The 115,265-nt window shown below is 43.9% G+C and overlaps 11 protein-coding genes, 1 long non-coding RNA gene and 1 other non-coding gene across 18 annotated transcripts; 4 read left to right on the top strand and 9 right to left on the bottom strand.

Annotated features, from left to right (window-relative positions):
• The first annotated feature begins 2,214 nt into the window (after nucleotides 1-2,214).
• LOC133891182 (glucan endo-1,3-beta-glucosidase 4-like) lies at nucleotides 2,215-5,914 on the top strand. 2 transcript variants are annotated; one of them, XM_062331900.1, is made up of 6 exons: nucleotides 2,215-2,368; nucleotides 2,745-2,819; nucleotides 4,202-4,313; nucleotides 4,743-5,096; nucleotides 5,391-5,418; nucleotides 5,523-5,914. In XM_062331900.1, exons 2-6 carry the CDS (start codon nucleotides 2,817-2,819, stop codon nucleotides 5,737-5,739), a joined length of 714 nt encoding a protein of 237 aa, XP_062187884.1. In that variant the 5' UTR covers nucleotides 2,215-2,368; nucleotides 2,745-2,816; the 3' UTR covers nucleotides 5,740-5,914. The 2 variants fall into 2 exon arrangements, with proteins under 2 accessions (XP_062187884.1, XP_062187885.1); XM_062331901.1 differs by lacking the exon at nucleotides 2,745-2,819.
• Nucleotides 5,915-6,327: 413 nt separating this feature from the next.
• On the bottom strand, nucleotides 6,328-7,653 carry LOC133890393 (uncharacterized). The gene is made up of 4 exons (XM_062330779.1): nucleotides 7,084-7,653; nucleotides 6,911-6,987; nucleotides 6,512-6,867; nucleotides 6,328-6,467 (listed from the first exon to the last, which is right to left on the bottom strand). The coding sequence occupies exons 1-4, from the start codon at nucleotides 7,222-7,224 to the stop codon at nucleotides 6,328-6,330; spliced, it is 714 nt and encodes a 237-aa protein (XP_062186763.1). The 5' UTR covers nucleotides 7,225-7,653.
• Nucleotides 7,654-14,166: 6,513 nt separating this feature from the next.
• LOC133890601 (uncharacterized) lies at nucleotides 14,167-29,392 on the top strand. 3 transcript variants are annotated; one of them, XM_062331054.1, is made up of 20 exons: nucleotides 14,167-14,498; nucleotides 14,624-14,812; nucleotides 14,890-15,113; nucleotides 15,273-15,345; nucleotides 15,461-15,517; nucleotides 15,792-15,871; nucleotides 15,956-16,018; nucleotides 16,355-16,442; nucleotides 16,617-16,712; nucleotides 16,823-16,900; nucleotides 23,219-23,292; nucleotides 23,474-23,538; nucleotides 23,668-23,834; nucleotides 26,822-26,889; nucleotides 26,956-27,016; nucleotides 27,450-27,487; nucleotides 27,746-27,814; nucleotides 27,986-28,298; nucleotides 28,562-28,662; nucleotides 28,907-29,392. In XM_062331054.1, exons 1-19 carry the CDS (start codon nucleotides 14,214-14,216, stop codon nucleotides 28,589-28,591), a joined length of 2,118 nt encoding a protein of 705 aa, XP_062187038.1. In that variant the 5' UTR covers nucleotides 14,167-14,213; the 3' UTR covers nucleotides 28,592-28,662; nucleotides 28,907-29,392. The 3 variants fall into 3 exon arrangements, with proteins under 3 accessions (XP_062187038.1, XP_062187036.1, XP_062187037.1); XM_062331052.1 differs by having other exon boundaries at nucleotides 28,763-29,392; XM_062331053.1 differs by having other exon boundaries at nucleotides 28,741-29,392.
• A 3,495-nt stretch (nucleotides 29,393-32,887) lies between these two features.
• On the top strand, nucleotides 32,888-38,303 carry LOC133890666 (serine/threonine-protein kinase VIK-like). 2 transcript variants are annotated; one of them, XM_062331143.1, is made up of 11 exons: nucleotides 32,893-33,428; nucleotides 34,156-34,230; nucleotides 34,778-34,894; nucleotides 35,398-35,492; nucleotides 35,647-35,767; nucleotides 36,110-36,189; nucleotides 37,274-37,333; nucleotides 37,408-37,529; nucleotides 37,616-37,701; nucleotides 37,779-37,891; nucleotides 38,000-38,303. In XM_062331143.1, the coding sequence occupies exons 1-11, from the start codon at nucleotides 33,096-33,098 to the stop codon at nucleotides 38,121-38,123; spliced, it is 1,326 nt and encodes a 441-aa protein (XP_062187127.1). In that variant the 5' UTR covers nucleotides 32,893-33,095; the 3' UTR covers nucleotides 38,124-38,303. The 2 variants fall into 2 exon arrangements, with proteins under 2 accessions (XP_062187128.1, XP_062187127.1); XM_062331144.1 differs by lacking the exon at nucleotides 37,779-37,891 and having other exon boundaries at nucleotides 32,888-33,428.
• A 1,296-nt stretch (nucleotides 38,304-39,599) lies between these two features.
• LOC133890668 (transmembrane emp24 domain-containing protein p24delta9-like) lies at nucleotides 39,600-42,901 on the bottom strand. Its single transcript, XM_062331145.1, has 4 exons — nucleotides 42,524-42,901; nucleotides 42,225-42,434; nucleotides 40,019-40,095; nucleotides 39,600-39,916 (listed from the first exon to the last, which is right to left on the bottom strand). The coding sequence occupies exons 1-4, from the start codon at nucleotides 42,779-42,781 to the stop codon at nucleotides 39,772-39,774; spliced, it is 690 nt and encodes a 229-aa protein (XP_062187129.1). The 5' UTR covers nucleotides 42,782-42,901; the 3' UTR covers nucleotides 39,600-39,771.
• A 1,087-nt stretch (nucleotides 42,902-43,988) lies between these two features.
• LOC133890665 (uncharacterized) lies at nucleotides 43,989-55,126 on the bottom strand. The gene is made up of 20 exons (XM_062331142.1): nucleotides 54,445-55,126; nucleotides 54,258-54,327; nucleotides 53,590-53,632; nucleotides 51,984-52,061; nucleotides 51,797-51,881; nucleotides 51,624-51,706; nucleotides 51,420-51,477; nucleotides 50,698-50,808; nucleotides 50,280-50,337; nucleotides 50,008-50,104; nucleotides 49,462-49,497; nucleotides 49,070-49,206; nucleotides 47,852-47,922; nucleotides 47,722-47,775; nucleotides 47,440-47,582; nucleotides 47,176-47,325; nucleotides 45,994-46,227; nucleotides 45,805-45,864; nucleotides 44,938-45,162; nucleotides 43,989-44,507 (listed from the first exon to the last, which is right to left on the bottom strand). Exons 1-20 carry the CDS (start codon nucleotides 54,731-54,733, stop codon nucleotides 44,367-44,369), a joined length of 2,223 nt encoding a protein of 740 aa, XP_062187126.1. The 5' UTR covers nucleotides 54,734-55,126; the 3' UTR covers nucleotides 43,989-44,366.
• Nucleotides 55,127-56,606: 1,480 nt separating this feature from the next.
• LOC133890809 (29 kDa ribonucleoprotein A, chloroplastic-like) lies at nucleotides 56,607-58,555 on the bottom strand. The gene is made up of 4 exons (XM_062331373.1): nucleotides 58,145-58,555; nucleotides 57,679-57,780; nucleotides 57,036-57,341; nucleotides 56,607-56,941 (listed from the first exon to the last, which is right to left on the bottom strand). The coding sequence occupies exons 1-4, from the start codon at nucleotides 58,466-58,468 to the stop codon at nucleotides 56,879-56,881; spliced, it is 795 nt and encodes a 264-aa protein (XP_062187357.1). The 5' UTR covers nucleotides 58,469-58,555; the 3' UTR covers nucleotides 56,607-56,878.
• A 740-nt stretch (nucleotides 58,556-59,295) lies between these two features.
• Nucleotides 59,296-62,836, bottom strand: LOC133890392 (exosome complex component RRP41-like). Its single transcript, XM_062330778.1, has 6 exons — nucleotides 62,608-62,836; nucleotides 61,369-61,447; nucleotides 60,756-60,873; nucleotides 60,620-60,668; nucleotides 59,918-59,961; nucleotides 59,296-59,832 (listed from the first exon to the last, which is right to left on the bottom strand). Exons 1-6 carry the CDS (start codon nucleotides 62,834-62,836, stop codon nucleotides 59,656-59,658), a joined length of 696 nt encoding a protein of 231 aa, XP_062186762.1. The 3' UTR covers nucleotides 59,296-59,655.
• A 1,923-nt stretch (nucleotides 62,837-64,759) lies between these two features.
• On the bottom strand, nucleotides 64,760-64,833 carry TRNAI-AAU (transfer RNA isoleucine (anticodon AAU)). The gene has a single exon. It is a non-coding gene; the product is annotated as a tRNA-Ile (tRNA).
• A 5,389-nt stretch (nucleotides 64,834-70,222) lies between these two features.
• LOC133891127 (probable calcium-binding protein CML46) lies at nucleotides 70,223-71,236 on the bottom strand. The gene has a single exon (XM_062331848.1). The coding sequence runs from the start codon at nucleotides 71,103-71,105 to the stop codon at nucleotides 70,455-70,457; it is 651 nt and encodes a 216-aa protein (XP_062187832.1). The 5' UTR covers nucleotides 71,106-71,236; the 3' UTR covers nucleotides 70,223-70,454.
• Nucleotides 71,237-95,499: 24,263 nt separating this feature from the next.
• On the bottom strand, nucleotides 95,500-97,206 carry LOC133890108 (uncharacterized). Its single transcript, XR_009903996.1, has 2 exons — nucleotides 96,796-97,206; nucleotides 95,500-96,461 (listed from the first exon to the last, which is right to left on the bottom strand). It is a non-coding gene; the product is annotated as an uncharacterized LOC133890108 (long non-coding RNA).
• A 7,672-nt stretch (nucleotides 97,207-104,878) lies between these two features.
• LOC133890480 (defective in cullin neddylation protein AAR3-like) lies at nucleotides 104,879-112,401 on the top strand. 2 transcript variants are annotated; one of them, XM_062330859.1, is made up of 10 exons: nucleotides 104,879-105,157; nucleotides 105,868-105,952; nucleotides 106,605-106,653; nucleotides 106,734-106,809; nucleotides 106,903-106,985; nucleotides 107,983-108,079; nucleotides 108,205-108,250; nucleotides 109,626-109,693; nucleotides 109,774-109,938; nucleotides 112,265-112,401. In XM_062330859.1, exons 1-10 carry the CDS (start codon nucleotides 105,085-105,087, stop codon nucleotides 112,270-112,272), a joined length of 750 nt encoding a protein of 249 aa, XP_062186843.1. In that variant the 5' UTR covers nucleotides 104,879-105,084; the 3' UTR covers nucleotides 112,273-112,401. The 2 variants fall into 2 exon arrangements, with proteins under 2 accessions (XP_062186843.1, XP_062186842.1); XM_062330858.1 differs by lacking the exon at nucleotides 112,265-112,401 and having other exon boundaries at nucleotides 104,881-105,157; nucleotides 109,774-110,267.
• LOC133890479 (probable glucomannan 4-beta-mannosyltransferase 7) lies at nucleotides 110,385-115,003 on the bottom strand. The gene is made up of 10 exons (XM_062330856.1): nucleotides 114,795-115,003; nucleotides 114,348-114,682; nucleotides 114,100-114,198; nucleotides 112,316-112,568; nucleotides 111,742-111,852; nucleotides 111,478-111,614; nucleotides 111,284-111,397; nucleotides 111,011-111,210; nucleotides 110,723-110,914; nucleotides 110,385-110,633 (listed from the first exon to the last, which is right to left on the bottom strand). The coding sequence occupies exons 1-10, from the start codon at nucleotides 114,901-114,903 to the stop codon at nucleotides 110,468-110,470; spliced, it is 1,716 nt and encodes a 571-aa protein (XP_062186840.1). The 5' UTR covers nucleotides 114,904-115,003; the 3' UTR covers nucleotides 110,385-110,467.
• Between the last annotated feature and the right edge of the window lie 262 nt (nucleotides 115,004-115,265).

The following is a 115,265-nucleotide window of genomic DNA, read 5'->3' as shown; positions in this document are numbered from 1 at the left end:
TGGAAGGGTGACATATGAGTTTAGATTTTTAATTGATTCACATTTTTGTGTGCGTCAGTCTCGCATCACTTGATGAGTGCTTTGTACTTCTGCTTGGTAATTTGACCTTTGTTTCCTCTTAACAGAGGTGAAAAAGTGGTCCAATGAAAGTGTCACACCATCCATAAAAGGTTTGCGAGAAAATGATAAGAGGAAATCCTTTTGCAAAATGATGAGCTAGCCTATGATATATTCTCACATAGAAGACATTGACTGATGAACCTCTCTCTAGCACTGGCCAGTTGGCCACAAGATCCACAAATTGGACGAAATGAATAGGTCTAGAAAGGATTGCTAGATTAAAAACATGAAAGCAAATGGGACCTGGATATGCTTTGCCGGAGAGTGAATGGTGAACTGTGGGATAAGGAGTGCCTTTGATCCCAAACATCCATGCATTACCTAACCTTCTATTGTTTCATGTCCACGCTGATAAGATTTCCTACATACTGTTTTGTACTTACGTTAGTAGGTTTCTACTCAGAAATGAAATATCTGCGTGGACAAAAGATAACTCAGGTTGCAAATTTAAGCAAGAATGTAGGTACACATGTTTGAAGACAAAGGCTCAAGAAAGAGAACCATTTGAGATTTAAGCCGGTCAGACTCGAACTCAGGCTAAAGAACTTCCCCACAACATGTGTGCATCTTCGGATGAAGAGGCTGAGATATCATTTTATCCATTATCTAAAAACCACTAAGTGATTAGTATGTTCTCTTGGCATATAGTCAATTTCCGTGCTTACATTTTCTCCATGAGATTGTTCTATGAAATATCGTATGAACAATTTTGGCACGTCTACCTGTTTTATCAGAAGAATGCAGAAGGAACATTTAAGGTTAGCGTCATTAAACCATTCGCTAAATAAACCCTAGCAGGTTAGTGATCCAAGTGATGGTAATAGAAAACCCTAGAATGGCATGTGCCCATGTTTGTTTTCCACGATTGACCACACGGAACCGCACTTGATCGTGACTCCATTTTTGTGTCTGATGTGGTAGTACCAACCACCTATGCCATTATCTTCCCTCCACATGTAGACCCTATACGCATGTACAGCAAAAGATAAGGTCCAAAAGGCATGGGGAATATTGTAAGAAAAAAGTCGAAGCATTTTTTAACCTCCTTATCCTTTTTAAATTGAAAGTGAATATGCATGCGAAATGAATGAAAAGATAGAAGAAATGGTAAATGTGCATGATCCTTTTTTTAGACTGTAAATGTGAACGATCCTGATGCAAGCGTGTGCATAATTGATTTGGACAGAACCGTTGGAGAACTTCAGGACATGTACACTACCAATCTTCTTTTGTAACTGTTTATGATCCCTTATCAAATTTAACTTGTTTGAATTCCATTTCTTTTTTTCTCCCGAACAAGGATGGTGATTCCTGGGAAAACAAAGCAATGCTGATTGATCCTTAGTATATCATCAAAAGATTTAGCAAGCGCATCGTCCACTCTCTGTGGTCACTGATCACAACATCCACTTTTGTGCTCTCTTCCTCACCCTTTCTGCCTGTTCTGTCCACTGACCCCCACACCAGAAACCTGTTGATATTTTTGCCCTTCCCGTGGTGCAATACCTACATGTGCTCCTCACTCTCGTTTTCCTGTAGGGACACGAATCTTGTGAGCGTGCAGTAAGTCAGAGTATCTCCGTCCTCTCCACACTGTGTCTTGGCACCTGGCAGTATTTACTCTTGATTATTCCGTCTCATCTGTCACTGTAGCAAGTATAACTGCCTAATTATTTCTCATCGTATACAGGGGCGGATCAGGGACTGGGCTGCTTAGTAGCACACTAAAGGTTTGTTTAGTTGCCATATTTTGCTAGATTTCTGTAGCAGTTATTTGATTTGTTATCATAGTTTTAATGTGTTATAGTTTTTCAGCCTTTAATTAGTTTGTTATAGATTTTTTTTTTCAAATTTTATTTAAGGTATGGTAAGCAATTTATTCGCTACACCTTAGATATAATTTTTAAAAAATACTATAATCGATGGTAGTGAATCAAACAGCTTCTAAGCCCTCAATCAATTTTTTTTTCCCATAGGTAAAGAATAGGAGAAAAATAGAGGTAGAGAAAAACAAAGAAAAAGGTGGACCAGTCCCTTTCATGTTCCTTCGTATCCGCCACGAGTCATATATAGTACTTATTAGTGCCAATAAAAGGCTGGGCAATGTCACGTATACAGCTTTCCTTCCTGGTCACTACTCACATCACATCCTGCAAGCAGAGGGGTTAGGTTAGACGGTTCGAGCTTCCATCCACGAGCTGTTCTGTTCTTGGCAGTTGGGATCATCCAGTAGCTAGCTTGGCTGAAGGTATGGTTCCACCGAATCCCCTCTTCTTGTAGGAATTCTGGTGTTTCTTCTCTTTATGAATCCTTTCTTTGCTCCCGCTGAATCCTGTCTAGTTCCCCTTTTGATCATGCATGTTTTCGTTGGATTAGGTTTCTGTGTTCTTGATATGTTGAGCGTATTGGTGGTGCCCTTTTCTCTTTTCCGATTTCTTTTCCATTTAGTCTCTTTTCAAATCCTTAGTTTTCTTCTGCTGAATTCAGGTAGCTGCCACTTCCCCCAGAAATTCGCAAGCTTGACTGAACTTAATATTTCTGTCCCTTTGTTTCTCATCCGGATTCCAGTCCACAATCGGGGAAATTTAAAGTTCTTTAACCACCTTTGTTTTTCACTATATTAGGTCGAAAAAAGTTTCATATGAGTATCTCTGAATTGTGACGATTCTATCATCTTTCTGCTCTTGCGAGGGAAAATGGTAGGTGCATGCCTGTTCTGTTCATACCTTTCTCTGTTCATATATGAAGTTCAGAATGTTAGGATAATTCGATTACCATGTAGCTAGATGTTTCAGTTTCAACAACCATTGTGAGGTTCAGTTTTCATCAGTTGATTCTTATTCAGTAAATATATGTCCAGTTTTATCCTCTCTTTTTTGCATCTCATGTTCAAATTCTGTCAAGATTATCGATACAAGGATTAACCAGCACAAATCATAGATAAGTTCATCCGGGACAGTATCATGTCATTTGATTGCGAGTAAAGAGTCTGTTTGATACAGTTAAAACTTACGAGCTTTTGCTGACTTATAGCTTCAAATTTTTAGAATCTCGGTACACAACTTTTTAGGAAAACCACTTTCAACAAGTTTATTAGCTTTTAGTTTATTTTATCAAAAAATAGTTTATCAGTTTTTTAAAAGACAGCATAAGTTTAGCCTAATTGGCACAGCTTATTAGCATAAGCTCAGATACTTGTGATTTAAGATGTGCCAAACAGAGCCAATTTTGCGTCCAGCTGTGACGCACGCATTTCACTATCTTGGCTTTCCAGGAGACGTCTCCTATTGAACATCTGTTGCATTATTGTGGCTATATGCATTGATGCAATTTGCTCCCAAAGGTTTGAAGGGCTAAAGTGGGCAAGTAACAGAAGGCTAACCTCCCAATCCTCACATTGTCTATGCTACACTTCTGAATTTTGGTGCCCTTCATTCCAAAAAAGAACTAAGAAAATACAACATTCAGAATCCCCCCCCCCCCCCCGAAATGGAGAATCAGAGTACTTTTCTAGCCTAGTAATATAATACAAACAACATTTTATACGTGAGCTTACAATTGAATTTTAGATATTTGTATTAATAATGGTTATATGCTAAGATACATCAGCTATTTATATTTAAATATTAGAATGTAAAATATAAATGTAATTTTTGTTTATAATATTGGAATCATGTTTATTATTTGTGAATAGATCTAATTTATAATTTTCATTTTATGTGTTATGCAAATTGATTTTTTTTTGTTTCTTGATTTTTTGAAATTATTATTATTTTTAATGTCATCACCGTATCTCATATTATTTTTTTAAATACATTATAAATTCTTTGATATTATTTTTATGTGATAATCTGTATGATTATAGTTAGTCACTCAATCAATTTGACGATTGAATATTTTGTTTTTTTACGAGAATTTCTAGAATTTTTCTAGGATTAATATAGAGACACCAAAAAGAGCCTCCAATTAGTAAATATAAGATTTGGTTCGAATCGTTTGCAGTACTGTTATTGCTTGGCCAACTTTCTTTCGCGAACTTATCACTCACCTGATGTCTGGACTGACCTTGTTATCTTGGCAGGTGCGGTTCTCGTGGAGGACACTGCCGGTCGGACTCTGGAACAGTAAAATGCTGGACAAAAGATTGCAGGGATGCCTGCTCCTGCTCATCTTTCTTCTCACAAAAGCATCAGGTACGTGTACTGTACCTTTCACTTCAGCAGTTGCGTCCCGTTTCTTTCTCATTTTCTTTTTTCTCATTATTGAGGTTCCTAGCTCACTGAAAAATCACCATAAAGTGGAGCTCGGTTGTGGTTGTGGATAGATTTAATGCAAAATATCTACATGTAGGAGGCTTAGAATTGTTCACCATCACTTTCACGTCCTGCCTCTCTGAAATCACTACTGCACTTTGTGTGTAGAACTACCTTTTCTTTTACTTTCAAACTGAAGACTATGCCTACTGGTCGTACAAACACTTCAGCATGTGAAGTTCAGTGTTACTTATCTGCAGTAGATATCAAGTTACTTTCACATGTGTGTGATCTAGAACACATTCACTTCTATCTGATGCTCTTGTCATAGCCTCACCTCTCCATTTCATTTGTTTTCACAATGTGCAGGCAGCCTTTCTGAAACCATAATCAATCCAGAGCAAGCTTTGGCGCCGACCTTGTCGGACTCAGTGGAGCTCAGCCTCGAAGGCAAGAGGCGGTCGCTGGCGACGGGGAGCAGCGGCATGTTCTGCGTGGCGCTGCAGGGCGCGGACCCGGCGGCGCTGCAGGTGGGGCTGAACTGGGCGTGCGGCCAGGGCCACGCCGACTGCACGGCGATCCAGCCGGGAGGGCCGTGCTACAAGCAGAACAACCTGCCGGCGCTGGCGTCCTACGCCTACAACGACTACTACCACAAGAACGCCAACGCCGGCGCCATCTGCAGCTTCAACGGCACCGCCACGACCACCACCACTGATCCTAGTAAGCAGCCACGTTCCTGTATTCTGTTTCCTGCCTCTGTGAAATGTTTCTTGCAAAAAAAAAAAAAAAAAAAAAAAAATCTTTTAGATTCAGTTTCAGAGAACCTGACAGGCTGACAGTACCATTGTTCTAAGATTCAGTTTCAGTAGCAACAGCAGATTTGTCTGAAATTGCGAATGAGTTTAGTTTCAGAAGGACTAATGGTGTTCAGTAACTCTGATGCCTTCACAGATTACTGCAATTCACACGTGTTCACGAACACTAATCTTTTTTTATGTGAAATTCCCATTTCAGGCTCGGGGCAGTGCGTCTTCGCGGGAAGGTATGTTCCCCTTGTCAACATGCAAAGCAAACATAAATGCCATCCTCTGACAAAGTTCAAAAATGCACTTCTGCTCTAACACGTAACACTCTCTTGGCACACAGCTCCATGGCAGGAGGCAGCACGCCGACGGCGAGCGCCCCCAGCGGACTCGCCCCGCCGTCCTCGTTCACGCCGGGCACGGGTGGCTTCGGCAACGGATCGACCTTCGGAAGCCCCACGGGTGCCCTGATCCCTCTGGACGGCGCGGAGAGCCTCCTGTCCGGCGCCCGGCGGGTGCTCTGCGCGATGCTGCTGGTGTTGCCGCTCTTCTTCTTTTGACCGGCACCAGATGTGAATTAAACTGAACTATGGGACAGGGAGGATCACTACTTGCTAGAGCGTTACTGTTACATGTTTTGTTCTTGAGTAGATCGCTTGTGTGGGTGTAAATGTCATGTCAAAATCACATTGGATATGTTTGGATATGTACATCGATCAATCGTGGACTTCGTCATGTTTCCATGTATTTTGGTTTCAGATTTGTTGATGACAGAAATCAGATGTATAAATGAATCTTGCTGCACAGAAATGAATCTCCATGTACAAGAGAGGGTGCACCTAGTCACCTACAACTCGACTAGATTTTGAAGGCTTCAATGATTAAGGGTATGTTTAGTTTGTATCTAAATTTACTATGTCAGTAAAGTATGGTTAATAAATTTTTAGTTATAAGTGTAAATTTTTAGTTACAAGTATGACAAAATTAGTTAAAAAAATAAGTGTATAATATGTGAGGTACGAAACTAACACAGCTTGATACAATTATAATAATAAACTAAATAGTTACTAAAAATATATGACGTGACAGATTTAGTGCCAAACTGATAGGTCCCAAATTTTGAAGGCTTCAGTCAAAACCTTCACCCTTCAGGCTTCGTCTCTGTCTGATGTCATCGCGTTCACCGTTGCCGTGGCCCTGGACGCTGCCTTCTCCCGGCGATACCTCTGGAAGTCGGCGACGAGGCCGACGTCCACGTCCCGCTTCATCTTCTCCGCCAGCCTAGGACCTGCACGATCCACTCCTCAGAAAAAGACCCAAGAAATACGGCACGCTCGCGGCGAGGGAGCTTGCGCACGCGCGCGGCTAAGCTAGCTGGTCTCACCGACTCGGCGACGCCTCGCAGGACGCCCTCAGGCTCGAGGCGCAGGGGCGGCGGCAGGACGCAGGTGATGGCGATCTCGAGGTGGCCCCTCATCCGGCACCCCGCGCGGGGGCCGCGGCTCCGGTCCGCGAACAGCGAACCCCGCACGCCGAGGTCGAAGCTCGCGGGCGCGTAGCCGCTGCCCAGCCCCCTCAGCTCCCACTCCGTCTGCAGCCACAGGCAAACACACACCGCACAGCCGCACAGGTGCGTTTCGGTCATCACTCGCACCTGCTGGTGGACGAACGAACTGGTAAGCTGGTCAAGCTATACGCACGACTCGGAGCTCGAGCCCGCCGTCAAGGTGCCGCAGCTGCATGACGACGACGGGGCGCACGGTGAGGAGGAGAAACTGCAGCGGCATTATCTGGATCCTCCACTCCCCCTGCAGAACTGAGAACCGTTTTAAGTGACCAATCGATCGATTCCCCGAACGAAGTCGAGGAGCAGAGTGCGCACGCGCGCGAGGTGGTTACATCGCCGAGTTGCTGTGGCTCCTGCTCTCGTCAGGGAACATGGCGCGGAACACGCGCGCGCGGTCCAGGAGGTACTCGTCGAAGGAGACCGGCACGCACGCACACGATTCGGACCAACTCCTCGCATCAATCCGCCATCTATCCATTGCAGCGCAGAGATGCAAGATTGTAAGTGGCAGCTAGCTCACCCCGGGGGGTTCGTAGAGGGGCATGTCCGTGGAGATGCTCGCGGTGTAGGTAACGGCGTCTGGCGAGGACGACGGCCGCACCTCGGCGGCGCCGGCCTTGGTGCTGACCGCGCGCCGGGGTGGCGGTGGCCTCCCCGTCCATGCTTTATTCGGTGCAGTATCAACTTTAGCTCTACCGCTCACTAGTGCTCTGGCCGCCGTGGTGGCGACTGGACGGATGGTGCTGCGATTCGCGCTCGCCGCAGCCAGCGGCCATGGCCGGTGACCGTGGGCTGTATTTGCCGCGGCGGCCATGGCCGGCCGTAGCGCCCCCGCCCCAACTGAGCTAGCTGACACGTGGGAACAGAGCTCAGGCTAGCCAGTGGTCACTCCCTTCTCTTGTTCCGTTTCCCCCATGTGATGGATGATGGTCAGTGGCCGATTAGAAAAAAATAATTAGGAATTTTACTTGTTAAGTTAAAGATCTAAGTGTGTCACTTGTTAAGTTAGAGAATATCCTATGAATCTAATATATATAATAAATTATTAGAAAAAAATATATTTGGTATTACGTGTACTCCTACTTAAAATCTGCCCATGATGATGGGTAGCGGTGACAGGCCGTGGCTGAGAAATGCTGGCCTCACATGCGCGAGACAGCGCTGCTCAACGTGCCACATCATCGAAGCGAGCCAGCCTTGGATTACCGGCGCTGCAGTGCTTGCAGACGCTATCCAAGCCCCAAACCCAACAGGCCGACCACTTCGTTCATCTCGGTCGGCCACGCAGCTTTCTGTTCGTGGTTTTGACATGCCTGAATGGGAGCTGGCAAACAGGATGCTAGAGGTTGGATACCCTTGTCACCTTTTGTTGTGGCGCCGACGCAGATTCTGCATCTCGCAAGAAACCTACACTCGCCCGTAACACCACTCTAACGGTCAGCATTAGTAAGTAGATAAAATCCTAAAGCATAGAATATTAGAGCTTGTTTGATTTGAGCTCCCAACTAGCACTATCAAAATTTTGATGTCACTAAAATATGGGCAATACCAAAATACAGATAAAAAAAATGTTGTTTGGATTTTAGCCTTATCAATTCATGCTAAAGTTATGAGTATGATATGTGAGATCCACTCATACTTATGAGATCTTATTTTGAATATTTAATTATAAAGAATATAACGGTGTAAACAGATGTAATTTAGATATATTGTTTAATAGATATAACAATTTAAAATTGGTTACTATATGGGTTTTGGAATCCGTGCTGCACTAAGCTGTTGCCACCTAACTTTGGCTTCCATCGGCTCGGCAACCAAAACGTGGGCGAGAGTTTTGCTCGCCGTTGTTCTCGCCCGTGTCAGCAATAGGAATGCTCAGATGTGCATGGCTTACCAAAAGTTGGAGCCCATTCAAACGACAACCAATTACTTTAGACGTGCCAAAAATTTGGTGGGTCTGATCAGGGCTACCAACCAAACATCCCCTTAGACATGATCACCTTTACTCTCCTCAGAATAGTTGGATTTGAGACCGTCGACCTCGAATCGAACAACCTTAGAACCGTGCATCACATGGGCCACACCGAGAGAAACATTCTTTGCTACCACCGCACTATTACATTAGTAGTAATATTTCTGTATAATTGTTTAGGTGCGTTTGGTTTGGAGAAATGGATCCGATTCTCCTCAGAATTAGGCAGAGTCAATCCAAACAGGTGTGTCCAGAAACGTTGTAGAAATGACCCTCGATTCGCTAAATGGGCATAATATCGTTTCATGTGAGAAAACGGTTCTTCGATCCGAAAGTGCCCACCATCGCCTTCGCCCACCCCCACCCCACGGCCGTTTGAGCTGCCACCCGTAGTTGCCGAATCCGGCGCCCTCGCGGCTCGAGCAAGCTCGTCGTTCCCAACATCATGAACCTATTTTGGTGGTTACCGATGCCCCCGTCACTCTCCTTGCCACCTAAAAGCTCCAATAGAAGTAGGCTTAAAAACGGAGTGGATATTTTCAGCTCGTATCCGAAAAAAACAGATATGGATGGTATTATCCAGATACGAATATTTTCGGATTGGATACGGATACGAATATTCCTTATCCGGATAAGGATAAAAAACACTTTTTGGGCCGAATACGGATATGGATACGAATATCCGATCAGATTTAAAACGGATAATATCCGTTTTCAGTTTTTCAGATTCAGAACTTAGAGATAGCAAGATTCAAATGACTATATTTTCCAAACTATAAGTCTGATTTATAATATGATTATACCATTATTATCCTTCTAATTAAATCTACAAAATAAGATTCCACTTGGCTATATTTTGATAGGAAGAATTTTATATGAGAAGTGAGCCTCACATAGTATACTCTCAATTGCCTCAAATTTTGGTATGGTTGCAATCCAAATTTATACATAATTAAAGAGGTCTTTATCATTTGACAGATATCCAGATCCGTATTTGTATTTGATTTATATTTGCACCATATTTGTTTTCGATACTATCCATATTTGTTTCCGTATTCGTTCTCATTTTCAATTAAAAATAAAGATAAAGATATGAAATAACTATTATCCATTCATATATGATCTGTTTTTACCTCTAAATAGAAGTGGTCATGGCTGCTTTGTTCTGCCTTCTGTGAATATACAAGGGAGAGAGTTAAGAAAAAGAGACAGAGCACAATGTACTTCAATGAATAGATAAGGGAGAGAGGTAAGGAGCACAATGGACGTATGTTCTGTCTTGCATGCTCTCATTATTTGTGTTAATGTTAAACGAAAAGTCAATAAATATTATTTGTGTTAATGTTGTTATTGCAAAAGAAAAAAAAGCATATCAGTAGAGAGCAAAGTGGTTAATTACACTACCATCTTTGTTTTCAAGAAATCAAATTTAGCTAGCCAAACGATTTTTAAAAATAATTCTGATTCATCACCAGGCCTGTCTATGAATAAGTTCAGGATGGGAGATTGCACATGCCCCCAATTTTCTAGCCATTAAGAAAAATTAGTACCAAGTTAATATATGTGATTAGAGGTTAATCAGGTGAGCTGCCTATTAAATATGCATTCCCGCTCTATTTTTTTGAAATCAATCTCTCTCTCTTGTTCTAAACACTTGAACATGGTATCTTATATAATTTGATAATATATTAAAAATGTAATTGCATACTACGTTTTCAAAAGAATGGCCATCCTTGAGTGATTTTTTTTACCAATTGCGATATATTAGATGCAAAGATTCTTTTACCGTTTAATTTTTAGAACATGGTATAGGAACACACAATCAATCTGATAACCATAAAAAGCCATCTCGCAACCCAACATACATACATACATGCATACATACATGCATACATATATACATACACACACTATTCTCCACGCAAGGAAAAATTCAGCTATACTTATTTTTCATCATATATTATGCAGAAAAGATCTAGTTGTTACAATTTACGTGTAGTTAGTGTCCATAAACTGAGCATTCGATTTATTTTATTTTATTGTGAATGTCTAGATTGCTTCTATTACATCTAGTGGTTCTAACAACAAAGCAATGATTTATAACATTTTTTTAAAGAATAATGCCAAGAGGTTCTCATTTAAGAAAAAGACACGCGTTGTACTTGACGACACGCAATGCCAACCGAGAAGGCGCTCAATGGCCTATAACAAACAATGATACTTTAATTTTGTTCAATGAAAATTTGGTTTGTCTTTTCATATACGGACATAACCTTATTTCAATGTTGCATAGGGCCTCCATATTCTGCAGTACGACCCTTTTCACCATATAAATATTCTTATAGAGAATTTAGAACTGAAATGTTTCTAGATGTATTTGAATCCTTATGAAAGTGCCCTTTACATGTTGTCGGGTGTTGAGACACTGTAAACATTTGCGTTGTAATAGTCTTTAATCAAACTTTCTTCTTGATACAAAGATTGCTAAACTCAAAACTAAACTCTTTAATTTTTGTTTAATGAATAAGTGGATTTGGAAGCTGTATCGTAATAGTAATGAAACTTGGTCCACGCTGCTAAAAGCAAAATACATGTTCCATGGTGATATTTTTAGGACTTCTGCAACAAGGAGCTCATAGTTTTGGCAAGAGTCGCCTAAGATAAAAACACTTGTTTGAATGAGGTGCCATTTATAAAGTAGGAAATGTAATGCTTACCTCCTTTTGGCATGATGTTTGGCTTTTAAAAACCCCTCTGAAAATTGCTTTCCCTCGTCTGTTTGGCATTTGCTCTAATCCTACAATCAAGGTGGTTGGTTGTTACAACTCATAATAGAAAATGGATTTCAGAAGAATTTTTGGTGATTTGGAGTTGAAGGAATGGGTTAATCTTCAGTCTGTTTTACACAATGTTCAGCTAAATCAAGAAGAAGATGCTGTCAGTTGGATTATTTTCCCAAACAAGATATTTTCTACTAGATCATTATACCATTTTCTGACTTTTGAATGTGTATCTAGTAAGCTTTGTAAATGCAATCTCCCGTTGAAGATTAGAATTTTTCTCTAGCAACTCTTTCAAGACAAAATACATTCTGGGCACCAATTTAAGAAACGACACAGACAAGAAAGCGAGTGTTGCATTCTTTATTATTCTGTAGAAACTGCTGACCACTTTTTTTTAATCCTCAATTGTTCGTTTTGTTTGATGCATACTTAAAGAGATATTTGGCCGGGAAGGCCAACCTCATTCTATCTCCTTTGTCTGTATGCATGCAAAGATTTTTTTATCATTTAGTTTAGAACATGGTATAAGAACACACAACCAACCCGATAACTATAAAAAGCCATCCCGCAACCCAATACATACATACGTATATACATACACACACTATTCTCCACGCAAGGCAAAATTCAGCTATAGCTATTTCTCATCACACATTATGCAAAAATGATTTGGTTGTTGCAATTTACCTGTAGTTAGTGTACATAACATGAGGATTAGATTTATTTATTTATTTTTGTGATTTTTTCAATTACTTCTCTTCCATCTAGTGGTTCTAACAACAAAGCAATGGTTTATAACTTTTTTTAAAGAATAATGCCAAGATTTTCGTTCAGTTAAAAAAGGCATACGTCGTACTTAACGACACGCAATGCCAACCGAGCAGGCGCTCGATGGTAAATCTTGGTTGATCCGGAGATTGAACCCAAGACTGATGAGCTTGTAACAACCAATGATACTTTAAATTTGTTCAATGAAAATTTAGTTTGCCTTTTCATATACGGACATAACCTTGTTTTAGTATTGCATAGGGTCTCCATATTCTGCGGTATGACTTTTTTCACTATATAAATATTCTCATAGAGAATTTAGAACTAAAACGTTTCTAGTGAACCTGAATCCTTATAAAAGAGCCCTTTACATGTCGTCAGGTATTGAGATAGTGTAAACATTTGCGTTGTAATAGTCCTTGATTAAACTTTCTTCTTGATACAAAGATTGCTAAACTCAATGCTAAACTTTTTAATTTTTGTTTAATGAATAAGTGGGTTTGGAAGCTTGGTGTAAGCTGCTAAAAGCAAAATACATACCTCATGGTGATATTTTTATGACTTCTGCAATAATAACGAAACTTGGTGTAAGTTGCTAAAAGCAAAATACATGAAACTTGGTGTAAGTTGTTAAAATTAAAGAAACTTGGTGTAACAATAATGAAACTTTATGTAAGCTGTTAAAAGCAAAATACATGTCTCATGGTGATATTTTTAGGACTTCTATAACAAGGGACTCATAGTTTTGGCAAGGGCTGCCTAAGATAAAACACTTGTTTGAATGGAGTGCCATTCATAAAGTAGGAATTGGAATGCTTATCTCTTTTTGGCTTGATGTTTGGCTTTTAGAAACCCCTCTAAAAACTGTTTTTCCTCATCAGTTTGATATTTGCTCTAATACTATAAATAAGGTGGCTGATTGTTACAACTCAGAATGTGAAATGGATTTCAGAAGATTTTTTGGTGATTTGGAGTTGGAGGAATGGGCTAATATTTAGTCTGTTTTACACAATGTTCAGCTAAACCAAGAAGAAGATGATGTCAGTTGGGCTCTTTTCCCAAACAAGATGTTTTCTACTAGATCATTATACCCTTCTTTGATTTTTGGAGGTGTATCTGGTAAGCTAACGAGTAAGGTTTGGAAATGCAATCTCCCGTTGAAGATTAGAATTTTTTTTCGACAACTCTTTCAGGATAAAATACAATCTGGACACCAACTTAAGAAAGGACACGCAAGAAAGCGAGTGCTGCATTATTTGTTATTATGTAGAAACTGCTGACCATATTTTTTAAGATGTCCGATTACTTATTTTGTCTAGTGCATACTTAAAGAGATATTTGGTTGGAAAGGCCAACATCATTCTATCTCTGCTATCCTATCAGAATGGTTTTCAGATAGGTTTAGGGTTAGTTATCGGATATGTGTTTTTGTTTTTTAGTCTTGTTTGGGCTTTCTGGATTGCATAGAACAAAGCGACTATTAACAAAGAGTTTTCTAAACAACCTCTTGATATTGTGTTTGCTGATATATCTTCTCTATAGAAATGGCGTACTCACCTAGAGGCAATGAACAATATGAAGATGGGAATGGTGATGGCAAGGATGCTACAGTGGGCTAAGAGCTTCAAAGCTTCCGAGCTAAATTCATCAGATGTTATGTTTCTATAGTCCTTTTGTTTAAGTTTGTTTCTTGTTGAACTATGTTAAACTTGTGTTCTCAGTTTCTACGTTCTTTCTTAACTCTATCGCTTTCAATAGAAAAGGGGTTGAAGACTTTTGTCTAAAAGAAAAATACAAATATTGCTTATCTCCTGCCTGTTTCTATAAGAAAAAAAAGTAACGGTATCTCTCGGAGTCCTCTCCGCACAAAGCAGAAACGAGCGCGGCGACACCCCCCACCCTGGCCCCAAACAAATCCGGCGACCGTAGCGCGCTCCCGACAGAATGCGCGGCCGCCACCTCCTAAGCCCCCTCCCTCTCATCCTCACCCCTAAACCCCCCTCCCGTCCCCTCGCCGTCCGCGCTCGTGCCCACGACCACGCGCCCGCTTCCGCGCCGCGCCGCGCCCCGCTGGCCGAGCCCGACGTCGGCATCTCCCGCTTCGCCTCCTCCATCCCAGGCTTCCGCGGCGCACTCAAGCAGCGCTACTCCGACTTCATCGTCCACGAGGTTGCCCGCAACGGTGCCCTCGTCCGCCTCACCCGCTTCGGTCTCCCCGACGACGGCGAGGTCTCCCTCCCCCAAATCCCCCTGCTTCCTCCCACTCTGTGGTTTTGCATTCGTGGCCGGAGGCTGTAAGCTTCTCTGGCAGCTCTGACCTCGTCTCGGCTGGCGTGTCGATTGTGGATTTGCAGAGTGAAGATAATGTGGAGGAAGGGGACGCTGACGCGGACCACTCGCGGGCGCTGGAGTCGTTCCGGCTGCTCTGCGGTGACGCAGATCGCGACGCGTTGAGGGGATTTCTGGAGAGTGTCGCGGAAGGAGGAGATGGGGATGTGTCGCCGATCATTCTCTCCGCCGATGCCGATAAGGCTCATCGCTCGGTGGGTTTGGTTCTCACTATCGTCGTTTCATTAGATGCCTGGATGATTAGTGTGTCATCTATTCTACCTTTTGTTAGGAAGTGCACGACTTCTTCAAGAGGAACTTCAAGTTTTTTATCACGGATACAGTTGAGCACAGCGATGGGATTCAGAAGTGTATTAGGGTGCGCCTGGGGTCAGGACCACGCGGTGGGAGGGGAAGGAATAGAAAGGGCGTGGACGGTTCAGTTTGGAGAGATGACAGGCCGTTTGATAGTAGAGGCTCTATAACCTGGCCTTATCACCTGGGGAAGTTCCTAAGGTGACAACATTTTTGTTGAAAATTTGTATCTATTCTCCAATGATTTTTTAGCAAAATTCTCCAATGATTTTTAATCTATGACCTGTGATGCGCATTTGACTTGCAGTTCATAATTCATTTCATGTAGATGCTAATAATCATAGTAATTAATATTACCAGGTTTCACCTTTACAAGGAGAACAAGGACACACAAGAGGCATTAGGAGTTATAGGAAAGATGCTAGGGGTTCAGGTATTTGTTATATTCTGTTTCATCGACATACTTTGCAAGTTTTCTGTTTTAGTTTGCTGGATTCACTCATCTCTTGTCTTGATTGATTAATGATTGGTGACCTCACTTTCCACAGCCGAGGTCATTTGGGTTTGCAGGGACAAAGGATAAACGTGCTGTTACAACCCAACAGGTATGCTCTTATGATACACAGTAATTGATGATATGAAGCACATCTGCACCCTGAGTTGTTTACATTGGTTGGTTTATTGACAATCTGGGTCAACTTGGTCTGGTCTGGAAACAAAAGTATCTGAATGAACTTTATCAGAAGAAATTTTGATGCCATTGGTACTGCAGCCAAAAGAAAGGAAGCATGGGCTGTAGTTTGAAAAAAAATACACTAAAGTTGCATAAATCTTTCCCCGTTGAGTTAAGAATTTTCTGATTCCCTGTCTTCTGATCAGGTGACACTTTTCAAAGTACATGCCAGTAGGTTGGCTGCTCTCAATAGCAAACTCGTAGGTATCAGAGTTGGAGACTTTAGGTAACGGGTCAAGCGTATGAACTATTAATCCCTTCATTGACTAAAGCCACTGACAACTTATTAACTGCTATTTATTTTCTCTAGCTACACAAAGGAGGGCCTTGCTCTTGGTCAACTCAGGGGGAATCGTTTTGCAATTACTTTGAGGTGCTCATTCTCTTTGCTATGGACAACACTATATCATGCTGGTAGTATGTCGGGTTTGGTCTTGGTGAATTTGTTTGCCCTTGGCAATGTTTATGCTGCACATGGACTATCTGACTATGAAACATGCTACTAGACTCAAAATAAAATGCTTGGTGCCTGTGCTTTGACACAATGTTCCAGCTTTTTCATGGTGGTCATAACTTACAAGGAACTGTAAATTTTGGCCATCTTTGTGTTCTATGATCTTTAGTCGACACATTCATGCCATGACCTTGTTTTTGTAATAAAAGAGTGAATGGAGAATTCATGTTTCCTGTTTCTATTATTTCTTTTTAGGAATGTTGTTGCAGGATCGAACGATGTGATAAAGGCTGCTGTTGATGGCCTTAATAAAAATGGATTTATCAATTACTATGGTTTACAGGTACAGGAAACATACTTTCTTTTCCCTTTCCTATGCCAAGTTCAAAGCTGTTATTATGTAATGGTGAAAGATGTGTAGTCCATATTTTTTTTGCTCGTTATCTTTTTTTTTTAAACATCTTTTTTGTCTGCTATTTTGCAACTCATAATTTTTTGTTTTCGTTGTGTTTGGTAGCGCTTTGGTAGTGGTTCAATACCTACTCACCTTGTTGGTGCTGCTTTGCTTAGAGGAGAGTGGAGACATGCTGTTAGCTTGATTCTTGGTAGAAAGGTAGGTAATATCCTTTTTTCCATGTCAAATAACTAAATAATTTATTTTAAGTGTGAAGATGTCGAATTTAATTATACTTCAAACAATTTAATGCAATAAATGAGGTGCAGGAACATTATAAGGGACATGGTGATATTGATGCAGCACTTAGGGGCATCCCTCGACATCTCATAGTGGAGAGAGCTATTGTAGGTTTTTACTTATTCTTTTTCCAGACTTACATGTTGTATTTGAAAATAAATTCATAGGCATTTTACTTCCTACCACATTTATTTTTGGGGTACCTGGGATCTGATTGGTCCTGGACTCCCGGTGCTTATGGAGCCCACTTATAAAAAAAGTAAGATGTAGGTGTTTGTGTTTCCTACCTGCCATGAGCTTGCATTACTACACAGTTCCTGTGAACTTTTTAAGTGTGGATGCCAGGCCATGGATGCATTTTAAGTTCAATAGTTTGGCTTCAACTTTATTTTCAAATTAGGAGGGTGGGAGAGGTAATTCAGGCTGTAATTTGTCGAGAGTGGTCAAATTTGCTCAATTATTTGGAAGCCTGGCTAGACCATGGCTTTAAACTCTCCTAGTTTAGGAAGCTAGGCACTAGGCAGCATCCACGCACCCCACCTAGCACCTAGCGGTTTGAAACATTGGATGACATATTTATATATGTTTCATGCTCCAGAATGTTATGGTGACCTGATTTTGTTATATCTTCTGTACAAAATGTGCCCATCTAATAGAGGAAAATTATCCTCTTACATCATCAGAGGTTAGAAATCAGAAAGGCCCTGTTATTTCCAACTCTCAAGTGCAGAACTATTGAACTTCAATAAGTAATAGCAACAAGCGGTGCGGAGAATGGAGAGCTGCTCCCCTCATTCACCTCCGCCGGGTCTCACCCTGAGCTCGGCGTCCACCGCCACCTAGCCTGCGGCGCCGCTGCTCCCCTCACCAACAGCGGCATCCTCTCCCCTCTCTCCACTGGCTTGCCCCTTCTGGCCCGGTGCCCCGAGCTTGGGAAGGTCGAAGGAGCAGCGCGGGCTCTTTGACTCCCCTTGTTCTAGTTCTTCCTCAACAACGTGTTCTCCAACCGTGTTGCCTGGTCGCGTGGACCCAACCCCGCCTGTCGTCCGGCCACCGGTGGAGCAGAAGGAGAAGGTCGTCCTCCTTGTGGATGGGCCTAAGCATGTCCCTGGTCCCGCTCCTTCTCATGGCTTCATGGCTACTGCTAGGCGGGCTCAATTGTCCATGCCTCTACCCCGCAGCAGCCCCATTCCTCGACCGAAAGCTGTCCCGTCTGTCCGGGCCGATTCTGATGGTTGGACTTTGGTCAAGGGTTGTCGTCGACGTCGTTCTCCTCCGGCTCTCCGCCATCGCAAGCCGCCTTCACCTCCCAAGCGCAGCCAGCCCGCTGCCTTGGATGGCGGTGCCTCAACTGTTTGTCATGGACGCACCGCCGGGCGGACCGCCGTCTTCCTCCCCGGTGCTTCCGTTGTAGAGGGTTCCTGCACCATGCTAGAAACTGCAAACAACCGTGTCCTGGCTCATGGGGGTTTGGGGACTCTGATTGTGGGCGCCAATTCGACCGTTCCTCCACCGACGTATCCATGCCGATTGGTTTGGGTGTTGTGGCTCCCTCCCCGTCAAGCTCCTCTGGCCCTGGCGCCGACGGCTCCACGCCCTCTTGATCCATGGCCTTGGGGGCCAACTCTACCTGGTTCTCTACCGGCGAACTTGGGTCCACATTCACCGACGATTCCATTCCTGTACGCCGACTCCTAGACCTTCGCTCAGGAGGTTGCTGTCGCAGGCATCTCTCCCTCCCCGGTCTGTCGCATCGTCCCCTGGTCGGTGGTGTTCGCCGCGGAGGAGAACCAACTCTGGTGGGAGCTCCTGGCCTACCTGATCGTGCTTGGCAAGGTTTCTCAGCTCGCGAGCTCTCCATCCTTCTCTCGAGTGGGCTCTCTATTCCGACAGAACAATTCAGCGTCAGACCTTCCCTGACAGCTTTTTAATCGTCTGTGAATCCCAAATTGTCCGCGACGCCATCCTGGCCGCCAGCGGGAGGCTTCTGCCGGCCGATGTCGCTTGGTTCTTTCGTCCATGGACGGGTTGGCCTACGCGACTGGTGCTGTCCTGGCCTACCGGGCGGTTGTTGCCTTGCGTGGCGTTCCGCCTCACACATGGTCAGTGTCCACTTCCCAACAGCTCCTCGGCGATCGCTGTTGGGTCGAGAGGCTCGACGTTGCGGACAGCTTGGTGGAGCGGGTGGACCTTGCCGTTCTGCATGTGGTTGCTTGGTGCGACTCGCCTTAGGGCATCCCCAAAAACGTTGTGATGGAGGTGATGGAGCTGGAGAGCGTGCTTCAATATGAGGACCCTTCCATGCAACAATTTTTTGGTAATTTACCGCCTTACTTCATGGAGAAGTGGTCCTTGCGCTACAACATCTCGATCCGTCTTGTCTCTTTAGCCGAATTTCGTTCTCCTTCCTCATCGAGCAGTGACGGCTCCATTCCATCAGAAGATGGCGGCGGTGAATTCGATGGCCGTCTAGCCAGTGGTATGGGTCGTTCCGGTTTGCCGTGGGGCCGGCGGTTTTCCAGCTTGCCGTTGCCCTCCTCGACGTTGGGCATTCCTCTCCAGCGAGCAGTTGTCCTCGCAACGTTCGTTGGGCGGCTAGTGTTCTTCTAGCGCCTTCGAGCCCGATTCACATCTCCTTCAGCTCAGTGCGTGGCTCGCCTCCCAAAGCAGAAGCTCTCTCGGGAGGAGCAGGTGCCTCGTGTCACAAGCTGACGGCTTTTGGCGCGCCTTAGATAGGGTTTTCGGACCCTGTCTTTGTCTCCCTCCCTGCCCGTGATGGGCTTATCGCTAGGGTCTTTGACCCTATGTCTGTGCTCGGATCCAGGTGCAGTGGGAGGTCGCCAGGATCTCGTGATTGTGGAGCGCTCCTCTCTCAGTCCGGAGACCCATGCTCAGGCTCTGCCTATGCGCGGTTGACACGTTTCGCTGGTGTACTCAAGGCACCGCAGGTTTCCTAGGTCCCGTGAGGGTCCTGAGCTCGCGGAGTCCCCTGGCGCTGCTGTGGAATCTCTACCATGCGTTGGTGTCCCTACCAAGCTCCATACCCCGGTATCTCACAAAATCAAGCTGGTGTACTTTCATCGCTGGATTCACGCGCCTGGTGCTAGTGGCACTCCTTGCCGCGGGCCTTCGACCCCTTACTCAGAGCCACAATCCATGGTGGGCTGCTCTCCTCGGAGCCCACTACCTCGCAGCCTGTCTTCTAGGCGCTGTTCCTCTGTGGGCTGTAGGCACGTTTCCTCCGCGGGCTCCATTTGGCGGCGCTCTTCTCAGGGGGCCGGGGTTCGTCGTGCTTGTTGTCGGACGACATGCAAGCCTGGCCCGGCAAGCTCTCTCATTGATGTGCCTGCGTCGGCCAGTGTCTGCGCAACCACGATCGTTACGACAGGTGGTACTGCTGCTCCCACGGTCGTGTCCTTTCTTCAGGGACTCACCCGGGAGCTTCCATCGCCGCTGGCAACTCCGCCTCACAGGATCGCCGCCTTGCCATGCCCGGAGCGCGGTCATAGGAGGAGCAGGCGTCTCGCTGCACAGTGCTCCTTCTCGGCAGTGTGGCCGTCCAAGCGGAGGGAGATTATTCTTATGCGTCATCTAGGCATCGTCAAGGAGGGCTAGGCAATCTCACCGCGGCTCCACCAAGCATATCTTCAGCTCTTTGAACGCCCTCTGTCCTACCAACACCTCCGCACCATATAGGATCTCTTCCCTTCTCAGGCGGCGGCGGCGGCTACAATGTCTGCTGGCCAAGGGCCGAGCTGCTAAACTGCTTGATCTACGCTGTTGTGGCTCTCCATGGATAACCATAACATTCTTTGTTGGAATGTCTGCGACCTAAATTGCAGGGCCCACCGGGACGTGGTTCGCGCGATGATGTCCAATCATAATGCCGCGGTTGTGTGTTTGATGGAAACGAAGCTCGATGTATTAAACCGTTTTATGCTTAATGAAAACTGCGGCCCCACCGTCTCTGGTTACTCCTTCCTGCCGGCTTTAGAGACTAGGGGTGGCATTCTTATGGCTTCTCGACAGCCGCTTTGCTTGGCTGTCGTTCAGGTGCTCCAATACTCTGTAACTGTGTAGGTGTCCTCAGCGTCGGACATTCTCTTCTTCCTAACTGCTGTGTATGATCCTATTGATGAGGCCTTGAAGGAAGCTTTCCTCGCCGAGCTTGCGGGTGTTCGGGCGTAGTTGCCGGGTCCTCGGCTTATTGTGGCCGATTTCAACATGATCGCCTCGGCGGCCGACAAGAACAATTCCAGGCTCAATAGAAGGTCCATCACAAGGTTCTGCAACTTCATCAATGCTCAAGAGCTCAAATACCTTCATCTTTTCGGACGTTGTTACACATGGTCGAATGAAAGATCCTCCCCCACCCTAGTGTGTCTGGACCGCGCACTAGCTTCGTTAGAATGGGATGCTGAATTCCCTGATAGCTTCTTGCAGGTGCTGTCGTCGGAGTGCTCTGACCACTGCCTGTTGTTGCTCTCAACATCAGTTGGTGCGGTTTGTAGACGGCGTTTCCATTTCGAGTCCTTTTGGGCTAAGCTGTCAGGATTCCTCCCCGTTGTGGAGAATGCTGGGACGTTGAAACCTGCTAAGCTATCCCTATCGCCTCTCCGTAGGCTAGACTTATTGCTCAGGCGCACTGCGATAGCGCTTCAGCGATGGAGTGCCAAGCACCTGGGTAATTTCAGAGAGCAGCTTCTTATAACGTGCGAGGTCATCTCTAGCTTTGACAAAGCGATGGAGTCTGAGCTGCACGCTAAACTCAAGTTCATGTGTCTTGCCTTGGCCTCCCCCGAACAGACGATCGCTCGGAGTCGTTCGAGAGCGGCTTGGCTCCGCGACGGCGACGCAAATACCAGGTTGTTTCAATCATTTGCAAATTTCCATGCACGGAATAACTCCATCCTTTCCCTCTCCGCGGCTGATGGATTGGTTTCTTCCCACTAGGCGATGGAGGAGACGTTGTTCTAGCATTTCAATTGAGTCATTTAGGATCTCAGGTTGGCCTGATGGAGGGTTGAATCAATGAAAAACATAACATTAGAACGGTGGTCTCGCCATTCAGGATCTCAGGTTGGCCGGATGGGCCTTGCGTCTGCGTTGGCTTTGGTGCCAACGGCGCAATCAGTCTAAGCCTTGGGCCTCCCTGCCGTTGCACCATGAAAGGCAGGTGGTTGCTCTGTTTGAGGCTTCCACCATTTTCCAAGTTGGTAACGGCAAATCAACTCTCTTCTGGACCGATGTTTGGCTCGACAGGTGCTCCATTCGCTACTTGGCCCCGGATCTCTTTGGGTGTATCGCTCCTTTTGTCTCTAGGAGTAGATCGGTGCTAGACGCCTTACACCACCAAAAATGGGTGCGGGATATCTCCGGCCCCCTTTCCATGCCCGTGCTTACCCAGTATTTACAACCCTGGATCCATCTGGAGTCCTTTAGCCTGGGCAACGAGGAAGACAAGATCATTTGGAAATGGACCCCTAGCGGACAGTACTCGGTGAACTCGGCTTATAAGCTCATGTTCCAAGGTTGCATCCGTTTTGGAGGGGCAAGGATCCTTTGGAAGGCTTGGGCTCTGGCAAAGGTCAAGTTCTTCGGTTGGTTGGCACTTCTCGGCAAGCTATGGACTGCGGATCACCGACGCCGACATGGTCTACAAGATGATGATTCCTGCCCTCAGTGCTCGCAGCTCCTTGAGACCATAGACCACCTTCTTGTGCATTGTAGCTCGGCGAGGGAGTTATGGTGGAGGGTTTTGGGGGTCTAGTACCCTCCTGACGGTGCTTTGCCTCTTGACTGGTGGACAGAGCTCCGGGGGCGCGTCAACAAAGACTTCCGGCGAGGCTTTGATTCCATAACCCTTCTTATTTGTTGGAAAATTTGGTTGCACCGCAATGGTGTGGTCTTCAACAACCACCGCATCTCCGCTGATGCTATGGTGGCTCTCACCGGGGATGAGGTTGACAGGTGGTGTGGTGTAGGAGCGAAGCAGCTGGCTATTATCCGAGAACGGTTACGTTTAGTTGGTTTTGTTACTTAGAGTTTTAGAACGTCGATGCTGATAGTTGCTCTGTTTTGATGTAATTTTCCTTTTTGGTGTGCTTTTGTGTTTCGGTGATCCGCCCTGTCGAAGGGCGTTATGTAACTGATCGCCTTTTCTCTCTTAATACTAATATAAAGATGTGTAGCTCTTCTATGTATACTAGAAAAAGAAATCAGAAAGTTTTTCCCTTTGTCCGGCTAAGTTGAGCTCGACTTTTGCATTTCATCTGCCAAGTATTCACTAATTCTTTACGAAGGCCGTGTTTTATTCTTTTTTTATTTAACATTTTACGATTTTACATTCTTGTTGACTTGTTGTCAATTAGATTTAAAGCGCATTAATGTGGGATCCTTAGAATCATGCTTTGTTTCATTTCCAGCTTCAGCGTTTGAAGAAGTATCCCGGCAACTATCTACAAGCACTAATGGCTATACCCAGAACATTGAGACTGCTGTATGTTGCTATACATTGATCTAAATTTTCATTTTTATTGTTAATTATGTAATGAAGAATGTGGTGCATCACTCTGTTGTCTTTAAGAAAATAATATGCAAAATCTTCAGTGAGAATAGATTGCTACATCTTTCTGTATTTACGGTGTGCTTTGTTACTCAAATGGAACCATGCTATGCAGGTATGTGCATAGTTACCAGAGTTACCTATGGAACCATGCTGCAAGTATGAGAGTTGAAAAGTATGGTAAGTATACTTGTGCGTGGGATTCTGCTGCACTACTTCAGGCTGTTGTTCGAAAAATTAACCTTCGGCTTTCTGGGGATTAGTATAAACTCTTGTTTTGTCTCTATATGCTAATAGCTGAACTCACAGGTATTTCACAAGTTGTAGAAGGTGACTTGGTTTACAAAAAGGGGTGCCCTCTTGGAGAAGCAACTGCGATAGATACTTCAGATGATGATGATGATGGCCATACTAATTCATCTGAAATGGAAATATCTTGTGAAACACTTCCTGAAGAAGTGATCCAGTCTGTGAAGGTTTGCTATAAACAATCATTATAGAGCGTACAGATGGCAAATTTGTGCACAACTGTCGGACCCCTCATTCGGGTCACCTCGTGTAGCCCATACCAGTCCCTAGATCAATAGCTGGTACGCACGAATTTTAACAGAAGTAGGCATCACAGACATACAACGATTAAGTACGATAATATGGTACAACACAGAGTTCATTACAATAAAGGTCCGTAGACATAAATTTACAAACCCTCATAACACAACGGAAACGACGCAAAAGCGACCCATGCCTTACAGGCAGCTTCCTGTTGATACCCCTTAGTCAATCATCTGCTGCTAGTGGGTCATCTTCTGTGTGGTCGAAGGTGGCTGACCTGAGTCTCATGAACTCGGTCATCTTGGACTGTGGCCCCTGTCCATGTCCACGGTTGCCTTGTATTCCTTGTGCTATGGATTCCGTCAGACGATTAGCCATTAAGGCCACAAGTTCTTCAACAGACGGTGTGGGTGACAACTGTCCTCTCAGCTGGTTATTCTGGCCATAATCTTCTTGCCCTTGATTCACTTCATTGTCGTGGTCTTGCTCCTCCATGGCTGCTCTTTGGGCTTGAGGAAATAGGGGGTTTGCTCAACCCATCCACCTCGATTTTGGTTTTTACCTTTGGTTCGCGAATTTCATCTAGGTTGTCGTCCTACTTGAGCCTCACTGGCGGCCTCATAGCCTACTTGAGCTTGACGTTCTCGGCATGGTTGGATCCTGGTTGGTCTCCTAGGCGGCATCTGCTTTGAGGGTAGGAGAAAAGGTAAGACTCTAGAGGGGATAACTGAGCATTAGGTTACTTGGGTTATTCTAAAAGCACTTAGGTTGATTATGGCACACAGTATCAACGCGAACAACAATCACATAACATTACATCACACAAGATTCAATACAAGCACGAGCATTGGAGCTAAAGGCTCCAAGCAACCCAGAATTGCTACAGACACGGATTACGCTACTACAACACGATACAGAAGGTTACAACACCAGGCACACTACTGGAACAATTAACACACGGTCGACTGGCGATGCATTGGTCTTGACGGCGCTCCTGAGTTACGATGTTACTGCTGATGGTGGAGAGACTGCCTTTAGGGGTGAGCTGCACGCCACTCTGCGGCGAGGTCGATGTCGTCATGGCTAGCTTGTTCCAGGTCATGCATCTGATCAAAAGTCCTAGATATGTTCTCCTCATTACCATCCAAGTCAATAATTTTTTCTCCAACAGACTTCTGACTGCCTTCCGAATCATCGTCGTGCACAAACTCGCGCTCGACAAGGTCTTTTTCTTCTTCGGAGCTATCTTCATACGTCTGGTCTTCCTGCTATGCTTCGGGAGCTGGTGGAGGTGGTGGTGGCACTGCGATCGGTGCTGGTACAACTCTTCCAGATGCAATTACGCTGGCTACTCCTGAGGGAGGAGGGGAACTCCTGGTAACTCCAAACGTCGGATGCTGTCAATGGGAGGTAGGTGGAAGGTCCTCTTACTTGCAGTGAGCTTACGGTGGGGTCCTCCGTGAGTCCTATTGCAAGTTAAGTAGGTTTTGTTAAGCTCCTTGACGTAGTACTCCGAGGTCTCCATCAGTGTCTTGGTGGTGTCTTCAGTACGTTTCTCTGCAGTTGTGGCTTGCTCTCGAACCTATTGCAGCTGCCTCCGCAGAGCTCTTTCTCGGGTCTCCGAATGTTCAGCCCTCTAGACACATGCTCTCCACTCGGAAGGCAGTCAGAAGTCTGTTGGAGAAAACATTATGGACTTGGATGGTAATGAGGAGAACATGTCTAGGACTTTTGATCAGATGCATGACCTGGAACAAGCTAGCCATGACGACATCGACCTCGCCGCAGAGTGGCGTGCAGCCCACCTCTAAAGGCAGTCTCTCCACCATCAGCAGTAATGTCGTAACTCAGGAGCGCCGTCAAGACCAGTGCATCGCCAGTCGACCGTGTTAGTTGTTCCAGTAGTGTGCCTGGTGTTGTAACCTTCTGTATCGTGTTGTAGTAGCGTAATCCGTGTCTGTAGCAATTCTGGGTTGCTTGGAGCCTTTAGCTCCAATGCTCGTGCTTGTATTGAATCTTGTGTGATGTAATGTTATGTGATTGTTGTTCGCGTTGATACTGTGTGCCATAATCAACCTAAGTGCTTTTAGAATAACCCAAGTAACCTAATGCTCAGTTATCCCCTCTAGAGTCTTATTTTTTCTCCTACTCTCAAAGCAGATGCCGCCTAGGAGGCCAACCAGGATCCAACCATGCCGAGAACGTCAAGCTCAAGCAGGCTATGAGGCCGCCAGTGAGGCTCAAGTAGGACGACAACCTAGATGAAATTCGCGAACCAAAGGTAAAAACCAAAATCGAGGTGGATGGGTTGAGCAAACCCCCTATTTCCTCAAGCCCAAAGAGCAGCCATGGAGGAGCAAGACCACGACAATGAAGTGAATCAAGGGCAAGAAGATTATGGCCAGAATAACCAGCTGAGATGACAGTTGTCACCCACACCGTCTGTTGAAGAACTTGTGGCCTTAATGGCTAATCGTCTGACGGAATCCATAGCACAAGGAATACAAGGCAACCGTGGACATGGACAGGGGCCACAGTCCAAGATGACCGAGTTCATGAGACTCAGGTCAGCCACCTTCGACCACACAGAAGATGACCCACTAGCAGCAGATGATTGGCTAAGGGGTATCAACAGGAAGCTGCCTGTAGGGCATGGGTCGCTTTTGCGTCGTTTCCGTTGTGTTATGAGGGTTTATAAATTTATGCCTTCGAGCTTTTATTGTAATGAACTCTGTGTTGTACTATATTATCGTACTTAATCGTTGTATGTCTGTGATGCCTACTTTTGTTAGAATTCTGCGTACCAGCTATTGATCTAAGGACTGGTATGGGCTACACGAGGTGACCCGAAGGAGGGGTCCGACAACAACACTGCTTTAACGGTATTTTCAATCATGCACTTCTCTTGTAGATAGCTGATTCTAAAGATCTATTGAAGGCAGTCTACACATTTGAAGATGTTCTCCTCCCTTTGCCTGGGTGAGGAGCATTTCCTGCTGTACATGTGTGTGATTCGAGTGTTATGCTTAACTTTTTCATGTGCAGTTCAGAAACATTATTTCCTGGGAATGAAGTTGCTGAGATTTATCATGAAATAGCCAAAAAGGTAATGAATTTTTATCATGGATTTTACATTTATTTCAGAGATTTGTTGTGGTATAAAAAGGAACGTTTGTATTGATAAAGATGTACAAGCATTTTAGTCTTCTTATGCCCCAAAAGAAATCTGCCAAAATTTTGGGTGTACACACATAATACTTGGAGTATATAATTATGCTATATAATTTTTAGTCAGGAAGTTATGGCAAGGAAACAATTTATTATGTCATGAAGTTTGTTTGAACTTTTAGCATGGTTGTGTCACTGTTTAATATATTCTCTCTTGTATAGAGAAATCAGTGAGATTCAGAATTTTTGGCAAACTTGTGGAGTACATAACTCTTCCAGTCAGATTACGAAGAAGTGAGAGAGTCTCACACCTTCAAATGATTTGTTCTCTAACGATTACGATACTTTTTTATCTTAATTTTGTAACTCAGGATGGCATCAGCCTGATAGAGAGCGTCCATGGGGTCAAGTAAGTCACTCTGTCCCTAAGTCCATTTGTTGCTAGCTGACTCCTTTTTTACCATGTATGGTGCCTGTGAGGCTATGATCATACAGCGCTCTCGGAAAGTGGAACTTTGGATTACACTCAAGGAAAACTGGGGCTTACATATGACACATTTATCCATGCAAATTGCATATAACTTTTCTAGTTCCTTGCGCAGAATATACTTTGGCCAGCAGAGCAAGTTCTTATCTGTCATGCATTTTCTTGATTGCCATTTGTTAGGGACTTCTCGATTACAAGCATGAAAGGAGGCTACCGTCGGGTACTCGAACGGCCTATTGATTTTGAATGGTACATGTATTACAGACAGATTTTTACTGTTCTGTTCAATCAAATGTTTTAAGTTTCTTTGAAATTCTAGTTTGCTTATTTTGTAGTGAATTTAGATGAACAATACAAGCTGTTTGTACTCATGTAGGATATTTGATGCTGTTCAGTTGAATTGGTTTTTAATGAATGCAGGGACCTGATGACTTACACAGACGACAATGGACCTTTAGTAGAAACTGATTTAGATGTTCCATCCAAAACCCAGCCATCAGAAGCAAACGAGCTGTTATCTGATTGGACTTGCAGTTGCCCATCGCGTGGTTCTGAGTTTGATGCTTTATTGGACACCTCTGGATCAACCAGTGAAGCTATCTCAGAAGAAACCAAATCTATTGGCATCTCAGATTTGTTACCAGAGAAGCTAGCTGTAAAATTAGAATTTACTCTACCAGCATCATCTTATGCTACAATGGCCATCAGGGAGTTGACGAAGACTTCAACTTCGGTATTTTCCTGATCAATGCTTTTATTTGGTTCTAAAATTACTTCAATTGTCTTTGCTATTCCTTCATTTCAGCTTTTGGTCCTTGAATCGAACCATTGGGACTTTACCAGGATCACATGATTTTCTTTAGGGCATCTCATTCAATGCATTTCTTTTGATGGACTGTTGGTTCCACTAAACAATGCATTTCTTCTGAGTTCACTCCAATGCTTGGATTCATCCACTACCATTCTAATGTTATGTTTTTCTTTGGTTGCGTACAGGTTGCTTGCCAGAAAACATTAAACTGCTGAACCTTTCGGTAAGATGCATTCTTCATGAAAGCCGATCTCCATTGTGACCAAGACACATGTAGGTTTAACAGGTATGTTACATGAGTGAAATTTGCCTCACAAATCTAGTAATTTTCCTCCTGGCCTTAACTTCATGTTATGATTTTCAGACTTTGTTTTGGGGCATTTCAGGATTTGCCACTTTTAACATCGAGTGGCAGGCAATTTGCTACCCGGTCCAGTTTCATAGACTCAGGATGGCCCGTATGTCAACCTCAGCGGAAAATTTGCACCTGTTAAGGGTGGCAAATCTAGAAATTACCCTGGCGGTTGCAGCAAGAACTTTCGACTTCACATTCTGTCCTGGATTCTACAGCTTGGAGGATTTCTCTTGCTGTGGATAGCTTGGGAAACGACAGTTGCGCGTGCGACATCCAAGCTGAACAAAGTTTCTGAAACTGAAAGAAGGCCGCGCCGAAGGACACCCCGTAGTGACTGAAGTCGTTTCCGGCAGTTTCAGGCCCGGTGCACGCGTCGTTTGCGGCTCGAGGCTCGAGACTGATGCGCCGTGTCTCCCACAGCCTTGGGCCTAGCACAAATTGTGGGGACATCGATGTCATTGCTGTGCAGCCGCCGTGGCCGTGCTCAGGTTCTTGACTACTCGTTTGGCAATCATCCTTGACCTCATTGCTTAGCTTAGCTTAGCTTAGCTTACTGCTGATATCCTCCGTGGAACACAACATAGTTTGTGAATCGGTGAAAATTCGAACCCGGTGCTCCAAAATGAACGTAAAATACAGCCCGTTGGTGACCTGTGCTATCTGCTATTAATTATTTTCTCTGCACGCTTATGGTCTAAACTATCTAGCGCGATGTGCTACCAGGCCATATAGTTCCCCAAAAAAAAAAAAAATGTGTTACCAGGCCACCACTAGCGTATGTTACATCTAGTACTTAATTCTCTGTCAAAATCCAAAAATAGATCATATACGCACCGTATATTGTAAAAATAGATAATATATTATCGTATTTATAAATTTAACATGTGTATTCGGTACTTTATTTATTGAAAACATGATTTCGGCACCTCATGTGTTGAATACGGTATTATTGTATCGTATTTGGTATATGAGGTGTCGAAAACAGCTGTATTCGGCACATGAGATGAACAGTGCCAAATTTATTAGTACATCATATAAGGTGAAAACTCACTTTTTCATCAAACAACCTAAGGTTGGAAATATGTTAGTGATTTTTTTCCTAGAATTTTGAGAATTTATTTGAGGTATTAAAAATTTCTAGAATTTATAAAAGTTTATTTATTTAAAGAATTTTAATTGAATATTGGCTCAGATTTTTAGATCAAACTAATTAAAATGAGTTGTGAGTGAGTTTAATTTGCTCATAAAATATTTATAATTTTTGAACTATTTTTTACTCCAAATAAGATCGTAAGTTAAATAAAAAGCTTCTCTTCGTAGCTTCCTTCTCGGGAGCATGGCGCACGGTAGAGGCTCATGTGCTAAATTTGTTGTTGAATACGGCATATGTACTGTGCACTATATTCGATATCTCATATATCAAATATAGTTGTTTTCGGTACTTCATGTGCTGAATACGATGCAACATATGCTGCATATGAGGTGTTGAAATCACGTTTTTGGTAAATGAGTTATCGAATATACATGTTAAATTTATAAATACAGTAATATGTTGTCGATTTTGGTAATATATTGTTGATTTTTAGATTTTTGTCTATTCTTTCCCATGATTAGTTACATTATATTTCCGAAAAAACATCAAGCCAACACGACGCGAAACTCTGTAGATTGTAGGACAAGGACATATTCAGAGTACATCTCAAACTGCGTATCAGAAAATGTACTCTTTATAAACGGAAAGCATGTACGATGGAGTGACGCAAGCGCACAACAAAAGGCGAAACTTTACCACATTTTTCGCTCTTCACCGACTTACAACTTGGTTAGTGGATGGTCAGACAATCACTGACAAAAAGCACATATGCTTGCCCTGAGGAAAATGTCAAAATTTCTTTAACCACGCTTTGCTTTCCAAGAGGATGTCCAAATACGCTTAGTTTAATTTCAGTGGTTTCTGCCTTAACCATCACTTCGCCTGTTTCTTAAAAAGAGGTATCCAGTGGTGATGGTCCAGTCTGCTAATAGTATTTCTTATCACGATAAACTATAAACTTAGTTCTCAATGTTTATCTCTTGTACAATAGGTACTCATGTGATGAAGCAATATACAATCTCACAAATTATCTGGTAAACATCACTGCCAAAGTTATGATTAGATAAGCATGCTTAAACTATGTTTCACCCTGAAACTCCCCTGCTGGTCAAATTACCAGAGAGAAATCGAGCCAATGATCACCGGTGTTTTTCCGAGGATAATGACGTGTCGATAAGCATGCTCGCGTCATTTAGAATAAAACACAAGTCAATATCAATATCTTTCTCGTCCTACAAAAATATCGACATCAGTGCCTCCGAAACGACAAAAAAAAAAAGGAGGGGAAAAAAATGTAGCGGAGAAGGATTGGATTTGCGGGGACCGGGTGTACAAAGCTAGCCATGCCGGGGAACCAAAAAACCGGCCCGAAACATGCCAAATCCTGAAATCCATGTGCAGCACATGGAATCATTTCGATGGCCAGACCACCGCTGCTTTGCCGACCCGATGCAATCGCCCATTTTGGATGGTTGGTGATAAGTTCGTGTCGAAACTGAGTAGTGACAGCTCAGTGTGAGGGTCGTTGGGTTCCATCCTCTTGGTCCCGGGTTCTGTACTTATGGTTGGAATTTTCTACTCGGTTGATTTAAGAGTGGAATCAGTCTATTTATAGACTCTAATAAAGATCCGAGCAGTAACAAATTAAATAGGTTCTTAAAAAAATGATAAGCTCGTGTCCTCTCAGTGCACTCTTTATTCATATTTTAAAGCAAATGTAAATACGAATTCAAATGTCTTAAGATACTAATACAAATTGGATTGTTCGAATCCGAATATCTATTTAGGCTTGTTTGATAGGGATCTAGCTCTTAGATTTTTGGAGCTGGTTATATTTAGCTCTAAAAAATTTAGGATCTGAAACTCTAGATGGATTGATAGTGTTTGGTCAAATTATTTTCTTTTTATTTTGGCAAAAATAAATATTTAAATCACTTTATTTTATTATATAAATTTCAGATTCAACATAGATCTTGATTGACTATGAGTATCTTACAACCTTAACGATAAATTATAGAATAATAATTTTATATAACACAAGAATGATAACAATTCAACGTAAAAAATTACATATGTTAACTATGCCATATGATAAGTCATGTCTAATAATATATTGATGTTTGACCGTATATATAAGTATGTATTCAATGGATTACTAGACATTACAGTAAACTAACATTAAATTCTGCTCCAATTACATAATAGTGCAATTTGAACAAATCACGGGTCTATCCATATGGATTGAGTTGAGATGTTGGTATCCAAACAATGCCATCGTAGTTCGTGCACATCACGTGCAGAGTAGACAGTTTGAATGGCATCAGCTTGATGTCGATTTCGTGGAGAAATCGCCAGTTTTTCTGCGAACCAGGCGGCACGAAATGAAGAAAAACTGCGTGGGTTCCGTGGAAAAATCGCCAGTTTTGGATGGATTCACATCCCATCATTCTAACAGAGACCGATGCCGCGGCCGGTTTTGGATGTGCCGTGTAGATCGGACGTGTTTTTAGAGTTTACTAGTTTACTAAGAATTTGTGGCTGTTAAATTTTGATGATTAATTTTTATAATAAATTTTTAGTTTTTTAATATATTAAAAATCAGAAAAAATTTATTTTAATCTGTTTTTTAGCTTCTAGTTCATTAGAAATTAGAATCAAAAGCAAATATCTTGGACAGCTTGTGTCTTTTTTTTAGAAAAGCTGGAAAAAACCTATCTAAATGGGACTACATTGTTGTTTGATAGAGCTCTCTGAATTCAAAGTTTTTAGAAGTAATTATATAGAAAAAATTATTTTATAGCTAAAAGTGATTTTTGAATAAACTTTATAAGGAAAATATTTTGGTAGCAAAAGTGAACTAGAACGAGCTATTTTTTTTAAATTTTTAACATCTAATTTATTCAAAAAATATCTTTTTAAAAACTTAAAACAGCAAACGGACTGTTCCACACTGCAAAACTGCGATGCCAGACTGGCACACAAAGACAAGTGGTGTCGGTTAACGGGTTAAGCAAATGGGTTAGCCGGCTGAGCCCTGTGATTAGTCGAGGATTAATTAACCCAGCGGTGCCATCGGATCAGATCGGATCCGATCGTGCACCCGCCCCGAGGCAAACGTATATTCACGATTCCCGTAGACCAGGCCGCGCAACGATAAAATCCCCCCAAACAGTTGGATTCCAGAGAGGACGAGACGCAATTCTTGGAGAGAAGAGAAACCCTTCCCCACTCAGATTCATTCAGGACCACGCGACGTCCGAGGGCGGGAGAGATGAGCGGGGCGGAGGAGGAAGCGACGGGGGCGGGGGGCTCCGGCGGGGGGAGCGGCGGCGGCGCGGGGTCGTCGGGGAGCAGCGGGCCGCGGCGGCGGTTCGACGACAAGGGGCTCGTGGCCCGCACCTCGCTGATCCTGTGGCACACGCACCAGAACGACGCCAACGCCGTGCGGAAGCTGCTCGAGGAGGACGCCGCGCTCGTCAACGCCCGCGACTACGACAGCCGCACGCCGCTCCACGTCGCGGCCCTCCACGGGTGGCACGACGTCGCCGAGTGCCTCATCGCCAGCGGCGCCGACGTCAACGCCCAGGACCGGTGGCAGAACACGGTGAGATAGAGCCGAGGCGCCGACGATCCTTTCTCTCGTCTCAGCGTTTGGATTCGGGCCCTTACGTGTTGGAAATGGAGGGTGACGGTATTGGGGCTGGATTTGGGTTGGGCTCTGTCCGTGTCGTGTTGAAATGGTTCGGATTGTTGATTCGGGTTGAGATATTCCTGGCTTCTGTTGGGGTTGGATTTGGTTTGTTCTGTCATGAATTGACGACTCGGAGGAACGCGATTAGCCACGGCCACTAATTTGCGCTCTGCAGCTTTTGATTCGATTGGATGACCCTCCTGTCATCTTCTGTGTTGGACTTGGACACCGGTTTTGTTCAGGGTTTGGACCTTGCCGTGTTTGACGAATTTGCAGCTTCTGCTGCGAATTAATGGGGGCTCGTGCCACGTTTGGTTGTCAAATGCGTCGTTCCTGCAATGGTCGGTTGATTCGGGTGTTGAAGCATCGTTGTTTAACATTTGTTGCCTAGATACAAAATATATCTCGCATTCATTCAGTCTCTGTTGTTGCTGGTTTGGTTTGGTGTTAAGCTTTGATGTAAAATTGATGTGGAAGTGGAACATTTGTATCCAGTGGTACTTCTATGATTTTGCTTTCTAATTGGTTATATTAATGTTGCAGTGGTGTAAATATATGTTGCTTTTGTCCAAACTCTAATGTTATGATGGCACATTTAGGATCGTTGCTAATGATGCTTTTTTTTTGTGTGTATGTACAGCCACTTGCTGATGCGGAGGGCGCCAAGAGGCAGACCATGATCGAGCTGCTCAAGGAGCATGGTGGATTGACATATGTACGTGGTCAATAATTTTGGTTTGATTTAAAAGGTTGCCTTGGTTACTGCATCGCAAAGTTTTAGGGTTGCATAGGTTTAACCACTAGCACAGGATTACTAAATTTGTAAATTGAACACCAGGTATTCCAATTCCACCAGTCACTGGGTATGGATTTAGTGGGTGAGTCCCCTACATATTGCTCTGCACGTCTGCAGCTATTACCGGTGTAATGTTTCTGAATTTTGTATCCAGGATACATGGTCCCAAATGTTATCAGAGTTAGTAGTGTCAATTTTTTTGCAATGTTTGGGGAACTAATGGGGCATTATTTGGAACTTGGATATCTTGGTTCTTTACACATGGATGTCTGTTAGAAATGGCAGAATGTACAACAATTGTGTCGCAATTGATGAACAAAGTGATAGCGTTCACTTTTTGTAGACCATACTGGTCTGTCTGTTTTTTTAATGGATAGTTTTGGTGCACCTTTTGCGCACAATTAAATTAACTATGCTCTTTATAGTTGGAATAAATGCTTTGGATTCCTTGAATTTTTTCCTGTAGGGGAAAACTGGAAGCCATTTTGAAGCAAAATCAATTCCGCCACCTCTAACAAACAAGGTTGACTGGGAGATTAACCCACTTGAATTGGACTTCACAAAAGCAGTTATCATTGGAAAGGTTTCAACTCTTGAACATCTCTTACTAAATGCAATTATTTGATAAAGTATTAACATAGTTTACTGATTTTGGTATTATCCACCAGGACAGCTGATAGTTGCTCATAGTCAATATTGTAAGCCATTGTTGATTTTAGATGGTATTAAGCTTTTCTCGTGTTTTGCAAACAGACTGTTGTGTATTTGAAACTTGCTGCTATGTTGGCTCTTAGTCAACTGATGGACCTTTCATTTTCATGGTTAGAAAATGTTCGCCACTTGCATATTAAAGTTAATTACTGAGGGACATATTTTTTGTACATGCAATACATGAGCATGAACTAATGGGTGATAAAGATGATTTGAAGACATAAATGGCCTTCTAGCTTTTGCACTGAAAATAAACTTACAATACGATGAGTTTAATGGACATATATATTGCAAAGAAACTATTTATTGTACTCCACTTTTAGTTCTTTTTGTATTGGGTCATCTTAAGTTCGTCAATCCTGCTAACTACGACAGGGCTCTTTTGGAGAAATTCTGAAAGCAAATTGGCGAGGAACACCTATTGCTGTCAAGCGCATTCTTCCATCCCTATCTGATGACAGGCTGGTGATGTAAGTAAACATTGCTCACAGAGTCACTAACACCCCCACTATGTCAACCTTCTTGAGTACTGATTGACATTGTGGTAACTAATTTTTTGTTGGAGATGTTAACTGTATGCTTCTCATGTAATGTTCTCTTAGCAAAACTTCTCTTGATCTGCAGCCAAGATTTTAAGCATGAAGTCAACTTGCTAATAAAGCTGAGACATCCAAATATTGTCCAGTTCCTTGGAGCAGTCACAGAAACCAAGCCTCTAATGCTAGTTACTGAGTTTCTACGAGGAGTATGTATTTTATTTTTTAAATCAGCTATCATTTTATGGGAGACCGAGGTAATGTCAAGAGAGGTCGAGGTAGACCAAACTTGACATGGGAGGAGTCTGTAAAGAGGGATCTGAAAGACTGGAATATCACCAAAGAACTAGCCATGGACAGAGGTGCGTGGAAGTTAGCTATCCACGTGCCAGAGCCATGACTAGACTTGCAAGATCTTATGGGTTTCATCTCTAGCCTACCCCAACTTGTTTGGGACTGAAAGGCTTTGTTGTTGTTGTTGTAAATCAGCTATCATTTTGGTGTGGACTATTTGGAATACCTTCTCATGTTAAGTTAAATACATTTTTCAGGGTGATCTTCATCAATATCTGAAGGAGAAAGGCTCACTCAGCCCACTTACTGCTGTTAATTTTGCACTAGACATTGCAAGGTACTCACATCATGTGCTTGACTCTTAGTACATAATACTTAATCTGTATGCAAATGATTTCCTGATATGCTTTGCTTTAATTGTATCGTTTTGATGTCAGGATAATTTCATAGTTGTTGTTAAGAATGGCCTTGACTCAATCAATGGTTATCAAAACTTTTATTTATCATCCCCTTGTTAGATCATTTCAATCTATTTAGTGTGAAATCAAAGTACCACCGATCATTATCTTGCTATGCTAACGGAAGTAACAATAGAATTGCTTTGCTACGGAAAAAATTGTGCTTTGAATTCTTTTTTATATCTAATTGATCAATGAGAGTATGAGAGTGGTTTTAGCCATATCATTAGACTTATAGAAATATGGTCTGTTGGATCTATTTGAAATGCAAACCCACTGAAAATGGATTTATTTTATATAATTCGCCTCTTCCCTGTTGCGGCGCGGCTATTTTGATCTAGTATGTGTTGTGTGTGGTGTGGGTGCGTTGTGTTAGGGTGTTTTATTTTGTAACTTCTTTTTTCCTTCTTTAATGAAATGACATGCAGTTCTGCTGCGCATTCGAGAAAAAAAAGATTTGAGTGCTTTGATAGGATATTTTTCTATTTATGCTGCAAACACTATTTTATTGGGGCTTCATGTACTGTATGACTGTACTAAGTTCTGACTCAACACATATGTGTTTGCAGTAATTCTTAGGCCACTCCCAGTGCTCCACCATGGACAATGTCTTAGACATTTAATGACCATGCCGCATAGGATTTATGGTGAAGTGGCAGAAAATTAAAGAAGAGAGATAGGGATGTAGAAGCTAAGAAATGCATTGGGATGCTTAATATCCTATGTTCATGTGTTCCATGAAACAAGCAAACCAATGGGAAGCAATAGAAAATTAAATACTGGCTCATATTTTGAGATGTGGAAGAAACTATGCATCGGGGAGCTAATTTTTACACTAGTGTCTATGTGATGTGGAAGTAGATAGAGTGATAGACATCGCTCTAAGATATTTGCATTGTGAGTGGCCTTAGGCATGATAAATGTTTCATGTGTTATTCTCTTCATTAATTTTCTCTTTTGCAGGGGAATGGCATATCTTCATAATGAGCCTAATGTTGTGATCCACCGGGACTTAAAACCAAGGTCTGAGGGATTGCTTGTTTTTGGTAATGCTAGAAGCCTTTTGGTCTGGTCTAACTTAATGTGTCAACTTATAGAAACATTCTTCTAGTGAATTCTGCTGCCAACCACTTGAAAGTTGGAGATTTTGGCCTTAGTAAGATTATCAAAGCTCAGCATGCCAATGATGTATACAAGATGACAGGAGAGACAGGAAGCTGTAAGTTTCAGGAGCTGCCACTCAACTTTGAATCTCTTCTCTTGAATTCATATGAACTAATTGTTATGATTTCGGTGCAAATATAGACCGGTACATGGCCCCTGAAGTTTTCAAGCACCGGAAATACGACAAGAAAGTTGACATCTTCTCTTTTGCCATGATACTGTATGAGGTAATTTCGTCACCAAAAAATAGAAGCCATTAGTAAGTCATATTACTGAATGATAGGAATATTTCGTTTGAGTATAGATGCTGGAAGGCGATCCACCTTTCTCCAGCTACGAACCTTATGAGGCTGCTAAGTATGTGGCAGATGGGCATCGCCCAGCTTTCCGTAAAGGATACCTTCAAGAATTGAAGGAGTATGTACAAACCAAACAACCCTTGAGCCTTGACGTTCTACCATTGCCATGTTAACGTAAACTAGTGTCTTGTGACTTAAGTATTTTAACACGGTTTTATAATTGCAGTTTGATTGAGCTATGTTGGTCAGGGGATATCAATGTGAGACCATCTTTCTTAGAGATTCTCAAGCGGCTTGAGAAGCTGAAGGAAGCCTTATCAAACGACCACCACTGGCATTTGTTCCAGTAGCGGTGCTGTGGTGCATTACTACAGGTGGTGTCTTAAATGGGGTTTTCTTGGGAGATCTGTCATTTATCAATGTACAAAATTTGGTGCCTTGAGAAAGGTCCACCGAGGCAAATTTTTCTCTGTTTTACTTTGCTACTATTTCTGTTAATGAAAACAGAAACCTTGTTTGTATCGCATCAATCTTTTCTTTAGGTTCTTTTGTCGCTTATCTGCATAGATTCTGAAAATCTGTAGAGTTATTAGACCATAGTTGGGGTTCAGATGGCTTCCTGCTCTCTTTTGTTCGTCAGTTCTTCATATGCTTGTTGAGAACGGACACAATAGGAAAGTGAATATGTCGTGCATTCTGGAAGTGCTCATTGTGATGGAGAAACAAGTCTTTCTGTTAACTTTATAAAGATAAACATTGGATTACAAATTATGTTGTTGTGTGTTCTGAGTATGTGCCTTCAGAATCTGGATAAGCAGATTCTTTGTTGCAGTTTTTCAGATGAACTAGGGGCTGTCTGGTTCTCGCCTCAAGAATTGCTCATGTCAAAATTAGGGTTATGCCAAAATTTGGTCATGCTAAGTAGTGATTGGGCTGAGGTCAACCCAAAAATCAGGGTTGCCACCTCAAAATATTGCTAAGCTTTGCTATAGAAAAAAATTGGTTGTCCAAATTTTTCGAAACGTGGTTAAATTTTGGCTCTGAACCAAATGGAGGCTAAATTTTTGTGGCGTAGCTAAATTTTGACTTGCTTCTTGGAGGCAAAAACCAAATAGCCCCTAAATCATCATCTCACGACCCTCCAGTCATCTTTTACTGAAACTGGTAAGTAACCAAACAGGTCACAAGAACAAGCAGCCAGAGCAGACTCCAGTTACTGGGCCACCGAATCCGACAATAGACAAACTACTCGCCCTCTCTCCCTCTCTCTGTGCGCGCGCCCTGGAGCCAGACTCCTGTTGGTTGTCTGCTAGCCATGCTACTTCCATGATGACTTCATATTATAACCACGATTATTACATGCTGCAGTCAAGGTTGTCAAAAAACACAGTTCTAAATCGGATCATAACTACCAATCGTAAAAACACAGATTCTATCGACTAGAATCGCAGAATCAGCCCAATCAATATAGATCGCAGAGTCATAAAATCGCACGATAAAATCGAGATTCTAACAATCATGGTTGCAGTGGCAGTCCAAAGAGGACCAGCAATGTGGTATTTTTTGAAAAAAAAAAATTCTATACAAATGCTACAGAAGTCACCTCTTACAGTATCACCTAGATGGCAACCACCAGTTCCCAACATGAATCCCAACGTGGTGAACAAGATCTACTCAACGTTAATTATATATATCAAGTAATAAACATGCAAAATAATAGTAATTTTCTATTTAAAAGAGATTCACTGCTTCAAAATCCACGTTAAGAACAAGTGACAACCATTAAGACGGTGCTGCAGACGTGCACAGAATGGACAACAGCATGGTGCTCCAAATTACCCGATGAACTATAGATCAGACAACATTTTAGTTTTCTACAACATTTTTAGAATTTCAACTTGACGGGCTTGAGCACAGTGAAGCATGTTTCGCAAGTATGACAAAAATAAGTTACACCTAGCCACCCCGTGCTGTGTGCTATCGTGAATCATGGGAGAACTACAGCAGCTTCTTTCTCTCGAAGAAGGTCTTCAGGTGCCACAGCTGCAAACCGGCCACGGATAAGCAGATGCCGAGCGAGAGGAACCCGAGCCAAGCCATCCTTGAGTTTGTATTCATGTTTAGGTTCTGCATTTCCCCCTCCCTGGACACATGACATGGCAACAATGTGATATCAAAATTGTTTCGCAAACTCTCACGAAATCTAGTTTCACCGCTGCCAGTCATAGTAGATAGTATGTACTACCTTTCACGTAGATAAAACATTTCTTCATGGATATTTTTTATAGTTTCCTCTAGCTTCTTCAACTCCAATTCCATCATCTGCAACATACAAGCAACAATACATGCTTGAACGGAGGTACTAGTTATAAGAAACAACATGGCCACACAGCACTATTATATGCATATATAAGCAGGCCATTCTCACAAAACAAGACAAAGTCAGGGTTCTCAGTCTGAAGAATTGATTATGACTTATGAGCAGTGTGAGCGCTGCTAATAACAAACCTGAGGAGCAAACACTATATGACACACAATTATTAGCAAGATCAGTTATTGTTCAATTCCTAAATAGCACTAACTATTTAATTAACAAACCAAATAGTATGCTTCCAATGCAAGCTTTTAAATCGTGATTTTCACAGCTTCGCGGCACAGTCCCAGAAAAGCTATAGAAGCTATCGCAGGAGCCATCCTTCGTCATGTTTTAGTATTAACAAATACAAATATTAAAGTTTTTACATAATATAGTCCATGTTTGGGAAACAAATTAAGACTGTACATACAAGTACTAAATATAATATAATAAAATTATAAGTCAGAATATTCTTAACAAAATTACTTCATCAATAGGAAATATAAGTGTTCGAGTATTGAAAAAAGAGCTAGATATGATGTCTTATTAGGTTTTCTCATAGTTCAAGCTGATAAGAAATGTTTTTAGCCTTCTAGCGAAGTTGGATTTCAAAATTAGCTTGTTTATTTGGCATGTGGGTACATATGTAGGATAGCAGAGCTATCTCTAGCTATGAGCTATGGCAAATAGCGCAGCTATTTAGGGCTATAGCGCTTATAGCTCATATAGCGGAAGACTGACCCATCACGTTTGAGATCCGAAACAGCTATTGCGCAGCTATAGCGCAACTATAGCTAGCTATTTAAAACCTTGTTCCAATGTGAAAAGCAGATAAGCTACCCAAAGTCCCAAACACGCCCAGAGATAATATAAGAAGTCAGCAAACATAAGTATTCTTTTTAAAGTCAAACAATATGCTTATGATCAACATTAACATGGAATGGTTGCACGCTGAAATCATGACACCCCAAATGCATAATATATCATCTCTAGGAGTCCTAATCTCTAGAACTTTATGCCAAGAGGCCAAGCTTGTTTAACCTCTGTTCAATTAGAATATGGTTCTAAGTCACACAACGCAGTTGCATGGATGTGATGCTCACAATTTTAAGTCATGCATAATTAAAATAAGTAAAAAAAACTCACCAAGTCTGATATAAAAACATACAAATGTCAATTGTGTACTTCTTATTCTTCCAAGTACAGTCAGATCCGCATTTTCAAACAACTGATACCTACGCACAATTATTCTGTACAACTTGTATGAAACTGGCAAGTACACATCGTTATAAGAACCAAAAAAAAACACCACCATAAGAGTAAAGCAACCTGTTGGCTATAGAGCTTATGCCCTTTCGATATCCACATAGAAGAAAATGTAATTGAACTATATCAAGGACTTACTAGTATGCTTAAAAATTTGAGCTCCTTGATTCAAAATCCAAAACCACACCAACATATTTAAAACAAAGAAAATCCGACCCCACAACCATACCACACTTGAACCCAGCCTCAGGGCTAGAAAAAATCAATCTACCACTTCAAAAATTATAATGCTCAACAAAATGTAGCAAATCTACAAAGAACTCTAAAGAAGCATGTAAAGGATATACAAGGATACACGTTCTGTACCTAGATTGAACCTAACGTTCTTTCTTACTTCAGTATACCAATAACTGAAGATCTTAAACCAGTAAAATCTAGCAGTTGAACATACAAACATACAAAAATCACTACCAAGCCTAATTTTGCAAACCAAATGCTCTCAAACATCAATGCAGCACAGAATTGATCAACAAACCTATCAGCATGCACAAATCAGTAAATTACTCCTGTCTAAACATTCCAATCCCACAAACTCACAAGTTATTCCACACACAAGCGCCCAAATAGACAGAATAATCCTACAATTTCGGTTGTTACACGCAAATCGGCACCCAAATGACCAGTTTGCTTAATCCAACAAAGTCAATCACTAGCCAACACTACAGCTATAGGACGAGCCAACCATGTTAAAACAAACCGATTCGTACCGAATTGAGCAAACAAAACGAAGGTAAGAATCCGGAGGGCTGGGCGAAGCGAAAACACTCACATCGACCTTGCCCTTCTTGGCGACGCTGGGCCAGTCCTTGGCCGAGACGCCGCTTCTCCAGTCGAACTCGAACTCGATGGTGACCGGTGGCTTGTGGTCGGGCGCCCAGAAGCAGGCCAGGTAGTCGCCCGCCTCTGCCGCCGTGAAGGCGAAGTGCCCCGACTGCACGTTCTCCGCGTAGTGCATGCTGTTCCCGTACGGCGACGTCACCTGCACCACCATAAATCCAAGCAAAGCGCCCCAATCACCACACACATCGCCATGGCCTCCGCGACCCGAATCATCGGACGGTCGCTTACCCTGAGGGAGACGCGGTGCGAGTCCGGGATCTGGGCGTCGGGGAAGTTGGGATCGGGCCCGACGACGTGGTACTTGCCGACGGCCATGGAATTGATCTTGATCTCGTCGGAGACGCACTTGGTGTGGCCCGACTCGAGGTCGAACCGGAGCGCTCGAACCGGCGGCGCGGCAGACAATACGAGGACGGCGGCCAGGAGGAGCAGCGCGGATGGGCGCAGCCACCCGGGGGCAGCGGATCCGGGGCGCCGCGCGGCCATCGCCGGGGATCGGGGAGGACGGCGAGGTCAAGGGAGTGGTGGTGTTCGTGTTTGGCTTGCGGGGAGGGGAACGTGGTGATGCGTGACCGTGTCAGTACGACTACTTGAAGGAGGTTCCTAGATTGTAACGTCAAGAGTGCTTAAAGCTACTGCTGCAGCTTGCAATTGCGGATTAATGACACTCTAAACAAATTTTGATAAGAGAACACTGTTTGTCTTAATGTTCGCAAAGTCCACGTGAAAGAGGGGATAAGAAAGAGAGAAGATCCACGTACATAAAATTGTCTCTGCATGTATGTTGATATCTTGATATCTACATATTGTCGAGGAGAGTTTGTGCATATCTCTATCTGATGAAAGGTTTAGACTTGAGATCGGTGAAATTGAATAGTGGCATATCCACTAGGTGAGCTACCATGAGGGTGTAGCCGTACTACTCGTGACCTAACTTAGGCTCTCAGCGTGTCGCTCGAAGTGATGAAACTGACCTGCGATTGCCTCAAGACTCATATAACATGTTGGCCTAATAATTTTGTAATAAAAAGATTAAATGATTTATCAACCCACCTGGTAAAACCGTACATAAATATATATCACGTAGGTAAAACTACCCCCTAAAATTAGTTATAGTGTTATTTATATAGTATCATAAAGTTTAAGATAAAAAATATTGAGTTCCATAGTTTAGGTGAAATGTAGATTTTTGTCTAAAAGTTCAGGGGAGTATATGAACTTCTTCGTTTTTAGTAAAAAAACTTATGGCTTTTTACATCTCTGGTCATATAAAATGCATTTCTTATCAAACCTTGGCTAAATTCGAGGCACTAAAAAATCGATGAAGGGGGAGACGCCTCACCACATTTTTATAAGAAGATGGTAACGGCTAGATTCGAGTTCGAGCGGGTAAGGCCACAGTGGGCGCAACAACCATCGAGCTACAGCTCGGATCGCAAGCACTCAAAATTTTAGTTACTCACCTTAGGATATCCAGATTCAAGCTTACTTGTGGTGTGTTTGGTTTGCGTCCATACCAGCCCTCGCAAAATTTCAGCCAAGGTATTGGCCATCTGCAATTTGATCAAGGATTGGCAAGAAATGCAGGGGATGTCTGAAAAAGGCATGCCGGAGAGAAGAACATCCAAACAAATGCTGAATTCTTGATGTTAGCCAAATTTTGGTTCGGACACAAAGCAAAAAAAAAGCCAGCTTCCATCAAATCTGCATGTACGTTGTTTATGTGATGCATCATTTACACATAATGAAGACAGATATTTTCCTGTCAGTGTACTCCATAATGAGATATCATAGGTTGTTATACTGCATGAGAGATCTATACCAGGCTTGTCAGCTTACAAGCAGATGTAGAGATACACGTCACAACAAAAATAGCTGTCCTCGGAGTCACAGGACAACGGAAGCATCAGAGAGATGGCAACTTGAGTACTTCAGTAGTCGAACTGTTTTCTTTCATATTGGTTATGCGCTGCCAGCCATTGGCCTAAACTAGGGCTGCCGCCCAGCTATACAAAGTTTGGCAAAGTTCAACACATTCTTGAAAGTCTGTCCGAAAGTAATGAGTAAGTCATTAGTCCGAATCTGAGTCCGTCATCTCCCACCGACGAGCATCTTTGGGTTCAGCATCAGTGATATAGTCAGAGGGCTGACCAAAGAGCGACGTGCTAAGCTTCGGACGACGCCTCTTGGTCTCGTCTTTTGGAGCTTTATCCTGTGAGACCCAATATACAGTCAGAAATCTGAAATGCCGACAATGACAAATCGAACATGAAAAGTACTTTCTGACATCTAATAACACAGTATTTCTGACTTGCTAGGAAAAAAAGAGTAATTTTTTATGGAATGCATAAAACTTCTGATCAAACGCTACCAAAATGACTCTTTTTTTGTGGAAACAAAAGAAGAGCTAACCATGTGGCATGTGTAATGGTTAGATTGGTGATCTCACTATTTGTTGATTGTATGAGAAAGGAAAATGATATTTGCGGTTTACAAAGTTTACAAAATTTGCACGTATGCAGACCGTAGTTAATGCAAAACTAAAGTCACAATCTAGAGAGGGGTCAAAGTCCAAAGTTGTTTGGATCAGTAAAGAATGCAACCGAAGACTCATTTGGCTGGTCAATCAAACATGCATTTACCTGTCGTGTACTCTGAGTTGGTTGGCTGTTCCTGAGCCATATTACTCCCAGTGAAATACATCCACACATAAGCAAAGCTGGACCAATCCTTGGGTCGGTCAGGTAATCTCGGAAATGGAAACCAATGTTCTCTTTTAGACTTTTTCCGGCTGAGCGGATACTTTTGGTATTTCTTAGCCAGTCCTTACTTGTTTCCTCAGGTACAAGATCTGGTACCTTTGAAGTCTACACACATAAAAGGAATAGTATAATCTTTGTTCAATGTAACTGCTCCAAAACATTGTTTTTAGATAGTTTAATGAAAGCATTATCCTCAACAGTCAACAATAGGATTAATGCTCAGACCACAATCGCAGAAACCTGTACCATATAGAGTAAAGGTTCAAACAATGGTGAATTTTTACTGCTAGTGCCAAGTGCCAACAGCAATAGAATGATCTAGGTGCTCGGGTAGATAAAAAAGGGTAAAGAATGATTAGATGCAAGTTGCATCGATCAAATTATGCTGACCGTCATAAAAGCAGGAGATACATTGAATAAAGACCGGACCAAGCACAGACAAGTCTAGCAACTGAGTAAGGCATCTAAAGTTTTTTTTTTTCTTAAAAGATATGTGAACGTTTCACATTTCATTTCTCATATTAGTTTTTCCCCAAGGGAGATTTCATTACATTAACTGAAAAAAACAATCTAATTCAAAAAGATTTCACTAACTAAATAGACAATCTTGAAGTCTGCCATGTCTAGCTAACTTTACACATAAATGTTTTTCTCCTAAAACAATCAATTTGATAAGCAAAGGTTGAGTGAAATGACTGACAGATTTCAAGTTACAAAATTTAGTCATGTAACCTACAAGAGACTTACAAAGTAAGGAATTTCTCTAGTATCTCCATCTTTGATAATCTGAGAGATCCACTTGTTTATCTGCAAAATTAGTTAAGAGGTACAGAATTAGCAATGTGCTTGACTTTTTATGTTGAGCTACCTAATTTGACCTAATTACATTGGTCAAAGGCACATATATGATGCACTAGAAACCATTAGAATTCGCACCTCTTGAATTTCATCTAGACCATTGTACCTTGCCACTAGCTGGGAGGCATCAGTAGTATGCTGTCCCTGGAGAGCCTCCATAAGATTGTTCTTTTTCTCAGCTTTCAGTGCCTCATATGTTGCGTTTCTTTGGAAACGAACAATGAACAGTTCGGGTTTATTATTATCATCTCCAAAACCTCTAGGACCACAGGCTCCATTATAATCAGTGGCAAGGTAGAAGGCACAAATTTGCTGCAAAATGTATACTGTTATCCACTTATTTGATTGCTGACAATGGCATGACCCGGCCATTTGCTGAAACCAGGGTCTGAAGTATTTCCATTACTCTGGTTCCAGTGATGCACATGGGAATTAAGGACAAAAGAACATGAACAATCTTAATAGAATTTCCATAATATACATTGAGAGGAACATTTCATTTGGTGGAGAACACGGCATCAAGGATTGTTATCCACTAAGCAGTTGAAAGGATACCTTAAGCTTCTAAAAAGGATTGATCGTGAAGATATAAGGCTATTTTGCATTCCTCGAAAAGAGAGAGGCTATTTTGCATGTGATTAAATAGACAAAAACACAGATCAGTCTTGCATATGGTGTTTTTTTTTTTTTTTAGAATCAATGAAGCCTGCACAATCCTTATCACTTGGCAGACCTTTTTTGAATCAGATCCAGTACAGTTCTGTCCACTAGGGGCTAGCATTCTGGCCTCTAAGGCAGAACTTGTTATGACCCTTAGAATCTTAGATCATAACGGGGATAACTACCGTAGTCCGTAGAGAAGGTCAGAAGGAGGCCGCATGACATTTGAGGGCTAGACCCCATTTATGATGTGAGATGTGGCATAACCAAACATAAAAGTCATGTATGGATTAATAGAATCCATGGGTGAGAAAATAAGGAAGCTAATAAAATGCCGCATGTCCCAAATGCATGAGACCGGGTCCCATAGGATTATTTTCCCTATAGATTGGGGGAAACTTCTTTGATTCATTTCTCTTGCTTGATAACAAAAGGATGGCATGCCTTGCGTTGTATAGAGCCGGCCCTAACAAATCAATTTAAGCCTTCCAGCTAACAATAGATAACATTCCAAACTAGATAAGATCCTATCCCTAAGATGACTGGATAAAATACGAAAATAAGACATAAAAATAAAGGTTGAATTCTAAAGCAGTCTACCTTCTGTACTTCTCCATCTAACCAAACAAAGGTCAACCTGTCATCTTTCAAGGCAGTTGCCGCACTTGATATCTCTACTGAATTATCCACATTCACAGTAGCACTTGTGTCAACAGCACCTATCAGTTGGTCTTGGGCCTTACGCAAAATCTAGTTTCAAATTGCAAAAGCAATATAGTTAGCAAACTAGTAATGAAACTCAAAAAAATTATCAGATGATAAACCCCACCAACTTGTCCATTGCAATTAGCAATTGAAACTTACTTGTCTCTTTTTACTTAGTTCTATGCCAGGACGACCAGCAACAACTACACAATACCAAATTGTCGTGTCAATGCCAGCACGTGAATGGCCTCTAGCATTGCAACCCAGTTCCAAAGATGTGTCACTTCTTAGCTGTCGCAGTTCTAAACAAGAACAAGAAAGAAATTAGTGTACTGAAGAGAGCACATGTTTTCTTTCAAGTAAAAAAAGCTGCATCATCAATGATATTATGATAGCTTGATAATTCATTATAGTATTGATCCACAGACTGTTTAACAATACCTTGGTGCTTATGCTCCTCCATCATCTCTGTGAACTCTGACTTGCTAAAAGGTCCTGAATTAGAGGTCAACAATCAGCCTGAAACTCTGCATTGCCAAAATCAAAGAGCTACGAGGGGAAGGAATCTTGCCATGGTGTACAACAGGCTTTGTGCCTGGTCCCTTCAAGATAACGAGTGCAGGAGCCGATTCCACTCCTAACCTGATTCAGAATAGAAAACAAATACTAATGAACAAGATTGCATGACCAATTAACCATATTTACTAACAGATGGAGCCATGGAGGTATGTTTTGCTTCAATAAAATGCAGTAGTTCAATTGCTCATTGATTTTGAAATCACATCTTTTGGTAGCTAAGTAGCTACTATCAGCAATCTCAGCATGCGGTGTTCAGATTGTTAATCCTAACTCTCTGAATAAGAGTTTCTTTATGCCAAAAATAGGAAACCTAAAAGCTCAGGTATCTAAACATAGCCAAAATAACACCGCGGGGTAACGGATCTGGAAGTAGACCATCAACTATCGCCCAACGATTTGAAATTTTGAATCAGTCAAATGTCAACCTAAGCTGACTCGAGGCTCTTCTATTGGATTGAGGCTTGATGCCCCATCATATGCAACATGTATACACATATGAAAAGGAACGTGCAACACCAATCAGAACTGTGACGATGATAAACAATAATACTATTCATGAAAACCATAGCTGCAGAGCAAGAGGGAAAATAAATAGCAAATAAAAAGCAATTGAGTGATTTTTGGTTTAGAAATTTATATAGAATATCAGGTTATATGAGGAAATTTACTTATCAACTAGTAGCTAAGTATGGCAAAAATTACTTGAAAGATGAAGCAAGTGAACAAAGGTCTAAAAGCTGCAGATTCTGCTATAAACAGAGGTTTAAATGCTAATGCTCAGTTGGTGCACTTTCATAGTTATTTATTACAAACATGTACTTAATACTGAACTATCAGCCAGTTACTAAGGGCATCTCCAACAATACATGTCAGCTAGCTGTAATGTTGTCCACATAAGTTTTTTGTCTATGTGGAGGGGAGAGTAATGAGGAGAGATAAAAGTTAGACTACTAACTAGTAGATAGTCTACTCATTTAATCCATTGATCTTTCAGACTATTGCATGTGAGCCTACAATTAACAGTGCTACATGTAATCTATTGGGGAGGTTGTCTATAGTATTATCTATTGGTGACATGTACAACTCTTATAAATAGCAGCTATCTATATTATTGGAGATGCTCTAACAAATATATCACAAAAAATGTAATATATAAATATCATCAAAGCATGAATAAGAAATAACAGAAAATTTTACACCAAGCACGTACGAATTCCACCAAATCTGTGATTCGTCTTCTCTCCATAGGACGAATGCAAATGACGCATAGCTCGAATACTCTTGGACAGCTTGGCGAAGGAATGGAGCAGCACGCTCTCCAGTACTTGAGAAAAAGATAACCTTGACCTACGTAATACATGCAAAGTAGGGCATGACTAATTGTGATTGGCCAAAGATAGAAACACTAAAAAATTGCACACGTTGTGTTTCTCAATGTTATCCATTCCAACAGATTTATCATGAAAGGTTAAATGTCTTCCTTAGAATAGAACATGTGCATATGCCCCGGATGAGCATAGAAAAGGATGTAAGTAATTCCATAAGGCAAATAACTACAGATACACATGTGTGTCACACAATATACAGTGAACTCTAGTGTACCTTATGATGGCCGCTCTTCCCAATGAACTGGGGACCCTGAAAATGATATCAGCTATGCATTAGAACCATAATTCCTCAGCTAAAGTCTATCTAACTTAACAGCAATTGTCGAAGAACAACAATGAACAAGACAGCAAGCTACAACACAACAAGAATCACACAATAGAGGTGTGTACATTGGTTATATACTTTTATAGTTACATACTTCATCAGCCAATATGTTAGAATCGTGCAACTAAAATCAATTCATGATCTCACAAGATAGGTGTCCCAAATAAATAAGTGAACAAGAAACTCAATCCTGACTGCCCCTAACTAAGAAAAGGATAAAACCTCAGCCAACAACAAATGGTATCTAAAATGAACTACAAACGCAACTTAATACTTATCATTCAGTAAGTCATATTGATCTTAGTTACTAGCTCAAATAATAGATTATGTACCGAAAAATGCCTTGTGTACAGCTTGCTTTGACTTAGGACTCTTTAAAACAACCATATAAATAGAATAAAATAAACAAGAAATAGAGCTAATCATAAGACCCACCAATGTATCCTTTGAATAGTACAAGATCCGAGGCAATCCTACAACAGATGTTGCAACCCAGTCAACAGCAGAATCCACAAAGAGCCCACCTGGGTACCTAAGCACGTAAACAAGGTTATTTGGACAACATACCATATGCCATGTCTTTAGCACAGATGGAAAGGGCAACGCATAAAATTACACCATGCGATCACAAAGATAACAGGATTAGATGGGTCACAAACTTATTGTTTTTCTAATTCTCTAACCGATAGTCTGACCAAAATAGTCACCTCATGTAACAGGAAGGAGTTCTGCAGTTAGCAGGATATGCAACAAGAGCTGGTACACCTGCATGCATCAAATGAATATGAAGTGAAGGGAATATAACACAAAGATGACCTTTTTCTTAACAAAAATAAAGGCTACTTATTAAATTGAAAAGTTCCGCATTTCCCAGTCACAAATGATGAACCCTGCCAACAAATGAGCACTCTTTTGCTATCACATATTCTCAGTAGAAACTCATCTTCATTTTATTAACTTCCCTCACTGACCTACTTTCACCTACTCGGTTTGACAAGAACCATGTACCAATGCTTAAAATATCATGTCAGTATGTTGCACTGGTTAACACCTGTAAAATCTAAACTATCTAAAAGCTCATATTATTTTGATTAACAGGGCATGTTGACTGTTGTCTTGACATACCATTACGGAAAAATGGCTGTTTGGAGAACCTTTTTTCTGCAAAATGACCAGCCAGCTGCGAATCACCAACTTCTACCATAGCAGTTTTGGCGACACCGTCCAACAGAGTGCCTAGATCATGAAATCAACTATTGTCAGGGGGGAAACGGAATAGGAGAAATTTTTGGAAACTTTAAAACTTCTTCAGTGTTAGTCAGTAGTCATGTTTAAAACACCAGATTATTTGTAATAGGAATTGAAAATACCGTCAACTCAACCTTCAAAAGATCCATAAAAGTACTGCTCAAACAAAACAACCAAAATCTTAAAGTTCTCTTATCCAACAAATGGTCTCAATCTTAAATCACAAATCTAAAATAGAATGCTTGAAAGTGACAAAAGTTCATATCATCAAAATACTTGAGTAGACACATTTGATCAATACACAATGACTCTCTCTATAAATGGCATGCCACTTTAAAGAAAAATGACAGTACAATAAAATAATATGGATTTTTCTAGATCTCACACATGCAGTCTATCACAACTCCAATATTCATTCATCCTCCTTCAATAGTACCAACTGATATATAAGATACTGGAAATTAAAAGTCGATGCAACTGAGTTATTCCACAGTAAATAATTCAAAGTAAGGCTGTCACTTGTCATTTTTGTTAAGTGTCTAAATGTTTTGCCAACAGCAGCAACACACAAGGCAGCCAAGTCAGAATGAAGAACATACCAATTTGTTTCCAGTACTCAATAAACTGAGCACAACGAGGGCTCCCCTTTGAATAAACCTACACAATAGAGCAATAATCAGCTGGCAGTCCAGAGACTCTTTCCAACAGAATACATTGAAGATCGTGCAAATGAAATGTAAATACAAAACTGGATGCTTACAGAGATAGCATAAAGCAAAGAGCCCTTTTAAGTTCCAACTTACCAGTATGAGCAGTGGGTATTCTTCAGCAATAGCAGGCCCAAATGACTCATGTGTGAGTACATTGAAGGCGTAATCAGTCAAATCTATGGTATGGAAATAGTTTTATGTCAAACACCGCAAAAACAAGGAAAACATGAGTCCAATTTACAAGACATTAGATAACCGGAACTTACCAACAAAAGAATCTTTTAACAATGGGAGATCTATTTTCAGAAAGTGCTCCTTTTGATATTGTTCTTTGACTCTCTTGAGGACATCCTACCAGATGAAAAGGAATAATTGAAGGTTTGACTAGAAAGGACACAGAAGTGAGAAAAAGGAACTTTCCATTGTAGAGAGAGAGAGAGAGAGATGGATCACCGTATGCTCATCCAGTCCAAAAAGGTCATAATCCCTCTTCATAATTGGGTTTGTCAACAGCTCATATGCATAACGGATCTGTGTAAAACATCAAAGAATAGTGAAGTTTTATGTTACTAGATTCCCCCCCCCCCCCCAACGGACACATTACTGGAAATAACAGCCCAAACATCAAGCATTTGAAAAAAAAAAGGAATAGGCACGGAGCCGAACTGCCAGTTCATAGCCTTGATGTTCTTAAAGTTAAATGACAGAATGTGTGTTGCGAGTCCTTTGGTTGCAACTTTGAAACAGCATAGAGGTACCAAACAGTTACCATAAATAGAAAGACGAATAGTGAATCTGCTATGGAAGGTGCTTCAATGCAGCATGGAAAGTTGTCTCTATGCACACAATGTAGAAGCACTGCTTATGAAATGATCTTTGTATTCTTTGTGAACATTACTAAGTCTAGTAGACTGAATTCTGGATTTCTTTATACTTGAGATGGCTCTGGTGGCAGCGTTCCGACCCCTCCAAGCCATGGGCTGCCCTCCCCCTGCACCATGAGCGCGACGTTGTTGCCCTCTTCGGTGCTTCAGTCAGGTTCGAAGTCGGAGATGGAAATTCCACTCCTTTTTGGACAGACGCTTGGATTGATGGTCGCGCCATCCGTTCCCTGGCACCGGACCTCATATATTGCATTGCCCCTTCGTGTTTGAACACTAGATCAGTCAAGGAGACTTTGATTAATCGTTGTTGGGTTCATGACATCTCCGGCCCTCTCTCCGCAGCTGCTATCTCCTAGTATCTGCACCTCCGGTCGGTACTCGAACAAACCCATTCGAATGGCAGACAAGATCGTGCGGTTTGGCGATGGAGCTCCTCTGGTCTGTACTCGGCCAGGTCCGCATACCTGATGTTGTTCCAAGGATCCATCCACTTTGCCGGAGCCGCTATGCTTTGGAAAGCTTGGGCACCTCCCAAAGTCAAATTTTTCGCCTGGTTGGGGGCTTCACAACCATCTGTGGACCGCCGACCGGAGGAGACATGGCCTCCAGGAGGACGGCTCTTGCACGCACTGCTCGCAGCAGCTGGAGACCACTGCTCATCTTCTTGTGCACCGTGTCCTAGCTCGCGGGATATGGTGCCGAGTGCTGGGCACCGATGTTCATTCGGAGGAGCTCTCCTTCCTCGACTGGTGGACACACCTTCACGAGCATGTGACGAGATCTTCGCAAAGGATTGGACTCCCTAATCCTCCTCACCTCTTGGCGGATTTGGTTGTCATGTAACGACATCATCTTCAATGGACGCCAAACCTCGACCGATAACCTGGTGGCTCTTATCAGGGAGGAGTCCACTCGCTGAAACGATGCAGGGGCTAAGAACCAATTTGCTCTCCAGGACCGGCTGCGTTCGCACGGCTCGGTTTTCTAATTAGTGTCTCTGCTTTGCTTTCTCGGTTGCAAACTTCATGTAATAGTTCTTTAGGATTCTCTAGCCCTCGTGTCCAATCCAACCGTTTCACGGTTGTTGTATAAACGCTTAATTTCCTTCCACTTAATACAAATATACGCAGCTCTCCTGTGTATTCGAGAAAAAATATTCTGGATTTCGATCTCACCTTTATAACATCAACAGTAGGTTGGTGGTTCGTTTCAGATAGCCTGAATTGACATCAACAAAAGGATCACTCAGTTTCTGAAAAGAAGACATCAAAAAGGAAAAAAAAACATCCACCTCAGGGCAAAAGCAAAGAAGTATAACTGGCACAAACAACTTTGCACAGTTTCAGATTTGGAAATGCCTGCAGACCCCCATCGGAGTCACAGTCACTTCCACCTAAAGTCCTTATTATCACCTTATGGTACTTATTTCTCCATCACAAGCTTGGTACCCATGCACACTAGCCTCCGTACAAGCAAAACTTTGCGGTTGCAGCAACAAGCGAGCATTCATGCACAGTATCTTATTAATTTCCCTAAAAAAACAGTATCTTACTAATACTGGAGCGGTGAAACGAATGATGTTTCTGCACTGTCTCAAAGCTGGGAATTCAGGCAAGCACTGATCGTGGCCAAACAAAATCTTCCATGTACTCAAAAGCAAACGAGACTAAATTTTCCACTAACGAAGTCATAAACAAGTATAGAAACACCATCGAACTGGTAAACTCCAAATAGACGCCCCCATTAAGACCATCTCGCACTCGCACTAAATTACTCCATAGAACAAACCACAGAGCATAATTGAATCAGAAAGTATCAGCTAAGTCGGATAAATCGCACTCACCACTCCTTGGAGAGCCGCTCGTAGGCCTCGACCACCTGCTCCACCGGCGCGAACCTCTCGATTCCCAGCTCTGCAAACCACACAGCACAACCAACCAACCAACCCGAGAGGGGAAAAAAATATCAGAACGCGACCAAATCGGGCGTCGAATCGGAGATAGCGAGGCGGGAGCGATGAGGGCCCTCACCGTCGTAGTGGGTGGGCGGGAAGCGGTGGGGCAAGACGACGAGCTGGAAGAGGAAGCCGGCGGTGAAGAGGAGGATCGGCAGCCAGTAGCGGCGCACCTCCGCCGGAATCTCCATCGCCATCGGAAACGGACGGCGCGGGCGGAAACGGCGGAGGAGGAGAGGTATCGGGGTTTGCGTGGGGACGAGGGGTTTGCTTTGGTTAATGCCTTTAAGCGGCGCTTGATTTGAAGATCGGACCGTCCGTTCGCTCTTACAAATCCTACACCGTTCAAAAGAAGAGATTAGCATAGATCTGTTCTTTTTGAACGGTCGAGATAGCCCCAAGGCAAACAGACGGACGCGGCGGCGCGGCGACTAGGCGAGGTTCGGAGTTTGCTCCCCGCGAGCCAAATGGCGCCGTCGCATCGCCCGGAGCGCACGCACGACCTACGCGACGACGGAGAGTAGTCCGGTACGGCTGGCACACCTTCCTCCTGTGCTCCTGGAGCGTTCCTACTTGTCCTTCCCAAGGACATGGCCATTTCGGGGTTCCACCCGTGGAGGGAGGCGCCTCCGCCGCTTCCGTCGACCACGGCGCAAGTGGGGGCGCCGGCGAAGCTGAGCTCGAGACGCGCCGCATCCGCGCGGAGGCCCACTTCCCACGCTGCTCCAAGCACATGCGTATCCACTTCTCCCGCCGCCCGGCCGCCGCCGGCGGCTACCAGGCGTTCGTCGAGCCGCAGGGCTGATATGCGAAAGATGATATCTAAATAAGGACTAATATGCAAATATTCGCATCGCGATTAATAACCGCGATCTATGTTACTAAGTTAGGGGCTAGTATGTAAAATTCCTGCTCACGAATGACAATACAGTTATACAGACTCAAAGTAGGGAATAATTTGAAAATATTTGGATCACGATTAATAATCACGATCTAATTTAGGGACTACTCTGCAAATATTCGGATCGCGATTTTTATCCAAGTTAGGGACTCATTTGCAAGAGTATCGCATTCTTCCCTCCCGGTGGCCGGCCTGCCCGGCCAGCTGGTAGGAGGTAGCCGTTAGATCTAGGCGTGCGGCCCAGATCGAAGTCTTCGCTCCCGTCTCCTCCCCCCCTCGCCACGTTGGCGGAGCTCCGGCGAGCCACCGTGCGGCGGCCACGGCTTGGAGTTATCGATGCGCTTGTTCGCAGGGCGTTACTATATCTAAAGACTAGTGCCATCTCTCATCGCCCAGTTCTCGTAGGCGGCAGTGGCAGCTTCGATGAGGAGACCCTCCGGCGGCGGCGCTCTTCAGCCAACCCATGACATGGATTCATATATTCTACAGTTATGTCTGCCCAGTAAACTGAGCTAAAATTCGGAAGGGAAAAGAGAAAAAAATGTTAGTGATTTTGCATGAGTTTCATTACAATGGCATATAAAATTCGAAAAGGAAAAGAGAAAAAATCATTGACATTCATGTATGCTACATTCTCAGTTTTCAACAGCTTAAGGAAGAGAAAGATAAGAGCAAATGGACCCTCAATGTTAAAGGCAGTTTTGAATTCATTCCTCTCAAGTTGTAACAATTGCAAACTCTAGTTTCATCACAAGCTCGGAGGATTAATTACCCTCTGAATATAAGATTTTCCTTAGGCAGTTTGGCTGTAAGAAAGAAAAAATGGTTTGCTGATTAAAGGTAACTTCCTAAAGAGAGGATGGAAGGGAATTCTGAACTTTATCAGTTTTGTGATTCAGCTGAAAACTGTCGATTCTGTGGTTCAGCTGAAACAATAACATCTCTCTTCTTCGAACGTCCAACGTTGGGCCGCGTCTCACCACTTGATTCATCAGAACAACTCGCAGACGCGGTCATTTTCATCCGAATCTGATAGAACAGCAGCCACCCTTCTCTAGGGTGCACCAGGAGCAGGTCGCTGTTGTTCACAAACAATTTTCTGTTGTCCATGAGATCATGAGGCGTCCAGTTCCCAAAGATGGCTCCATAGAGGAAGGCAACCCAAGTGACCTTCCTTTCGATCCGGCTACATTTTTTTTGTGAAGTCCCCATTACAATTCGTATCAGGATACATGGATGGTCCTTTTTTAGAGTAAGGATACATGGATGGAATAACTGAATTTATTTTTTAGAAGGATCATACATGATGCATGCCATCACGAACATTCAGAAAAAGGTTAGATCGTAACACACATCTGTTCTTGATCACTGCTATATATGCATATGGGCACAATAACTTTGTCAAGATTTCTACTTCTGTTTGGAGGCGCAATGAGCATAAGAGGGCGTGTGCATTGCAGGGCTGGGAAAAATCTTCCACGTATGCAACAATTTCACTTCCAATCTCTCATTAACCACATCTTCTTCTACTCATACGGAGGCAAGAATAGAAGCTAGGAACTAACTTGGCCAAGCACATTATCAACCTCTAAAGCAACCTAATGAAATTTCAAAATTGACGCCTCGGCTTCGATTCTGCAACTGTAACTCGGATTTGTCTGCCATCCAAGTCCTGCATTACAATAAAACACTCAAATCAGCACATCTTCTATGCAAAATAACAATGTACAAGATATACAAGAAAATCAAGATGACTTAGAACTTACGATGCCATCAAGGTTTGATATGGCATTGTTGACCTCCTCAGAAGAGCCATATGTGACAAAACCGAACCCCCTTGACCTGCCGCTCTCCCTGTCGTGGATGACCTTAGCATCAAGCACCTGCCCTTGCTCGCTGAACAGGTTCTCGAGTGTCGAGTTGTCGACGCCCCACGAGAGGTTCCCCACGTAGACCTTGTTCGCTGAATCAAAGCTGCCGCCACCGCCACCACCCCTTGGTGCTCTTGGTGCGAAGTCATCTCTAGGCGGTGGTGGCCCTGAGTTTACCCTCAGGGATCGTCCTTGAAATGTCTGTTTGAGAGGTAAGGTTAATTAGTCAACAGTCCAATCAGCAATGTGACGCATTATGCACTTAGGAGAAGCAATTCAGTCCCAAACAGTTAGCAGGAAGCTATGACTAAAATGTTCAGTTATGCCACGATTCAGATTTCAGGCTTTCTAGCAATGCAAGTTTTGGTGCAAACCCTGCATCTGAAAGTCTAACAATGCGCACAAAATATCGATATTACAATGTCTAGATAACTTTTTTTTCAGTGTTGTTATATCTTTTCTGTTCAATTAGGTAGCTCATCTGCTCCAGAAGCATACCAAAAGAGAAAGGTAGCTTAAAACATGGAAGTATACTCACATAACCGTTGAATTGCTCAACCGCGGCCCCAGCTCCTTCAGCTGAAGACATTGTCACGAATCCAAATCCACGGCTTCGGCCAGTCATTCTATCATATACAACCTAAAAAAAAGATTGTTAGAACAACGAAACACGAGTTCACTCATGCATGTCATAATTTGAGTAACATGTCGATTAATTTCTTGCCGTAATTTACCATCTTACCGAACCAATTCGATGGTTCAAATAATTTAACAATATGTAACCTTACTCACAACTGAATTCGAACCAGTTTTCCAATAAGGAGCCACTCGCACTAATTACTCCAGTTCCATTGCAAATTTGCAACAACACTTCATCTAGGGACCATAGAAGTTAGAACAGTAAGCAGAATGTTCGAATTTTTAAGATTAATTTATTTTTTACGAAAATGACAATTTGTGACACTAATTGCCGAGACGGGGCTGCATGACTAATTCGTACATACCTCTACCATCTCGACGGAGCCGGCCTGCTCGAAGAGCCCGGCGAGCTGCGCGCTGTCGACGCTGAACGGCAGGTTGCCAACGAACAGCTTCAGGTCCTCGGAAAACTCCTCCGCTCCCTCCCCCTGCTCCGCGCCCTCGGTCTCGTACTCCGACGACACCGCGACGGCCACGGGCTCAAAGGACCGCCTCCGCGGCGCCAGCTCCGACGGCGCCAGCACGGCGCGCAGAGGCAGCGGCAGCCTGCAGGGGACGGGAGCTGGCTTCGGGGAGGAGAGGGGGAGGAAGCAGGGTGAGAGCGAGGTGGAGAAGAGCGCGGCCGCCATGACGCTCGGGATGGGATGAGGGTTGGGAGATAAGGTTTCGGGGCTTCGTAGAGCTGGAGGCGAAGGGAGTGGGAGGAGTGGGCGAGTGAGGAGGGGGTTTATATAGTGCACGGGATGGGGAACGGCTAGGGCCTAGCTGTTGGGATATTTGGCCTGTGAGGATTGAGATATTTTTGTGGTGCTGCGAATGGGACTACGAGTCTTTAGCTGGACGAGCTGCTTCCGCGTAGTGCAATGCTGCAAGTTTGCGATGAGCCCCCAACAATTTTTTGTTATGAACGAGGGTTTCGAAGAAAATAAGAGAGAGAAAAAAAAACTGAATCCTTAAAAAAACCCTTTCTTTTAGCATGATATGCGTCCCTCTCTTTTCTTTTGCACGTGACAGCTATTAGATAAAAAAAAAAAAGACGGTACATCATAGTCTTACAAGTCTTTTTGTGAAAAGTCCTGTAAAATTTCCTTCTGAAAAGATAGATGAGCAACAGTATAATTCCCATACTAAATCATGTGAACTTACCATATCCAAATCGGACCTAAAAACACACGGAAACAAGTGGGTAGACAACAGAGACTAGCGATGCAAATTTTATATTTTTTGGTTATTAGATCAACTTAAAACTCAAAAAGTGAACTAAAGATTCACTCTCATCCTACCTAAGCTAAGAAAAATATAAACTAAATAGTGACCCAAAATTACCAATTAAGTACTCCCTTACCTCGCTAGCAGAGAGAAGCGAAAAGTTTTTTCACCCGGGCCCAAGAGAAAGGGCAGTATCCTAAGAATCCAAGACGTAGCAGAGCAGTTCTTAATTCACTATTTTGCCATGAAGGACGATACAGGTGCTACATGAAGCCAAAGGTCAGGAGTAGTATAAATTACATGACACAAACACACCACCCAACTTCTTCCCGGCTTCACAATTCACTATTTTGCCATGAAGGAGATAATCACCATAACCATGCATGCTCACTCAAACATCAGGCCTACCAGCCTCCCTTGCCTATAAAATTTGTACAGCTAAGGATATCTGTTGTTGCAAGTGTTGCCTCTGCAATGTCATTCACTTGTCAAGGTGGCGGTATCTTTCAATCGGTCCCGCAGTATGCCACAGAGCTTACTGCAGGCATCTATACAGAGCTCCATTGCCTGTTGATGAAGGTAAAACAACAAAATGTTAAAGAGTCTGTCACTGCTTTGGTATCATCTCTGATAGTGCCGTAGATAAGGCAAACGTGATTTTGCCATCAGACCACTCTCCATTGAGCGTAAGTTGTGTGATCTCCTTGCGGGCTGGCATAAAAGCTACCATAAGGCTTCCGTCTTGCCATGCTTCCTCATCTGAGGTTGGATCGATGATGATGTTCTTTCCGAAACAGGACTCGCACAAGTAAAATCTGATTATCCTCAAGTTTTAAGTATCATAGAGCAGCAACAACATGGGGCCATACCACGGATACAGATGTAGCAAGGTCATACATCATGATTCCAGCATCTGCCAGTGCAAGACTTGCGCATGATATAATGTAGGAAGATCGCCTCAAACGAAAGAACTGCTAGTAAGGTCCAACATAGTTCAGATCATTTTAACAAAAAATTGTGCAGAAAGAATTGGTCATAGAAGAAAGGTTTCCATGAAATAATGTATTTGGAGAAGAGATGCACAGCAATGTACTACTCGTACTGTACAGTTGTTCATTTCAGAAAGAAAAAAGGTGTATAATTGTTTATGCCGGAATATATGCAATATAATACTGACCTTAAGCATTATCAGCTCAAAACAAAATTAAACTCATTCGGTTTCGTAAAATAAGTAAATGCTAGGGTAATAACGGCATGTTCAAACTGGGTACTTGTTAGGTATAACTTAGCTTTAACTTTATCTCATAAGACCAAGAATATTAGAGGCTCTATCATGTTAGAAATATGAGCAGCAGTTCAAATGTTCCTTCTTCTTAGACATGAACATAATTTGCACATATGTACTAGAGCTCTGAACTAAAAAACACTGCCTTAACAAAATGCAAAACCTAGTGTATTATACTTATCATCAAAAAGCAACGTCTAGAATAGTATCATACTGCCACCAGACTCAAGAACCAAGGCAAAAACATCAACTGTGTTCTTTGGAAAACTGTGTAACATTACTGCACCTTCCAAAGCTTTATGAAGTATTGATGAGTACTCTTTGTTGTCCGATCCCTGAAAAATAAGATGAATGCTATCAACTCCAAATACTTTCCAACAGATAGCCCAAATAAAGCTACGAGAGGTAAGTAAACAGTGTACCTGTCCACGCACTGGAGTGGCAAATGTTGTATAGCTCACATTGCAATTGAGCCTACCAACATCACTGTACATCATTGCTTTCTTACTTTCTCTTGGCCCAAACCTGCAAAGGTAATCACTGAACAAAGATGACCGATCAATCAATAAGACAGGTTCTAGATGACTAAACGATCTAACAAGTTGACAGACAAGATATAGGAAAATCAATATTAAAAAGATAAGAAGCACATATTAGAGCACAATAAATTTCTCCAGTGAGCAATGGTTAACCGTATAGTTAAACATCATAAATGATAAGAGCACAAGTTGTACACTAAACCATAATTTCATACTTCACTGACAGGAATAAGTACATAGATCCAAGCTGAAAATGAACTGATCTAAAGTCGATGCTTATTAAGTTGCAGGCATACTTCGGTTGACCCTAACTTCCTAGTATTTAATTCCAAAGACACCAATATAAATCTTCAACAGGACAAATTTGACACTTGTAGGGAAGGGAGACTACGCTGCTGTACAGAATATTGAAGTAATGAAACACGACTTTTCACATTCAATATCCAAAACATAAAAGAAATGAACAGCAGGTAGTATTAAATGATGCTGTACTTACACCGATACAATGACCTTCGTCTTCCCGAATTCCGCATAAGCAGACCCTGATGCAGCAGTAGTTGGTCCTGCTTGCATAACTGCAAGACACATTTTAAATCATCAATGACTCTGATTAAGAAATGAATCCACTAATTTGAACTCCATCAATCACACCCCCGTCGCCTCCCCTGCACAACCGCCAGCACGCCGCAAGCGTGCCGCCACGCTCGGCCGTGCTCAGGCTAGCGTGCCATGCCGCGCCGCCCCGTGCGCCGCCTGCCCACGCCGCCTACTGCTCGGCCGCGAGCACGCCACTGCACAGCCCACCCGCGTCGTCGCGCTGCAGCTCCGCCCCGTGCGCGTCACTGCTCGCACGCGTGCCATTCCGCCGCGAAGTCGCCACCGCTTCTCCACCCGCATGCCGCCGGCGAACCTTCTTTCCCGACCGATCTCATCCTCCCTGGCTCTCCCGCCCCCCTCTCGGTGCATCCCCTTCCACCGTCGTAGCCTCCTGCACAGCCGCCCCCTTTCCACCGCGCCGTGCCGCCGAACCGACCCGCTGGCACCGCGCCGCGCCACTCGGCTGGCCCAGCCGTGGCCCCGCGCGAGCACTGCCCTGGCCGAGTCCGGCGCCGCCTGGCCTCTCGCACCGTCGGTCACCCTCTCTCCTCTGGCTCCCCACCCCCCCCCCCCTCTCACTCCCCCCGGTCTCCCTCTCCTTCACCGAGCCTCACATTGAATATGGGACCAGTGGCACCTGGGAGAGGAAATCTGGTAGAATGGCATTTTGGAATGCGCCGTCCAGTAGGGTGGTAAAAAAGTTAATTCCCCAACTCAAGGTTAAGATGCAGAGATGGCAAACCACGTTGGCATACATGCATAGGATAGACAACTTATAGAGGCAGAAATGAATCCCACCAATGTGAACTTCATAGAGCAATAGGCAGCATCATTCAAATCAAGGTTAAGATGCAGAAGTGGCAAACCACATTGGCATACATGCACAGGATAGACAACTTATAGAGGCGTGGAATCCAAGCATTAGAAAGCACAACAACTAAAGGACGTTGAACCCAGAGAAGGGTACCATCGAATATGCCCACACTCCTCACGCATAACGTCGAACACCATAAGCGCGGACTAGGCAAGAGCAGACGAGAGCCACACAACCGAAATCCTTAAGCAAGAGCAAGGGCATTCTACTGAGGTGGTCGCCACACGGGAGCAGGTAGAGGGAGAAGGGGAAGTGGGGAGTTACATGCGGGCCGGCAGTCGTGGAAGGAGCGGCCGTCGGCGCGGTGCCAGTCGGCGTCCTCGGTGAGGTGGCGCCGCAGCTCCTCCCTCCTCTCCCGCCGCATGTCCCCGGCCGCCTGGTCGAACAAAAGCAGCGCAACGGAACCAGGGTCGCCCGCGCCCCACTCGCTGCACTGCTGGAGACTGATGGACCTGTCCCCTGTGGCTTTGCTAGGGTTTTTCTCTGCTTGCATAAATGGGCTGTGGACTATGGACCTGGCCGGCCCAAGCTTAGGGTGTTTTTTTTTTAAGGGAAAAGTCCATTTGACCTCTGCAAATATGATTTACTTCCTTGAACCGCAAAACCAGTTATCAAGACTCCCTCAACTATTGAAGCTAGTGGTTTTTCGTTCCTACGTGGTTTCAACATCAGTTTTGTCCGAGCTAGCAACATGTGGCATAAACATGGCAGTGATCTTTGCTACGTAGATTTGTTTTCCATAAAAGGTGACAACCCAGTCAGCAAATTGGAAAGAAAATGAGTTGGTCCATACATCAGTCTCTATCCTCTTCTTTCTCCAATTCTTTCTTCACTCTTTCTCTCTACCGGCCAGATCCAGATCCGAGGACATCCCCGACGTGATGGTGCGGAGAGCGGTGGGATGGGAACTGCTCTTCTTTTTTTTCCTAATCCATGATGATGTTCTGACTACTCCTCCAACAATCTCCGGTCTAGTCCTTGTCTCATGCTACGAACACGTGCACATGCGCAAGGAGGTCAGGACGACCGGATGCAATCTGTATCGGCGATCTCCACTTCGCGCCACCATTGACAAGGTATATATGCTCCTTAAAGTCATCAAGAGTGCCCGAGAGGACGGAGGCGCCGCACCCGAGAAACAACTCGTCCCCACCATCTCCACCTCTGTGTGAGCTTCTCTTGGCCACCACAAGACACCCATACGAGGACGTCAGACTAGTAGCTCGTTCTATGCATTGTTTTTGTGCCATTGTCATTGCACAATTCTTGGACAGTAGGTGTTTGAAGTTTTGTCCTAATAGGCTAAGACACGCTTTAGGGCTACCATGGTGGTGTAGTCGGACGAGGTGCAGGTCGCGAGCAGATCTTCTGCTCCGTTGACACCTCCGTCGTGCTTCCCATGTCCGGCTTCGCACAGAACACCCGCGACACGAGCCTCGCCATGCTAGCATGCTGTAGAATATTATGAGCAGAGCCTGACTATGTCCCCATCTACACAGCCCTCACAGACGAGGTTGCCATCTTTGGCCGATGATTCACCTTCCTGGTCTTAGTCCACGCACCCATGGCCATGGCCAATCGAGCGAAAAAAAAAAGCATCACGATGTCTGTTCTAGCATGAGGACAATGAAGGTCTGGACAGGTGATGTGGAGGCCAAACTCAGCCACCACGGTCTCCGGCATGAGGACGGTGGAGGTCTAGGCATGAGGTGGAGATAGAAGCTGGTAAATGGGCACGTGTCTTTTTTTAATTTAGTGCTGGAATGTCTATGTGTATAATAACTCATGCCACGTGTCATCTGACATATGGACGGCCACTGCCACACGTGAGTCATGTAGGACAAAACTACGCGGTGAGGAAAAAATTCAGTCTATATAGTTGAGGGAGCAATAATATCTGATTTTACGGTTGAAGGAGTCAAATCGGACTCGGACGAGAGTTGAGGGAGTCAAAATATACTTTTTTCTTTTTTAAAACCTAAGTGCAATACATAGACGTACGTACACACTCGCACTATCGCACATTCATATGATGTCTACTGAAAACTGGAGATGCGAAACTTGAAGATTAATGAAGTAACCACATGCATCTCGGTGAGGTACGTCGCCTACCACTGAAATAACGCAAAGGTACGTCTCCTTCCACTGAAAAAATTACGCCTTAGTAAAACACACAAAGAGCACCTAAAATTTGTTTTCTGTAGATAAGGATATAACCACCATCACTGACCACCTAAATCAATGCTTGGTTCTCCAAGCTTAGGGTGTTTTGGATTTAAAGAACAGCAGCAATGAAGTGGCCCACAGACGGAGCAAAAATGCTTCCAATACGTTAGCTGAAACATAAATTTCCTCAAAAAAACCTAAAGAAAAGATTTGTATTTTTTTAGTCAGATTTAACAAAAAGTAATAATTTTGGCCCATGAAGGTCTCGAACTTGCGACCTTCGCGTTATTAGCACGACGCTCTAACCAACTGAGCTAATAGGCCATTTTGAAACAACGCAGCATGAAAGTAGTAAAAATGTATGCAGCCCATTCGTAATTTACAGCCACCATAGCCCAGATCCGCGGGTGCGGTCGTCGGTCGAGGCGGAGCAGCCAGCACGCGGCAGCGGTTGTCACGGCCTGGCTGCGCGGCCCAGTGAGACCCAGCGGCCGGGGCCGGCCGGACCACGACCTCGCGGTGCACGAGGCCCGCAGCTCAGGCGGCGTTTGCAATCAATCGAGCCGGAAGCCGACGCTTTTGCCGCTCGGCGCGGGCCAAAAATCTGAGAAATCTCCGCTCCACCTGCGCGCGCTCACTGCTCCGGTGATGCCCAGAAGCCGCAATCTTTAAAGGGATCATATACCACACGGTAATTAAAAAGGACATGACTATATACTGACCGTGCATACTATAAGCGAATAATATGCACACTCTTAATTAGAAAAATACTTAATTAATTATTTTTCTAATTAGGGTAAATTAGCATCCGCACGCAGAGCGTGCCTACGATAACACCTGAGAAAAAACGAATTTATGTGTCCATAGGCAAAAATCCTATGCATTGACAAAAACATTTTATATACTATAGAAAAGCATTTCATATGCGGTGAAAAAGTATTTCATCTGACCATCTTTTTCTTTTTTATAATCCTAACAAAGACTAGCAGGACAATGCAGCAAAGAAAATAGGCGCACATAAGCAGTCCAAAAAATCCAAAAAGCAAATTGTTTCAATTTGCAAAACTCAAATCCGTATAAACTCATAAAAAAAACATATTGGTTCCAAATTACAAGCAATTCATATGAACCTAGAAAAGCATATTATGTGAATTTGAAAAGTAAAATTAGCATAATTAGGTACAGATTTGAAAAGTAAAATAAGCAATTTTTGTAAAGTCATGAGCAAGTTTTTAAAAAATTGTAAGCAAATTATAATACACACAGAAGCACTTTTTTATATGAAGTTGATGTTAAAAAAAATATCATCAAAATATACTGAACTGGGGTCTAGTTTTGAAGCTCTTATCGCACGAAACACAATGGTGCAATCGGATTTTAATTTAGATGCTCGGTTTGGAAAATATGGCTTTTAAAGTTTTGAAATGGAGTTGCATGTGAATGACGTCACTAATTTTATCATCTTTCTCTTCTCTATACATGCAACAGCACACGAGCCAATAACATCTAGTGCTCAATGAACGGCTGATGCGAACGTGCATGCCGTACGACAAGAGCATGCACGTTCGGAATTTAGTCTTTAGGAATTAAAAATTGCTCGCTTTATTTATGCTATGTAGAGTGTAGATTACTACATATCTCACATCCAGAAAAAAAAAAAAGCTTCAGATGCTCAAAAGAAAGCAGCCAGTTTTATCCTAACTTTCTGATAGCGAGCATATATCCAATGGAGACTAGCGATCGAATAATTAGTCGTCGGTTTGTCGCGGACCATGCGCCATTCACTTCACACTTAGAGGCTGCAGAGAGGTCACTGGATATGCAACTGGCTGCCGGCGGCCGGCCCCGATGTCTCCTGTCAGCTTCCAAGCCCGCACGCAACCGCACGTAGCCATATCATCTCGGCACGCACCATGCTAGGCAGCTAGCAACCGGTTCATGCCTCGTTACGTACTCCAGCTTGGACCGTTCAGTATGTGTCGGTATCAGCAAGCTTCCCTCACAAACTGTTCAGCTCCTCGGAAACTTCCTCGCAGGAAGAAAGCAGCCTCTTGTACAAGAGCAGACTTTTTTCGAGGACGCGACTGAGCACCTTTTTTTATTAAGAGGAAGAGAATAAAGTACAAGATACCGTAGCACTATCCAAGACCGAAATGGAGCGTATGCAAACAGGTTAAGGCCAACTCCAGTAGATCCTTTAAATTTGCAGATTCGGATGCTATAGTATTTTATGGATTACTGTAGCAGTACAGTAGCACAATCCAATTCGTGTGCTACAGTGTTTACAGATTACTGTATCAGTAAGGAGTAGAAGGTGATAAGGCCGTCTCCAACGGGAGCGGCAAACTGGCAGACTGCAATACTGTGCTGTCAGTTTGCCGTTCCGCCCGGCCGGGAGACGCTCCAACAGCGACTGCAAAAGGCATTTGCGGTACGCTACAGTGATGCTGTTTGAGGATTCGAGCTGCAAATTTGCCACTGGAATGAGGAGGCAGCATCACTGCTATGTGCATATGCACGTGGGTCCGAGGGAATGAGGAGGGAAATAGAAAGTAGGAAATAGAGTGTCTGTTGAAGAAGAAAAAAATAGGAGAGACTGTAATAGTGATAAGGGATGCTGTAATAGTGTTATAAGGTATGAATTTTTAGAGTTTCTGTTGGAGATGGTCTAAATAGGGTAGCTGTTGGAGATGAAAAAATAAGAAATGCTGTAATAGTAATAGGAGATGCTGTAATAGTATTTTTGAGAATGAAAATTTTAAGTAGCTGCTGGAGATAACTTAAGGAGTTTACATGATAAACACAGCAAAGCAAACAAGACCAACAACAGAAGCACAAAGCTGGCTGCAAAATGTTCAGCAACCATCTGTTGCCGGCCAACATCCAGCTCCGGGCTTCGTCCTCAATCGCGATGCTCAAGTCAGCCACCAAAACCACAGAACGATTGAAAACACGGTAATTCCTCTCCTTCCATGGACACCAGGAAACCAGAATAAAGAGGGAATCAAAACCTCGCCGCAAGTCCTTTGGAACATCAAAGCAGTGACCTTCTGAAATGGACCGGACCAACTTGGCGGATTTGGTGGAGACCTCCCAAACCAAACAATGCTTGAAAGTTGAAACTGTATACTCCTATCGCGCTTGAATTTGACCCCAATTTGCTGCAATTTTCAGGCGTGCGTGGTTGACTAAGTACAGTGAGTTCCAACTCCCACCACATGGACTGACCATGGCGCCACATTAAAATGAATAGAAAGAAAGTTTAACTTGCAATAGCACGATACTTCAAGATCAGTAGTGTTTCGCGGATTCGAAACTTCTCAACTTCGAATTGTATTGAAAATTGTGTATGTAATATTGCGGGCGTGCCAGTATACAGAGTATACAAGAGACATGATACAATGTAATGGAATTGTAACTTTATTCATTCATATTGAATTCATAAAGTACATCTTTCGATTACAATTGTTTTACTCCTCAAACGCACACGCTATCTGACTATCTTCATGATTTGGCGATTGCTTTGTCTTGATTCCCGTAGCCTCGTGAGGCTCTCCGGTTAATTACGCCCGTCTTCGGGCTACCTCCGATTAAGTGCGCTGGCGGTCGTCATACCGAGGTCGTCTCCGAGTCTGCAAGGCTGTAGTCACACGCAACAAAGACCAAGCAAAGTAAGCGTTAGAAATCAAAAGTAGTAAAGAATGGGATAACAGTCTAGCATGAGCTTTTTGGACTGTTTATGTATCTCGGGTCATCATCAGCCTCGTAGGCCTCAGAATTATGTTTTTTATGAAGAGGTGGGCTAGGAGCGCGGCACGACGAGTAGCTTCGACCGAAAGCAGCAGCATGGCCACAACCGGGAGCTCCGACACCGTGCTTGACTCACTAGTTCCTCTTTGGGCCTCGGACTTGTCCTCATCGGCCGTCTCCGAAAAGCAACTTGCCACAAAGGCGAAGCCACGAAGGCGGGTGATAACACGTGAGCCACAAAGGCATCACACTCTTTGCGAGAAGCATCGAGATCGAACACAGGGCTATTAACAATAGAGTCCACTGAATCATCTTTTCTTTTCTTTTTGCTTTCTTCTCTTCTCAAACACCAAGCCACCAATATGTATCCAAACTTACAGTGACAGAGAGGGAGAAGGGGGCAGCATATAAAGATCAAGAAGCCGCCCACAAATACATCAGAACAGCCGAACCTCGATAGGGCAAGCGACTGCAAGCCATGACAGTAGCATCACAGTATCAAACTCACCACCAAAGTGATCACAACCTGCAATAAGGTGTTATGCGGCAGTAGGGAATAGGACTGCCATCACAGTATCAGGTGGCTGATAATAGGGCAAACAGGACTGTTAACAAGATCAGCCACCACACATCAGATCAATAACAGAGGCAATCGGCAAGTATGCTCTTAGCCTCATCTCACAATGATTAATATAGAACAGGTATGCTCAGTGCTAAGCAGGAAGGTGCATCAGCAACCTTGCATCAAACCAACAACAGAGGCAATCGGCAAACAAGCTCATAGCCTCAAGTTTTCTCCCCTGCAGCATATGCTCACTCAGCAAGCCATCACAGAACATTGGAATCCATGGGCCATAAGAGAATAGCCACATTCATCTGGTAATCATAAATAGCTACAAGATGAAGCGGCAACAGAGAACCACACCAGTATGAATTATAGCAGCCGGGCCTCAAATTTTTATCATCGGCCAACGACAATCATAGACATACGGCGAGCACAAGTGAGGCACCAGCACGAAGGCTGAGCACACAGAGAGTCAACCGGCCGGGCATAAGCAGGACACCACGGCGAGGGGCACGACGGCACGAAGGCCGGGCCATAACACAGAGGGAGTGTAGCAATAATTCGACAACGGGGGTGGCCTCAGCTTTCATCACCGGCCGACCCCCTCGACGACATCATGCCCACACAGGAGAAAGAAAAGAGGGAGTAGTCTGGGAATTACCTTGGACGGCGGCGTGGACAGAGGTGAGGTCCATGGTAGCAGAGACAAAGCGGCCGGTGGCGGCGGGTATGAGGTGAAGCTCACGCGTTTTCTTTTCGAAAGAACTCTCATCCTCCCTCGCGGTGGCCAGACCCCTGGGCTATATATAGGCGGCGGCTAGGGCTCCCCCTCTTAGAGATAGAGTCCGAGCTTGTTAGGATTCCGCGGAAGATTACAGCCGGCCGGAGCTCAATCAGATTTGGTCAAAGCTTGGAGATAAACACAAATTCGGTTGGGGCAGTTGGATTTCGATCTCTCACGAGGCTTTTAGATGTTCCTCTCTCGTATTCCTCTCGGATTCATGCGGATTTGGAGGGATTCGAGCTGTCTTCGGTCTGTTGGAAGGAACGGCGGCTGGAGATAGAGGCGCTGGGAGGGGCGAGCGGCTCTGCTCGAGCCAGAGGAAGAAGATGAGGTGGAACTGGGCCTGTGCGGCAGGGAGGAAAGGGGCAAAGGGGTTGGCCCACTCGGCTGGAGGAAGGAGAGGTCGGCTGGGCCTGCTGGGCTGGGGGAGAGAGCAGGCCTGCTCGGGCTAGAAGAGAGGCAGGGAGGAAAATGAGGCCGAGTAGGCCTTTCCCAGCAAGGTGAGCACGTGTTTTTTTTCTATTTTATTTCCATATTTGCATATGCATGCATGTAACATATACGTGTATATGTATAGCTCTTTTGGTATGCCGAAATGACATCGTACAAGTAGATCACCAAAGTGAGCTCTTTGTAATCGGAAAATTAGTTCCGCTGATGAATTTTCTTGGGAATTAGTGTGTCAATTGTTGCACCATCCACCCCCCAACTCATGGCAGGAGGAAAAAACACACAAGATCAAACACCAACTCCGAATACACACTCTCATCTCACGCCACCAGCTGAGCCGTAGTGCAACCGAAAGAAGAAGAAGAAGAAGAAAATGAAGTGATCAGTTCCTCAGGCTCAACACAGGCCATTCTCGAGGAACCTGACGAACTGGAACAGGTTCATACTGCCGTCCCTGCCCCCACCGGCGGCCGTGATCATGGTCCGGCACGCGGCGGCATCCTCCCGAACCCCAAGCCTCGCCAGGGCGCCCTGCAGGTCCGCCGCGCCGATGAACCCGTCGCAGTCGCCGTCGAACACCGCGAAGGCGCTCTGCACCTCGGCGAAGCTCGGCTCCTCGGCGTCGAACAGCCTGGACACCTCGTCGTGGCCCATCCGGGCGGCCGCGAGCCCGGCGTCGCCGCCGTGCGCGCCGACCACTCCCAGCCCGATCCTCCCCATGATCGCCTCCACCTCCTCCCTGCACAGCACAGCCTCCTCCTCTTCCTCTTCCGCTTCCTCTTCTTCTTCCTCCACGCTCTCGCTGCCGCCGTGGCACGGCGCGCACAGGTCGCCACCGATGGGTGACGTGTGCGCGCACTTGGCGACTGCTGATGGGAAGAGCGACCTCGCGAACGATTGCAGAAACGTCGAGTAGCTTCCGAAGAAGGCCGAGGCGGCGGCGCCGAGGAAGGTGAGGAGGTGAGGGATGAGCAGGAGCGGCTCCCGGAACGAGAGCACCCGGCGCAGGAGCGGCCGGGGCGCTGCCGTCATCGTCCTCTCGGCCATCGCTGTGGAAAGAAAGAGTGTATACACAAGCTAAGCTAGGATCGATCCAAGCGTCTGCTCCGGCGTACGCTGCTCTGGCGACGGTGCGTTTAGGGTTTGGATGGTGGGAGAGGTGGTGGGAATGGGGTGGGAGTTTATATGCGGGTTCGGAATAATATCGTGACGGCTTTGGTCGCGAGGAAGCTCCCTCGCTGTCCTGCATGGCGTTGGCTACTTGGCTTGGCGCGGTGGTGCATATGCTGGAAGGTGCCTGTCTGCTTCCCACGTGAGGTCTGTTCGTTTCAGTTTGATTTTAGCTTTGTTTCTGATAGAAGATCAGAAGTTAGAAGGTTAAACAAATGGATTTGTTTTCTTAGTAGTCTGTTTCTGAGAAAATAAATTAGAAGTTTTAAAGTTAGCTGAGAGTAATTTTTTTATAAGCAATGTACTAAGAAGGAAAAATATTGTAAAAATCAACAACTAAAATTTAAAAATAGTTTTTCAGTAAATTCAAAAACATAACTTTTTAAAAAATATAAAAGCAGAAGATCAAACAAACAGATCGTAATGTACTGAGACTCTATCAACTCTGGGAGAGAGAGATGGCTTTAGGCTTGTGTGGAATTTATCCAGAGATTTTTAAAAAAAGTGCTGTGGAATAAAGGTTGGCTGGAGAAAATGAGAGGAAATTTGCAGGGGTGGTTGTTGTATTGGGTGCGGGGTTCAATTCATGTGGATCAGTTGACAAATGCTTTGGCAATCAGCAGGAAGCTTCCCGGAAATAGGTAGCCGGCAATAGTACCAAACCGGCTTACATATCCGACGAGTCCACTATCCACGTGTATATATCGGTTTCTGGCCATTTCGACTAGGGGTCTATTTCACTTTGATTTCGACGTGCTTAGCATGAAGATCGTGCATGGGAAATTCGGATAACCAAGTTGTGCGTACGTGGAGCTTCCTATATATGTGAAGCAAGTGTGGAAACGTGACCTGGGTGTGAAAATTTGAAAGGTTAGGTAATCACACTGCAATGTGAAATGCGCTGTACACATTAGATCGAGCATATAGGTGCGCGAGTAAAGATGCAAGTATTTCGCACTTGCTTTCAACAATGCGAGTAAACAAGGGCAGATCCAGAATTTAAGGTCAATGGTGTCACTAGCTCAAAATAACTCATGGGCTGATCAAATAATAGGTCAAGTAAGACTGCTTTCATGGCATGCTGCTGTCATAAAGTAATGCCCATTGATACCACTAAATGCTTGTTTATTTTAGTTTTGGATTGTAAAAAGTAACTTTTGAATTATGGATTGTGACAAGTTAGATTATGAAAAATTGAATGACCAAAAGCTAAGGTTTATTTGGCTACCTAGATTATAAGAGCGTTGGATGATAGCTTATATTTTTCAATGTTTATAATACCCTTAGCTTTTATAGTACATATTCCTCCTATTTATTCCTTTGTAGCTATTTTATAAATACAAATTTATAGGATAAAATAGCAAATAAAATATAATTCATATCACGTTATTTTTTAACCATCAAATAACAACTCATACAAAAATTGATAAAACAACATCCATTATGTTATGCATGTGTATACCTAAACACATCATATCATCAGATAAATCCACACAAAGCTAACCTCAACAACCAAAATTTGCACGAATCACACAAGGGACATCAAGATCCACCAAGAGGAAATATCAATCCACCTATGGTATCACACAATTTGAGGCACAAAGAAGATTTTCTTCGTACCTCCGATCAGAGAGAGTAGAAAAGAAACTCTGAGTTAGAGTAGACCTTCCCCTGACCCTGATTATAGAATAGAGATGGGTACGACCGATAGAAAATCACTATTGCTTTGTAACAACATATATACAATGTTAGAACCGTCCATACGAGTAAACAATATATGGATCGTTTTCAGTGTCTACTGTAAAATTCTTGAGTTTGGGGGGGGGGGGGGGATTAATGTCGATCAGAGCACATAATTCGTGATGTAAACAATACAACCTGTTAATTTATCTACATTTTTATGCACTACGATATAAGCAGAGTGTTAATCCCTAGCTAAACTTTAGCTGCATACTGTTGCAAAAATGTTTTTTTACTAGATTCCGTTGCAAAATTTTAAATCGAAAAATAATATGCAAGCACGCAGTACAGACTTATAGTAGTAAAGCATAAATACAAGTGAATGAACCATAAGCTGTCACGTACACGCGCGAGACACAACCACGGCGAAGGGAATCCCGTCGAAATTACGATCTCAACCCATGCCAGTCCCGGACGGCCGACGTGCATGCTATACCTGGCTGTCACATCTGGACCGCACGCACGTCGCCCAGCACCTAATTAATCAACAATAATCTAGCAATAATCAACCATAAAAAGTGGCGATCCTGCACCTCTCCCCTGTTGTTATAATTAATAATCGCTGCACGTACACCGATCCGGATCTGGTGTCGGGCTAGCGCGCGAAGGGAAACGGGCAGATGGCTGTCGCGGTCGGGGTGATGTAGAATGCAAGACGTATACCGTGACTTTATTAATAATATTTAAGCTTTGCATATTTGGTATTTTGTAGATGATCTGTAAGACGTGTGTATCATATGCTATGAGTGTGTACATATGTCTATGTATTGTACATAGTTTATTTTTTTTAATAAACAACTTGGTTATTGTGAGCTTCAAAAGACGAGCCCTCAATCATACGGATGTATGCGTACGGCATGGACATGATGTGGGGTTGCCCGTTAGAGCATATGGTATATGATATATAAAGATCTAGTTATTATGGTAGGATAGGATTATATTTTATCTTATCTTTAGAGTTGCTTGATATAAACCATGTATACTCTATATATTCAGCTTTCGAGGCTCAATACTATACATCGATTATATTAACCAATCCTCGCACTCTTTCATATTATTACAGTTTAGATTCTAATCCTAGACCACAAACTCTTGAACGTCACCAGCTTTTGCACCGTGTACTCTTGGAGAGATCGATCTCCATGATCTCCACTGGGAACAGCGTTGCCCGTACCTAGCGTTCGCAACGTCGATCGTGTTGATTGGCCGTCCTAGAGAGGTTTTTTTCGATCCGTTGGTTGGGGTTTTCTCTCCCGTTGGTCGTAGATCGGCGTTTCTCTTTGGTTTTTTCGGTCCACGATCAGTTTGCATCGCCCATCACCTGTCGACCTCGTGCGGCTCTACTCCAACCTCGGCAACGACTTCATCAGTCGGCTTCTCCATCCGTGCTGCAGAACGACGGCCACCCATGGAGCACGACCACTTGTTCGCATCATCATCACGTCTACACGCCACTCAGCACCGTTGTACCACGCGCCCGACCACATGCTGCATCGACGTCTCCAGACCGCCACGCATCCATGCTGGTCGTCACCCATCTCCTGTGTCACCTGTGCACTCAGTCTGTCTCCGTCCATCACTGAAGGATCAAGATACCGATCTGGAGGAGGGTATAGGTGTTTTTCAAATATTAAAACAAAACAACACAGCGGAAAACAAATATCGGATGTTCTGACTTACACCGGAAGTTTCAATGTATACGAGGAGAACTTCCGATCTGCCTGAAAATGAACTTAGATAGATCTATGCACAAGGATGAGTTATACTGCGAAATGCAAGATGTAGCAGAGTATAAAGCTATTCAATTTAAGATAGAACTAGCATGCCTGAAGTATAACTCAAGACAATATACTAATTGCTTGAAATCACACAAGAGGTGAGAAATAACCACCGAGGGGAGACATAACGAATTTGTTCCTAAAGTTCAGATCCTTAGGAGATACTACGTCTCTATCGAGGGGTTCGGTCGCACTTGAGCCGGGCCTCTTTCAACATTTTTCCTCGCGAGGTTGCACAAAACACTTCTCATTTCCACTTAGTATTCCTTCTTTTTCAGAGACGAAATCCGGTATTCATAAACTTCTCACGATGCACCACAATCGATTGGGACTCGTGAGTGACTCCTAGCCGTCTAAGAGACCTCAATCTCTAAGAGTAATAAATGCATATGAAGCAAAGCTTGGAGATGAAACCTAGTGCTCAAATATGAACTCAAAATCACTTTCACTAGATCTCTCACTTAAATCCCTTTCTCAAGGTGAATCACAAAGCAAGGGAGAGGAGAGGTGCTCTTTGGGGCTCTAGAAAGGTATTTCTTTGTCAAAGAACTAACGGCCTGAAGAGGTAAGGGAGAGGGAGTATTTATACGGTACCTAAAAACTTGCCATTATGCACTTTTTCAGCCCACATCGTAACTTCCGATATCCAGATTAGAACTTTCGATCAATGCAAAGTAACAACATTAACTTGTTTGACTCAAACTAAAACGAGAGAAATATACATATCGGAACTTCCGACCATAAACATCGAAAATTTTGACTTACACAAAAACTTCTAGAGCGCTTGAAAATTTAACACCCCAGACATTCCGATCAACACCAGAACTTCTGACCAAAACATCGGAACTTCTTATTCAAACGAGAACTTCCCGAGCGCTTGAAAATTTTAACACCTCGGACATTCTGATCACTCAGAAACCTTTTCAACTCAAGTGTCTATGTTGTGAAATGTATCTCTCATTCTAAGGAAAAACTTTGAACACTAAGATCGTAACAAAAACCTTCAACATTGCATCACTCTTAATAGTACGGTATTCCTATACTCAAAACAAAATAAAATGCTATAATCATAGGAGTAACTAAGCACCATCTTCTTTCTTCATTTTTGGGGATCGCCAATGTCGTTTAGTTTTTATCATTAGGACTTTTACCTATTCAAATACTCATGAGTCACTCAGCTACGGCCTTCAACATACGCGCGCACGTGTGGGGCTTTGGCACAACGTTTGATGGGTCCATGACGCACGGCGGCGTGACCAAGGCGGTGTCAGCGCTGCTGGTCGTGGACGCGGTAGCTGACCCGATGCCCGTCTCCATGCCATGGATCATGTTGCCCGTCCTGGTCTGCTGCACCTCTCCGTCCTCAACACGTCGCTTGTCCCCGCGCTACAATCCATCGCGTTGGATCCATCTGGTGCGCCTCGGCTCGCATCGCCGATCTCCACGCTCCGTCACTAGTACATCGTCGCCGCTGGTTTGTCATCATCACCTCCACTCGAGATGCCTACGCCTTGACCTACCTTCGCGTGCCCTCGATTTGATCAGTCGATTGCGCGCGATTCATCCCGGCCAATCAACAGCGGCTCTTGTCCTCCTCGTCCCCAAGTACACACATCTTCCCGAGCACTGGGTTGCCACTGTGTTGCCTTTGGACCACAGTGCTACCGCCCGTAGCCGTGCCTCCACAGTGTTGCCATGCCCTACCTGTCGCGGTCCAGCTAAACGGAGGATCCCATCGTTGCCCTACACCCCCTCTTTGTGCGTCATTGCCTCAGTCGTCAGCGCCCTTGGTCTTCGTCATGCTTTTCGGGTGTTCTTCGTCAGCTTCTTCGAGCACCGCCGCCATGCTCTCTCAGACACTGGTGTCGCCGCTCTAGGCCACTGGTTCTGTCTCCCTCTACCGCCTTCGTCCATCACAACCTCTTAATCTACTCCGACATCTACGGGCTACATCGAACCTTCTCTCCCTCGCTACTTTGCGCATCATGATTGTTGAGGACTTCTCTGTTGGTCCCTTAGATATTAGCATATGGTTGAGCTCCCCGCCTTCACGTGCCCGGTATTGGCAACACCGGTGCGTGCCTTCGTCCCCGATGTGTTCCCGAGCCTGACAAACACGGTGCACGCCTCTTCCTCAACGGCCTCGACTGCGTCGACTTCGACATCGATCTCTTCCTCAGCGATTGCCTCATCCGTGTCATCGTCTTCTTCCCTCGGGTCTCCCTACACCCGTCTCCATGGCACCTCTTGCGCCCGTAGCTTCGTGTGGCTCTCTCGACCGCGGCAACCCCGACTATAGCTACGTCGGCCACGACTATCTCACACGCGGCATCATCGACCATGGCTACTCTCCTCTCTCTCGATTACCTCGACATCGGCACAAAAGGGCTACCATCTGCATGAGCAACTCGGGGGTTCTCCAGTCACAGTATCTGCGTTGCGTTGTTTCGACTGTGGGGAGATGTCGTTCGTCTTACTTTTCAGTCTCATTATCTGTGACACTCCCGCTGCGATTGCGAGGATGTTACAGTATATGTTATATGATACACAATAATCCAGTTGTTATAATAGAATAAGATTAGATTATATATCTCTCGAGTTATTTAATATTCAAACCATCTGTACTCTATATATATTTAACTTTGAAGACCCAATACAATACATCGACGAAATTAAACAATCCTCTATTCTTTCACTGCCACGTGCGTGCTTCGTTTGCTTGTCGATCGATTTAGCTGGCATGACACGCCGCAGTAACCCAGATCTGATCGAGCTACAGCTAAGTAAGGCTTAGCTAGCAGCACTATTTTGTGACAGGGAGCATACGTATGAACTGGACGTACAAACAGGACCTTGCAAGTGGCAAGACAGTAACTAAAATAGCTACAGATCGACAGCCATGGAGGCATATAATTTGGAATATATAGTTTTTGGCAAGCTGTTGTTTGAAGTAGTGATTTTAAAACTGGTGCAAATTGTTCGTACGTGTACGTGCGTGGAGTGTTGTCACTATATGCTGAATCTTAACGGGAAGAAAGGAAAAACAATTGGTGGCTGGCCGGCAAGAAATGATGCTGAAAGTTTCGAGTTTGAACAAGTACTACGGACGTTGCAAGCCAGACTCCGTCGTCAGTCGGACCAGATGCGAGCAGACGCTCGTTCGTATGATCGTATATGCTGAAGATTAGGAACTAGGGTCAAGCTATATGTTAGATACCTGTTTTATCTTTTTTTTTTCTATCGACGTGGGTCGCTCGTCGGGTGGAGATCCAACGGTCCCTCGGAATTTTCAACCTCCAGCTCACGTCTCTCATCGTCTATGGTGTCACTCCAGCCCGTGGATCCAACCGTATCGGCATCTCACGTGCTCACCCTCACCTCCGACGACGCTCCTACTGCCGGATCCACCTACGCCGCTCCCCAGAAGCTCCATCTAAGCCCCCCCCTAGAAATCGAACCCATACCGCTAAACCTCATCGGCTTATTCGGTTCAACGTCATCTAAAATCGTCTCTACAATTTAGACGCTTGAAGATTAAAAAGTATGAATTAATTATTATCTTAGTTAAGTAAATCTTAAGTAACCATTAAGGATCGGTTTATTTTAGTTTTAGATTGTGAGAATCCAATCGAGTCTGTAGAATTATGAAAAATCTTTTTCATCAGATTATGTATTGTGAGATTTTATAGTATAATTTAAATAGTAGATTGTGAGAATTAATTTTTTATTATAATTATTTATTTTTATTTTTGTTTTTATGGCTAAAATCTATTATCGGAATGGAAAACAAACAAAGACTCACGAGAAAATACTACTATGAAATAACCCACAGGGCCGTGTTGAATTTAATTTATGCGGAGTTTGTGTTTACCTAAGAGCAACTTCAACATACTAGTCAAATTTAACTCACCATATCTTCATTTTCCTATCTACTCTAAAAGATTCCCCCTTCATATTTCTGCACACTTCAATAGACTAGACAAATCTCACTTTCCATATCTCATATACTATATTTTATTCGCAAGGACTTTTTATTACAATGGTTATTTTGTTCAATGGCTATTTTGTATAGAAATAAAAAATTACAAATGAACTCAATTTTTCACCATATAACTTAAGACTAAAAATAATTTTAAAAATTAGACATATGGATTATAGCGTATAAATGAAATATTACTAAAGAACTTATTTTTTTTACCATATAATCTAGGGTTACAAATAATTTTAGAAATTATTTCATCACATAAGAAGAATATTAATGAATTTTCTCAGATTTTTGAAAATTTATTTAAGCCCTAAAAATTCAAATAATTTACAAAATAGTCAAATTTGGGGAATTTTCATTTAATATCTGTATGATATTTTGAGTTGAATCCAGTTAAAATGAGTTCTTTGTTATTTATTCTATTAGCAAAAAATAGGCGTAATTTTAGAAGCTACATAAGGTCACTTTTTGAATTTATAAAAGAGGAGAAAATGAATGAATTTTTGAAGCATTTTACAACTTGCTTTCTCTCGTCTGGTCTCTCTCCTCTCTCCGACGTACACACGAGCTGAGCGACACGCGGACGAGATGGCGAGGCCAGAGTGCCCGCTATATTTGGCCAGGCTAGCGCGCGATATGGCGTAACTGGGAAGGATTCTTCTCTCTTCTTTTTTTAACAGCAAGTCCCGGATGAAAGAGCCGTGCGTGGCTGCTACCCAAGGACAAGGACATGATCAATGGCTGCATGCTCGACGTAGACTAGCGCAATATATTCTGACGCAGAGACGCATGGAGTGGAAAAAGAGTGGAAAAGCGTTGCCAAATCCCTTGACTGCCGCAAGGATTGTAGACCCTTTGAGTCCTTGACCTGAAGGGCTTACGCATGACGACGACGGAAAGACAACGTTCCGCTTGACCTGTTTACCGAGTACTCCATGCAGTTACGAGAGAAGGAGGGTTGTTTTAGATATTGATATGATCAAACTACTTTGATAACTAATTACTAGTAAAAAATATATTTAACACATATCAATCATGTACTACTATGAAATCACTTTCCAAAACGAATCCAACTATACCATTTTCTCAAGTTGAATCAAAATATTCAAAAGATAGTAGTAGTTAAAATTTAATCCTGTTAAATATGCGTAGCCTAAAATAATACTCTTTTATTACTCAAGGGAGTACAGTAAAAAAACACAACTAACATCCGGGGCGCTTCTCGCTCCGCGCACCTATCGTCTCGCCCGGTCGCCTTCTCTACCGTTAGTCTTGTTGGGAACATCCGAACGCACGGCGACCTGACTCTGCGCGAGGCTACGAAGAAACGAGGCGTGTGTGTTCGAGTGAAGCTTCATCTGTGGACATCACCACACCGGCGGCGGGGCGGTCCGACGAGGGCAGGTTAACCCTGGAGGCCGCCATTTTCGCCAATCCAACTCCAACGTTGCGATCATGCGATGTACTCCTTCGTACACATCTGGCTGGCGACCTTTTTTTTGGGACTTGCGGTGCAGCACGCCACGCGACTCGGGAATTTCTTAAATCCAAAAATATGTTAGTTTTGAATTTTTGTAATACTAAGCTCTCGCCGCCCTCTCGTAGGGCAACAAGTTTTAAAAATAAAATACAGTGTTTTAATACTTTTAAAATTCAAAACACTATAAAATAATCATGAAAAATTTTGTAAAAATTTTTTGTGGTGTAGCGTATGCTATGATATAGAGCTCCAAGAAAATTCAATGCAAAAGGTTTTTTGTGCTTGCTCTGTATTGGGCTTCATACGCGGTATTGGGCCTTTTCTTCGGCCCCAATTACACGAGCAGTGCATGAAAGTTTTCTGTTCTTTTTTACTGATTTCGTGCTGCTTCGTTTTCTAATTTCTTTCTCTCTCTCCTTTTTTTCTTCTTCTTTTGAACGATGGTTTTCTAAATTCTCTGGCGAGTCCAAATCTGTAGGAATGGCAGCCGAGGATATATGCATGTTCTCCTCGACGGCTGGTGGATGCTATTCTCGCTTTCGTAGGCCATCAATCCACTTTGAAAATCTCAATGCCTACACTATCTTCTTTCTTCTTCTTTTTTTTAGAGGAATGTATAGTACCTGTGTATTTTAGGCAGAAGCAATTCTACGAGTACTAGACTACTGGTCCAATTTTTTCTGATGGCAAAGAAAAAGGCGCTTATGCAGAGTCCACAAACGATTCAACACGCACTGAGTGCTTATTTCAACAAAACTCACTGAGGATTTCGAGGGTCAGACGCAATAGCTACCTTACACTGATCAACTTGACCACTCTTTCAATCAAACCACATCGTGAACATGGCTGACCTTATCGTCATGGTTTCCTCATCCTAGTGGCCAACAGCCCGTTTCAGTTATCTCCTCGGATTCTATTTAGTCGTGTCACGCATAATGATGACTGCAGTGGCTGAAAAGGCTGAAAAAGACATCTGCTAATAGCACTCAGCCTGCCAACGAATCCAAAATAAAAATAATTGTCTCATACATATCACTATGTCACAATAAAATGTCTAATATTCTAATTATCAGGTAATATTATTGTATTTGATAATAATATGCAAGAGTCAAGATGTCTCACTTGTTGAGCTACGAGTTGTTATATAGGCTGCTACATATAATGATCACTAGAAAATAAAAATTTAACCAGTATTCTGTACACACTGAAGTCATAACATGGATCCCCTGATGCCACATCTTACCATATTTCTCGAACAGTCACATATTCTCGTTTATTTCGTCCACAAACTGAAACTCTTCTTGTTAAAAAACAAACAAACAAACCGGAACTCTTCTTGTTAAAAAACAAACAAACTGAAATTCTGATGCTTACCTGACCAGAGACAGAATCAACTCATGTCAGTCATTCCAACAACAACAAAAAAGTAAAAACAAAAAGAAGTAAAGCATCAACGGATCTAGCCAATAGTACTTCAGTTCATCGCTCTCTCCAGAATCATATGTGCTACAATTCCAGATTTTCCATCTGATTGCTCCTTCTCTGACACTGGCTCATGAACACGGGCGTGAGCGTGTCCCAATGCAAAGCACAGAATTGTGCTCAACACGTCAGCAGATGTGGAGATCTTGGGACGCTAACCTTAGTCTGGAGGTTGGAGCTGTGCCCTGTGCAGCAAGATCATCTACATCTACTACTAGCAGGTAGCTAGAGGCTGGACTCTTTTTATCTTTTGCAACACCGGACAATCCATGGTTTGGTAGGCGGCCAATTGCGTTGTGGTGGGCGTCAGAAAAAGACTTTCTTTTCCCTTCGCCTGCGTGTTTCAGTGCTCCGTGATTAGGTGTCAACTGTCCAAGACGCAAGAGGGCCTCGCAGGTCGCCGGCTATTTAATCCCGCCGCATCGCCGAGCCAAGAGTCAGAGATCGATCGCACGCTCCTGCAGCTTCGAGTTGGAAGGCATGGCGAGGTTGGCGACCGGCCGTTTGCTGGTGATCCTTCTCGCCCTTCATCTCCTCGTCGCGTCCGCTCATGCAGCTCGTTTCACAAGTAATTCATCCGTAAATATCGTCTTTTCCATGTTCTTTCCGTAAGAAGCTCGGGAGATCTGAATCGGAGATTGTGCTATTTTTGATGTGGATGCAGGGAGCCATAGAATGACTCCGGCTCTACAGGGTGGTGAAGATTCAGCAGAGGTATGAGTAAAAATTTGCTGCTTAATTCTGTTGTTCGGAGTCTGAATTTGTTGTGCCTCTGTATAGTCTGGGCTAAGCTCAGGAGCAACATAGTTACGAGTTAGAAGTTGCAAACCGTAGCTACTGCTATATGAAACTGTATATCTTATCGGTGTCTGCAAAATGTTGCAGGATAAATATGGTTCAGTTTATCTTATCGGTTATCTTGAAACGACTTTTCAGATAATGCCTTTTCATATGTTTGAGTGAAAACTAAAGGTTCAGGTTCCATAACTATATGCTCCTCCTACCTCAAACATAGTTAGGTGAAGCAACGATAAATATGACATATATGAACCATACTTGAAAGAGTAACCATGTTCAGAGAATACGTTTTTCTTATAACGATGTTCAGAGTACTATGCGGTTTGCCTGTTTTAGTTGAAGATAGCCTATTCCTCCGGGAACAAATCTTATTGTTTGTGTACAAAATGTTGCAGGATAATTGGAGAAGCAACGCAGTGGTAGAAGAGATGTTTGGGAGGATGGCTCTGCAGATAACTGACTACCCTGGCTCAGGCCCCAACGATCGTCACACTCCCAAAGCGCCGGAGCCATGATGCCAAACAAGTCGAATCTCCGTCTTGTTGAATGTTGTGTACAGATATTAGCTTGTCGATCAACTAGCATCTAGCAAAATAGTGCTCCCTCCCGTCGTAAATACTATTTTTTATTACAATATATTTATAATATCTAATGAAAATATATAATTATGAAAGTAATTTTTCTAAGATAAATCTACACGTGTGATTTTATGTTTTCAAACTAAATATTTTAGAAGCTATTAAAGATCAAAGTTTTAAAAGTTTGATCAGAACTTAATCAAAGCGATAAGTATTTATAACCGGATAGGGTAGTAACTTTCAAATGTAAATTTGTGTAATAATGTAGGTCCTGTCTTAATTCTTATAGCCGGAGGAGGGGTCCAACGAATCCGTTGAAATTAAAGGCGTATTATGCTATCTAAGTAGCATTTGATGAATATATGTTACTATGTCGTTGCGTACAAAAAGATGATGAGGAATTGGTAATGTCATGAGAATGGAGTATCATTATACACGTATATGTTACCTTATAAAATAAGTCATATGTGGATATTTCAAGCAATCTATCGTGTTTCACATGGAAAATATCCTCAGATTATAAAGAATTATCCAAATAACACAATCTAGAAAAGTTACACTCAAGATTCTGAGAGGGGAGAGGGTACGTTAAGGGAACAGGTCGAACAGGCCAGAGAGCCAAAAAAGAACATAGAAGCGCTATAGAGTTCAGATAGAAAGCATAGACAACTAATTGAGATCCATGAAAGATTTAAACCATAATTAAATTAATTCGATAAGAGCTTTAGGATTTAGAACATGAGAGAACTCACTGAGACTCATATAATTAGATTTAGATACACCATTGTAATTATTATTATTCTAATATTAATCAAAACAGTATAAGATATAAGGTTATTATCCTCTTCCCCTCAACATTAGAATTGTATGACCTAATAGCTGAAAATGCACTGGACAGACTAGTGACTTTTTTTTTTTTAGCCTTTTTAAAACTAATATTTTAATAATAGTTTGTCGAAACTTAAATTTTCAGGAACTAGCTCCTTTTGTCATGCCAAAATGCCTGGCGTAACTCCCCAATTTAGTCACGCCATATTCATTGACGTGACCAAAATGGTCACGTTGGCGGAAACCCGATACTTTTACACGTGGGCTCGACGTGGCAGCCTGAGTCACACCAAATTGGTTGGCGTGACTCGGATGAACAGTATTTTCAGCCGTTTCAATTATTTCTTTTCGCTTTTTCTATTTGAGTAGTGGGGTTGCCGTACTCTAAAATTCATGAAACTTTTTCTGTATGTTCTATAATTCATGATGAATCCATTTTAAAAGGATTCACCTCAATACCTCATCTAGGTTTTAAAATAAAAAACTCCAAAAATAGTTACTTTTAGAAATTCTAGTGATTTTTAACGCCTCAAATAAATTCCCAAAAATCTGAGAAAATTCACTAATATTCCTATCATGTGGCGTAATAATTTCTAAAATTATTTCCAATCCTAGGTTACTTCGTGAAAAAGTGAGTTCCTTTGCAATGCTCCATTTATATGCATTTTTATCATTTCGTACTATTTAGCTTTGTAGACGCCCTCTAAATAATTAGTAATTATGTTCGATTTTCCTCAAAATTTTGCCAGCGCTTAATGCAACATGTACATGTCCTATTTGCAAACATGCACATCCAATAGAGTCGTAGAATTTGAATTATTCAATTTCGAATGTTGGTATATGTTACAATTTGTTCTATAACAATAATACTTAGGTGACTTGTAGAGCCAAAAAGAATTGCCATTTGCGGTCTAAACCATACCAAATTTATTGTATGGATAGTTCAGAATATGTTTTAGTCGAATCACACACATGATTTTTAGGAAGACTAATAAACTTTAAATAAGTAGACTAAAGAGAAAGAATAAATGAAAAAGAGTAAAGATTGGTATATAAATTACAATAAGTTATTTTATGTAGTTATATCTGCCATTTGAAATGTAGAGGTGTCGTATTGTCTTCTTAATACCTTTGACATAAGTTGTTGTAGCAGGTTCAATAGAGACCCCTTGTCCTATTGTGTCTGTATAATGTTAGATTATATGTTATTTTATTAAAGTTATATGATGGTATTACAATAGATAAAATGTATATTAGCAATGATAGATGTAATATATAAATAAATATATAGTTACCTGACATGTCTCTAGTGTAATTAATTCTGGTCCTTAATGTATCAAAGGATGTTAGAGTATATGCATACTTGGGGAACGTTGGAGAAGCACCAGAGAATTCAATTATCTCAGTGTGACCCGTGAATTTTATCATGTATATGTGGTCAACTGCTCGATAATTATTCTTAGCTAGGAACATTTGGAAAAACTTTATAAAATATACAACTCCTTCTCTAAGGTGTGGCTCGAATTGATCTACATGGCGTTGTGGCACTTGAGCTTCCATTGCATTTCCCTATACATTTGCATAGAAAATTATTGTAAATGATGTATACTCTTTTATTTTTTCTAAAATACCTAATGTTTGTGGATACCTCTTGATTCAATAGTACAAAATCAAGTCTATGGACCTTTTCTGTTTTATCATCCAGAATATATTCGGATAATCTTGTCATGACAGATGTGTTGTTATTTCATGCTAAAAGTTCTGTCGTGTAATCACCATCGGATGGCTCATTCCAATCCACAGTTAAACTACTCATAGATAATGGTTACCACTGTTTCATTCAATGTAACCTAAATTGTGTATAGATTCTTGATGAACATATTTCATGGCTTAAACCTAAGAACATTAATGTTATCAATTGCCTACTTTCAACAAAATTGGAAATTATTTTCTAATTTAAATGTATGTTTCAAAATGCTTAATTCACCATGTAGTCTCGAAGGCTGTGGGTAGCCATAGCACTTAGCCATGTTTGAACATGTGCAATTTAAAGTTTATTAGTCTTCCTAAAAATCATGTGTGTGGTTCGGCTAAAACATATTCTGAACTATCCATACAATAAATTTGGTATGGTTTAGACCGCAAATGGCAATTCTTTTTGGCTCCACAAGTCACTAAGTATTATTGTTATAGAACAAATTGTAACATATACCAACATTCGAAATTGAATAATTCAAATTCTACGACTCTATTGGATGTGCATGTTTACAAATAGGACATGTACATGTTGCATTAAGCGCTGGCAAAATTTTGAGGAAAATCGAACATAATTACTAATCATTTAGAGGACGTTTACAAGGCTAAATAGTATGAAATGATAAAAATACATATAAATGGAGCATTGCAAAGGAACTCACTTTTTCACGAAATAACCTAGGATTGGAAATAATTTTAGAAATTATTATGCCACATGAGAGGAATATTAGTGAATTTTCTCAGATTTTTGGCAATTTATTTGAGGCCTTAAAAATTACTAGAATTTCTAAAAGTAACCATTTTTGGAGTTTTTTTATTTTAAAACCTAAATGGGGTATTGAGGTGAATCCTTTTAAAATGGATTCATCATGAATTATAGGACATAAAAAAAGTTTTATGAATTTTAGAGTACGGCAACCCCACTACGCTAAATTATTTGGCGGGACTCAGGCTGCCACGTCGAGCCCACGTGTAAAGGTGTCGAGGTTTCCGCCAGCGTGGCCACTTTGATCACGCCAATGAATATGGCGTAACTAAGTTGAGGAGTCACGCCAGATACTTTGGCGTGACAAAAGGGGCTAGTTGAAAATTTAAGTTTCGACAGGCTATTATTAAAATATTAGTTTTAAAAAAACTAAAATAAAAAAAAGTCCAGACTAGTACACCTGAATTGGAGGTGGCCTTAATTTTGAGACCTTGAACACCTGTCAGTTCTTCAGCTGTGAGCCCTAGTCAAGACCCAAAATACACCGATCCAGTTGGAACTTGGAAGTTGCCAGTCCTAGGATGAAACAAAACAAAAATATAATTTAAGATCAGCAAGATGGAAATGTTCGATGCAGTGGATTCTCTCTTTTGGTAGGACCTGGATCGCAGCAAATAGCACAAAGGCAAATGACTCCTCAACGTGCACTGTGCTGTTGCCCCTGGAATTGTGATCCATCAGACGGCCAAAATCGAGTTGCCGTGTTGTTGCCCCTGGGGGCCTCTTTGCGTAAGAGCCCTCACAAAGATTTTAGAAGAATTTAGACATAAGAATTATCTAAATCAGAGTTAGAATAAAATAGAATAATTTTTTGGAAATAGATTAAGTTAAAAAGGAAAGACAGGTTTATTAGAGTTATCGTCGTATAGAAATATGCATTATCACATAATTATTGTGTCAAGCTTAACAACATCATCACATAAGGTTCAAAATGTATAGGATTGATATGTCTCCTACCGAATTTTTAGTTCATCTACAAAACAAAGTTAAGTTTTTTTATGTACCAAACTTATTTGAGTTCTTAGATGTTAGTTACCAAGACTTTAGACACCGAAATATCATTTTTTTTAGTACCAAGTATAGAAGTACCAATAAATCTAGCTTTAACACTACTATTAGAATATCTCTTAAGAACATACCATGAATCAAAAGATGCATACGAATTATACTTGATATTTTTTGCAATCTTTTTTAATATGCCCAGTTTTCTTGCATTTAATGCAATAACTATTACCTTTCACAAAAGTGGTTTATGATGAATGAATGCTTTCTTACCATTCTTGTGAACATACGTATGGCTTTCCTTCTTAATGAAGAACATTTCACTGTACAAAACTTGTCTAAGTTTGGATTCTCCAACATAGTATCTTCCAAGATCATTAGTTAGTTTTTCAACATTTTCTTTTAACATGATATTTACATCAATAATCAAGACATCATTGTAAGATATAGCTTTAGACAAAGTAAGCCAATCATCATGCGAGGTAGATGAACACCTAAGAGATGAAGTTGATATATCATCAAAAATATTATAAGATATGCTCATATCTACTTTTGTTTTATTGGTTTCATGAGCAATAAGAGAGTCATGAGCTTTATTAAGCATCGCATAAGTTTCTTTTAGACTCTCATAAGGTGTCTTTAGCTACTCATATGATTCTTGAAGAGATGTGTGTCTTCTCTTCAATTCCTTAAACTTTGCTCTTTCTTTGCTCATGAAGTCATCAAAACCATTTATTAACTCAATTAGATCATCATATGAATATTCATCTTTATCACATAATACCTTAGAGTCTTCTTTTGCTATGAGGAAATAAGGTGTGGAGAATAGTGAATGTGCCTCCTTGATGGCTACATCGGCAAGACTCTTTTGAGATGACTTCTCATCATCGGAGTCGGAGCTTGAGCTTCCATCTGAATCCCACTCAATATAGCATGCTTGATCATCTTTCTTCTTCTTGTAGTATTTATTAAATACATTCTTTTCATTACTCTTCTTCTTCTTGTTATATTTTTCTTTCTTGTTCTTGCAATTTATAGCAATATGTCTCTTTTCATCACATTCAAAGTATCTTGTTTCTTCAAAGGGATTCTGTCGGTGTATCAGGAATCAGGGGTCCCTGAGTCCCGAGGCCAGGCCAACCGTCCGCCACGTGTCACCATCCTGCGAGGTCCCTCCTACGGGATGAGGAAAATCTAAGTTTCAGGAGAAGGTGCTCGGGGCCACAGCCTCTGGTCCCCGAGCACCCTAGTTCCCCGATAACCCGCAGAGTCCAAGTACTGGGAAGAAAGTGCTCGGGGAGGTGCTCGTTCGCCCCCGAGTACCCTAGTCCCCCGATGGTCAGAAGAGCTAAGTGCTCGGGAGAGAGTGCTCGGGGCTGCACGTGGCAGCCCCCGAGCACTCGGTTCCCCGAAGGATCGTACAAGAGTGCTCGGGAGAGAGTGCTCGGGGAGCAGCGCCAGAGAGAGCGCGACGAGTCCCGCGGGGGAGGCGACGCCGAGGCCGCCCCCGACAACGCCGAGCTCGGGGGGCTAGGCTGTGGCCCCGAGCACCTTCTCCTGGAACTTAGATTTTCCTCATCCCGCAGGAGGGACCTCGCAGGATGGTGACACGTGGCGGACGGCTGGCCTGGCCTCGGGACTCAGGTACCCCCGATTCCTGATACACCGACAGTGCTGGTGGTGGAGCGTGATGAGTGCGTGGGGCCAGGTGCTGGGTCCCAGCTCCCAGTGGCCCCCGAGCACTCACCCGTCCTCGCGGCTCCCCCCGAGCAAGGGGTCGAGCCCGAGCACTCTGCTCCTCCCGACCAGGGAGTCGAGCCCGAGCACCCGGCCAGCCCCGACCATGCCACCGAGCCTGGGGGTTGTAGCAGCCCCTCGGGTAAAGCCGCCGTCCGGGCCTGCTGGGTACAGCGACCGGTGTACTTCGTCAGTGAAGTCCTTCGGGAGGCCAAAACAAGGTATCCCTAGGCTCAGAAGCTGCTCTACGCCGTGCTCATTGCTTCCCGGAAGCTGCGCCACTACTTTCAGGCGCACAAGGTCTCGGTGGTTACCACGTATCCACTGGGACCCATTCTCCGGAACCGAGAAGGCACCGGGCGTGTTGTCAAGTGGGCGGTGGAGCTGGCGGAATTCGACCTGCACTTTGTCAGTTGCCAGGCGATCAAAAGCCAGGCGCTCTCCAACTTCGTGGCAGAGTGGACACCCGTCCCCGAGATCGTCCCAGAAGAGATCTCTGCGTATCCCGGGCACGACGCGCCCGGGTACTGGCTCATGCACTTCGACGGCTCCCTCTCGCTGAAAGGCGCGGGGGCCAGAGTGGTTCTCACCTCCCCAACGGGTGAAGAGCTCCGGTATGTCGTGCAGTTGCAGTTCCGCGCATCCAATAACATGGCGGAATATGAAGGTCTCATCACCGGCCTCCGGGCTGCGGTGGGGCTTGGGATTCGTCGCCTCCTGGTCAAGGGGGACTCCCAACTGGTGGTTAACCAGGTATCCAAGGAGTACCAGTGCACGGATCCTCAAATGGCGCCGTACGTGGCAGCGGTCAGGAAGCTGGAGAGGCGTTTCGATGGCCTGGAGTTGCGGTACATCCCTCGCTGCGACAACACTCTGGCCGACGAGCTCTCCCGCCTGGCCTCCTCCCGTGCGCGCATCCCTGCCGGAGTCTTTGAAGAAAGACTCGCACGGCCTTCCGTCCTGCCTGCCGAATAGGACGAAGGGGAAACTTCGAACTCAATTCAGGGGACCCCGGCGGCGCCCTCAGTGGGAAGCCCCGTCAGGGTGCCGCCGTCCGGCGAGTGCGCTGCACTCGCTGAATGTTCTCAAGATGCCTCGTGGATGTCTAACATCCGAGGGTACTTGAAGGAAAAGTCCCTTCCCGAGGATGAGGCGTCTGCCGAAAGAGTTGCTCGGCAGTCCAGACGCTATGCCATAGTAGATGGGGATCTCTACCGGCATAGTGCAGGAGGTGTCCTCCTGAAATGCATCTCCCGGGCAGAAGGCGGCGATCTTCTCGCTGAGATCCACGAGGGCGAGTGCGGTGACCATTCATCGTTCCGCACGCTAGTCGGGAAGGCCTTCCGGCAAGGTTTCTACTGGCCTACAGCTCTCCAGGATGCTTCCGAGCTGGTTCGGCGCTGCAGCGCGTGCCAGTTCCACGCAAAGCAGATTCACCAGCCAGCTCAGGCTCTTCACACCATCCCCCTGTCATGGCCTTTCGCGGTCTGGGGGTTGGACATTCTGGGTCCATTCCCCCGAGCAATCGGGGGCTATGAGTACCTCTACGTCGCCGTCGACAAGTTCACCAAGTGGCCGGAGGCGGTCCCAGTCCTCAAGGTGACCAAAAACACGGCGCTCCAGTTTATCCGCGGCATCACCAGTCGCTTTGGCGTCCCGAACCGGATCATCACCGACAACGGCACCCAGTTCACGAGTGCCCTCTTCGGGGACTACTGCGAAGACCTCGGCATCAAGCTCTGCTTTGCCTCCGTCGCTCATCCTCGGAGTAACGGGCAAGTCGAGCGCGCCAACGCGGAAATACTGAAGGGCCTCCAAACCCGGACCTATAACGTGCTCGCCAAGCACGGGAAGGGATGGGTGGACGAGCTGCCCGCCGTGCTATGGGCTAATCGGACCACGCCAAGCCGCGCCACTGGGGAGACTCCATTGTTCCTCGTCTACGGCGCTGAGGCGGTCCTCCCCTCCGAGCTCACTCTAGGCTCCCCTCGGGTGCATGCATATTCTGAGGACGAGCAGGAGCAACAAAGGCGCAACGACGTTGACTACCTGGAAGAGCGCCGGCGGCGTGCCGCCGTCCAGGCGTCTCGGTACCAGCAAAGCTTGCGGCGCTATCACCAGCGCCACGTTCGGGCACGGTCCTTTGAGGTGGGGGATCTAGTTCCCCGACGCGTCCAGTCACGCGAAGGAAGGAATAAGCTATCCCCTATGTGGGAGGGTCCCTTCACCGTGACCGGGGTCCCGCGAGAAGGTTCTTTCAGATTGGCGGTAGAAGACGGACGACCACTTCCCAACCCATGGAACATCGAGCACCTGCGCAAGTTCTACCCGTAGACGGCCATGCTCGCAGCTCAGGTCAACCAGGCCAGGGGCTTCCCCCCGCCCAAGTTGACCGGGGGCTATCACTCATTGGGTAAGTCGCCCAACCTTGTAAAATTTGTCAATTCAATGTAAATCTCAATGTGCAGTCGCATGTCAATTTCTTTTTTCTGGATTCCATATGTTTAATCTGTCTGGTGAGATGCTCGATTGTGTGAGAAAAAAGTTCGCTCTCTCATTTTCCCCGCTGATAAAAGAATCCCAATCGGTATGCACGCGGGCAGTTGCCGCTGACTTACGTCCGATGTGGTAGGCTGTGGTGTTCGGTGTCGTGACAGGCTCCCGGGCACTACCGAGTTCCTGGGCACTCTGGGTAATCCTATCACTCGAGCTGCTCGAGTAGTCCGGAGCTCAGGCCCCAGGGGCGGGCTGTCGGTGCTCGGTCTGGTCTGTCATACCCGGGCGCCACCGAACCATAGGACCTCTGGGTTATGCCCTCTGCCTACTCTTGTCCGCCGGTCTGGGTATTCAAGAGATCTCAGGTTGAAAACGAGAGCAGTCTATAACAAGTACCGCACTAACAGAGCACACCAAGCAAAGAAATTCCCCATTCTCTCTTAAGTCACAGGTCGACAATCAAAAGCAGCTCGACCACGAGGGCCTTGATGCCCAGGTCGCTGATCGGCCCTAAGGGTCCTCGGGTGGTCCTACCGCTTAGGCATAAGTGGTCGAGATCACCCAACCCCGGGATCCTCATGTGCCCCTTGACGCTCGGGCACTCCGGCTGAAGGAACCATGTCCCCGGGCACCCCGAGCTCGGAAGCACACGTTCCTCCTGGATCGGTTGGCCGGAAGGCCGACAGCTGTCCGGTGAGTGGTTAAATTCAGACAAATTTACGTTCAATAGTACTCTGTTCCCGAGTCATCCTCGGGGGCTCTCGTATTCTAATCTGCCCGGTGAGATGATCTCCTCGCGCACAAAACCCTACCGTGTGTCTACTTTTTTCTGGAACGACAGAACGGTTCGTAGAAAGGTGTACCGCATGTACGGTAATGTCCGACCAAAGCCCTTCGTGGTGGTCGTGGTGTTCGGTCCGCTTTTAAGGACCCCGAGCACTACCGAGTCCCTGGGTGCCCTGGGTAATCCTATCACTCGAGCCACTCGAGTAGTCCGGAGCCTAGGCCTCAGGGGCGGGCTGTCGGTGCTCGGTTCGGTCCGTCTTAAGCCCGGGCACCACCAAACCATGAGGACTCTTGGTCACATTTCCGCCCACGCGTGTCTCCGGTCTACTGACTGAGTGGTCGCAAGGTGAAAAAGTATTCACCGGTCATGGCGTGTTCCGTGCTGAATCGATCCATCTCTCGAGCAAGGAAGTTCGTGTCTTTGTCTTTTGACTTAGACGATGCGGACTCGCGAGGGCTCGGGGGCTGAACGCGCCAAGAACGACGATTGAGACGACTTCGTTCTCGGGGACGGAAAGGTCGGGAACGGTCCGACTGAGTACTCCCCGGGGCTTCAAGGCAAAACAGCGGAAGAAACACTAAGTACACAAGAACACTGGAGTTGCGAGCCCAAAGAAAAGCTGCCATTATACTCACAAGGAAAATACAAGCATTTTCGAGAGATCACTCCCATATTTACATCCATCCAAGACAACAACAAAAGAAAAGGAAACTACTACAAAAAGCCTAATCGGCGGCGGAGTCGGCATCAGAGTCGTCTGGGTCATCCCCGGGGGCTGGCGGTGGCGGCACTTCCCGCCTGAAGTCGGCCGCCACCCCGGCAGCGGTGCTCCGAACCGCTTCCCGGGCGGCCGCTCCCTCGGCTTCAACCACTCCTTCCCGCGCCGGCTCCAGCGGAAAGTTCGGGTCTCTGCTCCGGTAGCAGGCCAGGATGTGCTCGGCCACCGCGTGGGCCAAGCCGCGTCCTTCCCGGGCGGTGAGTTCCAGGACGGCCCAGGGCAGCGCCTCGAGGCGCTCGCAGACTTGTTGAAGCCCTAGGACTTGTCGTGCGGGGCTATCACTCTTCTTGTCCGCGACGAGTCGCCCAAGGCCGGCCCTTTCCACGGCCCGCCGCATCCGTCGGAGTATGTCCTCCAACATTTGCTGCAGGTCGACCCGCGAGACGAAGGCAGTCTCGAGCTTCTCCTTCGCGGACCGCAGCTGCGCCTCGAGTCCCTGGCCCCCGGCCGGGCCAGAAGAACCGCCGTCGGTTGTGGAGCCGGCGGCTTGCTTGGCCTGCGCCACCAGTTCGGACAAGGCGCGCTCACGGGCGGTTAGCTCCGCCTCGTGTTTTGCGTACTCCTCCTCCCTGGTGGCGACGGCCGCTGCCATCGCGGCAGCCTCCCCCTCTCGTCGGGTCAGCTCCCCCTCCCGACGGGTCAGCACGTCCTCCTGGTGGGCCAGCGAGTCCTCCCGGGCGCCCAGATCCGCCGCCGTGACCTCATTGTCGACCTCCCGGAGGGAGAGGTCCTCCTCCCACCGGCGGATATCTTCTTCAATCTTCTGGAGGTCGTCTTCCCAACGCTGGAGGTCGGCGCGCGTCTGATCGGCCTTGCCCTCTCGGCGGGTCAGCTCGGCCCGGAGCTCCTCCGTCGCCTTCTCGCGGACCGCGACCGCTGCCTCCCTCTCCTGCGCCTGCCCCGCCCTGGCAAGGGCCTCGGCAGCCTGCTGCCGCGATGCCTCAGCCAGGCAGGCGGCGTCTTCTCGTTCCCTCGCGGCTTTGGTGCGGGCGGCCTTCAAAATCTCCCGTTCCCGCGCGACCTCCGCGCGGGTATCTTCCAGGAGTTTCTGCTCCCGCGCAGCCGCCGCGCGGGCCTCTTCCTGGGTGCTCGCAAGCTGCGCCCTCTCCAAAATCATCCGGGCGCGCTCTGCTTCGAGCTGCTCCTCCTTCGCGTTCACTGTCGCGCCTAGCCGCCCGACCGCCACCTGGACGCCGTCGATCGCAGCCAGGTAGGGGTCGGCAGGCCGGCCGGGCGCCGGTGGAGCGTCGGCCTCCCCGCGATCCGCCTCCGGGGGGTCCGAGGTCCCCAAGGGACACCACACGACCATCCGCCCCAGGCTCTGCATGCCCGGGGTAGGTTCCACCGGCGCCGAAGACTCGGGCGACGGCCGCATTCCCGCCTCGGTCGCCGCATCCGCCGGCCCCGGCAAGGCCGCTGTCTCCGCCACCATCCGCCCCGGGCTCTGCATGCCCGGGGTAGGTTCCACCGGCCCCAAAGGTTCGGGCGACCGCTCCGTCCTCCCCTCGGCCGCCGCTTCCGCCGTCCTCCCCTTGGCCGCCGCGTCCGCTGGCACCCCCGCCGTCGCTACGTCCGCCTGCCTCGGCGCGGCCGGCGGGCTTGGCTCTGGCCCCGGCACCGGCGCTCTTTCAATCGCGGTGGCACCTACGGGCGGCCTGCGGGAGATAGACGAAGATTAAAATCAAAGCTTAGTTCGGGCAAAGAGCGCCCAAGAAAGAGCGGAGAATGAAACTTACTCGGTCGTCGTCCCCCGGTACTGCCATTTGGCCGCCGGGAGCCAGAAGTCCGGGTCCGGCGGTGCCGGCCCGGAATCCTCCTGTCTCCTCTTCCACCGGGGGCTCGGCGGGGCCGCCGCACGGCTCTCAGGCGCCGGGTCAGGCCCCATCCTCACAAGTCGCGGTTCCAGGACCGGGAACGCCGCCGCTGCCGACGGCGACGGCGGGGAATCCGGCACTGGGATGTAGACTCGGGGGCGCTTCCCTCGATCCCCCGGCGCCACCGCTACTACAATGTCGGTGGTACCCTCTTCTCTGGTGCGGCGGCTGCTGCCCGCAGCGGCCCCGCCACCAGCCCGTGCCGGGCTGTTCGTGGCCTCCTCGCTGATCAGCTCGTCCAACCCAGGGAGCTCGGGGGCCTCGGGGCTCCGGCTCCTCGGCCGGTCCACGAGTGTAACACCCTACTTTACAACCAAGCCTATTTATATATAAAAAAAGAAATTTTGGTAGTATTTCCTCTATAGAGAGGTATAACTGACCAAAAGAAATATCACAGGCAGGCAGAAACAGATATAACCAGCATATATATAGAGTCCGCCATGACGCTACCAGCGTCGCACCACAACATAAACAAAAACAAACGACGGACCATCAGACACACCACTTGTATACACCGGTTGAGCTATCGACATCGTGATAAGTTAGTGTGTGCAGCTACCGAGATCCATCCCCAAAATGCACGTCAACATCTAAACATACCTGTAAAGAAAACACGGGTGAGATTCGAAAATCTCAGCAAGTGAAAGGTACTTTAACAAAAAGCTATTTAGCCACAGTTGAATATGCTAACAATTCTAAATAGAAACTAGTAATGAAATAGACCGCCAACACCAGGAGAAACAGTTATGACTAAGCAAATCCAACGATAACATTAAACATTTTAACATTCGGTTGGTATAAGCCTTCAGAGCCGCATATATATCTATATACACGCTAATTAAAGGAAATAAGATTTGATATGAATAATTCATTGAATTTCACAAGAAGACATAACCATGCACATGACATGCTCTTCTCACCCTTACCCCTCCTCGGGTAACGTAAGGGTGTGCACCGTACCCCTTCTCGGGTGACATACGGTACTGTACCGGTACGGTCGCGGCCAGAAGACGACGACAAACTTCCAATGCATGAGACATATATGTATGACGTGCTTCAAGCATAACCAACATAACTTCCGGAATATGCTTGAGACTTCAAAAAAAACATTGCATACAACACTAATGAACAACTGCAGAATGGCATATCGTGCCTACTGCACTTCATAAATCAATCATCGAGTAAACTTCTGAAAACGTAAACAACATAGTACTCAGCCCAGAATCAGTCATTCAGATTAGATGAATGCACTGTAATTAAAGAATGTAGGCAACCCAATATTAGGTTAAAGCATAGTCATACAATACATTCACTTGCCTTTACCGACGATGAAGAAAATTCGATCAAGAACGTCCGGAAATAGTACCACCTGTACAGGCATACTATTAGAACTAAAACACATTTAAAACACATAAAATATGAAGCGTCAATTCTACGCCTGAAAACGTTGCGTATACGCCTATATTTCGAAAAATCGAACAGAAAACCGTATCACATGAAATGATACATTATTTCCAATTCAGAGTCGAACCAAAATTCTCACTAATTAGACTTCGCTTCGATGAATTGAATACTTCGACTCAGATATCGTATCTTCGAATCAATAATGATTATCGAAACGAAACAGACTATTGATCACATGAAATAATACGACAGGAATTGATTGATTTGATTTAATCCAACCACAAATGTTCAGAAATTACCGAGAAATCGCCTTCGAAAAAAATGACGACGAATCCGACGAAAATCCGAAATTTCCAACTTTTCCCTTTTTTTCTTTCTTTTTCTCTTTTTTTTTTCCTTTCTTCCTTCTTCTTCCTGGCTTCTCTCCCGGCCGGCTCTTTTCTTTTTCTTTCTTCTTTCTTCTTCTCTCTCTCCTTTCCTTTCTTTTCCGGTGCTTGATTCTTTTCTAGCTCTCGGTTAGCACACACACGGAGAGAGAGAGAGAGTGAGCACGGCGGCGGCGCCGGCAGGCGGTGGTTCGGCAACGCGCGACGCGGCGGCTCACAGGCGCAGGACGGCGCGCGGCAGCGGTGCAGGCGCACGGCGCGAGCTGGTCCGGTGGCGCGGCGAGGCGCGCGGCACGCCGGAGGACGGGTTCGACCGGCGGACGGCGCGGGGCAGCAGCGCACAGCGCACGGCGGCGCACGCGGGCGATGACAGGAGCAGCGGCAACAGACATGCTCAGCAACGAGAAGAGAGAGAGAAAACGCGAACGAGAGCGAAGTGTCTGGATGGATCGGTCTCCAGTACTTATCCTCTCTTTTTTCATTTTATTTTTTTTAAAACAACGAACGGTCTAAATTTATTGGGCTTGCTACGGGTCACAAAGTGCCCGAAACGGACATATGAATAGAAAAATGGGTTCGTCTCGACGAGATGAACGTAACCACGGTCTCCGATCATCCATACGAGCCTAGGATCAAAAAGTCAAAAAAAAGTAGTCAAATTCCTTTTATTTTTATTTTTTTTCCTCCAAAGTACCGGGAAGAAAGTGCTCGGGGAGGTGCCCGTTCGCCCCCGAGTACCCTAGTCCCCCGATGGTCAGAAGAGCTAAGTGCTCGGGAGAGAGTGCTCGGGGCTGCACGTGGCAGCCCCCGAGCACTCGGTTCCCCGAAGGATCGTACAAGAGTGCTCGGGAGAGAGTGCTCGGGGCTGCACGTAGCAGCCCCCGAGCGCCCGGTTCCCCGAGGGTCAGTACAAAAGTGCTCGGGAGAGAGTGCTCGGGGCTGCACGTGGCAGCCCCTGAGTACTCGGTTCCCCGAAGGATCGTACAAGAGTGCTCGAGAGAGAGTGCTCGGGGCTGCACGTGGCAGCCCCCGAGCACTCGGTTCCCCGAAGGTTCGTGCGAGAGCACCTGATGCCCCGACGACCCAGAAGGGCCCCCGAGGGACCCGCCGACGAGGTGTCAACCAGTCAGAGGTCCAAGGCCGCATTTAATGTGCATGCGCGGCCTGACATCCTGACGTCCTGACATCCCCAACTGCTCCCGCCGCAGTGTCAGTCCCTGCCATGCTTTGGCAAAGGGGCGTGGGGCCATTAATTGCACGGGTCCCGTCCCGTATCATCCGGTGTATCTCGGGATAACGTTGCCAGGATCAAAGCGTTTCGCCTGCCACCCTGCCCTGGCAGAGGAACAAGACAGGGTGGGCGCGCCGGGTGCCTCTGTGGCTACTCGGCGGGCCCTCTCAACGGCGCCCGGCGCCAGGGCGTCCACAGTGGCGGGTGGTCGGACGCGCGCCGCGTTTTTTCCACCGCCCCTGTCACTTCGCCTAGAGGAAATGATGATGCCTTTCTTAGTCGTTGCGTCTTGGAACATGTGCCCCTTCTTCCCGTTTGGGGTATGTCGTGGCCGGCGAGTGCATAAAAGGATGGGCATACAGAAAGAAGAGCACGATCGAAAAACATCACGGAGAAAGACGAAGAACACCGCAAGCAAGCTTGAGCAGAGCTAGAACAAGGGAGCCTCAAGCTCTTAGCTATACAATATATTCTTGTAACCAGACATATCCCTGAGGGATCCCCCTCAGGGAAGGATATTGCATCCACACAGGAGTAGGGTATTACGCCCCCGTGCGGCTCGAACCTGTCTAAACCCCGGTGCATTTATTTCTCCCTGCACTAGGTCGATATCCCCCACCACCGGCCGTTGTATTTATTTCCACTTCCATTTATTTCTCCAACGAACTCATTCAGGATCATCCCCCCGACCGAATCTTTAAAAAGGGGTCTCTCGGGATCCCTGCGACAGGAGTTCACCCTCCGACAGATTCCCTTTGTGAGATTATCCCTTCTTACTATATCCACCTTGATATCTCTTCTTCTTCATAAGTTTTTTTGAATCTTCTAAAAAAGAGCTATTTCTTCATCATCTTCATCTTCATTATCACTCTCTTCATGATCATATTTATCTCTTGATGATTGAGCATTGAATGTAATATTTTTCCTATTGGTATCGATAGTATGATTATGAAGATTTTCTTGTGATTTTTTAAAAATATTATGAGTGAGAATTTCACTCAAGATTTGCATTGGAGTTGTATCCTTCAAATTTAACCTCACAAGCAATGTCACAATAATATCATATTTGTTAGGCAAAACTCTAAGAAATTTATGAGAGAAATTAACATAAAAAATATCCATACCAAACCACTTAAGCTCATTTATTATGTTGTTTAAACGATTGAATATTTCTTCAATGCTTTTGTTTAGTAACATAATAAATTTCTCAAATTGCTCTTTGTAAATAAAAAGCTTTGCATCTTTAACCATAGTTATGCCTTCATGAATTCCTTTGAGCATTTCTCAAATCTTATGAGCGGTCTCAAGTTTGCAAATACGATTAAACTCATTAAGATCTAAAGCACCATAAAAAATATTCATAGCTTGAGTATTTGCAAAAGTATTATCCCTATCTTTAACGACAAGATTAGTAGGATCAAGAATTATATAACCCTTATACACCATATCCCATAACTTACCGTCTATAGCCTTAAGATAAACGATCATTCTAGTATTCCAATAGGTATAGTTTAACCCCTCAAAGAACGAAGACTTACCCATATTGATATGAGCGTCACTAGCCATAATCCTACTTCATGATAGTTAATTCCGATATAAAAAGGAATACTAGACTCTAATACCATTTGTAGCATCAATGATACTGACTTGAGGGGGGTGAATAGGCGGTATTAAAACAAATTGCTTAGCGATCAAGAAAACTTGCGAAAACAAACTAAAGATCATTAGAACAATATGAAAATAACTAAGAGTCATGTCAAGGTTTGCAATCCTAAGGTGAAATATAACAATTTATATTCTAGAAAGATAAATTACATAAAAGTAAATTGTATGAAAGTAAATTGTTCAGAGGATGACACACGATCCCGTGGTGTCGGTGATTTGCCGATCACCTCTAATCCACATTCAGGTGAGTTCAAATTTCTAAACCGTTTCTCTATCAATTATCCAATTCTCACACGAGAAAGGACTCACACCGATCAACTTGATCTTAAGCCAGAATATAACAAGAACTACTTAATACCTCTATTCCATTAGAGTAGCACTCTACCTCTCCGGTAAGGCGTGCTCAAAGCCTCTCACAATCACTCTTGCGACTCATTTGCAATATTTTTTGAAGGGCTCAACAACGCAACAACCTCTAAGCTGTTTAGGAGGTGGTAAACTCTAAGAGTAACAAGTCGATGATGCTTAATTGAAGGATCACTAGTGCTTCAATATCAAATTTTTCAAAGTTATGCACTAGATGCTCTCATACTCTCAAAAACACAACCATTAAGCCAAGATAGGGAGAGAAATAAGACAATAGCTCAAATGTGTTATAGTGAAGTGCTAGAGAGCTCCCATAAACCAACCAAATGACTATATATAGGTCACAAAATATAATCATTTCTATTGATTTGACACCTCTGCGATTGTGAACAACCATCAAAATAATATTCTAATTAATCACCAGGAGGATCATTATTCATAATCACAACCTCGATGATTAAACAGAATATCATCCCGGTAGTCTCGGCACGTGTTTTGTGCCCAAGATCAGAACACATGTCTTCCAACATTTAGCATCACAACATAGCTTAAGAAAGAGCAAGTAATTAACATTTATATTAAGTTCTTTAATAAGCAACCATTTCCAATAATTTACATCAAAAGGTAACAACAACTACGCAGCGGAAACATAAACCTATACAGCAAAAAAAGTGAAGTCACATGCCCTTAGGCTCCACCCCAAAAGCACGACCTCCGAGAATATGATGCACTACTCTTGCTCGTCACTCTGATCGACAAGCACGAAGTAGCCAAACATCAGCTCTTCCTCACCACTAGCACCTGAAAACGCAGACATTAGTACGAAGTTACTCGCAAGACTTAAACCATATATAGCACATATACATAGCTCGACTCCAAGGATTATACGTTGAGCCATTAGAAAGGACAAACCACATGATTAAGTTAAAGATAAGCGGTAAGCAACCTGAATATATGTGTGAGCAACTAACTTAATCAACAACAATATAACTCTAGCCTGCCATAACCAACTGAACATAAATAAAAGGAACCAATATGAACATACATATAACAAAAACCAACTCAACCATCTCCCACATATCCAACCATCAACCACAAGCGAAAACTCTACGACCGAAGCAGATGGACAGAAGCATGCTCATGACCAAGAGCGCGGTATTTCGAAATATTTATACACCCTGCAGGGGATACTTCTGAACCCACATGACTTGAGGACCATACAACATGCATGATTACACAGATCCATACAAGGGGTACTCATATCAACCTTTCCCAATAAGCTCCGATCATTTGAAACATGCATCGCTCGGCGCGGCAGTACTAGAATTACTCCCGGAGCAAACTAGTACCACTACAAGCCCGTCCGCTCACACTGTCGATGTTCAGGCCTAAAATGATCACAGCTACAAAGGTATTTGGCTCGCCTTACCATTAGATCGGCATGTAGTGAGTAAGGTAAGTGCTAAAGCCAACTACACCGACAATCGGTGCTTAAACAACGCAAGTGATCTACAGTGTCTGGTTTTCTCTTTCGACCTACCCAGGGGAACTCCACATCCGGGCAGGATAAACACCTCCTAGCATCACCTACGTCTCGTCTCATACTCGCCACTCATCCAACCATCATCAACCCATATCCAATATTGTGATCATTACGAAAGTAAATAATGCATATGCTTGCGAATGATGAAACAATTCACAGCTCGACTTCTACCGAATGACCTATACATTGCTAAGCATTTCGATTTAACTTGTAATCTAGACATCAACAACAAACTCAAGGCGACAAGGAAAAGATAAACAACAATTCAAGGTAGAAGTAATGCATTCAACATAGGATCTACCCACTTGTACCCAATCTCGACTCGACACATGCAAACATATATAAGCATAGTTTATCAATTTTAGACTTCATTCAATTGAACAAAGGTGCAATATGCTTAGTTTTTTGTCTTGCTGCTCAGGTGACCCCTTATAATTACCCACGCAACACTCATAGAAATCCGGGAGGTGGGCGTCGTCTTCAACTGCAACTGCGACACGCTCCGGCTCCTTGTTAACTAAACAAGAATGCGTGCAATGATGAGCATGAATGAATGCAACCAGGTATGACATAATGCTTAACAATATGCTAGAAGTATAAGATATGCGAATCAATGTAATACTAAACGATCTAAACGAAATCTGAAAAACAACAGCCACCCGGAGTATCCGGGTTGGTCCGGAGTATCCAGGTCCGGACCCTCCGGGTGAACCTCCGGAAGAGGTGCTCGGTTATTGCCTTTCTGTTTGACTGGCCTGAAGTATCCGAGTGAATCCGGAGTATCCGGGTTCTGGAGCCTCCGGGCCATCCTCCGATGAAGGTGCTCGGTTAGCTACTATTCTTACTTAACTCCAGAACCTCCAGGCTGATCCGGACTATCCAGGCTGTGCCGGACACTCTGGGTGAAGCTTCGGGAGAGGCTCTCGGCTAATTGTTAACGCAACTAATCGTTTACCCAGATTATCCGGGTGAGGCAGACTTAGGTTTTTCCACAACTTTTCCCCTCGATCGATTCGACTCACTTTACAAATCTGTGCTACACAAACGTGTATATGCCATATCCAAAGGGTTCTAAACCTATCTTGCACCCTAAACCCTAACAAATTTTGAACACAATTCGACGGACGATTTCTGCTGAACCCGGAGTATCCGTGTGAGGCCGGAGTATCCGGGTCAGCCCAGAAAAGCTGCTCTCGAGTGGATTTTTGCTCGATTCGAGTTGCGATCTTTTCCAAGCCTAAAGGGAACATGTTAGGGATAATCCAAGGGTCCTGGAACTCACTCATCGATTAGTAACACGACTCTATAGCTCAAATTTATCTAAAACTTTATTTTTGCTCAAAAAGCTCAAGAACTTAAAGAACTTAAAGAACTACTCGATTCTTCCACGAAAACGAAAATGAATCGGATATATGGGTATCTAATGAGCTAGAGAATGCAATGGTACCACATGCATACCTTGACCTTGCTCTTAGAGAGAGAAATCCAAGAGAGAGTGAGAGAACTTGAGAGGGGAGTGAGAGGGGCAGCAGCTGTAGCTGCTGTGAGCTGCACAGGTGGGGGCGTGGCGAGTGAGGGAGGAGAGAGAGAGGGGGCAGGTGGGGCTGCCCATTTGAGTGGTTGGGATAGTGGGGCCACCTGTGGGGCCTACATGTTAGAGAAAGGAGGTATTTTCAATGCGATTTCTATTTTTTTCTCTCCCAAATTTCTTTCTCTTATCCAAATAATTTTAAACAAATTGCTTTATAGTTACACAGCAAAATTACGCAAAATTAAACATAATGCTTAAGAAGCATATTTATGCTTAATTATGCAATTACGGATTTTGGAACATGACAGCGATACTTGCGGTCAGACCGCAGGTCAACTGAAAGTCAGACCGCCAGCTGTTCAACGGCTATAAAATCATGATGATGACTTCTGACATAGGCTGACGGTCAAACCGCAACCCTCTTGATCAGACCGCGATCAAGGAACAGAGTGCCAAAACTCTCTTTTACTAGACGGTCAGATTGACCATGCCCGGTGCGCCAGCTAGAGCAGATGGTTTGAACCCCTGTATTCCTTAGCGGTCAGATCGGGCCGCATCACGGTCAGATCGGGATTGAGATCTGAACACATCTCAAATATGGTTATACAATGATCAGACCGACAAAGCCCTTTGGTCAGACCGCGTCACTTGAAACTTGAACAAAACATCCTTTGCTATATATCAGTCAAACCATCCGTTCTGGCGGTCAGACCGACACAACTCAAAAACACCCCAAAGGTTGTCTTTCTTCGGTTTCTCTCAAACTAAATATCTCACTCTATATGAAATGAAAGTTTAAGTAATTATGGCACATTAGATGTCTCAAATAAACACACATTAACCTCTATTAATAGTACGGCACTTATCCTATCAATTTGGTCAATTTTTTTCTCTAATATCTTTTGACCCACAAAAGAAAATGCCATACAATTATATATTTATCTTAAGCTAACCATTTTTATATTTTTAACCCATGCTTCTTCTAGCTTCGTAACACCTTTGTGACTAACATTTTCATAACTGAAATAAACATATTAGTCAACAAATTTTTTATTATCATTAATTTCCAAAACACGAATTAGGGACCTAGATGCTTCAGAAGGCACGACGAAGAATCCTACCAATCCATTTACGATCCAACAACTCACGATGGAGTGAAATCACCGTGGCTTCACTTCACCGTGAAGTCAGAGGATCCCATTCAAGAGAAGAGGAACGATAGATTGTGGGATGGATGCGGTGACGGTGATATTTTTTCGAAGGGTTTTAATGAATATTTGCAGGGATTAGTGAGGGTAGCTGCAGGGACCAGTGGGGGTACGAGCGAACAGGCAAGACAACATGTGAGAGAGCGGTTTTTTATTAGGCGGAAGAAGAGTTTTTAGATTGGTTTTTTACCAATAATGATCGGAAGGGAGAGAAATGGCACAAACAACTCATAGTTCATATAGTAGAGAAATATTAATAACTATCTAGCTACCCGTTCTCGAAAATAATCTAGTTAATTATATCCGTAGACTAACATTTCTACGGAAACCTTTGATTAAGCTACCACGATGATCATGTGTTCAGATTTTGAGTAATTTGGTTTCCAAGATGCACAAATACAAATACAAATACAAAATGACAATATTAAAGTGCCAAAGCCTCATCGGTTAGACACTGGTGCGGTATATACGATCCGCGCACCCCCACACACCTGGCGCTTCTCTCCCTCCCTGTCCCACCTCACCTCTTGCTTCTCGCGTTCGCGTCCGTGTCGCATCGCGCGTGAGATCGGGGAGTTTGCGGTGGCGTTGTTCCGGTGGTTGTCGGCGACGAGGCGCGGGGCTTAGGCTTCCCACTCTCGGATCCACGGCCTGTCCCATGGGATCCGACGGCTTCGCCGTCGCCGCGACCGCGTGTCCCGCCGCCGCCGAGGCCTTCGCCAAGTACTGCGGTAGCTCCCCCTGTCGAAATCGCTTGCTCACGGGTGTTTGCGTTGATCCCGAGGTCTAGGGTTTCTGTGGGTTGCATCTGTAGCGACTTGCGGGTTTAGAGTGCGAGAGTCGCGGTTTTTATGTGGCTTTAGTTGTTTGGATTTTTGGGCGGCTTTTTCGTTCTTTCTGCGATTTTTGAGAAATTTGGTGGTGTTTAAGTTGTGAATTCTTGAAATTCCTGTTGTTTGGAATTTTTTTAGTAGGAAAGACGTGATCTTTAGGCTATTCGTCGGTCAATTGTCTGACTTATTGACGAAAATATATCATTATCGAAGTGGTGAAAGATTCAAGAAGTGTTGCTTAAGCACTTAAGAGTATCAGTAGCAAGGCAGATGTTGGGGAAACGAGGTGTCAGGTGTGGAATATGATATGATATTCTTTATACAGTAGTATGTCATACCTCGAGGCTGCATTTGATAGTTCTTGTACTGTTCGGTTATATCGTGCTTATTTAGCATTTAGAGTACACAAACTTTTATCAGGAATTAGAATACACATACTTTTAGCATTTAGAGTACGCAAACTTCATGCGTAGTACACAAACTTTTGTCAACAATTAATGTAAAGTTTCATGTGCAGTTAACAGCTCTTGTGTTGAAATGTTGGCTCAGATTGTGTTTCTTGGGGCACTATATCAATCTATTGGTTCTTTTGGCCTTTGTTTCGCTAGGTATTGTATCAGGATGTACAAATGCTAAGACAAGACAAGGACTGGTTGAGCTTTCACAAGCTATAGGTGGAATCGAAGGACTGTGGTAAGCTGTCTTGAGTACGCTTTTGTAGGAATTGGCCTTTGTGTACTGTAAAAAAATGATGTGTGGTGTTTTCTATTCTTTCCTCATGTGGTAGTTCACACCTTTTAGTGTTCTTTTATCATATGCTGCTCACTGATAAAATTTTGTAAGGGGATGCATGCTTTTTCTTCTTGCCTAGATACATGGATGTGAAAGTTGAAACCTTGTCTAAACTAAAACATCCATTATCTCTCGTCACCTTCTGTTTAGAATTTGGTAGACGTGTGATTTTACTAAGATTGAAATATGAATTGAACAATTATATAGTTGTTTGTATTTGCTCTGTGTTGCTGTAAATATATAATTCTTTTGGAGCTTGTTTTCCTTTGTTAATAATACCAGCATGTTGGCGTTTAACTGTTTTTTACTTCAAAAACCACAAATATCATTCTGGTTAAACATCAAAGATCACAAATATGATGGTTTTTTCCATTGCTTGTGGCTTGTATGTCCTGGCCAGGACACACACACATCCTTGTCAAGCCCAGGGCACATAAACCTGCATAACCTCCCATATCACGACCCTTTTTTTGGTATCATGTTTGGTTTTCTGTTTTATTTCTTCATACTCTGTTAACCTTTTGTTTGATTACACACTGTAATATTCATGCAGGGATGCAATATTTGCTGATATTCCCAAACTCATGCCATTTATCGATTTAGTGAGTGATGTTTTTCAATCTGATTAATAATTTTTATAGCTTTTCACTACCTTGTGTTGATCGAGAACCTTCTCTTTTAGGAGGACGTGAGCCTATTCAATTTCTTCTATGATTTTGCCTTCTTCATTTGTCGTGAAAATGGGCAAAAGAGTATCAGTAAGACCCTTTGTTCTCAAGGATGTCTGGTACCCTGGTATACTTTTTATTGCTGTAGAACACTAATCGGAATGCCCTTTTTCATGATTTTAGCCATTCAGAGAGCTGTGGCAGCATGGAGGATTGTTCTAAATGGAAGGTTCCGGTTGCTTGATCGGTGGTGTAACTTTGTAGAGGTATAAAAATTGCTCTGCTCGACCATATTACGGAATTTATATAATTCACCTCAAACTTGTTCTGTTACTTGTATTTGATGATTGTTGATGCAGCATTAGTAGTGCTCCATTATTATTATCCAGTTATCCTAGAGAGTAGTAAACGCAAGGGTTAAATAGATATTCTATAGTTCCAATTACCAACTAACAAGTTGTTTACTAAGACTATATATATGCATGAAGATAACCTCTTGACACTAGACCAGTGAACTTTATTACTTTAGTTCCATTGAAGTGCTGACTGACTTTTGAGTCTAAACTTCTATGGTTTGATACATTATGACTAAACAGATCTGTTAGAATATTTCTGCGCACTGTAATATCAGATGTTTTGTTTGCAGTTGTGCTATTCTGGCTAATACTTATGTTTTTGTAAAAACCTGAAGTATCGTTGCAAAATGTGTTGTTGTTTTAGTTAGCATTTGGCATCTTGCGTTGGGAAGAAATATTGGTAAGCTGAAGTACTTGTTTTGAGCAACTAGTTTATATAGTACTGTTTTGCAACAGTTCAAATCGACTATGCATGTAAAACAATCTTGAATCCTCAGTAAACCATTAATCTGTTATCTCTCAGTTCCCATGGTTCGTTGTTATAACAGCAACAACAACAACAAAGCCTTTGTCCTAAGCAAGTAGGGGTAGGCTAGAGATGAAACCCACAAGATCCAACTGAAAAGATGATGCGAAAATAATAATGATGATAATAAAGGTACAAGATTCGTTGATATAAACTTTACAAAAATGCTCCAGTTTTGGACTGTCTTTGTGGTGACTTAAGATGAGAGTATTTGTCTTGGGCACCACAACGCAAGGGTTAAATAGATATTCTTGAATAGTTCTTTTTTCCCTCTCCACAAAGGGGAACTAACTTTATCTTCATGCTCCCATTCTATTATAAACAGCCAAGAATAGCCTTTACTGCATTTTTGTAGCTAAGACTATAATATTTATTTCTTAGAAGTACCAACGTCACAACATATCTGAGGATACCTGGCAGCAGCTGCTAGCTTTCAGCAGGTGTGTAAATGAAGATCTGGAAGGTTATGACCCGAGAGGTACAAATTCCTTCTATATGGCTACTTCTTCGATTTTCAATTTTATATCTGCAGCTTCCTTCATAGGTGAGCTCCGCAATAAACAAGAGAGTTATTAATTTCTGTTTGCCTGTGTCTATTTTCAGGTGCCTGGCCTGTTCTGATTGACGATTTTGTAGAGCAAATGCACAGGTTTGCTCTCACATTATGCTTTCTCTCTTGCAATTCAGTTTATAGACTCTGTTCCTATTCTGTTAACATAAAGCATAATCATTATATTTTTGTGCTGTGAACTTAGTAATACTAGAATCAATAATGGAAATATAGAATGCACTCCATTAGTATTTGTTGAGATACATAAGTACCATAGTGGAATTTGGTTTGCACTGATTGGCTTTCTGCTGTCAATGTCTCTTTTTCACTAATATACAAGACCATAGTCAGTAGGTCCTTTTTTAAAGGTTTCTTTAAACATTAAGAGATCGTAAAAACTATCGCAAAACTACACTCTTAGAAAGCTATTCACACAACTACACTTTTCTTGTCCTTACGTATCACAGAACTACACTTTTAAGAATGAATTTCATAAAACTGCACTTAGATTGTCATTTTGTATCACAATACTACACATTTTAAGAATCTATATCACATAAATATTGTCATTCCATTTCACAAAACTACAATTTTTTGTCACTCGGTATCATAAAACTACTTGTAGTTTTGTGAAATGGAATGACAATATTTATGTGATATACCGAAATGTTAATAGAAGTGTAGTTTTGTGATACTGAATGCCAGGAAAAGTGAAGTTTTGTGAAATTGATTTTTAAAAGTGTAGTTTTGCAAAATTGATCTTTAAAAGTGTGGTTTTGTGATAGTTTTTCAATCTTAATGTAGTTTTGTGAAATTCACATAAACATTAATGATTTTTTTACTTCCGCTACTCTACCCTTGATTCTTCTTCCATATTAGAAACAACTAATAAAAATTAAATTAGTGAGTGCAGGAAAGCTCCACATTTCTCTCAACTATTTTAGTCGTGGCAGATTTTTGGGAAGAGCTCAAGTGCTTTGGTGGCATTCTGGCTTTCGGGTTTATGTTGACATGTTAACATCCTGTTTGGGTTTAGGACTGATGCTGCTTACTTTGTTTAGTTACTAGCTTATTTGGTAGCATGCTAGCCGAATTGGTAGTAGAATTGTTAATGTTGCAAAGTTTTGTGTGACCGACACATATCAATTATGTTGCAAAGTTCTCTATTCAGAAGCCATAGTGATAATTTGTACCAAATATCAATTAAAAAAACAAATGTAGAAACCAGCTTGGCTATCTACAAACTAGAATAGAATGGGTTCACAAAAACAGCAGTAAGCCGCCGATCGCTGCTGGTTCATCCAAACTGGTGCCTGCTGGTTTTCGCGGAGAGAAGAACGATGAGAGCCATTTTTTTGTATCCTAATTAATATATCCTACATGATAATAAGTTCTAGGTAGTATTCTTATTGTATGAGAGTGATGTTTTTCCTAGTTGTACGGTGACTTATGAGACTCTACTTGTGAAATGTAGAATTTATCACTACAGTGACTGCAGCAGTCCGATGGAATCACAATGTAGCATTTCCAGTACATTCAGAGGTATTATTTCGACACATTACTATTGTTAAGTATTTTAGTCATCTTCACATTACCACAATGTTCTGAATTTGGTGTTACAGGACTGGATCTTTTACCTGGATCAAAGAGGAAATGCCGTACTCACTTTAACCCCAATGAGGATGTAGAGCTTTCAGATAGCTTTACACGCTCTGTCCATCTGACACCGTTGAAGCGACTGAAGGAGAGTTCTGGCACTAGATATGGAGTCTGGGAATCCCACCAAGGTACCCCTTTCTCTAATAGTTCATCATACTACTGTGAGGATACGAATTTACAAAACTCAAGAGGTTGTCTTCAGAACTCGCCTTGTATTGGTGAGGATACCTTGTCGAAAGGGTTTGAAGGTTGCATTTCAATGAAGTGCTCCTTTTAATATAATCACGAATGCACAGGTTAGTCAATTAATGACAGTCCATAAACTTCATTCATTCGCTTGTAACGCCACCGCCATTCTGTATGTGTATTTAGTCAATTTTCCAGCCGTGACATAAATTGTTTTGTACCTGAATGATGCTTTTACGCATTTCGAGATAAGTATATGACATTATTGTAAGACACTGGATTCTAAGGAAAAAAAAATTGTACATCAGTATTCTAAGGAAAAACATCACCCTGGTGAAATTGTTTGTGGCTGCACAGATCAACGCCATCTACGCGTCTAAGATCTAAATCGTTTGAAAAGTTATCTGGTGAATTTATACCCAGAAAATGAGTATAACACAGCAATTCATACAGTTTGGCTGTCGTCACTTGTCATTGGCAGCAAGAACAAGTGCCAGTGAAGTTAAGCCCTAGAAATAAAAATGCTAATCCCTGGAGATAGAGATTTACGTAGTAGCTTGTTGTCCCATGGAACACGAGGTTGTATGATGCACAGAGGAAGAGAAACACCGAAAATCCAATTTCAGGAAAATTGATTCTGCAAGGAAAGTATAGTATGAATAATGTAACGTGTAGTGTCTGGTAGCATAACTTCACTAATGCCAAAAACTAATTAAGAGGTTTTACCTATCTCTTAACCTTTTCCGTTTTTTCTGAAGCAAGGGAACTTCATTGACCTCAAAATCGCTCCCCACCTTCTTTGTCACAACCCACTGGTTAAACCCTGGTAATTCCAGCAGTCCAGTCAGTGCAGCTCTCATGCGATGCACTGTCATGACACTCTCAAACAAAATCCAAAACGGCATTATGTGTAGATTTCTGCAGAACAGGTTGAAGCACAAGCTTTAGTTTTGGTGAAAGGACAGATTAGCAACTTAGCTTTAGAACCAAAGGCACAATTATTTAGAAACTTACTTTGGATGTCTTATGGCTGTGACTATGGTAAGTACCATAGGAATATAGGCGATACCCCAGGCTGGTAGGAATAGCTCCGGGATTGTGACTGAGATGGGGAGTATGATATTGTAGAGAATACAGGCGGCCGTAGGTGCTACAACTCTCCGCACCAAGAAAAAGCTATAGAGCATATAGGACTTCTTGAGGAATGATACATCCTAGTGGAACAAGAAGTGGGGTTCAAATTTAGCTTTTGTTTAATTTGACAATGTGGAGGAATATAAGCTTTACCTTGGCAGCCATAATATCCTTTGCCATCTTACGGAATAAGTTTGCACCACCGCTGGACCACCGGAATTGCTGCCGACAGTAGGCCTTGTAAGTGGACGGCAGTTCACTCTTGACCTATATCATGTTTGCATAGCCAAATGATTACTCAAACTAATTACTTTTGACAACACTACTGTATGAGAAAATCTGCTCACTTTGATGTCCCCAACATAGACAAATTTCCAACCCTTTAGGGTTGCTCGAACTGCCAAGTCCATGTCTTCAACTGTAGTGCGGTCCTTCCAACCTCCTGCATCATCTATAGCTTGTGTGCGCCACACTCCAGCAGTTCCTATAATAGACACTCCGTAAGAAGATTGTATAGTTTTAACAATCTAATTCTGGAGTTAGTTTTTTCATTCCTCCCATGATCTTTTACTCTTTAGAAATTAGACCCCACAAGTTTTAAAGATGTGTACCATTGAAACTGAAGAAAGAAAAGGTTGCTGATCCTGCTTCCTGCTCAACTTTGAAGTGGTAATCGAAAAACATCTTCTGCACCCTTGTCAACAGGCTTGTGGTGTCATTCACTGCAAAATTCTGCCAATTAAGAATTGGATTGATCAGAGTGAATAAAATATTAAATTGCTTGAGAAGCTAATACACTAGGTTCTTTTTCATGTCGAGCTTTCTTCAAACTGTTTCTGTGCCTTCTTTCTGGCATTTAATTAATACTAGGAGCATATAGGATCAGTCAATATATATTTTGATGTCATGAATATCCAAGGAGGTATTTGTTTTCTGCGGCCAGAACAGTGAGGCTTTTTATTCTAAATTCCTTATGCTAGTTGGACGAACTATTTGTGCAAGTGTTCCCAAGAATGAGATACGAAAATGGAGAAAATATTCCTCTGTGGTGATATACTGATGGGAGCATTTATGACAAGTTTTTCCTATGCTATTTTGCATTACATGGCCTAATTAAAACTGTGCATTTGATAGAATTGTAGCTGGGAGAGAATGCTCGAGAGCTAGCAGAAATGGAGTACTTACCAAAGGTCCATCGAGCTTGAACAAGGGCAACTTCCGGATTGTGCACAAGGAATGGGACAGTTTGGAGCAGGAAGTCTGGTTCAGGCTGGAAATCAGCATCAAATATGGCAATGTATTCGCTTCGCATTGCGTAGTCACATTCCATTCCTTTCTTCAGAGCTCCTGCCTTGAACCCTTTGCGGCTGGTTCTTGTGGCATACTTAATGTTCACACCTTTGCTCGCCCAGTTCTCACATTCAAGCTCCACCAAATTCTGCGGCAAGAAGTAATCCCGTCGTCATCTTTTTTTTCCCTTAGACTAAGCATTTGCATCCATTAATTACAACAAGATGATATAATTCTTGTGCTGGATGTTCGTTTGCATTGGTAACGACACCCTCTGGCAAGGTTTAGTTTTGTTGCGCCTAAAGATGGAAGAGAGAGGTTCACAAGTAACTGCTATGTTAACACAAATGGTGCAGTAGTGGTGCTAGTCTGTGTTGGAATTGGACGACAGATAAATTTATTGGCCAAGTGAGCATACAGTCCAATTTGCTTGGGAGGCTACCCATGCTTTATCAAAATGTTTCTTGTGCAGTCGTGCTTGCCAACTACTGCTCCATCGCACTAAACTAACCCATTCGCTGAACCAATTCAATCAACCAAACTGACCAATGGAATATTCATATTACTACTGTCACTGGAGAGGGATGTGATGGAGTCTTTTGTTTCTTTTCATCATGTAATTTATTGGCTAATACTTTTCTTTGAAACGGGCATCACTATTGAAAATGACGCATCATGAAATATCACAAGACTTTTGCATGAAAACAGATAAGGGGGATTTTTATAGCAGTCCTGTATATGCATCAATCTGGTGGGCAGTCCAAATTATGAAGTGAATTTTTTTGGGAGCTGAGGAAGATCCATCGTAAAGAATATGCCAACCAATTATTGAATCATTATCTCAGATCTATGGGTCTGAATAAACAATGACAAGTGGGCAGAGAGACAGAGAGGGGGATCGTGATGCTGCGAAATGTCAGGAGGCGGTAGTTATGCTCCCGTGCATATACTATACAGCGTATGCATGTCTCAGTAGTCGAAGGATCAAAGACTGAACTCCGTTGCATCCATGCTGCTGACAATGTTCACTGTTCAGTGATACCGATCCCCCCATGGTGGCTGTTATTGTCAGATTCTAATCCGCTATTTCTCTGGAGAATTATCAGTACATATACAAGCAGACATGAGCACCAAACCCAGACAGCTGGGGTCCACCTGCTATGCCCATGTGACTGAATGGTCCAGATGACTCATCACGTTTGCTATGCCTCAACATCGTCTCCTCTCCCTTCGAGTTGTGTCCTACACGTTCCGCCTTACCTCATGAAAACCTCTTACCATTTCTCCCTATTTGGATGATGACTTGTGATTGTGAAAGGTTTTACACAAGTGACGCAACCAGTTCCAGATCCCTTTATGCCAAATGCTGATGTAGCTTTCATGAAACTAACCTCATAAAAGCTCACCATTTGCACGAACTAGGAGCATGTATTATACTAGCTACCCACTTCACAATGGAAAAGGCTCTCTCTGCACCCACTCAACCAGCACAAAATAAGTAGCATGCTCCTATGACAGTTAGCCTCATGTCAACAATTTTTACATCCTGTTAGTACTCAGTCCACAGCAAGTCTAACCTGACTGAATCTAACAGGTAGATGAATAGCTTCTCCCCGAAACAAAAGGCTCCATAGGAAAAACCCCATCCAAGCAACAAGGAACTAGGAGAGGCAAGTTACCTTGATGAAAGGATCGGTGGAATCGTCTAGCACTTGGATTATTATCCTGTCCTTCGGCCACTGCAGCTCACATGCCGCCCCTATCGACAGCTTGTACACCTACACGCCCATCCCGCACACAGCACATCGAAATAAATTTCCAATCTCAGAAAACAACACGAATAATTCGTCAAATTTGAACATAGTAATCTATGGATTAGCGTTGAATTATTTTACTTTTTAGTAATTTTTTTGTGGCCACCTCTCACCTCCAGCTCATTGTACATGGGTATCTGGACCAGGACCATGGGGTAGTGGGAGCTCCCCTTCTCCTCGTCGGCGCCATCGAGGGGCTCCCACTTGAACCGCCACTCGGGACGCCACCCCATGGCCTTGACGCCGAGGCTGACGACGCTGTTGTACACGGCCTCCACCACCAGCATCACCGACATCACCATGCACGCCCACACCGCCGCCTGCAGCGCCGGCGCGATCAGCCCCGCCCGCACCGCCACCCACGCCCCGTACGCGTCCTCCGCAGCGGAGGACGTGCCGTCGAGGACGCCGATGAGCCAGGACACGGCCCGCTGGAAGCCGACGCCCGCTGCGTAAGCACGAGAAGGGAATACGACACCAACAGACGGAGCGGGGAGCGTGAGATCACGTGAGCTGCGGCGGGGCGAGCGAGGGGGAAAAAGGGGAAGCAACGAGCGTACCGGTGAGCGGGCGGCTGAAGTCGACCGCGCCTACGGAGACGGCAGCCGCGACGGCGGCGGCAGCGGCGAGGAGGAAGAGGAGGGCGCCGCCGATTTCTCCAGCATCCATGGGGTGATGCGGTGGTCGCAGTGACCGGCGCCGACGGAGGAAGAGGGGGGGGGGGGGCGATGCGCCGATGCCAATGCGGCTTTTTCTTAGGTCCACGCCACTCTAGTACTCTTTTTCTGCTCTTTAGTTGTGCTTGGATACGCTGTGCTCTCATGGCGCGTATACTCGTATAAGCATTTAAATATTTACTACTCTCCCGTATCATAGGCTCATGCCATTTTGAATAAGATATATCGTTTATATAATCTATTGAGTTTATAATATTATAAAAATATTTTTAAGATAAATCTATACATATGATTTTAAATCAAATATTTTAAAAACTATTGTTAGTCACAGTTTTAAAAGTTTGATTGAACTTT

Source organism: Phragmites australis, chromosome 14 (genome assembly GCF_958298935.1).
Source record: "Phragmites australis chromosome 14, lpPhrAust1.1, whole genome shotgun sequence".
NCBI classification, from domain to species: Eukaryota; Viridiplantae; Streptophyta; class Magnoliopsida; order Poales; family Poaceae; genus Phragmites; species Phragmites australis.
The sequence above is the reverse complement of the archived record's forward strand: the minus strand, read 5'-3'. Positions and strand labels throughout refer to the sequence as shown.

Coding starts and splice junctions, on each gene's coding strand:
- LOC133890392 (XM_062330778.1), bottom strand. CDS start 62,836: ATGCAAGCAGAGAAAAACCCTAGCAAAGCCACAGGGGACAGGTCCATC. Junction 60,669..60,755: donor CCACTCCAGTGCGTGGACAG/GTACACTGTTTA, acceptor CTTATTTTTCAG/GGATCGGACAACAAAGAGTA. Junction 59,833..59,917: donor TTGCTACATCTGTATCCGTG/GTATGGCCCCAT, acceptor TGTTTCGGAAAG/AACATCATCATCGATCCAAC.
- LOC133891127 (XM_062331848.1), bottom strand. CDS start 71,105: ATGGCCGAGAGGACGATGACGGCAGCGCCCCGGCCGCTCCTGCGCCGG.
- LOC133890601 (XM_062331054.1), top strand. CDS start 14,214: ATGCGCGGCCGCCACCTCCTAAGCCCCCTCCCTCTCATCCTCACCCCT. Junction 14,499..14,623: donor GTCTCCCCGACGACGGCGAG/GTCTCCCTCCCC, acceptor GTGGATTTGCAG/AGTGAAGATAATGTGGAGGA. Junction 16,019..16,354: donor CGTTTTGCAATTACTTTGAG/GTGCTCATTCTC, acceptor ATTTCTTTTTAG/GAATGTTGTTGCAGGATCGA.
- LOC133890479 (XM_062330856.1), bottom strand. CDS start 114,903: ATGGATGCTGGAGAAATCGGCGGCGCCCTCCTCTTCCTCCTCGCCGCT. Junction 114,683..114,794: donor CTTCAGCCGCCCGCTCACCG/GTACGCTCGTTG, acceptor GTGCTTACGCAG/CGGGCGTCGGCTTCCAGCGG. Junction 114,199..114,347: donor CCATGTACAATGAGCTGGAG/GTGAGAGGTGGC, acceptor ATGGGCGTGTAG/GTGTACAAGCTGTCGATAGG.
- LOC133890665 (XM_062331142.1), bottom strand. CDS start 54,733: ATGCTAATCTCTTCTTTTGAACGGTGTAGGATTTGTAAGAGCGAACGG. Junction 50,809..51,419: donor TGAGTACTGGAAACAAATTG/GTATGTTCTTCA, acceptor TTCATGATCTAG/GCACTCTGTTGGACGGTGTC. Junction 50,338..50,697: donor ACAGCCATTTTTCCGTAATG/GTATGTCAAGAC, acceptor TGATGCATGCAG/GTGTACCAGCTCTTGTTGCA.
- LOC133890480 (XM_062330858.1), top strand. CDS start 105,085: ATGGGATCCGACGGCTTCGCCGTCGCCGCGACCGCGTGTCCCGCCGCC. Junction 108,080..108,204: donor GGAAGGTTATGACCCGAGAG/GTACAAATTCCT, acceptor GTCTATTTTCAG/GTGCCTGGCCTGTTCTGATT. Junction 108,251..109,625: donor TTTGTAGAGCAAATGCACAG/GTTTGCTCTCAC, acceptor TGTGAAATGTAG/AATTTATCACTACAGTGACT.
- LOC133890666 (XM_062331143.1), top strand. CDS start 33,096: ATGAGCGGGGCGGAGGAGGAAGCGACGGGGGCGGGGGGCTCCGGCGGG. Junction 33,429..34,155: donor AGGACCGGTGGCAGAACACG/GTGAGATAGAGC, acceptor GTGTATGTACAG/CCACTTGCTGATGCGGAGGG. Junction 35,493..35,646: donor TCTGATGACAGGCTGGTGAT/GTAAGTAAACAT, acceptor CTTGATCTGCAG/CCAAGATTTTAAGCATGAAG.
- LOC133890668 (XM_062331145.1), bottom strand. CDS start 42,781: ATGGCCGCGCGGCGCCCCGGATCCGCTGCCCCCGGGTGGCTGCGCCCA. Junction 42,435..42,523: donor CGCACCGCGTCTCCCTCAGG/GTAAGCGACCGT, acceptor ATGGTGGTGCAG/GTGACGTCGCCGTACGGGAA. Junction 39,917..40,018: donor ATGTTTTATCTACGTGAAAG/GTAGTACATACT, acceptor TCATGTGTCCAG/GGAGGGGGAAATGCAGAACC.
- LOC133890809 (XM_062331373.1), bottom strand. CDS start 58,468: ATGGCGGCCGCGCTCTTCTCCACCTCGCTCTCACCCTGCTTCCTCCCC. Junction 57,342..57,678: donor TTGAGCAATTCAACGGTTAT/GTGAGTATACTT, acceptor CCTCTCAAACAG/ACATTTCAAGGACGATCCCT. Junction 56,942..57,035: donor TATCAAACCTTGATGGCATC/GTAAGTTCTAAG, acceptor ATTGTAATGCAG/GACTTGGATGGCAGACAAAT.
- LOC133891182 (XM_062331900.1), top strand. Junction 4,314..4,742: donor TCTTCTCACAAAAGCATCAG/GTACGTGTACTG, acceptor CACAATGTGCAG/GCAGCCTTTCTGAAACCATA. Junction 5,419..5,522: donor CAGTGCGTCTTCGCGGGAAG/GTATGTTCCCCT, acceptor CTTGGCACACAG/CTCCATGGCAGGAGGCAGCA.
- LOC133890393 (XM_062330779.1), bottom strand. CDS start 7,224: ATGGATAGATGGCGGATTGATGCGAGGAGTTGGTCCGAATCGTGTGCG. Junction 6,988..7,083: donor GCAGGAGCCACAGCAACTCG/GCGATGTAACCA, acceptor TCAGTTCTGCAG/GGGGAGTGGAGGATCCAGAT. Junction 6,468..6,511: donor CAAGCTCCCTCGCCGCGAGC/GTGCCGTATTTC, acceptor TGGATCGTGCAG/GTCCTAGGCTGGCGGAGAAG.